Raw genomic sequence first — 144,179 nt, forward strand, 5'->3', positions numbered from 1 at the left:
AAAGAAAAAGTTCTGCTGGGAGGCCCACATGAGGAATGTGAAGATAGGTACCAGTAAGAATAGAAATAGGAAAATATGGAGAATACTAACAAGATGGAGAGTAAATGAGAGCTAGAAATATAACAAATAACAGACACATGCTTGGTTTCCTTAATGTATCATTGTCAAGAGAAGTGGTCATTTCTTCCCCTTTTGTAACAGAAATCTATAGATCTCTATTTTTGCAAAGCTTCTGCTTTTTGCAAAAGCTTCTGCTTTTTCCCCTTCAAATTAATTAGAAATTGCCTTCACCCAGGACTGGGTTCTGGAAACAAGGGTCAGAAACCTTTCTCCCACCTGTCTTAGGGCCCCCTCAGGAGGGATAGTCTAGACAGTGGCTGGTGTAGCTGCTCATTGGTGTTTGTTGTACTGCCATTCTACATCCACACGGAACTGTATTACCCTGTGCACCTGCTTGTCGTTATTACTCAGCTATAAAAGTGTGCCCAGAGCTACAAAACTTGGCACAGCGCTGGCTATCAGCTGTGGCTGGTGCACTGATGTCAGCTGCATAAGTTCTCCCTCGTAGAGCCTCCTGAAAATGACATCAAAATTACTCATTCTGCCCACGGACATTTAAAAAGTCCCAGCTTTCCCATAGCCATTATACCACTAAAACAGGCTCAAGCCCTGCCTGCTCTATATCCAATGGAGGTTACAGTAAGTCTACATTGTATTAGGCAACTGTATATCTCCTATATAATGGCTATAATACCACTACTGAATAATAACAATTAATAATAATTTCCCAGTCTATAGCACTTTCCACCTAAAGCCCTTAAAGCCCTGTATAAACACTATGAAGTAAGTTTCACAACACTCCTGTGAGCTAGGTAAATACTATTACTCTGTTTTACACATCAGGGAGCTGAAGGTTAAGTAACATGCCCAAGGCCACAGTGGCAGAACTGGGTGTAGAACACAGTTTTAATCCCACTCAGGATGGAAACATTAGACATGTAGCCAAGATAAGACAACAAAGGGTTATCCAGCCTCTTGCTTCAGAGCACAAGCTGATCATGTACTGGGGTCAGGAATAAATTTCTCCCTATGGCATAATATTACAAAACTGATTGCAGAATGGGGGTGTTATACTCACTTGGCATCTGCTATTGGTTACTGGCAGAGACCAGCACTCTACTAGATGTGCCATTGATCACCACTGCTATGGACAACTCTCACGTTTCTACAAAGTGAATAATAATAATTCGTGCACTGCCTTGCTGAATAATTATTTCTTCCCCTCCTAATAGTAATGACTGTAGAGGTCTGGTTGGGCCTAATTTTAAAGCCTGACCCAGCCCGACCTGAGCACAAGCTGACCCAGACCTGACGTGACCAGAATCCAACTCATTCCCGGAAACCCATTTCAACGGTGCTGCTGCCTTGTCCTGGGGGCTCAGCCTGGTGGGGGCTTCCTGCTTCCCAGGCCTCATGTCCACAATCCATCTCCAGTCACCTTCTGCCCATTGGGTCAGCGCAGTGGTGGCCCCTGCCAGCTGCCATCACCTTGCTGCGTTGTGAGCGCTGCGTAGCGAGAGGCTTTGGCATCCTCACTGCCTAGCACACATGCAGTGTAGGGAGGTGGAGGTGGCCAGCAGGAGTGGGGCAGGCAGCAGCTGCTGTGCGGACCCAAGAGGCCAAATGAAGTCTCTTCCAGTGTCTGTGGTCTAACATTCACCAAGCATTTGATCACAAGTCTTTGGCGTGAGGCTTTTGGACTTAGACTGCGAGCCACCTCAAGTCTAGGCCTATTGTACTGAGAGGGAACTGAGGCATGGAGAGGCTAAGTGACTTGCCCAAGGTCACCCAGGAAGTCTGGGATAGAGCAGGGATGTCAGCTCAGCTCTCCCATGTCCTAGGTGACTGCCCCAATCAACAGACCATTTTTCCTCCCTGGGGAGGCCTCCCTGCTCTTTGCAAAAAGTTCCACACAATCTTCAAAGGCCACTGATGGCTCGGAGCTGTTTCACCTCTCATCGGAGAACTGGTACATCAAGCTGTGATGTTATCTGATATAAATATGACCATATAGATCATTGTTGTAACCACTGTTATATATTTGCAACAAATTTTGTACAAAATGTGGCATGTAAGATGGCTATGGAAAGGTTATGATTTGCTGGTTATGATTATGCTATCTGTATGCATGTATTGTTTTTGTATTTGAAGTTATGAATATTGGCTCCATACCTGGATTTCAAATGTTTGCTCATGGGGTAATGCCCACAGGGTTAGCCAGCACATCTTGGAGGGACTATTCAAATTAAGTGGCTCATCAAGAAACACTTAACTGACAATGGACTATGGGAGACGCCCATCTACACTGAATGGACTGTCCTGCAAATGTGCAGTTTGAGGTATAGGTAATGGCTTCTACAGTGTCCAAACCTTTATGCATGGACATGTGACTTGCCCATGTGACTCCAAACACTATCTTGTCACATGTAATTTTTCACTAGCTGTGCTGAGGGCTTTGTTTGAAACAATGGGTTTCCCTCCACATGGCAGAAGACATAAAAGGCCCTGGAAACCCCCTCCATTTTGCCTCTATCCTGCTCCAGCCTCTTTTCTGCTCCAGCCTCTGGACTATGAGCTTATACTAATGGGAACATTCTAACCAAGGAATTGAGGAACTTCCAATGATTTGGAAGCAGCCAGAGACTTGACTTAAGCCAGCAGTTTATTCCATCACTGCTATGAGCCTGAACCAACTTTGCCATTATTGTATGTATTTGATTCCTTTAACTAATTTTAACTCTCACCTTTTTTTCTTTCTTTTTATAAATAAACCTTTAGATTTTAGATACTAAAGGATTGGCATCAGCGTGATTTTTGTGTAAGATCTAAGTTATATACTGACCTGGGTGTGTGGCGGTCCTTTGGGATCAGAAGAACCTTTTATTTGAAGAGATTGGTTTTAAAGAACCACTCATCTCTAAGTCTAGTGTTTTCAGTGGTAATACAAGGACTGGAATGCCTAAGGAAACTGCTTTTATGACTTCTTGTTAGCCAGTGTGATGAAACAGAAGTTTACTTTTGTTGCTGGTTTGGTATATCCTATGGGGGATTAGCCACCGGTCTCGGGGTGTATCTGCCCTATTTTTCAACAGTTTATCCTGAATTTGGCATCCACTGAGGCACAGTTACACAAGCAAAATAGTGCCCAATAGTCTCCTGCTGGGTCACTGGTTCAACACTGACTCAGGGAAAAGACAGCCACTTGCAGACTCACCACTTCCTATATAGCAACTTGTGCTCTCCATGTAAGTCTCCTATCCACACTGCACAGTATGAGCCTCAATGCACCAGGATAGGAATCTACAGCCTGCTGGAGAATTAATGGTGAGTTTGCTTAGTAACTTGAAAACTGTTTAAAATGGCCATATCTCGGGACTGACACAAAGGCAGATGTTCCATCCTTATGCATCAATGTTGAAATACTCCACTGCAATAGAGGGTTTGTAATTATACAGATCAGAGTGCTCCAAGCTTATTCCAACTGTAGCTGAGGCAATGTTGCTTATTCTATAGGGCACTTTACTTAGGGTATGTCTACACTACGAGGGTATTTCGATTTCACTTAAATCGAATATGTGGAATCGATATTGCAAAGTCGAACTTGTGTGTCCACACTAAGGACAGTAATTCGACTTTGTGAGTCCACACTAACGGGGAAAGCGTCGACATTGGAAGCGGTGCACTGTGGGCAGCTATCCCACAGTTCCCGCAGTCCCCGCTGCCCATTGGAATTCTGGGTCGAGCCGCCAATGCCTTCTGGGTAAAAAAAAAGGGTCGAGGGCGCTTTTGGGTAATTGTCGTCATCCGTCTGTCAATACCGCCCTCCCTCCCTCCCTGAAAGCGCCGGCGGGAAATCAGTTCGCGCACTTTTCGGGTCAGTGACAGTGCGGACGCCACAGCACTGCGAGCATGGATCCCGCTGCGACCATCGCTGCAGTTGTGGCACTTGTGAACGCCTCGCAGGTTATCATCCACCTTTCCCAGAGGCAGATGCAGATGAACCAGGCGAGGAGGCTACGGCACCGCGGTGAGGGCCTGAACTCTGAGAGGGGCACAGACCTCTCACAAAGCACGGGACCCAGCTCCGAGGACATCACGGTGACAATGGGTCATCTGGATGTTGTGGAACGGTGATTCTGGGCACGGGAAACAAGCACTGACTGGTGGGACCGCATAGTGCTGCAGGTCTGGGACGAATCCCAGTGGCTGCGAAACTTTCGCATGCGGAAGGGGACTTTCCTGGAACTTTGTGAGTTGCTGTCCCCTGCCCTGAAGCGCAATGACACCCGGATGCGAGCAGCCCTGACTGTCCAGAAGCGAGTGGCCATAGCCCTCTGGAAGCTTGCAACGCCGGACAGCTACCGGTCTGTCGCGAACCAGTTTGGCGTGGGCAAATCTACCGTGGGGGTTGTTGTGATGCAAGTAGCCAACGCAATCGTCAAGGTACTGCTCTCAAAGGTAGTGACCCTGGGAAACGTGGAGGTCATCATAGATGGCTTCGCCGCGATGGGATTCCCAAACTGCGGTGGGGCTATAGATGGAACTCACATCCCTATCCTGGGACCGGACCACCAGGCCAGCCAGTACATCAGCCGAAAGGGCTACTTTTCAATGGTGCTGCAAGCACTGGTGGACCACAGGGGACGTTTTACCAACATCAACGTTGGATGGCCGGGCAAGGTTCATGACGCTCGCGTCTTCAGGAACTCTGGTCTGTTTAGACGGCTGCAGGAAGGTATTTACTTCCCGGACCACAAAATAACTCTTGGGGATGTGGAGATGCCTACAGTGATCCTTGGGGACCCAGCCTACCCGCTAATGCCCTGGCTCATGAAGCCCTACACTGGCGCCCTGGACTCTGAAAAAGAACTCTTCAACTACCGGCTGAGCAAGTGCAGAATGGTGGTGGAGTGTGCTTTTGGACGTCTCAAGGGGAGATGGAGAAGCTTACTCACTCGCTGTGATCTCAGCGAAACCAATATCCCCATTGTTATAGCTGCTTGCTGTGTGCTCCACAATCTGTGTGAGAGCAAGGGGGAGACCTTTATGGCGGGGTGGGAGGTTGAGGCAAATAGCCTGGCTGCTGATTACGCCCAGCCAGACAGCCGGGCGATTAGAAGAGCACAGCGGGACGCACTGTGCATCCGGGAGGCTTTGAAAGCCTGGTTCCACAGAGAGCAGGGTGACCAGTGACTTTTAAGTTTCTGTACAGAGAAGCTGAACCTGCCCCCGTTTCTTTACCCAGTTAAGGATGACTATCCTCTCCAGTTACAGACCCCCTCCACCCCCTTCTAAAAAAATAAATTCAGTTTTATTTTGTTAATGAACACCGTTGTCTTTATTACTGTTTTCGCGGGAATGTTTTAAACCTGGGACGCAGACTGTGGTGGGGAGCAGGTGTAGTGTACTGATGCAAATAATCCTTCTAAACTCCAGGAATGACAGGATTCACAGTGGCGGACTGGTTGTTTCAACGGAGCCTGCCAGCCCTCCTGAGCAGGACTGCGTGTATGTGGGGGCTATGTGACTTTATGGCAGGGGGAGGAGGGTTACAGATCCCCTGCTGCGTGGCTCTGTGATCCAGGACAAGGACCGCTGCATAAGATCTGTAACTGCCCTCCCCCGCCACAAAGTCACAGAGCAACCCCCCCCCCCAATGCACAGAGCATGAAAACCACCTCCCAGACTGACCAGGGTAACTAGTCACTGCACTGTGTATGTGCCCTGCTGCTGGACCTGCCCCCGCCTCTGTAGCCTGCTAAAGGTGACTGTCCTGTCCAATTACCAAGCCCCTTCCCCCCCTGCAGACAGACTCTCCCTCAAAACAGCATGACTGAAACAGTAATGAACAAAAACGTATTTTTTATTAACAACCACACATGAAACTGGGGGGTGAAACTTGGACGGGGGCTTGGGTGAGGCGGCCAGGAAAGGACTTTTCAAATTTTGGGGAATGACAGCCTTCTGGTGCTTGAGCAGTCTGCAGGGGTGGAGTGAGAGTTTTCACGGACTCTTCCGCCCCTCCTTCTTTGGACTTTGGGCGAGGGGGGTATGGGACTTGGTGGCGGGGGAGTGCGGTTCCTGATAGACTGCAGCGGGGCTCTGTCCTCCTGCCTCCGTTCCTGCAGAACATCAACAAGGTGCCGGAGCGTGTCCGTTTGCTCCCTCAGAAGTCCAAGCAGCGTTTGAGTCGCCTGCTGGTCTTCCTGCCGCCACCTCTCCTCACGTTCCATGTGTGTCCGGTGCATTTGGGACAAATTCTCCCTCCAGTGGTTATGCTGTGCTGCCTGGGCTCGGGAGCAGCCCATAAGTTCAGAGAACATGTCCTCTCGCGTCTTCTTCTTCCTCCGCCTAATGTGCGCTAGCCTCTGGGAGTGTGATTCCAGGCTGGGTTGGGAGACAGTTGCAGATGTGGCTGTGGGAATGAGGAAAAGGCAGTGAATTCCTCCGAAAGATAAATGTAGTTGTGAATCAAGAACCTTGATTCACAAGAACCTAGTCTTTCTCTGTGAACAAGACCATGAACCACACCTATCACATGCGCACTGAGGACAAGGTCGAATTTTCGAACCTCGCCTTCAGTGCCTGGGCTTTTGCACTGCCGATCTGGGAACCGGGGCAGGACACGGTACTCTCTGTAGCAGGCAAAGATGGTAAGCCGTAGACTTGTTGCAGATTAAAACTTTAGGAGTACCACTGGCCACCTTTCACATTGAAAGCAATGCCAGTCTGTTCTGCCAGCAATCGGCCAAGCAAGAACTGTGGCCCTGTCCCACCCCCTCGCGGATGTGCCAGGGAAAGATCCCTGGATGCTGACCCTCTCCTGCCCCCACCGCGTGGCTGTAAACCAGCGGTCACAGTTCTGTAAAGGAACTTGTTGCAAGCAGTCCCAATACTAACAGTCCCCTACCTAATTCAAAGCAGGTTGTCATGAGCGACATTACCCTCATGAGGATCCCGGACACCGAGATCCAGAGGATGCTTCGAGAAAGCATGCAGAGACTGGGGCCCTATGCTGCCATGATCTGCAAGGCACTGATTCCAGAGTACCTGCTTGTCTCCTGGCACGGGAACGTCTCGTACTTTGGAGGACCAAGTAAAGCCGCTCTCCCCAGGAACCTGATGAACAGGCTATCCCTTTACCTGCAGGAGAGCTTTGTGGAGATGTCTGTGGAGGACTACTGCTCTATCCCCGGACATATAGACCGGCTTTTCATATAGCTGCAGTAGCAGGGACAAAAGAGTGGAGCAGCTTGGGCAGCACAATCATGCACAACCGGACACTGTTTGATTTTTTTATAAATAGTTGTTACTGATTATTTAAGCGCCCAGGGGGAAGAAATCATGAATCAAAGATTGTTATTAGTATTAATATTCAAGTTTTGTAAAAAATAAAGGTTTATATGTTTAAAGCACTTACCGCTTGATCCTTCCCCTGAATCTGTGTCCGGGTTACATGCTGGGGAGGGTTGGTAGGGGATCTCTGTAAGGGTGATGAAGAGCTCCTGACTGTCGGGGAAATCAGCTTGGTAAGCGCTGCCGACTGCCTCGTCCTCCTCATCTCCTTCCTCATCTTCCACGTCCGCTAACATGTCCGTGGAACCGGCCGTGGACAATATCCCATCCTCAGAGTCCACGGTCAGTGGTGGGGTAGTGGTGGCGGCCGCACCAAGGATGGAATGCAGTGCCTCGTAGAAACGGGATGTGTGGGGCTGGGATCCGGAGCGTCCGTTTGCCTCTTTGGTCTTCTGGTAGCCTTGTCTCAGCTCCTTGATTTTCACGCGGCACTGCGTTGCATCCCGGCTGTATCCTCTCTCTGCCATGGCTTTCGAGATCTTCTCATAGATCTTTGCGTTCCGTCTTTTGGAGCGCAGCTCGGAAAGCACGGACTCATCGCCCCACACAGTGATGAGATCCAAGACTTCCCTATCAGTCCATGCTGGGGCCCTCTTTCTATTCTGGGATTGCACGGCCATCTCTGCTGGAGAGCTCTGCATCGTTGCCAGTGCTGCTGAGCTCGCCACGCTGTCCAAACAGGAAATGAGATTCAAACTGCCCAGACAGGAAAAGGAATTCAAATTTTCCCAGGGCTTTTCCTGTGTGGCTGGTCAGAGCATCCGAGCTCGGACTGCTGTCCAGAGCGTCAACAGAGTGGTGCACTGTGGGATAGCTCCCGGAGCTATTACCGTCGATTTCCATCCACACCAAGCCTAATTCGATATGGCCATGTCGAATTTAGCGCTACTCCCCTCGTTGGGGAGGAGTACAGAAGTCGAATTTAAGAGCCCTCTATGTCGAACTAAATAGCCTCGTGGTGTGGACGGGTGCAGGGTTAATTCGATTTAACGGTGCTAAATTCGACATAAACGCCTAGTGTAGACCAGGCCTTAGAGTCAGCAGACCAGAGTTTCTGTTTCTAGCTCTGCTGTGTGACCTGGCGTGAAACACTTTACTATATTTCTAGAGAATATTGTTGTTCACTGGCAATTCTGAAAAACCAGGAAAGAAATTATTGGGGGTTGAACCAAACCTGAAATTTTCCCAAATTTCCAGCAAATCGAAAAGTTGGACAAAAATTCAGGCAATTTGGGGAAACCAACACACATTCGCAAAAGTCCCAATGTTGCTGAATCTGCTTTTTATCAACAAAAAGAAAAGTTTTGGATGAAAAATTTTGCCCAGTTCTAAGCATCTCCCCTCCCATTGTTTGGTTGTTGTCTCTTTGGACAGGAAGCTTTTTCTGGGCAGGGGCTGTCTCTTATTCTGTACAGTGTCTAGCAAAATGGGTCCCTTTTGTGCCACTGTCACTGCTGACATCTTGGCTGACCTGAGGAATTGGGAGAAGACTTTCGGGGCTAAAATCATGAGCTGTTACTGCTTGAGCTAAAAAGCCAAGACTCTCAGGCTGGGTCTGTAACAGATTGTGAAGGGGTGCATGCCCCACATCAGCCATGAAAGAATACACTGGAAATAGAGAGTAATTACTAATTATAATTAGTGCATCTTGTTGCACCTGGAAGTTGGGCCAAGCCTAGCTGAAGATGAATTGCAGCTGGCTGATGACTATAAAGAGAGGGAAAGGCTGCTGTATTTCCTCTCCTAGCAGTAGTGGGACCTGGCTGGTAAAATAGGTGTCTTAGGAGAGAGGAGCTTGGGAGTTCCCTCTCTCAGGGAAGGGCTGATAGGAGATGGGTGGAAGGAGAGCTGGGGAAAACCACAGGGTGGGAGTTAGCTTTAGTGGTGGGCCTTGAAATAAGGGCAAGACTCCAGGGGAGGCAGCCCTGGGAGCTGGTATTCAGCTGGAGACTGGAGCACAGGGAAAGTTTAAGAGGGATGAGAGCATGAGCCTGAGGAGAGCTGAAGTGGTTGTTGTTTGTTTGTATTTTCATTTGGGATTTTTTTGGAGATTCCAGGGGGAGCGCTATGAGCCCCTTCCTGGAAAGACGCAGGAATCTTGTGAGACTGTGGGGATGGGGAAGAATGCAGGTAGGCAGTGGGCCTGTGAAGGGGCAATGGGAAAGGCCTGTGGCCAGACTGAGGTAGGGAATAGCTCAAGGAGGGAGCAAGGGTGGGTTCAGAATAGACAGATCTTGCCTGCTCACTACTGGGCCCCTGGGCTGGAACCCAGAGAAGGGAGAGGGCCTGGCTTCCACCCTGGAGTGAAGAATTAGTGAGTCTGGACTTGGATCAAAGACTTGGTATGAGGCTGTGGGACTCTCTTACTCCCAAAGGGGTGAGGCTAGATATGACCTGGTTGGAGGGCTGACTCATAAGAAGAAGCAGACCACAACAGGCCCACAGCGGCTGTTGGCAGAGGGCGCCAGATGAAGAGACCCTGCTACACCACACCCAGCCACGAGGCGACATGCCAGCAGTGAGTCCAGTCTTCTACAATCTCTCATTCTCTACAGATGGAGCACCGTAGGGACCCATAACACACGCTCACTAGTGGTTACATTCCTGCAATATAAATAATAATGATTTGTCTGCCTTGACTGTACACCCTTAGGAGAGAAAGGGCTCCAGCTTCCAGACCGCAAGCCTGGTGCTAACAATGACATGATGTGGAAGCAGTTGACTTAATGCTACTGAGTTATCTCCTGATGATTGCACAGCACTTTCATTACCACTGCCACTCCCATTGTTGAGTGTATTTGCAGTTTGCTCCTTATCCCAACGTGCCTGTAGGATAAGAAACTAATTATATGCTGGCTTCTGCCTCAACTTCAGTTCATGACCTCTTACTTTCAAATTATAGAAATTATGGCATAGTTACAGTGAGACGTAAGTGGGATATGTGGCAAGCCAATCTCCTTATGAACATATATTGGAAGCCTGTTCCAGCAAAGTGTGATACCAGTGGAATGCTTGCGATCTCTGGTGTACATCTAGAGTTGGAATAGAGTGATGTAATTCTATAGCCTCTGTGTGCTGATATGAAACCAACCCCTTGTGTGGTATGATATGTGTCCACAGCCAATATTTTATAATCTAGTCCATAGACAGCATGCAAATATGTGAGTCATTCCCTACAGCCCTGCAAAAGTATACTCTGTGCATTATGGGAAAATGTGAGTGTATAGCCACTAAGGCATAATGACATGACTACATAACAAAGCCCGTCTGATGTAAGCTTATACCCAGTGCAGCTTAGGAGGGATAGTACTATGTCAGCATATATTACCTACCTCTTGTGAATAAGACTTTCTATGACTCATTCTATAAGGTTCTCTCCCCCTACCCCAAATTATGGTTCATTGTAAGGTTTCCTGGCATTATGGAAGTATGTGATTTTTCTATCTAACGTATAGAACAATGTGAATTTTGTTCTCATAATGTAGGTCAATTTCCAAGTACAAAACATTAGCTACTAGTACTACAATATGTTTAGACATCTGTAACTAGTCTGGGGCAGTAGAAATCCCATGCTGTTATGAGACTATGGTGGACTCATGCCATTTAAACAATGGACGTCTGATTCTTTTAAGGATATGATGAATGCTCAATGTTTTCTCACTCTACCTAGCTGTGAAAGGTTTCCATGCTATGATATTTGCTCTATAAGACTTTGTTTGACAGAAGCTGGGAATGGGTGAAAGGGATGGATCACTTGATGATTACCTGTTCTGTTCATTCCCTCTGAAGCACCTGGCATTGGTCACTGTCGGAAGACAGGATACTAGGCTAGATGGACCTTTGGTCTGACCCAGTATGGCTGTTCTTATGTTCATGCTTTACAGAATTGTGCTTTCCCTACCCTAATATGATTATCCTTCTACATTGTCTACGGCTGTCTGATAGTACCCAGTATCGTACACTGAGTTCATAACTAATGCAACATAAGGACAGTGTCTAGTAGGGGAAGACGTGAGCCCAAACTGTGTAAGCTGAGGGCAAGATGAGACCACAGACTCTGAAGTATGGGGGCAAACTTGTAAACAGATCTTAACCTGGCTTATGAACTGTGTTGACAATTTCTCAACTCAGTTTTTGCATGTGATAACTTTAATGTCTCTTTGCACCTACAACATTTTGGGTTTATTCTATTTTTCTACATACAACAAACCACAGTAAGCAATGACATCAACATAACTTCCCCACCAGTCTCTCTCAAGTAACCCATCATCTGGGGGAACAGTTGAACCTTGCCTTTCAGTGTTACTTGAAGGACAACAGAGTCAGTCTGTCGGGGATCGGGGCCTTCAGCAGAGCTAGTCTCCAGGCAGCCTCGTCAGTACAGCTGACCTGCAGGAGGATACCTGGCTGGCTGGAGGGGCCAGCTGGCCACCTTAAGCCAGCAGCAGCTTGCTGGCTGCTCAGTATTCATGCCCACTGTGGCACCCTGGAACCCCAATATTCACCACTATCATGTAATTAGGAGATGTTTTGTACAAAGTATGCCTTGTGAGGTATCATTATAAAAGTCTTGATCTGCTAGACATTAGTATCTCGTTGGATTGTATGTGCTACTGTCACATGTGAAGTTATGAAATTTGGCTGTGTATGTGTGACTGAAACATGTTGTGAGGTTGAAAACACCCACAAGCAGCCTTTCAGGTACAACAGTAAAAAGGCCAAACAATGTTAATGGCTTATTGAGGAAATGCACACAAGCACAAGGATTACCCCAGGAACTGTGTACAATAGAAACCACTCAGCAATAGCACTACACCATAGGAACGGTTTGACTCAGGTCACAGCAAAAGAGCTTTCCAGCAAGTGGGAAGAAGATATAAAAGGGGAACAATGACATCATGATGGGTCCTCACTCTCCCTACAACAACACACCTGGAAAGCTGAGGGGCAAGGACTGAACTGTGGGAAGTGAAGGTCTCAGGTAGAGGAATTTTTAGTTTGTGTATGAAAACCTAGGATAGCCAAGTCAACTTGTGCCTTAATCTGCCAGCCTATTTATCACTCAGGGTGACAATTTGCTAATTCATATCCCACCTATTTAGTGTGTTAAGATCAGTTTGCAGTTCTGTTTATTTACTAATCTGCTTTGATCTGTTTGCTATCACTTCAAATCTATCTTTTGTTGTTAATAAACTTGTTTTGTTTTGTCTAAAACCAGTGTGTGTGGAAATTATAACTTGGGGCAGAAAGCTGTTGCATATCTCTCTCCACACTGAGGGAGGGGGGAAATTTTATGTGCTTATGCTGTACTGTTCCTTGTGCAGTGCAAGACGGTATAATTTTGGATTTACACTCCGGGGTGTGTGTGTGTGTGGGGGGGGGGTGCCTTAGCAACTGAGAGGTGCCTTAGCTGAGCCTTCCCATGCAGAGCTGATCTCAGCATCTGTGTGAAGCTGCAGCTGGGTGTGTCCCTAACTGCGTGTATGCTGGTGAAAGAGCAAGCTTGGAGAGCTTGGCAACTTATCATAGCACCATATTGTGAAGGGGAGCCCAGGCTGGTGGGTCAGGCGGCTCAGTGGTACCCCAGTTCCAAGTGGCACCCTGGCAGGGGGGAACCTGTCACACCCACCACTGTGACTGCTCCTGTGTTACCTTGTTCCTGCTGCTCCTGACTTGCAGCCAGCCTTGCCTCTGTCCTGCCCCAGCCTTGAACCCCTCCATGCCTACTGCCCTGCTTGCTTCAGTTCCTGACCTCCATCTTGATCTGTGGCCCTGGCTTCTGTCTACTGATTGCAACTTGACCCTCGGCCCTGGTATCTGTTTTCTGCCCTCCCATTTGACCCTTGGCTCCAGTTACTGATGCCTGCTCTCAACCTAGTGCTTGGTTCCCGATGCCTGCACCGACCACTGGGCTATATCATTCTCATCCCGGTCACCAGACAGTCTCTGATAGAGGGATGGATGCTGCATAAACAAGGCCCAGAGCTGAGGGTCCATCAGTTTTGCCTACAGTCACCACCTGCAAACATCTAGGGATTGGAGCTTATCCCAGATGATCTCAGCTGCTGAGTTAAAACATGGGAGGTGTGGACTGTCTCTAACCAGAAAAGGCTTTATAGATCAAAACCAGTATCTTTCGATTTACCTAGAAATGGAACTCGAGCTTGGGTGTAATGGAAGAATGAACTATCACAGAAACTTGGATTTGTGAACACAAACAGATGCATAAATCAAGTATGCAGGTGCAAATGCCATATGCATGCATACCTCCAAATTTGTGTACATGGAAGAAAATGAAACATGAACAATTACATGTGCAAAATCTTGAGGGAAGAGCACTGCAGAGGCTGCTTTTGAAAATGTGGCCCATATGTAACCAATTTTGAAGTGTGCAAAAAAAAATCTGTAATTCTAGAGCCACCATTTTAATATCCTTATTTCTCAAGGGAAAATCTGATTTCTTTAAAAAAAATTAAAAATGCCCAGCTTTGGGATTTTTTTTATTGCTTCTAAACAAATTACAGTAGCTTAAATGTGTAACTGCAGTTCTGCCATGAACAGATCCCAATTTTCCCAAATGTAGTCATTAGTCAAACACTTGACAACTTTTTTTGGTGAATTTCACTTACTGTATGGCTTGCTGTCTGAAATTCAAAATTCCACATTCAAGCTGTGTAGTTTAGTTATGATTGATCATATAACAAACAGTGGTGTTTCTGTTCTCTGTCTGGATGTGTAACTCTTATAATCAGGTTTCTGGTGTGAATGTGTGCAAAAAGCAAACCTGAAATTTGCTTTCTACATGTATTTGAGCATATGAGCTTAAAATTGACTTTCCATGAGTATTTGCTTTAGTTAAACTTGAGTGCATATATGTTGAATAAACTCACCCCAAAAATCAGCATATATGACTTGGAATATAAACACATGTAGCAAATTTCTTGGGTAAGATGATGCCTTTTCTGAGTATAGACACCATATTTCATTTGAAACTTTTTTCAGCAAACAATGCAGACTAGACAACAGCAAAACATGTTGAAAATTTGTCAGTTTCACCAAATACTCATCCAAAATTTTTTTTAATTTTGAATATATTGAAATGAAACATTTTTATCTTTGGTCAAAACAACTTTTCTTTTGAAGCTACCTTCAGTTTTATTTATTAAAAATTAAGAACTGGTTTTGGTTTGGGGTTGAAAGAAACATTTCATTCGACCCAAAATGATTTTTGACTTTTTGATTTGACAAAACTTCTTAAATCTTGTTTTTGGGTTGACCAAAAATGAATTAGTTTCTTGGGGTTTTCCCTCCTCCCTTTTGAATGGCCAGCAAATGAGAAATTCTGTTCACACAGATCTAAGAGCCACACTTTAAGCTCTGTGCCTCAGTTTACCTACCTGTAACATGGATATAATAGCAATTACACACTTCAAATGTGTTTTGAGGCTTAATAAACTGTTTGTAAAGCAGTATGGGACCTTTGGATGGAAGTTGCTATATCACTTTTTAAATAAAATTTCTAGGGAGATTTGATAGCCTCCTAATGCACATCAGGAAGAAATATTTTGGCAAGTAGTTTCTCCATGTCAGTTCAGTGCAGAGCTTGTTTCCTTTCACTAATCAATCCTAGTGAGAACTCCAAATAGTCCACAAGTTGATCTATGGCTGTGATGTCACGTTCCAGCTCGGACGCACTTTATGAAGGATTGTACGTGCCACTTCCTCCATGTTTCCAGTGGTCCTGTAATTATGTACAAAGTCAGTAATGAGCATGTTTAAACAGCAGTGAGCAAATTTGCAATATCCATGCAGCTGTTCTTAATCACATGATACCATGTTGACAAAATTGTCTGGCACAAGGAAAAGCAGGGCCTAAGAGCCTTGCAATACGTATCCTTCCAGGATCAGTGTGTTGCATTTTAGTCAATAACTCTCATTTTCATGCTGGATGATGAGGCTGCAAAGCTGGCCCATAATCACATGCCTCTATTTTAGATAATACAAAAATTCTTGATCACAGGTATTTACCATATACCACCTCCGTTTGGGGGACTATCAAACTTCAAAAGCTAGGGCCAGGATAGTACTTGGATGAGAGACCTCAGCAATACCCAGGTACTTTAAAAGCAGTACTGTTAATTAGAGCTGCTTGGAAAATGGCTTTCTTTTATTTTGGGGGGGGGGGGGGAATCTGCAAATATTCACATTCACTTTCAGTGAAACTTGCAGCAGAAAAACATTTTTAGGTAACAAGTCCAACCCCCCAGAACTCACTTCTGGCAACCAAAAACTTACAGGCAGAAGCTAAAACCCAAGAAAATTCCAGACCCAAACTGCCATATTTTCCGTCACCCTCCCCTCCAAAGCAGACACTTCCCATGAAAAACTTTGTTTAGTCAAAACCCCAATTTTCTATAGAGAAGTGTCAATGGAAAATTTTCAGCTAACTAGATAGGTTTTCCTACTGAAAAAAACAGCTCTTCTGAGTCAGAACAGAGCCCCAGAACAAGATTAGGGCCCACTATGCTAACAGGGGTCCAGCCACTAAGACATGATATAAAACAGTAGAACTGGTCATTTGTCCAAGATGTCACCACCTACCTGAGCAGCTCCCTGGAAGGAGAATTTGGAAGAGAAGGGGGAGACTTTGCTTTGCTCTGGATTTGTGCCTGGAACGCTACACGACGACTGGAGAAGCATATCAGCTGCGGCTGGACATGGTGTGAAGAACGCCAGGATCTGGGAGTCCTGGTGCCACAGGTGAAGAATACGGATCACACTATCATCACTCTGAGAGCTAGAACCATGCTTGAGAGGACCCTGAAGAATGCCATCCACTGCCAATACGTGGAAAACCTGAAACGGAAGCCGAACCAGGGCAAGGCGTTTGAGGTGACATGCAAGTGGGACACCAGCAACCACTTCCTCCCCGGGGGCAGCTTCACCTGATTTGCCAACTGGATGTTCATCCACAGGGCCTGGCTCAACTGCAACCCGCTGAACAGAGCCATCCACCATGGGAATCGGGACAAGCGATGCAGGAAGTGTGGCTATGCCAACAAGACGCTATCCCACATCCTGTATAGCTGAAAGCCCCATTCCAGAGCCTGAGAGCTGCGACACAACGCCATCCAAGATCACCTGGCCAGAGCCATCCCGCCACCCGTGGGGAAGGTTGCCGTGAACTCCGCCATCCCCAGAACCGACAGCCAACTGCGACCAGACATTGTCATCACCAATGAGGACCGGAAGAAGATCATCATGGTGGACATCACGGTTCCCTTTGAAAACAGGACCCCAGCCTTCTGTGATGCCCGATCTCAAAAGCTGGAGAAATACACCCCTCTGCCTGACACCTTGAGAGCTGCGGCTATGAGATCCAAACTCATGTGCTGATCGTCAGATCCCTGGGCACATGGTACCCCAGTAATGAGCAAGTGTTGAGAGAATGCGGAATTGGTCAACGCTACGCTCGGCTGATGTGACAACTCATGTTGTCAGATGCCATCAGGTGGTCGAGGGACATCTACATAGAACACATCACCGGACGTCAGCAATACAAGGAGGGATGAGCTGGAGTGCCAATGAGAAGTGCAGTAAGGAAAGTAACTGAAATACTTCCCCGATAGATTGTATTTTCTAAATGGACAACCTACTCTAATTCTCAATTACTGAGGGACAATCTACACTCATTGATATATTTTGCTTTCCACAATCAAATCTCTGTACAACTTTTCATGAGTGATGTACCCGAGTATTTGGATTCTAATATCTAAACTGTATTGTTAAATTTATTCACCTAATTTGGGTTATTGCTGATTAAGCACTATATGTATCTTATGACTTCAAAAGAAACTTTGTATTTGTGGGTAATCTATGCACTATATCCAGATGTACAGACACTCTTTTCTTAACCTGTGTACTATATATGGTATCTTTCACAAGTCAGGGTCTTAACCTTAATTTGCTGGTCAGGTTAATTCTGTTCATGAACCACTTTGAGATGTTTGCAAATGAAAGGCACAACGGATGTAATCTTGGCTCTACTGAAGTCAATGGAAATTTTGCCATTGACTTCAGTGGGGCCAGGATTTCATAAATGTCAATGATTGGCTATTAACCATTTTTATATTGACAGTGATGGATGGCAGTGTCATCAACAGCCTGGATAATGATCCCAGTTTTCATCTTCATGAATGTTCACCAAGAAGAAAACAAAGCTTTTTGCTGAACTAAGTGGAAACAGGTTAGTTCAGTGCCAGGGTGAAAATTCACCTGTTAGAATGAGACAGATTCCTTGGGCCAAACTCAGTTCTCATATAACCTGGTATAAATCCAGGGCAACTTGATGGCAGCTATTTTAGATCTATGCCTGAATAAATGAGAGCAGGACTTGGCAATTCACATGCACAGCTCTTCATCTGGCAGGAAAAATAACAGGAAGACCAAACCAACAGGCAGCATAAGATTATGAATGAACCTGTATGACTTTACTGGGCTCTGAGTTTAAGGTGAAGATTGCTGTTCTTTGGCTGGCTGAAAAGCTAATATTTACGAAATGAAAGTCAATGGGGTCTTACTGAATAGTGGAATGTTATAAGGTGAGTTAAAAGCAAAGTGCAGATGACAGTGAACCATAATTACACTAAAATATTCCCCAATGCAGGTCTTGTCTCCTCTTTGAAAACTCATGGCGAGGTCCTGGATGATTGGAAAAAGGCAAATATAGTGCCCATCTTTAAAAAAGGGAAGAAGGAGAATCCGGGGAACTGCAGACTGGTCAGCCTCACCTCAGTCCCTGGAAAAATCATGGAGCAGGTCCTCAAGGAAGCACTTGGAGGAGAGGAAGGTGAGCAGGAACAGTCAACATGGATTCACTAAGGACAAGTCATGCCTGACCAACCTGATTGCCTTCTATGATGAGATAACTGGCTCTGTGGATATGGGGAAAGTGGGGTAGACATGATATATCTTGACTTTAGCAAAGCTTTCGATACAGTCTCCCACAGTATTCTTGCCAGCAAGTTAAAAAAGTATGGATTGGATAAATGGACTATAAGGTGGATAGAAAGCTGGCTAGATCAGGGGTCAGCAACCTTTCAGAAGTGGTGTGCCGAGTCTTCATTTATTCACTCTAATTTAAGGTTTTGCGTGTCAGTCATACATTTTAACATTTTTAGAAGGTTTCGTTCTATAAGTCTATAATATATAACTAAACTATTGTTGTATGTAAAGTAAATAAGGTTTTAAAAATGTTTAAGAAGCTTCATTTAAAATTAAATTAAAATGCAGAGCTCCCTGGACCAGTGGCCAGGACCTGGGCAGTGTGAGTGCCACTGAAAATCAGCTTGTGTGCCACCTTTGGCACGTGTGGGCTACCGCTGGGCTAGATCATCGAGCTCAACAGGTAGTGATCAACTGCTTGAGGTCTAGTTGGCAGCCAGTATCAAGAAGAGTGCCCCAGGGGTCGGTCCTGGGGCCGGTTTTGTTCAACATCTTCATTAATGATCTGGATGATGGGATGGATTGCACCCTCAGCAAGTTCGCGGATGACACTAAACTGGGGGGAGTGGTAGATAGGCTGGAGGATAGGGATAAGGTCCAGAGTGACCTAGACAAATTGGAGGATTGGGCCAAAAGAAATCTGATGAAGTTCAACCAGGACTAGTGCAGAGTCCTGCACTTAGGAAGGAAGAATCCCATACACGGCTACAGGCTGGGGACCGACTGCCTAAGCAGCAGTTCTGAGAAAAGGACCTGGGACTTACAATGGCTGAGAAACTGGATATGAGTCAACAGTGTGCCCTTTTTGCCAAGAAGGCTAATGGCATATTGGGCTGCATTAGTAGGAGTATTGCCAGCAGATTGAGGGAAGTGATTATTCCCCTCTATTCGGCACTGGTGAGGCCACATCTGGAGTATTGCATCCAGTTTTGGGGCCCCCACTACAGAAAGGATGTGGACAAATTGGGCACATGACTTATGAGGAGAGGCTGAGGGAACTGGGTTTATTCAGTCTGCGGAAGAGAAGAGTGAGGGGGGATTTGATAGCAGCCTTCAACTACCTGAAAGGGGGGTTCCAAAGAGGATGGAGTTAGGCTGTTCTCAGTGGTGGCAGATGACAGAACAAGGAGCAATGGTCTCAAGTTGCAGTGGGGGAGATCTAGGTTGGATAGTAGGAAAAACGATTGCACTAGGAGGGTGGTGAAGCACTGGAATGGGTTACCTAGGGAGGTGGCGGTTTTTGAGGCCTGGCTTGACAAAGTCCTGGCTGGGATGATTTAGTTGGGGATTGGTCCTGCTTTGAGGAGGGGGTTGGACTAGATGACCTCCTGAGGTCTTTTCCAACCCTAATCTTCTATGATTCTATGACTTTTAGGGCCCGAGGCTCCTCTCACTGACACGGGTCATGCCTGTGACTCCACTGGCTGATTCCTCATTTATACCAGCGTCAGTGAGAGTGGAGTTGGGCCTGAAATGCAAATTTTGGATCTGGCTCAGAACTTCCCCAGTTTTTGATGTTGGGACCAAATATCATGGTACAGGCCCATTTCTGGTTCTCACTCAGCAAAACCAGTAAGCAGGCACAGATGTGGTGTGTTGTTTTCATGAATAAAATAAAATGAGCTCAGGTGAAATCTGAGCCAGATTCCTGTCACAAAGATTGCCTCTTGCATTCCATGATGCAGTCCAACTTCTGTTTATTGCCTGATAGAGCACCGGTAACAGTGTCTGGGTGATGATGCAGCAATCATTCTAACAAAATATAGTGTGTGACTTTTATAGCCTTTGGGACTTGTAATAGCAATTGTCTGAGACAGGTTACTGACTTTGATGGGCCATTGGTCTGATCCAGTCTGCCAATTCCTATGTCTCTTGATGGACAAGGGAGTAATAGAACCATTTGGGTTGGAACAGCCTTCCAGTCTTTGCAACAGGGCAGTAATGATTTCGTTTGCCTTACAATAGCCCCAATCTAGGTCTAGTCTCAAGCTCTGAATGTCTCTAATGAGGGTGATTACACAACCTCCCTTAATTGCCTGTTCCATGGTTAAACTGTTGTAAGAGCTGACTTTTTCCTCCTTCATAAGCTGTAGCTTAAGTTTAAATGGAACATGGACACCATCTCTTATCACGCTTCCTTCATACTCCAGCTCTCCATTTTTTTGTTGATCTCCACTGAGTCTTCTCTGATCTCTGTAAAATACCATGCCTCAAACTGTATGCAGTTCTTCAACTGGCCAGGACTAAGGGGTGTGTGTGTGTCTGTTGGGAGATGACATCACTTTTATCACGAGGTGATTATTATTATTATTATTTTTTACTACTACAACTCAACATGGCAATTGTCATTTTTGTAACGCATTATATTATAGAATCATAACTTTTTTTTTAATCTGCTTGAACCCATGTCTCAGTGGGTGGATACTTGCTTAGTTAATTAAGGCCATACTTTTGTCTAATGCAAAATAGAACTCTTTCACAATACCTTATTTTAGAAAAGGAGTGATCAGAATTATTTGAATTCTGAGAATTATTTCCCTTTAGAAAAAAGGTTCCAGACTTCAGAGTGGTAGCTCAAGTGAGAAAAATCAAACACAAAATATCACAGCATTTTACACCTTCCCTGGTATTTCTGGTAGCTAAGAACGATCCTGTGGACCTTTCACAAGAGTAGCTATAGCACCATTGTCCTGGCCAAAGTCCCAGTTGGGACTAAAAATTTTTCTGTATCCACTATTGAAGAAATCATATCCCACTTCCCCTTCTAAAGGCTGTTCTATTGCTGTGACCACAGATTAACTACTGTGTTCTACCTGAAAGGGGACTGCTTATCAGTCTTGCACGTCCATCTATCTGAACAAAAGATACTTTAATGACAGTCCAGGCATTCACATTTAATAACAATACTAGGCCCTTTGATCTTAGGCTCGCTAAGCACTTTACAAACATAAATGAAACATCACACCGCCTCTGTGAAGTAAATGGGGTTACTCTACCTGTTTTAGCTGATGATGACCAGTGGTGCTGAATCTAGGGGTATGTCTACACTACGAAATTAGGTCGAATTAATAGAAGCCGGTTTTATAGAAATCGGTTGTATACAGCCGATTGTGTGTGTCCCCACATAAAATGCTCTAAGTGCTCTAGTCGGCGGACCGCGTCCACAGTACCGAGGCTAGCGTCAACTTCCGGAGCATTGCACTATGGGTAGCTATCCCACAGTTCCCGCAGTCTCCGCCACCCATTGGAATTCTGGGTTGAGATCCCAATGCCCGAATGATGCAAAACAGTGTCGCGGGGGGTTCTGGGTACATGTCGTCAGGCCCCTCCCCCTCCGTCAGAGCAACGGCAGACAATAGATTCGCGCCTTTTAACCTGGGTTACCTGTGCAGACAACATACCACGGCAAGCATGGAGCCCGCTCAGCTCAGCTCACCGTCACCATATGTCATCTGGGTGCCGGCAGACGTGGGACTGCATTGCTACACAGCAGCAGCAGCTAACTGCCTTTTGGCGGTAGACGGTGCAGCATGACTGGTAGCCTTCATCGGCGATCTGGGTGCTGGCAGCCGTGGGGCTGGCAGCCATAGGGCTGCATTGCACCAGCCCCTTGCCTTTTGCCTTTTGGCAGTAGATGGTGTATTACGACTGGTAACCGTCGTCATCGTACAGCAGTGGCTGGAACTCCGTATGTCCCCCAGTCCCCCATCCCCCCAGTCATATTCTGCTGCCTTCACAATGACGATGATGGCTATCAGTCGTAGTTATCTATTACAAGTTGGATCATCGCACATTAGCAGAGTCTTCCCTGAGCAGCAGATCGTGCAATAGGCCTGAAGGCCATCGTCATCATACAGGAAAAATGTGGCTATCAGTCTTAGTACACTAACTGCCAAGCGCCCAGTATTTGCTGCCAAGCACCCAGAAGATGCCGAGGGCTATCAGTCATCTGCACCGTCGTCTTAAGATGTAAAAAATAGATTTGTTCTGTATTCATTTGCTTCCCCCTCCTTCCGTCAAATCAACGGCCTGCTAAACCCAGGCTTTTGAGTTCAATCTTTGGGGGGGGCCATTCTGTGTGACAGTTGTTTGTGTTTCTCCCTGATGCACAGCCACCTTTGTTGATTTTAATTCCCTGTACCTGTAAGCCATGTCGTCACTCGCCCCTCCCTCCCTCCCTCCCTCCTTCCCCTGGTCCGTCAGATACTAGTTTCGCGCCTTTTTTCAGACCAGACGCCATAGCTAGCACTGGGATCATGGAGCCCGCTCAGATCACAGCGGCAATTATGAGCACTATGAACACCACGCGCATTGTCCTGGAGTATATGCAGAGCCAGAACATGCCAAAGCTAAACCAGGACCAGCCGAGGAGGCGATTGCAGCGCGGCGATGAGAGTGATGAGGAAATTGACATGGACATAGACCTCTCACAAGGCACAGGCCCCAGCAATGTGGAAATCATGGTGTTACTGGGGCAGGTTCATGCCGTGGAACGCCGATTCTGGGCCCGGGAAACAAGCACAGACTGGTGGGACCACATCGTGCTGCAGGTGTGGGACGATTCCCAGTGGCTGCGAAACTTTCGCATGCGTAAGGGCACTTTCATGGAACTTTGTGACTTGCTTTCCCCTGCCCTGAAGCGCCAGAATACCAGGATGAGAGCAGCCCTCACAGTTGAGAAGCGAGTGGCAATAGCCCTGTGGAAGCTTGCAACGCCAGACAGCTACCGGTCCCTCGGGAATCAATTTGGAGTGGGCAAATCTACTGTGGGGGCTGCTGTGATCCAAGTTGCCAGGGCAATGAAAGACCTGGTGATATCAAGGGTAGTGACTCTGGGAAACGTGCAGGCCATAGTGGATGGCTTTGCTGCAATGGGATTCCCAAACTGTGGTGGGGCCATAGACGGAACCCATATCCCTATCTTGGCACCGGAGCACCAAGCCACCGAGTACATAAACCGCAAGGGGTACTTTTCAATGCTGCTGCAAGCCCTGGTGGATCACAAGGGACGTTTCACCAACATCAACGTGGGATGGCCGGGAAAGGTACATGATGCTCGCATCTTCAGGCACTCTGCTCTGTTTCGAAAGCTGGAGGAAGGGACTTTCTTCCCGGACCAGAAAATAACCGTTGGGGATGTTGAAATGCCTATCGTGATCCTTGGGGACCCAGCCTACCCCTTAATGCCATGGCTCATGAAGCCGTACACAGGCAGCTGGACAGGAGTCAGGACCTGTTCAACTACAGGCTGAGCAAGTGCCGAATGGTGGTGGAATGTGCATTTGGATGTTTAAAAGCGCGCTGGCGCAGCTTACTGACTCGCTCAGACCTCAGCGAAAAGAATATCCCCATTGTTATTGCTGCTTGCTGTGCGCTCCACAATATCTGTGAGAGTAAGGGGGAGACATTTATGGTGGGGTGGGAGGTTGAGGCAAATCGCCTGGTCGCTGATTACGCGCAGCCAGACACCAGGGCGGTTAGAGGAGCACAGCAGGGCGCGGTGCGCATCAGAGAAGCTTTGAAAACGAGTTTTGTGACTGGCCAGGCTACGGTGTGAAACTTCTGTTTGTTTCTCCTTGATGAACCCTCCGCCCCCCCCACCTGGTTCACTCTACTTCCCTGTAAAATAACCACCCCCCCTTCCCTCCCCCCTTCGAGCACCGCTTGCAGAGGCAATAAAGTCATTGTTACTTCACATTCATGCATTCTTTATTAATTCATCACACAACTAGGGGGATAATTGCCAAGGTAGCCCGGGATGGGTGGGGGAGGAGGGAAGGAAAAGGACACACTGCAGTTTAAAACTTTAACTCTTATTGAAGGCCAGCCTTCTGATGCTCGGGCAATCATCTGGGGTGGAGTGACTGGGTGGCCGGAGGCCCCCCCACCGTGTTCTTGGGCGTCTGGGTGAGGAGGCTATGGAACTTGGGGAGGAGGGCTGTTGGTTACACAGGGGCTGTAGCGGCGGTCTCTGCTCCTGCTGCCTTTCCTGCAGCTCAACCATACGCTGGAGCATATCAGTTTGATGCTCCAGCAGCCGGAGCATCGACTCTTGCCTTCTGTCTGCAAGCTGACGCCACCTATCATCTTCAGCCTGCAACTTGCTCTGTTCATCCCGCGATTCAGCCCGCCACCTCTCCTCTCGTTCATATTGTGCTTTTCTGTAGTCTGACTGCCTCCACGCATTCTGCTGTGCTCTTTCAGCGTGGGAGGACATCTGGAGCTCCGTGAACATATCGTCCCGTGTCCTCCGTTTTCTCTTTCTAATCTTCACTAGCCTCTGTGAAGGAGAAACATTTGCAGCTGGTGGAGGAGAAGGGAGAGGTGGTTAAAAAAGACACATTTTAGAGAACAATGGGTACACTCTTTCACGTTAAATTTTGCTGTTCACATTACACAGCACATGTGCTTTCGTTACAAGGTCGCATTTTTCCTCTTATATTGAGGGCCTGCCGGTTTGGTGTGAGAGATCACTCACGCAGTGCCAGGCCACAGATTTCAGCTTGCAGGCAGCCATGGTAAGACACAGTCTTTTGGCTTTTTTAACCTTCTTAACATGTGGGAATGGTTTCAAACAGTAGTGCTCTCATTTCCCATACCAAGCACCCGCTGGGTTGGCCATTTAAAATGGGTTTGCAATGTAAAAGGAGGGGCTGCGGTTTCAGGGTTAACATGCAGCACAAACCCAACTAACTCCCCTCCCCCACACACCCAATTCTCTGGGATGATCACTTCACCCCTCCCCCCCACCGCGTGGCTAACAGCGGGGAATATTTCTGTTCAGCAGAGCAGGAACGGGCACCTCTGAATGTCCCCTTAATAAAATTGCCCCATTTCAACCAGGTGACCGTGAATGATATCACTCTCCTGAGGATAACAAAGAGCGATAAGGAATGGATGTTGTCTGCATGCCAGCAAACACCGGAACCATACGCTGCCATGCTTTGTTATGCAATGATTCCAGACTACGTGCTACTGGCCTGGCGTGGTAAAGTGTCCTACCATGGCGGACGGGATAAGGCAGCCCTCCCCAGAAACCTTTTGCAAAGGCTTTGGGAGTACATCCAGGAGAGTTTTCTGGAGATGTCCCTGGAGGATTTCCGCTCCATCCCCATACACGTTAACAGACTTTTCCAGTAGCTGTACTGGCCGCGATTGCCAGGGCAAATTAATCATTAATCATTAAACACGCTTGCTTTTAAACCATGTGTAATATTTACAAAGGTACACTCACCAGAGGTCCCCTGTGTGCCCTCAGGGTCTGGGAGCACGCCTTGGGTGAGTTCGGGGGTTACTGGTTCCAGGTCCAGGGTGATAAACATATCCTAGCTCTTGGGGAAACCGGTTTCTCCGCTTCCTTGCGGCTGTGAGCTATCTACATTTTCTCCATCCTCATCTTCCTCGTACCCCGAACCCGCTTCCCTGTGTGTTTCTCCAGTGAGGGAGTCATAGCACACGGTTGGGGTAGTGGTGGCTGCACCCCCTAGAATGGCATGCAGCTCCGCGTAGAAGCGGCATGTTTGCGGCTCTGCCCCGGACCTTCCGTTTGCTTCTCTGGCTTTGTGGTAGGCTTGCCTTAGCTCCTTAATTTTCACGCGGCACTGCTGTGCGTCCCTGTTATGGCCTCTGTCCTTCATGGCCTTGGAGACCTTTTCTAATATTTTGCCATTTCGTTTACTGCTTCGCAGTTCAGCCAGCAGTGATTCGTCTCCCCATATGGCGAGCAGATCCCGTACCTCCCGTTCTGCCCATGCTGGAGCTCTTTTGCGATCCTGGGACTCCATCATGGTTACCTGTGCTGATGAGCTCTGCGTGGTCACCGGTGCTCTCCACGCTGAGCAAACAGGAAATGAAATTCAAACGTTCGCGGGGCTTTTCCTGTCTACCTGGCCAGTGCATCTGAGTTGAGAGTGCTGTCCAGAGCGGTCACAATGAAGCACTGTGGGATAGCTCCCGGAGGCCAATAACGTCGAATTCCGTCCACACTACCCCAATTCCGACCCCCTAAGGCCGATTTTATCGCTAATCCCCTCGTCGGAGGTGGAATAAAGAAACCGGTTTAAAGGGCCCTTTAAGTCGAAAGAAAGGGCTTCGTCGTATGAACGTGTCCAGGCTTAATTTGATTTAACGCGGCTAAAGTCGACCTAAACTCGTAGTGTAGACCAGGCCTAGGATCAAATTTTCCTGAAGTTCTCTGGATAGTATGAGTCACAGTCAATGGATTCTACCCTCATTACACCTCCCTGTGAGAGGCAATATTGTCCCCCTTTGTACAGATGCTGAACAGGGTAGGTTAAGTAACACAGGAAGTCTAGGATTGTGCTGGGATTTGAAACCAGATCTAGTGTCCTATCTACTAGATCATCCATTAGAACCAAAAAAACAGCTGTGTGCAGCTCTCTGATTCTGGCTTGGGCCCATCTGTTGTACAGACCCGAGATATTAGGACCACACAATTTGGCAGAGCCTGGAGTATAATTCAAGAATTCTTAGTTCCTAGCTGTCACAGGCTGGCTGGTCCTCTAAGGCAAGCTGAGCTCAACCTTGCTCATGACTTAGGGGTGAGTAGTGACCCCAGCTGGGTGTGACTGAGTTAGAGAGAGTGACTCACCCCAGCTGTGGAGGGCTACTTAAACAGAGCTGCACTCAGTCAGAGGGAGGAGTCCCAGGAGAGCAAAATAAGGAGGGTTCCCTCTCTGTGAAAGGCCTGGGGAGGTCAGGCTGGAAGATACCCACAGGGAGCAGGTGAGTTCCCCCACAGGGCTTGTTTGTGACAGGGAGATCCCTGAGAGAGAAATTCCTGGAGTCCCTGGGGCAGGGGAGCAATGTGGGGAATCCTGCTGGGGAAGAAGTAGCCTAGCAGGAGTTCTGCAGGACCCAGGAGTTAGAGGCAAAACAGCAGTAGGATGACCACTGTTGTGGTTTTCCCTTGTTCCCATCCAACATGAAACATAAAGGACAATGCTTTATTCTAAGGGAAACACCATTTTCCTTAGCATATCAAGTATATTTTTCTCAAGTGTGCATTTCTACTGCCCTCAAGTATATAATGCAATCATTATAGGCATTAATTTAATGTTTAAAATGGTACTTATATTGAGATGTATTGAACTGATACTATCTTAAAATAAGGGATGGATGGTCATCCTAAGGGACAAATCAGTTAAATAAGGGACAGTACCTTCAAATAAGGTTTGGTGGTCACCCTAAGCAGATGACTTTAGAGTGGTCCAAGGGTCAGCAGAAGCTATTAGTGTAGAGACTTATTTTGGACTTACAGTTGGATCTTTTGTTACGCTAGAAGGAGATTGAACTTTTAAGTGACCTGACTGGAGGGTCAGGTCACAGAAGACCCAGACATACATTTATTGTGGGGTCAAGAAAGTGGCACCCCATGGTGGCCAGAGATGAGGACCCCCTGCAATGTTGCCTCTAGGCATGCGAGGGCACCCACAAGGTGAGGGTGCCCTATAACATTAGCCCTGTAGTGAGGGCCACATTTTCAGAACTCATCAGCCTCAGTTCAGCAAAGGATTCAAACATGTATAATTTGAAGCATGTGACTAATCCCATGGACTTCATACTTCAGTATCAGGACCTATAGGAGCTGAGCTCTGTTGAAAATCTGTTCCTAAATTACTTGCTGAAGATTGCACAGAATGTGAGCACTCCTTTTGGATGCCTTAATTTTTGTGAGCCCAACATCAGATGCCTAAGGTCTAAACTAAGAGTTATTAACCCGGGGGTCATGACCTTCTGGGGACATCACAAACAAATGTCAAGGTTTTGCAAACAGCCTGGTCTTCACATATTGCTAAAAAGGGAGAGGGTCACAGTTAGATCCTGTCTAGATGAGTGGTTTGCCAAGTCTGGTATGGAAGATATTGGGGGAAAACCAAGCTAGATTTGCAGACTGGCTGCACATCTTCAGCTCCACTTGGGCACCCAAAAGTCTTGACACTGAAATTAGATGCTTGGAAATTTAACACTAGGTGATTGGTTCTGCAGACACAGACATACAAATAACGTTACTGCCATACTCATGTGTTTAAAGGAACTACTTGATTCCTTACATGTTTGAAGAACATAAAAATTCAATAACTAAAGCTCCCAGTGCTAGCTGTTTACCGACAGCTCAGTGGATTGTCCTGTGCTAGAATATGAGTGTACTGCATAATGTTATACTTGAACTCAAAAACCTCTCTAGTATTGGAAGGGGTGGGGGGAGGTGGTGGTTAACATTTGTTGTTCTTGGTTAGGATAATTATCGATGGAGATGCAAAAAGTTTGAGATTCCATCACTGATCTTTTACCAAAGGAATTTCAGCAGCACTATAAGGCCCAGGGGTCCCCAGCCTTTTCATTGTAGATCATGTAGGTCTCATATATATTGTGATTGTCTGTCCTGGCTTCCTCTGTAAGACAGGTCACAGAATGTCACCCCATCATTCTTGCATCTAGCCCAGCAGTTTGCGATTAAAACTGCTTTTGGAACCAATGCATATATTTTTAGAAAGACATACAGTTTTGGAGGTCTTGTCTCATGGACAATGTTCCTTCCATTCACAATTGTGCAGACCACCTCCCCGTCCTTTTGTAAGCACATAGCATCCCTGTAGCAATTGCCTACATGGAAAAATGGTATTTGGAGAATATTTTGAATAGAGTTGTCAAGCGATTAAAAAAATAATTGCAATTCATTGTGCGATTAAACAATAATAGAATATTATTTATTTAAACATTTGTGGGTGTTTTCTACATTTTCAAATATATTGATTTCAATTACAACACAGAATACAAAATGTACAGTGCTCACTTTATAGTTATTTTTATTACAAATATTTGCACTGTAAAAAACAAAAGAAATAGTATTTTTCAATTCACCTAATACAAGTACTGTAGTGCAATCTCTTTATCATGAAAGTTGAACTTATAAATGTAGAATTATGTACAAAAAATAACTGCATTCAAAAATAAAACTATGCAAAACTTTAGAGCCTACAAGTCCACTCAGTCCTACTTCAGCCAATTGCTCGGACAAACAAGTTTGGTTATAATTTGCAGGAGATAATGCTGCCTGCTTCTTGTTTACAGTGACTCCTGAAAGTGAGAACAGCCGTTCACATGGCACTGTTGTAGCCGGCGTCGCAAGATATTTACGTGCCAGATGCGCTAAAGATTCATATGTCCCTTCATGCTTCAACTACCATTCCAGAGGTCATGCGTCCATGATGATGACGGGTTCTGCTTGATAACAATCCAAAGCAGAGCGGCCTGACACATGTTCATTTTCATCATCGGAGTCAGATGCCACCAGCAGAAGGTTGATTTTCTTTTTTAGTGGTTTGGGTTCTGTAGTTTCCGCATCTGAGGTCTGGTCTACACTACAGAGTTAGGTCAAAGGAAGCCGCCTTAAGTTGACCTCTTAATGTATGTGTCTACACTACTGGGTCCTTTACATGGCCTAAATCGCCTCTGATGTCGACTTCTGTAATCCACCTCTGCAAGAGGCGTAGGGCTTAGTTCGATTTTCATGGGCCAACTGCAACGTAGTGCAGACTCTGGGTTGTGTAATTTGACTTAATTGGCCTCCAGGTGGTGTCCCACAATGCTCATCTGTGACCGCTCTGGAAATCATTCTCAACTCTGCAGCACTGCAGCCAGGTACTCAGGAAACAGCCCCTCCCCTGCTAAAGCCCCAGGAACTTTCGATTTCCGATTTCCTGTTTGATCAGCATTGGGAGTGTGCCAGCTTGAGCACAGCTGATCATGGAGATTACACGCCCCAAACATGCTCCAGCCTGGTCTGCACAGGAGGTGGTGGATCTCATCGCTGTGTGGGGAGAAGAGTCTGTGCAGGCAGAGCTCTGATCCAGCAGAAGAAACGCTGACATCTATGCAAAGATCACTCGTGGAATGGGGAAGAAGGGCTACATGAGGGGGACACAGCAGTGCCGTGTGAAAATAAAAACTTCGTCAAGTGTACCAGAAGGCAAGGGAGGGAACAGTCGTTCTGGTGCTGAGCCCCACACATGCTGGTTCTACAACGAGCTGCATACAATTCTCAGGGCTGACCCTACTAGCACCCCACAAGCAACATCGACACCTTACAGGCATGTGAGTCTAGGGACAACAAGAAGGATTATATGGTGGATGAAGAAGAGGAGGAGGAGGGGGAAACAGGCGAGTGGTGGATCCATTTTCCTCGAGAGACAGGAAATATTTTTAACCCCGGAGCCCTGTGGGTCACAGGACATCACAGTGGTTGACCGTGATGCCAGAGAAGGCACCTCTGTTGAGTATAGAGTTACAATAAAAGTCAAAGTAAACTTTAGCGGGCACACACATTTGGTGGTATTGCATGTTCACTGTAAAGAAAAAGCGAGGTGCTGTGGTTCTCTGCTTACCAGAGGCCACTCCAGCTATGCAGAGGGTGGCCCCCGGAAAAGACTGTTTATGTGGACTGGGATAGCCCGGGAATCCTCCATGGATATCTCTAGGAAACTTTCATGGAGGTACTCTGCAATCCTTTGCAGAAGGTTTCTGGGCAGGGCAGTCTTATTTCTTCCACCATGGTAGGACACTTTCCCATGCAACCCCTGAATTAATTCTGCTGGCATCATTGCGGTACACAGCATAGCAGCATAAGGACCAGACCTATACCCAGACGCTTGCAGTATCTCCTTCCTTTCCGCCTCTGTTACCCTCAGGAGACTGATATCACATAGGATCGCCTAGTGGAAATGGGGGAAGTTCTCATTAAAAGTGCTCTTACACGAAAAAAGGGCATGTAGATCCACCCCGCCCACCTCCCCCCCCCCCCACATTCCGGATCGCCAAACCACATGGCCGCTAATCTGCCTTTACTGTGCTCATCATGGGTCGGCAAGTAGTTTAAAGTGGCTGATAGGGGACTGGGGCCCCACATGAGAGATTCCACAATTTGGGAGTGAAAACGTCACCCTTGCCCCATTCGTAAACAGCTTCCTGCGGTGCTATGGGGCAGGGCCATTGTTCGCCTAGCTACCTGTGCTCCCGACATGAGCCTGCCATAAACTTCATTAAAAGTGCAGTCACCCATGACCTGGAGCGGGGGGCATACTCGCCATGGCTGGAGCAGCAAAACGGCACAGTGAACAGTTACGGATTCTGATTATGTTATGACTTGCACCTGGTGTACTAAGGGTTGTATTTTTATGAAAATGGCCTTGCTATGGAAACATTTTATCCATGTACAATGGCTCCTTTATTTTTTCCCCCTGACTGACAGTTGGAAATGTGTCCTTCGGCGTGTCATCAACACCTGAAAGCAGACTTTCAGTGATTAGAAGGAGGAGAAAGAGAACGCGGGAGGACATGTTCACCGAGATAATGAATGCCTCCGGGACAGCTGACACAGAGCTGAGAGCATGGAGGATTTCACTGTCCAAGAAGTTTCAGAGTGGTAGCCATGTTAGTCTGTATCAGCAAAAACAATGAGGAGTCCTTGTGGCACCTTAGAGACTAACAAATAGCTTACATGTCTCCAGCTTTCATCCAGACCACATCACACGATCCATTGTCTACAGCCAAGCTCTAAGATACAACCGCATTTGCTCCAATCCCTCAGACAGAGACAAACACCTACAGGATCTCTATCAAGCATTCTTAAAACTACAATACCCACCTGGTGAAGTGAAGAAACAGATTGACAGAGCCAGAAGGGTACCCAGAAGTCACCTACTACAGGACAGGCCCAACAAAAAAAAGTAACAGAACGCCACTGGCTGTCACCTACAGCCCCCAACGAAAACCTCTCCAGCGCATCATCAAAGATCTACAACCTATCCTGAAGGACGATCCCTCACTCTCACAGACCTTGGGAGACAGGCTAGTCCTTGCTTACAGACAGCCCCCCAACCTGAAGCAAATACTCACCAGCAACTACACACCACACAACAAAAACACCAACCCAGGAACCAATCCCTGCAACAAACCCCGTTGCCAACTCTGCCCGCATATCTATTCAAGGGACACCATCATAGGACCTAACCACATCCGCCACACCATCAGGGGATCATTCACCTGTCCCTCTACCAATGTGATATATGCCATCATGTGCCAGCAGTGCCCCTCTGCCATGTACATTGGCCAGACTGGACAGTCTCTACGCAAAAGAATAAATGGACACAAATCAGACATCAAGAACTGTAACATTCAAAAACCAGTCGGAGAACACTTCAACCTCCCTGGACACTCAATAACAGACTTAAAAGTAGCAATTCTTCAACAAAAAAACTTCAAAAACAGACTCCAACAAGAAACTGCAGAACTGGAATTAATTTGCAAACTGGATACCATCAAATTAGGCCCGAATAAAGACTGGGAGTGGATGGGTCACTACAAAAAGTAATTTTCCCTCTGCTGATTCTCACACCTTCTTGTCAACTGTTGAGAATAGGCCACTTCCACCTTAATTGAATTGGCCTCATTAGCACTGACCCCCACACTTGGTAAGGCAACTCCCATCTTTTCATATATACACTGCTTACTGTATTTTTCACTCCATGAATCTGATGAAGTGGGTTTTAGCCCATGAAAGCTTATGCCCAAATAAATTTGTTAGTCTCTAAGGTGCCACAAGGACTCCTCTTTATTTTTACTGTCCGAGAAGTTAGACATGGACATGGAGAGCAGGAAAGCTTCCAGTGAGCGAGACTGTGCAGTGCAGTATGAGATGCTTCGGATTATGAGGGACCAAGCAGACATATTGAGGCATCTGGTTGAACTGCAGGAACAGAAGAAGGGTAGAGTCCTTCTGCAGACCCTGGTGGACAGCCAGCCAGCACTGCCTGGGGCAGAATCACCCTCTCCCAAGCGTTCCATGATGTATGGGCAAAAAGTCCATTATTCCTTTCACTTAACTCGGGAGTGAGGGGTACAAGGAACAGAAGGCGCCCATTCACAGACCTTTGATGGTCTGGAATGTGGTGTTATGTTACACAGCTGAAAATGTTTCTCCTGTTCCAACTTTACAACCCCTTTTCTCCAAGGTTACCTTTTTTTTCCTGTTCTCCCTCTTTACTTATGTTTGTTAAATGGATCTGAGAAATAAATGTTCTTTATTGAGTAGAAGCAGTAGGCTTGGGCGGGGGGTTGGCTTTACAGGGACAGTGATACAAGCCAGGTGAAGGTTTGGGAAAGCACAATGCAGACAAGCAGCTCACATTACTGTGACTCATTATTGAAACAGCTTTTCAAACCATCGTGGATACACAGCACCCCTTGCTGTGCTTTTCTTATTGCCCTGGTGTCTGGCTACTCAAAAATGGCTGCCTTGTGATGTGTCTCAACTGCCCACCCCTGCGGAAAATTTTCCACCTTTTTTTTTCCCCCCACAGATCTTATGGAGCACACAGCAGGCAGTTATTGTCATGGGGATGGTCTCTTCACTTCACTCTTCACTTGTTATTAGACTTTTGCAGCGCCCTTTCAAACGACCAAAGGCACATTCAACCACCATTCTGCACTTGCTGAGCCTATAGCTGAACCGTTCCTTACTGTTGTCCAGATGACCAGTGCATGGCTTCATGAACCATGGGAGCAATGGGTAGGCTGGGACCCCCAGGATAACTATAGGCACCTCAACATCATCCATGTTAATTTTGTGGTCTGGAAAGAAAGTCTCAGATTGCAGCTTTTTGAACAGACCCGAGTTCCTAAAGATGCGTGCGTCATGAACATTTCCCAACCATCCTATGTTGATATTGGTGAAATGCCCCCTTTGATCCACCAGCGCTTGCAACACCATTGAAAAGTATCCCTTTCGGTTTATGAACTATTTGGCAAGGTGGTCTGGTGCCAAGATGGGGATACGCATGCCATCTATCGCCCCACTGCAACTAGGGAATCCACTGTATCTGCACATTTCCCAGACTCACTACCCTTCATAACAGACGTCGATTAATGGCCCTGCACATATGGAGCACAGCAGCTCCCACGGTTGATTTACCTATTCCAAATTGATTCCCCACTGACCAGTAACTGTCTGGCATTGCAAGCTTCCAAATAGCAACCGCCACTCGCTTCTCCACTGTCAGAGCAGCTCTCATTTTTGTGTTGATGAACTGCAGGGCAGGGGAAAGCTCTGCACAAAGTTCCTGGAAGGTGGCCTTCTGCTTTCAAAAGTTCTGTATCCACTGCTCGTCATCCCATATCTGCAAAACTATGTGGTCCCACTAGTCAGTGCTTGTTTCACGGGACCAGAAATGGCGCTCAACAGAATGTGCTGCTCTGTGACTGCCAGCAGCAACTGTGAATTGGTTTTTTTCAATGGCTTGCAGCAAGGCTGCTTGCAGGACATCGTTATGTTCCGCACAGTGGGCCCTACTTCGGCTCTGGAAATACTGCAGGAGAAGGCGTGAGGTGTTTGAGATGCTCACAGCAAGAGTGCACAACTGAGCAGGCTCCATGCTTCTGGGGTTATGGCGTATGCGTGGTGGTTTTAAGGCATGAAAACCACTGGGTTGTTTGCAGCTGATATGAGGGAGGGAGCACAGTGTATCATGGGATGCTGACACAATGCTCCCATTCTCCCCTGTGACAATGTTTTGGTCCCATGAGGCATTGCACAAACTTCCCAAAACACACTGCGGCAAGTTGCACTTTGGGATAGCTACCCATGATGCATTGCTTTGTGCATCGATGCAGGCACTGCTAGTGAGGATGCACTCCAATGAGACAATCAGCATGGTGTGGCCATGCACAATCGACTTCATTAATTCAGGGGCTCGAGGTCGAATTAGATAAAGTTGACTTAATTTTGTAGTGTAGACAAGTCCTGAGTGTTGCTCTTTTAAGATTTTTGAAAGCATGTTCCACACCTCATCCCTCTCAGATTTTGGATGGCACTTCAGATTCTTAAACCTTTGGTTGAGTGCTGTAGCTATCTTTAGAAATCTCACATTGGTACCTTCTTTGCATTTTGTCAAATCTGCTGTGAAAGTGTTCTTAAAACGAATGTGTGCTGGGTCATCCTCCAAGACTGCTATAACATGAAATATATGGCAGAATGCGGGTAAAACAGAGCAGGAGACCTACAATTCTCTCCCAAGGACGTCAGTCACAAATTTAATTAATGCATTAATTTTTTTAACGAGCATCATCAGCATGGAAGCATGTTCTCTGGAATGGTGGCCGAAGCATGAAGGGGCATATGAATGTTTAACATATCTGGCACATAAATACCTTGCAATGCTGACTACAAAAGTGCCATGTGAACGTCTGTTCTCACTTTCAGCTGACATTGTAAATAAGAAGCAGGCAGCAGTATCTCCAATAAATGTAAACAAACCTGTTTGTCTTAGTGATCGGCTGAACAAGAAGTAGGACTGAGTGGACTTGTAGGCCCTAAAGTTTCACATTGTTTTGTTTGTGAGTGCAGTTATGTAACAACAACAAAATCTACATTTGTAAGTTACACTTTCACAATAAAGAGATTGCACTACAGTACTTGTATGAGGTGAAGTGAAAAATACTATTTTTTTTGTTTATCACTTTTACGGTGCAAATATTTGTAATAAAAATATAAAGTGAGCACTGTACACTTTGTATTCTGTGTTGTAATAGAAATCAATATATTTGAAAATGTAGAAAAACATCCAAAAATATTTAATAAATTTCAATTGGTATTCTATTGTTTAACAGTGCAATTAATCATGATTAATTTTTTAATCACGATTGACAAAAAAATTAATTGCGTGAGTTAACTGTGATTAATTAACAGCCCTAATTTTGAGGGGTTCCCAAAAGAGTCTAAGGGAGTTCTGGCCTAGCTCCTCGGATACTTTGGTGCCTAACTCCCATTGACTTCAATGGGAGTTAGGTGCCACAATATCTTTGAGTATCTGTACCTTTGGTGCCCAACTCTGAATGTCCATGAGGCTGGGTGCCTACCTTCCTTAGGCCTCTTTGAAAACTCCAGCCTTAATGTATTGTTAGGTGTCTTACAGCTGCTAAACCTAATTAAACAAGGTGTCAGCACCACAAGTCTTTTAGTAAACCAATGCAGATAATAAAAATCATATCTTCATTTTATAATCAGTGCATTCAGTATATTTTCATTGAATATACATCTCATGCTGTTTTGCTTTTGAAACATAACATGCAAAGTATCAAACCTGATCTACTGATTACATCTATCTGACTGAGATTTTTTTTTCTCAGAACTTTTTCCCCGTTATTACTATTTGCTGTTGCACAGTGGCTCCAACAAAGCTTGCAGTCCCCTTGTACTAGGAATTGGACATACATGCTGTAGGAGAAGGGCTCCACCCCAGAGAGCTCAAAATCTAAATAGGCAAAGGTAGGGAGAGAAAACTGGCATGGGGAAAGGTGAAGTGACTTGACTATACTCACATAGCACATCAGTGGTCAAGCCAGGGAAAGAACCCTGGTTTCCTGAATTCCTGATCCATGCCTCATCTACTAGACCATGCTGTTTTTCTAGGTAACCAGGTAGAGATGGTAGAGGAAAGAAAGAGAGGGATGGACAGGTGATTGGGCTTGCTCAAGGTCGTGTACCCAGTCCATTCATAACTCTAGCACTCAGTGGCCCAAATTTGGGCCAATGGAAATTTTGTAGCATCTAACAATACTGCATAGTCTCTTCTTTCTGTGTACATAATCAAAGTTGTCATACCGACATTATAACCATCATAAACTATCTCTAAGAAAATACAATGTATGCAGTTGTGTTGTACCCATGTTGGCCCAATCACTGTAATGGGAGTTGTGGGTGATCGGTATCTCTGGGCTGAATGATCTATTTGGTACATATTGCATCACAATCCAGTACAGCAAGGTAGTATATGGCAGCCACTGTTAATAGGGCCGAGGGTAGAGGAAGCTCCAGCCAGATACATCAGCCATTTTGTGTTCATTTCAGTGCAGTCTCTCTGACATACGCATGTGTCTTCCCTTTACTTTTATTATTTTTCTTTCCAGGATTGCAATCTAAAATAAACCCATTCTGGCTGAAAGGATGTTTGCTATGGTTTTCAGTAGATAAGGAGCAGTCCACTCACTCTGCCTCCATGAGCTCAAATGAGGAGTGCAGGATTAGACCCACGAATTGTACTGAATTTGAGATCCTTTGTGGGTATCCACACGTACCTGGATCCTCTCATTCTAGTCTTATTCCTCCACAATGTATTACACTAAACAGGAACACAAGAAGGGGAATTAAGAGAATACTTTAGGTATGCTTAGATGTTTTTGAATATGAAAAATGAGTCACCTGTAAATGATTGGTGTGATGCTTCCCAAGGGTACCCTCCTGTGAGGTATCTCACTACCACCTGCCCTTAGGGTGAGGAAGTTCTGCCTGTACCTGCCAGAGATCAGCTCCCTAACTCCATGGGCAGGACAAGTACTTCCCTCTAGCCTCAAGCCCTGCTGTTGCTCTAAGCACACTTCAATCCCTGAGCTGCTCGAGCATCTCCCTAGAGTGTCCAACCCTTGGTCCACTGCACACTGACAGCATTCACCAATCTGCTGCTTCCAAAGAAGCAGTACAGCCCAGCTCACCAGTTCCTCCTCAGATCACCACTCTGCTGCATGCAGCACTTCGATTTGTTTATAGTGAAATCAAGTATAAGTTTATTTAACGTGGCAGAGAGATTCAAGTAGTAGCAAGTAAAGTATTGGAAACAAGAGATTACATCTAAAATGAAATCGTAATGCATGTTCTAGAGCCTAGACTTATTAAGATATACTAATGGCTTGCAGAATAATGCTCACTCCAAATCCTTGCAGTGCTTTACACCAGACTCGCTGTGCCCCTTCTTTCATGAGACATGCACTCTATTAGTTTTGCCTCCTAAGTGAAAGATTGTGTCTCTTTGCACTACAAGATATACCAGACCCCAGTCTCTTGTCTTTATTCATAAATGGGACTCCTATCCCCCAGGCTGCTGTTTGTTTCTTTCTGTAGATTTCCTCTCTTGTAGATTTTACGATGTCTCACTTCACACCCAGCTCAGTATGCAAATAGGCACACAACATAAGGCACACAGTACACATATGGCCAGACAGGAGACAAGTGTCAGTTATCTCGGAGATGTTCCTCTTAGGCAGGTGGTATGTCACCTCCTGGTGACTTGCCTTAACTCCAAGACCTTAAGACCAAATCTTTCGGTATAGACACAGAACTCCTTGAATATTACCAGTACATACATTTTTTTTTTTGCAATGATAACAATGAGCAGAGGGCCGCTGGCTCACATGCCACCGTTCGGTGAACTATTATGCTTATATCTGACTTACAGGATTCTGTAAAACCTTAGGCACCCTTAGTCCCCTCTTTCAGTTGGCACCAAGGGGGTCCCTGGGTCACACCAGGGATAGTGCACCTGGCTACTAGCTTTTGCGTATTGTTTGGGTTTGCTATTGTTTTTGGGGTCTCAAGAAACCAAACCAGAGTGCTGCTAAGAAACAGGTAATTGGGCAAAACAATGGCAACCCCACAATTCTGGGCCTCCGGAAGCTCAAGTCAAGTCATTCCTGTCATCGTACTTTCCAGTCACCTGCTAGGATACCTGGGGGAAAAATCAGGGAGCAAAACACACAGTTTCTCTTGTTAGAAGTACCAAGTTCAGTGGAGATGAATTGGCCATCTGTTCCACTTACAGCAACAATCTGGCAAGCTGTAAACCTCATTTTTATAAGTTGCCACTTTCCATCAGTGCTAAGAAAAGTCAGAGGGACTTGTCAAAAGGAGAATTTTCTAGAGAAAAAATAAAAACCTGAAATGAGGAGTGCATTTTATACCAAGGCTTGCTCTCCCTGACTTGTTTTGAAAAACATTGAGGCATCTTATCTACTGGTGAGATGTTAATCAAGTGCCTCTTTCAAGGTTGAAAATAAGTCCACCCAACGGACTAGAACAAAGGATTCCTGTACAAGCAAATGGTTTGGAAGGGATTTGTCCACACCCATACCTCTTTAACCCATCCAGTCCCTGGGCTCTGTCTGGTAGTGCAGTCTGCAGTTGCCTAGCATAGTTTTTTTAAACACAGTGAAACAATAGTTATATATTAGAACTGTTGAGACGCCAGCATATTCTAGTTCATGACCTGGTAAAGAGATTCCTTAATGCAGTTTGATAATGGTATAGCACATCCACACAACAACAAAACACGTGAACTATGACGATCCTCACCAGATCAGACAACCTTATCTGCTGGGACTATTAGACTTGTAGGTGGGATGGGACCACAATCAGCCTTGGGGCAGTGCAAAATAGCTACCATCACTTCCATTTATCAATAAGTCAGCTGAAATTCAACTTATGTTGGGAAAGAACAAACAAGGTGTATGGGGGAGGAAAAGTAATTAGACATTTTTGAAAGGGAATTTAGTTTATTAATGTTCCCAAAATCCCTTCCTCCCCCCAAAATACACAAAGTGAAATGATGTACATGACAATTGGAAAAATTATATTTTATATATAGTGCATTTAATTGCAAAGAATCCCAAAGCTTTACCCAAACTATGAACTTACAACATCATTGAAATGCAACTATATCTGGGGTATGGCCCCAACCAGTGCACAAAAAGGAAGGTCAGTTTTGCCCCAGGATGCTGGAGTAAACCTCCATTCTTCCAATAGTGCCTGGAGGTCCTTAGTGTCCATACAAAGCAGACCAGAGGACTTTGATTTTTAGGCTCTCATACAAAGGACCTGCCCATTGTAGAGTGAATGCATGGAACTCAGCACATCTTCTTGGTAGGATGAAGCTGTTACTTGGATTTGAATCTTTGGTCCCAGAGAGTCTGCATGTTTGAAACCAGGGCCGGCACCAGCCCAGCAAGCAGGTGCTTGGGGCGGCCAACAGAGAGGGGTGGCATGTCCGGCTCTTCGGTGGCAATTCGGCGGCGGGTCCCTCAGTCCCTCTCAGAGCGAAGGGCTGCCGAATTGCCGCCAAAGACTGAAGCGGCGGCAGTAGAGCTGATTGCGATCGTGGCTTTTTTGTGTTTGTTTTTGTTTCTGCTTGGGGCGGCAAAAACCCTGAGCCGGCCCTGTTTGAAACAATTCTCATTATAATTTGTCTTGATATAGTTCATCTTGTCTTGATATAGTTCATCTATCAAAACATTTATCATGGTCAGACTGGTAGCTTTGCCAATATAGGAATGTGGGATTTGCTATAGTGGGTCAGACCAGTAGTCCATCTAGCCATCTGTCATTTGAGCCAGATTCTGATACTTTGACCAACCTTGGCTAGTACCTTACTTCACAAACCCTTTCCCCCCCGCTCGTGTGCACATACTCACACTAGCTCTCATCGAGCTAGTGCAAGTATAAATAGCAGTGTAGTCATGAACGCGTGGGTAGTGGCATGGGTGAGCAGTGCTGAGTATATACGCACCTGTTTCAGGTGGGTTTGTACTCTGAACGGCTAAGCCATGCCTCTGCTGTTGCTATGCTGCTATTTATATGCATGCTAGCTCGATGCAAGCTAGTGCAAGTGTATGTACTCAAGCAGGGGATTCGCACCCTTGGCTTGTAGTGTAGATGTAGCCTCATGATGAATAAAGATGCTTAGATTACCCCACACTATCCATGAGTTTTCAAAAATAATTGTCAACAGTTCAATGAGTTCAATAGCTAATTCCCTTCATACCATAGAAAGCCTCTTATCTGCAGAAGTTGATATGTACATGTTCATATTTTTCAAGTATTTCTTTATTATATTTTATTGGGTCTTCCTTCCTAATTATTCATACGATTTATTGTGGTAACCATCCAGATCAGAGTTCTGTCCCGCTTGGTACTGTGCAAACATTTTTTTCAATTGTTTTTTCTAGTTGAAGAAGGACCTTTAAAAGCTATTTCTGAGCCGTCATGAATTCCATTCCTTTTCTCATTTATTAATAGATATTCCTCTTTCCTAGTTCATCTCTGTCATTGTGCCTTAGTGGGTCACAACTGAATACCAAATTCAGGACAAACTGCTGAGAAATAGGGCAGAAACACCCCAAAACTGGTGGTTATTCTCCCATAAGATATACCAAACTAGCAACAAAAGTAAACTTCTGTTTCACCACACTGCCTAACAAGAAGTCAGAAAAGCAGTCTCCTTAGGTATTCCAGTCCTTGTATCACTGCCAAAAACACTAGACTTGATGATGATTGGTTATTTAAAACCAATTTAACCAACCAAAGGGTTCTTTTGATCCCAAAGGACACGCCACATACCCAGGTCAATATATAACTTAGATCTTACCCAATAATCACACTGTTACCAATCCTTTAGTACCTAATATCTAAAGGTTTATTTATAAACAGAAATAAAGGTGAGAGTTAAAATTGGTTAAAGGAATCAAATGCATACAATTGCAAGGTTCGTGGATCAGACTTGTAGCAGTGATGAAATAAACTGCTGGCTTGTTAAGTCTCTGGTTGCTTCCAAATCATTGGAAGGTCCTCAGTTCCTTGGTTAGAATGGTCCCGTTAGAATAAGTTCATAGTCCAGAGGTTTGAGAAGGAAAGAGGCAAAATGGAGATGTTTCCAGGGCCTTTTATAGCTTCTGCCATGTGGAGGGAAACCCATTGTTTCAAACAAAGCCCTCAGTACTGTTTGTGGAAAAATACAGGTAACAAGATGGAGTTTGGAGTCACATGAGGCAGGTCACATGTCCATGCCTGCTTTGCTTAGTCATAGCAGAGGCCATTACCCCTACTCCAGTTAGCACATACACAGGAAAGTCCATTAAGTGTAGATAGACATCTTCCATGGTTCATTGTGAGTTGTGTTCTTTGATGGGCCATTCAAGTTGAATAGTTCCTTCACAATGTGCTGGATGAATACCTTGTTGGTGTTACCACAGAAGCAAACATTTGAAATACAGCTACATAGTTAATGTTCATAACCTCAGATACAAAAATGATACATGCATACCAATAGGATAATCATATTCAGCAAATCATAACTTTTTCATAGACTCCTTACATGACATACTTTGTACAAGATTTGTTGAAATTATATAACAGTGGTAGCAACACTGATCTACATGGTCATATTTTAATTAGATAACGTCACAATCTTATTCCTCTGATATTTGATTAGTGGACCAAATCAATTTCCACTCTCTACCTTGTTATGAAATTATTTCTTTTGCTGTGGAAAGTGTAGGTGAAAACAAAAATACTTTCACATTCATCAAAAAAAATTTCCTGAACATGTTTAGGTTTTTTGACCAAAAACCTGAAAACCCCCAAACCAAAATCTTTTGGCTTAAAATTTGTCAGTGTGGATGGGTTTTTTGGTTGTTTTTTTGGGGGTGGGAGGGGTTGTGTTATAGAATCCGAAAATTTTTGACAAACTTGTTTTTTTATAAAAGTAACTATTCATCGAGAGTGTGTGGGGAGAGGGGGAAACCACTTTTGATGGACCACTTTCAACCAGCCCAACTAAACACACCCTACCTGGGGTCTTTTCTACACCCCTTTAAAAAACTTGTCCAGAAAGAGAATATAAGGTAGTTAAGTCACATACAAGTGAAACTCTCCCTCCACTTCCTGATATATGCTGTGTGGAGGCTGAAGCCTAGCTGAGCTGCAAACAATCAAAAACTGTGTAGAAAGCTTAACTTATCAAGACACCTGATTTATGCTGAGCTGACAGTGTCAGCAGCAGAAGAGCTGGGTCTGCTGTTGAAGGAACACAGAATGAAGTAAACTGAAGCAAACTTATGTCCTGTGACAACTGTCAGGGCATTAAAATATGGAAAAAATAATCCCAGCCTACTTGGATATCTAATTAGTTTATGTACAGTTACTAGAGTATGAAATAATACTTCAGTGCTGGAGAGGTGCCAGGGTATATTTTACTCACTGCTCCCTTGAATTGCTGCTGGTAGGTAACTAAATCCAGTAATTATTAACAGGGGAACCATCCCTCCTCCCCCAGCATTTCTGTCGTTCTCTCTCCAAATTGATTACAACTCAACAAAACCAGGGTCTCAGAAGGGATGTGAGAAAAGGATTTGGGAGGCCAGAGGAATTTGAAACACATACTTTCAGGCATGTAACCTAATAGTCCGAGGCGAGGGAGGCACTGTGCATTCTCTGCACTGAGCAGTGGGAGGTTCTCTGTTAGCAACCGTACCACCTGCTGCACGGTATGGGGCTGAGAGAAAGCAAAGCTGTGCAGAACCCAGCAATTTTCTTAACAGGACTCAACTTTCTCTCTCCCAATGTGGATTGCCCACTCCTGAGGACTGACTCTCCATTGGCCCATTTCACATGTGCCATTCCATGGTCTTCAGTGGAGCTGCTCCTGATTTACATCAGTGTAAGTGAGAAGAGAAGTAGAACCCTTGAGTTTTAGCTTTGGGTTTTAGGTTCACATAAACCCAGAAACAAAGAAGAACTGAGCTGTGACTCCGCTTTCTCCTGGCATCATCTGAAACAATACACCAGCCCAGGGTCACTTTAAAAGTGTGCTGACACTAATGAAACTCAAAGAACCATGCCAGAGTTGTAGGTTGGTCTCAAGACCCCAGACTTGCTGAGTTCTGGGTTTTCTGAAAGTTTCATAAAGTTCTAGCTGAACATAAGTACCAGACCATGCCATTAATTTGGTTCTTCTAGCAGATTTCTACACTGAAATTCAACATGGATGGCACAGTATGGCTCAATGAATGGTGGAAAAATACACCAGTAAAGCAGAAGAATCACACCATTTTGTTAGAAAGGGGCTCGAGCTGCATAATGTGGATCTGTGTTTCAGGGTGTTTGGATCTGGGGTTTTGGGTCAGATCAGGGTAAGAAGAGGGGTAACGTGAAAAATTCAGACCTTTACTTTAAACACCCTCACAGTTTGGAGCTTTGGTTGGAGTCCATATCTATATATTATGGGAAGGGTTTCCGCTCCTATACAATCCTATTAAGCTACTGCATAAGAGAGCCCTTTGTGCCCCAGATCAAGCCAGAGGAGAATTCTCACTTCTGTAGGCTCTCCCCGAGGTAATTTACACAGTTTTGAGGCTCCTGCATAGGGAGCATGCCATGGCAAGGGATGGGAGGGGGTGGGGATTCCAGATGGCACTGTTGCCCATAGGCAGCTGGGGACAGGTTGTCATACTTTAGGCAGCCTTCTAGATAATCTAATTTAGTCTGGGGGCCATTGCAGGCAGGGTCGGCCCTAAACTAAATGGTGCCCCAGGTGAGGACTGTCTTTGGCACCCCCCTCCATTAGTTACATCCCTGCCTATATACCTGCCCTTATTTTAATGTGTAGGGTTTGTCTCCTTATCTTCCCCCTCAAAGTCTAGCCAAGGTAGACTTCAACTGAGGCCATAAGTTACATATGGGCACACAACACAGATATATTGTTGGGCCAGGGTTTTTCCACTCTGTGTGTTTAATTTGACTCAAGTGTTGCCCCAGTTTCTGCAGATCACAGAATCCATGCTCTCAATCATTTCTATTGCTCCCCTAAGGAGAGAATTTTGCTTTATTTCTTTCTCGTGTGGTTGCACCTGCTGCATTTTATTATCCTCTTGAACCTCTTCATGGCACCGGTATGCTCTCTCACAGACCTGTGCAGATGGCAGCTGTCTCTTAGCTGGGATACATAACGGGGCATTCAATGGTTTGCATGGGAAGGCAGACTATAAGGAAAATAAGGAGCTGCATAAAAATCTGCAGCACATTGTTTATACCAATGCCCTTCTAGTAATCAAAGTCTGCCCTTCAGAAATGTGGTTTCAATTTTTCCTTTGAAATATGTAATGAGGAATGTTGCCAATACACACTATATTCCTCTTTGTCAAGTTCTTGAGTCATTCTTCACTATACTAACAGCTTTCAGAGTTATGTCTTTTGACAATGGCATTGACACTTGCTTTTGCAAATTGGATTCATATTTTTAAAGCAAGTTGAAGCTATTCTGGGGCTCGGTCACCAGAGCAACTTTTTATTATTTGTTTCTCTTTTACTTGCCTTGCTTCACTGGATAGCTGGAAGTTATTTCAATAGCCCGTGTTTGACATGTTGTTTGTTGATGGGTCTGCAATTTTGCACGGGGTGTGGTGGGATTAATGAAATTTGCAAAGAACTTGTTTTCTCAGGACCTCCTCTGTGGTGTTCCTGCTCATAGCCAGGAGAAGAAGGGGAGGGGGGATTGTATTTGTTTGCTTCTTTTATATATGGACATTTGAGAGTAATCATTTTGGCTGTTTTTATGGTCACCTTAATCCTCCATGTGATAGCTCTGCATTCTATAGTGGAGGACTATGAATGACCAGCTTGCACTGGAATGATTGGACTTGAAATGACTGTATGTTATTGATTCTGGAGGCTGCAGTATAACACTAAGAATCATTGCCCTTTGCACTTTTATAGCACATTCCATCTGAGGATCTCCAAGGCACTTTAAGCTTCACACGACTTCTATGAGGGAAGTACCATTATAACCATCTAATTTAGGGATAAATTGAGGCAAGGAAAGTTCAGGTCACTTGATCAAGGTCACAGCAAGTCCATGACAGAGCAGAGATTAGAATTCAGGACTCTGGATTCTTAAGTCTGTGCTCTGCTAAACCACACTTCTCTCTGTTTTCTAATGAATGTCTTGCATTTGTCACATTGCCCCAGAACATATAATTCTACTTTTCAAGGAGGACAGGGCTTTCAAAAGTGGGTGTTTAAAATCAGGCTCCTAAATTCTGTAGGTGCTCAGTACTCTTGGAAATCAGATCAAAGTTACACAGGTGAGATTTTCAGAAGCCAAGGAATTTAGGAGCACAAGCCCCACTGACCTTCAATGGAAGCTGTGCATCTATATGCCTTAGGCCCTTCTGAAAATCTCCCCTTAGCTGCCTAATATATATTTGTGGGTGCCTAGAGTTAGGCCAAGATTTTTCAAAAGAGAAGCCTAAAACTTATGCACATTTGACTCATGCTGTAGTACCCCCCTTCACATACAATACTAAAACAGGCATTTTCTTGTGAAAATAAGTGAGTAGGAGGCTCCCTTGAGTTGCTTGGCCCTAAGCAATTACTTAGTCTGCTTATGCCTAGTGTCGGCACTACTTGTCTGCACTAGAGAAGGTTTGCCAGCATAATACTGACAACCCTCCTAGTGGAGATGCAATTTGTACTGACAAAAACGGTATTTTGCCAATATAGCTTATACCAGTTCCCCAAATGAAATAAGCTATACTAGCAAAATTACTGAGTTTTTTTGCTAGTAGAACTGCATCTGCATTAGGGCTTTTACTGATATAACCATCAGTTAGTGGGCTGATTTACCCTGCCCTGGTCTGTAGGCTTGTTAAGAGAGCAATCTTAGCTGAAAGAGAAGAGCTTTGTAGATTGACAGCTGATAGAATGGCAGCAGCATCACTTATAACCCACCTTAATATAGGCCAAGATTGCGAATCTAAACTGCAACCTGTTCTCGGTGAGGATTGCACACCAGACATGGAGAAATTCTTGGTCTCCAAGTCCTGCAGATACTCCCCGGGCTCTGCAACTGGGATGTAAGATGCAAGGCCAGCCCAACAAGAGGTACCAGTGAATGGAACTGTGTGAGAAGAGCCTTCAGAGGACGTGAGAAAGGGAGACCAGCGTTGGGACAGGGGTCAGATTGGAGGGGAAAATGTTCTCACCTGAGCTCTTCCCACAAAACAAGCTCCTCCCACATGATATCACTCATGGTAGATTGTGCAGAGGTTCAAAATATCTATCCCCTTGCTCACCTTCTTTGGAAGCCAGAGACACCGCTGGGCTCTGCTTGGCTTCCCTTTCTGAGGGTTGTGTGCCCACTGTGCTTCACGGCTTGGCTTCCCTTCAGGGGCGCCTCACATGCCACCTCTGGGCTCTAAGCTCCTTAGTAGTTGGGTGGGCATATGTGGTGGTACTGGCCAAAGCCCACTCACTCAAGGTGCCAAAATGAGCTGTTGCTGGCATTATATTGCACGGATCTTCATAATATAATCTTCCCTCTCCTTTGCTTCATGCTTTGAGCAGTGAAATCTTTAATACTGTAACCATCCATCTTGTTAACAGGGGCCATCTGAGTTAGCCCCTCACTGAGATGAATGGGGCAGTTCACATTTCAGGGGAATTGTTCCAGAATCTGAAACTGCAGGCAGACATCAGTGCACCAGCTACTCTGACTTAATGGTTTTTGAGGCCATCTCAACAACCATAACAGCTACAGATCTCATCTCTTTCTTTAATGAAAACTTAAATTGTGGAGATGAAGAAGGCAGCATGGAAGCAATTCTGTTATGCCGTATCACAGTGTAATGGCTGAGTTTGTGTCTTGGAGACAGGATCATACTGTAAGTGGGGGAATTGTCCCGCTATTGTGGGGAACTTTTCTGGTTTATACACTACCTCAGTGAAATGGGCTAGCAAAAAGGATCTGAGTCCTCGCTCCCACTTCCTTTACCCAGAGGCCTGCCTGACCTTGAGGGCTCCCCTTCCACTCTCCTGTGTGGCAGAGTCCTTGTAAGCCTGACAAGGCTGGGCCCAGGATTCCTCTGGGGCTCAACCCCCAATCTTGTTGTGGTCACGTAGGATAGGGGATAGCTTGTCCCCACTCCGGGGTGCTCTCTCCACACTGGACGCTTCCCATATCCACTGATCACTGCATATAGTTCAAGCAAATACACTTTATTAAACAGCAATCAATTTTTAAAAATGGGAAAGGTTAAAGGAAAACACATCAGCCCGCTCTGTGGCAAGGAGATATCACAAACAGCTGTCTCTGGAATGTAAGGGAAATTCAGTCTGTTCCTCAAACATCCAGGCCTCCTCCTCAGGTCCTGGCTGTGCTGCAGGGATGCTGTGGGTCAGACACTTACTCTAGCGGTGGCCACACGCCTTCAGGCTCTGGGTGGAAGAACCTTTCTTCCCAGCATCAGTCCCCCTCCCCCATTGGGGTTATGATCCCCCCCAGTCTGGCCTGCAAGTCCTCTTGGCTGTGGGCATCTCCCTATGCTGGGCCCACTGCCCAGGGTCCCCCTTACTCTCCCCAGTTGCTCACTGCACCTAGCTCCAGACTGTTCAAGCCCCAGCCCCAGCTCCAGCTCCATTCTGCCTCAGTACTGATGCTGCTCTGCCTCCAGCACAGCTCCCTGGGCTGCTTCTCTGGCCCCTCTGGCCAGCGTGGCCCTGCTCCCCAGCTCAGCTTGGGCCCCTGCTCTCTCCTTAGCTTGGCACCACTCTGTTCCAGGCAATTCCAGCTCACATGGAGGAAGGGAGGGACCCCTATGGCCTCCTGACTCCATTAGCCTGCCTGCTCTGTCAATCAGGCTAACCTGGAGCATTAGCCTCTCTCGTAGCTCCTGGGAACTGTCAGTCTCAGGGTCCTGATTTCCCATCAACCCATCCACTTTTCTTTTGGTACTGGGAGCTAGCCAACCAAAAAAAACCCACTGAGTTTTATTAAGTGGCCAACATTCCCCTTACATTCCCCCTTGCTAAAATTCTGCCACAGCCACAATATTCACACCAGTATCTCTGGGTCCCATATTAGCAACATATACCAACATCAGGTTATATTTTTAAAAAAAACATTAACAATTAACAAAATAACATTTAACATATGTAACATTCTATGTCTACTTCTTCATACTATACATGATAATATTTATTAAAACACTACATAGAACCAATAACATAATCATCTGTAAGTTTAACAGGCAGTACAACCTTAGTGGTTCTCTGGGACCTTCTTAAGACTGATGGTTCATTACCCATATTTTCTATTCCCCTGTCCCCAGGTAACACCAGGTCAATTTGAAGGATCTTGCCATTTTCATCAGGGTTTGGGTTTGCCCCATTGGTTTCAGTCTCCTTGGGACATACTGCTCTATGTCTCCTCTGAGCCCTGGTCGGACTAAAAGTCCAAAGTTTTAGCTGGTCCCTCTGTACTACGCTCGCAGGACCTCCTAGTTCAGGCTGGATAGTATAAACTGATACTTCAGGATTGTTGTGGATGACCACAGTGTGGGGATTTGAGTCCCATTTTTCCTGTATTTTATTATGTCTACGGCGTCTTTGGTTATGAACTGGTGCACAGTCACCAGTAGTACATGGGGCCTACCATTAATCAAACATAGGCCCCGCCCCTGAGTTCTCAGGCCCCGCCCACCTGTCACCCTAAGACCACCCCCTGAGGGTATTACTTCCGGGGTCAAGACAGACACATGACCGGAAGCAAATGGTGTCATGTGACCCCTCTAAGAACTCTTCTCACTGCCCTCTACCAATCAGGATGGGTTTCACCACCCCATAGGACCTCCCCAAGAGGAGATTTGACCAATCAGGGGGTGTTCCGGGCTGGGGTGATTCATCCAGAAATGGGCCATATGACCCCTGTAAGAACTCCTCCCACCACTCTCTACCCAATCAGGGTGGGTTTCAGCTGCAGAGGACCTCCCTGGGAGCAGATTTAACCAATAGGTGGGAGTTCTGGGGTGGGGTGACCCCTCTAAGAGCTGCCCCTACCACCCTCTACCAATCAGAGTGCAGCACTACCCCCAGAAGTTTCAGTGCTGCATGGAAGAGGCCATTTCATTCCAAGAACATGTGTTTTAGAAATCGTGGAAATGCTGAGAGGAAACATGGACTCCTTCACCACCCCCATGAGAACTTCAGACTTTGTTTTAGCTCCGAGGGCCTTTGACTGCCCGCAGAGAAAGTGCTACATCAGTGACAGTTTTGAGGAGGAGGAGGGAGCCACCGAGGGGAGTCCTTTGGCCCAGCCGTTGATGGATACGCCAGAACCCGACCCAGAAACCCAACCACTTGTGAGGAAGACAGATGAGCATGACAGCCTCTCGTTGTCCACCCCTCTAGAGGAGGAAGGTGACCATGGCTCGTGGGAGTCACCGGTGGACAAGGTGAACGGAAAAGAGGTCACCCAGGTAAATGAATGATTAGGAAGTGACAGTTGAGGATGGGGTGTAATGGGTTTAGGAACCGACCCCAGGTTGCATAAATCTAAAAACAAGCAGTGGGGGCTTACAGTTGTTTCTTTTCTGAAAATCTTGACGGCTCAACGATACCTTTCTAGAGGCCCTGGAGGCCCTGGACAGTGTTGCATCAGACAAGGAAGACACCTGGGCCCATCTTGGTTTTGCTCAATGCCAGTACAAATCGTTGACGAGGATGCCTAGGATGACGGCTATATGGATTTAAGGAGGAGGCTTGGCATGGAACTAACTGAGCCAGTGCCACGTCATGAGCATAAAAAAGTCATGCAGTCTATTGTACGTGTTGCTGTTTATGCTGTCCTTTATCACTGCCTTAGGGAAAAGCTTTTTGAAGATTGTGAGGGCTGTGTCATAGACGCATAGAAGCTTATTAAACACTGTTATTGCCATAGGTTATGCTTTGCAATGTCTGTGCCTAACCCAAGAAAATTTAGCACAAGGGGTGACCTTGGTAAATGCTCTGCAATTCGGTCGAGACCCTGATAGTGTTTTAAAGAAAATGACCAAACCGGAGGATCCTGCTTACAGCATTATATTGACTGTCTGGGCCACACAAAAAGTTACAGAACCCTGCTTAAGAAAAAGACTATTTGTAAGAAATCTAAAAGGATTAAGTTAGAGAATGGTGAGGGGACAAACATGCGATATAAAACTTGTTAGCTGTAAATAAAAATATCTATTGAAAAGGGCTTTGTGACTATCTGTGTTTCTGTTAGAAGGTCTGTGTGGCCCTTAAGTAAGATAAAAGTTTTGATGGAGCATCTTGGTTTGTTTTCAAGGGGCTGTACGTCTTTTAAATACAAATATAGTTTGTGAGAAACTAGCTCTTGTGTCTTTGTGTAAAAAAGACCTATTTACAGCAAAATGCTGAAATGTGTGTAGTAGAATCTTGTGGGGATCCCCCCCCCAAAAGTGTTTAAAATAAAAGCCAAAAAACAAAAGCTTCTATATAAAACAGGGATGTTTGAGACACGTTTGAATACAATAAAGCTGACTCACGCTGTTGAGCTGATGGTTTAACCACACCCCCACTGAACAGCAAGGGTGACTCTATTGAGTCTGTAGGTCTAGATATGATTACCCTTGTTGTCATCAGGGTTAAATGTATTAATGATCAGTAATTAAGTCTGATGGGTGTACACCCACAGTAAGGGAAGTGGGTGGGTGGGGATGGTGAACTCTGATTAATATTAAATTAAATAAAACCTCTGGAGTTCGTAGAGGCTATTGGACAGATTAAATATAACCCCAGGAGTTTGTAGAACTCTATTGGACAGTTTCAATAAAACCTCAGGAGTTGGTTGAACGCTATGGGTCACTCTTTCTAGCAACTCAAAGTCATTAAAATAATATATTTATAAAAATAAACAAGGGTCTAACCCAAAACTGAAATGCTTCAAGGGTTCATAAATCTCCACCATACTTTTATAGAACAAGCATTTTCTGTAAAAATGTTTAAAAGCTATGGGTATTTGTAGGGTGTTTACTATGGTTGTGATACATCCATTTTATTTCAAAACAGCCCAAAACTTTAAGCATGAAAGAAACATGTTTTTAAAAAAACCAAGACATTCATTAATATTAGTAACATTAAGGATTGTTGTGTATGGTGTTTTACTGTTTAATACTGTAAGAAGGCCCTACAGTGCTCTGTTTTTTTCATTGAAACAGAAAAATATATTTTAACTAAAAAAAAAAAAAAGCCACCAAGTTGTGCAGACAACTTAATTCCCCCGACCCCTCAGATCACAAAAGGGAACTTTGGGGAGGGGTGCCTAATTTCCTTAAGTATCTATTAATTAAGAGTTGTACGTGATCAAATCAACCTGCTAACTACAGACTCTGAAACAAAGAGCTGGCTTTACCTCCCCCCCCCCCCCCCCCACAGGGTCAGGTAAGCATTACCTCATCGTAGTCCCAAACTGACCAAGGGAATGGAGGTGACTCACTCGAGAGTGCAACAGATCCTTTGTTGCTGCCTAGGCCAGTGTCCTTTGTTCCTGTGAGGCTGGACTGGGTTTGTCCCATACATGTCCTGATGAGGTGTGAACTGCCCCTCTGTTCCTGGGGAGTTTTGCCTCGGCTTGTTTTAAGCCATGAGGACACATTTTCAGCCTCATAACTATATACATGAAATTATAACCTATAACATTACTATAACAAAAATGCTCAGTGCATCATGAGCCTTCCAAAGACACCCGACATGACAAAATTTGCATTGGATACCACACAATCATATTATAAGGATGAACATGGGGGTGCAGGGTGTTCCCCTGAGATACAGAGTTTCACAGTGGGTGAGAAACATGGTAAAGTTAAGTTTTGTAAAATGTTTATTTGAGGTTAAATTTGAACATCTGTTTTTCTTAATCAGGCATGGGCAGCTCTCCTGACAATGCTGTAGTCAGAGCTACAGGGACACCTCCACCAGAACTGCCAAAGAACCAGAAATCTGATCTGAGACCTTTAACAACAACGACACCACTGCAAAACAGCACAAGAGCACAGATGAAGCATCAGGGCAGTCCAAAGCTCATATATGTCAAACCCAAGGACAAAACAAAAGACTCTGGTAAAAAGCAACCACACAAACACACACAGAGTCTGATTTAGAAAATTCCCCAGAAGACTCTCTAGAGGGGTCCCTGTCTACTCCTGATGATCCTCATGGTGGCCCCTCGGAGTCTGACTCTCAAATAGCGTCTGATGTAGAAGACGCAGCTGATGGTCCCATAGAAGAACCCCCAAGTAACCCTGAAAATGCAGATGCAGACCCTCAAACAGATGTGCATATGGAGCGAATGAGAAGTTAGCAACGGGAATTACCTAGATTTGGGGGTTCGGTGTATTGTGAGGAATTTCGTTTTGTCAATCTTGAGTGAATAAATTCAGCTCAGCAGGTCGTTGAAGCCGTACACAGGGGGATACAGTTAGTTCTCGATGATGTTAACAGTATGGTAGGCCCTTGCCAGCAAGTTAAAAAAGTATGGATTGGATAAATGGACTATAACTATAAGGTGGATAGAAAGCTGGCTAGATTGTTGGGCTCAACAGGTAGTGATCAACGGCTCAACGTCTAGTTGGCAGCCAGTATCAAGTGGAGTGCCCCAGGGGTCGGTCCTGGGCCCGGTTTTGTTCAACATCTTCATTAATGAGCTGGATGATGGGATGGATTGCACCCTCAGCAAGTTTGCAGATGACACTAAGCTGGGGGGAGAGGTAGATACTCTGGAGGGTAGGGATAGGGTCCAGAGTGACCTAGACAAATTGGAGGATTGGGCCAAAAGAAATCTGATGAGGTTCAACAAGGACTAGTGCAGAGTCCTGCACTTAGGATGGAAGAATCCCATGCACCGCTACAGGATGGGGACCAACTGGCTAAGCAGCAGTTCTGCAGAAAAGGACCTGGGAATTACAGAGGCTGAGAAGCTGGATATGAGTCATCAGTGTGCCCTTGTTGCCAAGAAGGCTAACGGCATATTGGGCTGCATTAGTAGGATCGATGCCAGCAGGTCGAGGGAAGTGATTATTCCCCTCTATTCGGCACTGGTGAGGCCACATTGGGAGTATTGCATTCAGCTTTGGGCCCCCCACTACAGAAAGGATGTGGACAAATTGGAGAGAGTCCAGCGGAGGGCAACAAAAATGATCAGGGGGCTGGGGCACATGACTTATGAGGAGAGGCTGAGGGAACTGGGCTTGTTTAATCTACAGAAGAGAAGAGTGTGTGTGGGGGGGGATTTGATAGCAGCCTTCAACTACCTGAAAGGGGGGTTCCAAAGAGAATGGAGCTCAGCTGTTCTCAGTGGTGGCAGATGACAGAACAAGGAGCAATGGTCTCATGTTGCAGTGGGAGAGGTCTAGGTTGGATATTAGGAAAAACTATTTCACTAGGAGGGTGGTGAAGCACTGGAATGGGTTACCTAGGGAGGTGGTGGAATCTCCATCCTTAGGGGTTTTTAAGGCCTGGCTTGACAAAGCCTTGGCTGGGATGATTTAGTTGGTGTTGGTCCTGCTTTGAGCAGGGGGTTAGACTAGATGATCTTCTGAGATCTCTTCCAACCCTAACCTTCTATGAGTCTATGATTACATTCAATTACATTTAGAGAGTCATAATTTAACCAACTCTTTGTTTTTGGTAAGAAGAACTAGGGATGAGCTGCCTACTGAAGACTTCTTAAATCAGACCTCAAAGCTGTTACAGAATAAGAGAGAGATGCACGTTGATGGGACGTTGTGCCTCATTGTGACAGTTGTAAAAAACATGGGCGGGGGTGGCCATAGAGTTTTAAATTCTATCCTCAGTAGTCTAATCATCCATAAAGAGAGAGAGTGTCTAGTAGACCTGACTTACACTGGTATCAGTCTGTGTTTTGCCGGCTGGCTCTTGGCCGTCATGTCTGACTGTAAACCCACAGATGCGGAATTGTTAGACGGGATGAGAAAGTTGCATGAAAAACTGGAGCGGTCAGATCAAAAAAAGATTATGCTCAGCGACATAGCGGCGTTTGAACAGCATTTAGGAGTCAACCTACAGGTGGTGCTTTATGTGTCGAAAGGCGGGTGGTTTTTCTTTAAAACAGGAGGCCCAGTGTTCCCCAAGACTTTTTTTCACTGTTGCACGATGAGCATTATTATGGGGTTCTGGATGTGAAAAAGTTGTTCGGTGCGAAAAATTGTTGTGAGTTTTGCCACACGGTGTACAGTCATGACGACTCTTGCAGGTATTGTTGCCGCCTCTGCTTGAGTGCGATGTGCTCAGACAGTGTGGGCGTGCAGCTGAGGTGTCCTAGCTGTAGACCGTATTGTCGCTCCAAAGAGTGTTTAGACAGCCACGTCAACTGTGCATCGAAAAAACAAGTTGAATGCCTGTCTAAAACTTTGTGTGATAAGTGTCAGTTTTAGGTGGACAAGGGGCACAGGTGTAAAGGGAGGCATTGTAGGCAGTGTCAGGGTTTGATCACAGGTGGTGATCTAGACAGCCACCTGTGTTTTATGGATAGCATTAGAAAGCCAGAATAATCAGAAAAGTATATTTTTTATTATTTTGAATGCACGCAGGAAATGGGGTTGCATATGCCAATTGCATTTTTGCTATGTCCCTAAAGCCGGAAAAATCCTGGGAATTTAAGGCCAGTGAGTGTCTTTCTACCTTTGTTAAGACCTTTATTGGCAAAAAGTTCCAGGACTACACGTTCCTAGTGCACAATTCCAAAGGTTACAATGCGTACTTCGCTGTTAGTTACTGAAGGAAAAGATGTGCATAGAACTGAAACTCAGGGTAGTAAACTAATCTGTGTGAAAGTTAAGGCCCATGGCATTTGTTTTATAGACTCTTTAAACTTCTTGCCCATGAAATTTAGCAAGCTCCTGCAGCCGATGAAGTTCGAAGGTTGCAAAGGATATTTCATACATTTTTTTAACACTTTAGAAAACCAAAATTACATGGGGCCTATGCCCAGGGCAGAGCACTATGGCGTAGACAGCATGATGCCCAGGGAGAAAGCAGAATTTCTTGACTGGTATCGGGACAACAGATATGAGATGTTTGACTTGCAGAAAGAGCTTGCATATTATTTTCAGCAGGATGTCAAAATTTTGAGACGGGCCTGTATCCCGTACAGAGAAGAGAACATGAACATTTAAGAGAAATGGGAGATATTGTAGAGAGAGGTCCTGGTAAATTCACAGAGGTAAAATTGTGTATAGATCCTTTCTGGTACATAACGCTGGCATCTGTCTGCAGCCTAACACAGTAGCTCTTCTCCCTCCAGACAACTATCACAGGCAGAAAAAGAGATATTCGACCCTCTCTATTCAATGGCTGTTATATACCACTCACAAAGAAAATATACAGATACAGCATGCTTTATGTTACCTATCAACTCTGTGTTCTTGGGGAACCAGAGCACAGTACCCAGCCTGTCTGACTCACAAAAGACCTTCCCCCACAAGCCTCTGCTTGAACCAAAGCCGATCAGAAGAAAGACTTACAAAAAGCAATGAAAAGGCAGTGGGAGACACACCTAAACCCCTCTGGACAAGGGTGACAGGATTAAGGAAACTCCCCTAGCCTCATTTGCATTGGAGATGGGGCAGGGAGCCATCTCCATTAGCATACAGAATGGAGAACAGCGATCCCAAGGCAAGAACCGCACGGAACTCTGGGACCAGAAAAGCAGGGAAGCATTGCATGATGGGGGATCTCTGCTCCAGATGTTAATGAACCCATGCCTGCACACACCCAGCTCAGTAGTTATCAGACCAATTCTAGTAATAAATCCTTTATTGGTATCCAAAATACTGAAGCTGCCTAATTGCACTGTGAGCTCCCTCAAAGGAACACCGCCTATAGCTAGGAATGATCAGTTCCTATTGTCTAGCCTGAACAAAACAACTTTGGTATTCTCTCTTGAGCCATCAGTTTATTCACAAACAAACCTAGTGTTCTCTCTTGAACCATTGTTCTTTCTCTACAAAAACCCCTACCCCTGCTGAAGTAAGTGCTCTGATGCCTGGATCCAAAATCTGCATCAGTTCCATTGGGACTTCATCTTCTCCTGACTGATTGTGCTTGGGGCTCTGCCTGTCTCCAGCACTCAGGACCCTCAGCTACCGCCATCACCTGGGATCCCTGATCGATTCAAGCTTCACAGAGTGGTGAGAATCCATCTCTCTCTCTCTCTCTCTCTCTGTGTCTCGGTATAACCTTCTGACCCTGACTTGTGTGATTAGTTATAGTTTTCTAAACCTGACTTTTATAATCAAATTTAAGTTAGATTTACTATTATAACTGTTTTGGTTTTTTGGCTCCCCTATGGTTATTACCTGGCAATAAATAACTTTCATGGTTAAGCTGGTTGCTTCTCTTTCTCTCTCTCCCCCCCCCCCCCATGGGTGTTTTTTGGCTTCCTCATTCGCTCGGCAACAACACTCCTCGTACCTAAGCTAAACATCTCTGCAGCCCAAAAATCCTGTGGGGTTTGCTCATCGAGTGGGTTACTACCAGAACAATCGTAACGTGAAAGTGGGGATAGAGACGTGCTGAACCTGGGGCATATGAGGGTGGCAGCTTGGAAGTGCTGCTCGACCCAGCCTGCTGAGTCCAGGGGCATATAAAGGTGGCAGATTGAAAGTGCTACTAGACCCATCTTTCTCAGGCGTACTCTATTCCGGTGCATTGCCCAGGGCATATGAGGGTGACAGCTTGGAGGTGCTGTTCAACCCAGCCTGCTGAATCCAGGGACATATAAGGGGTCAGCTTGGGAGTTCTGATTAACCCGGTCCTCTCAGACACACTCTATTAATGTGTGTGTGTGTGTGTGTGTTCATCTGATTCTGGGGCTGGAAGAACCCAGCCCTGGGGAACCTAGGTCCTGCAGGATAGCTCCACTGGGAGGGAACTTGCAGAAGTAGAGCTCCGTATGAGAACACAAGTGACACAAGCAGTACATTGATAGAATTACAGAACCGCCCCCAGAAGAGTAACCCTAATAAATGAGCATATTCCAAAGTAACGGGTAAATCTGGTAACATTTACAGGGTGGGGAATTACTGGTAGGCCCCTAGTTTCTAGACGGTTACACCGTTGTTGATGGGGTACACACAGCCTTTGAGTTTAATGGGTGTTTTTTCCATGGCTGTGTCACCTGTTATTGTGAAAAAGCACAGAAACCTATGACGGGGACAACTTTTGGGTTTCTTTATTACAAAACGCAGCTCAAGACCAACTATCTGAAAAGACTTGGTTATGTAGTGAAGACCCTCTGGGAACACGAGTGGGAGGTGATGATAGAAACAGACAGGGAGCTTGCAGATTTCTTAAACAAAGACCAGCTGCCTCAGCCTCTCGTGCCTAGGGATGCTCTTTTTGCGGGAAGGACTAACGCTATCCGCCTATATTACAAATCTAACCCTGGTGAAGAAATCCACTATTATGATTTTACCAGCCTGTACCCTTTCGTAAACAAAACCAAAGAATACACTATCACTCCAATATAGTTCATGACAAATTTGGATCCCTCACAAATTATTTTGGAATTGTGAAAGTTAAAGTGTACCCCCACGAGGCCTCTTTTTCCTGTTGTTACCTGTCAGAGTGGGTGGCAAACGTATGTTCCTCCTATGCTGAACCTGTGCAGAAACTGAGCAGCGGGAGACGTGCACCCATACTGACGAGGAGCGAGCCATCCTGGGGATTTGGTGCACCGTGGAATTGAACACGGCTGTATCGAAGGGGTATGCGGTGGCTAAAATCTATGAAATCTGGCATTTTGAAGAAAAATCTGACAAACTCTCTTCAAAGTACATAAAATTACACCTCCACCAGAAATAACAGGCTTCAGGGTATCCCAGCTGGTGCACAGACAAAGAAAAACAAAATAAGTATGTTAATGATTTTTACCGGAAAGAAGGCATGCGTTTACACCAACACGAGATCACATTGAACCCCCGCTAAGCGCCAAATTGCTAAACTGTTTTTAAATTCTCTGTGGGGTAAATTCGGCCAAAGAACAAACCTACCCAACACCAGCATCGTGAGAAACTCTGACGAACTCTTTAAGTACCTGTTTTCCCCCAATTACAAGGTTTCATCCTGCGAGTTTATCAATGATGAAACAGCATGCGTCTCTTGGAAGCATGCAAAAGACCCTACTCAGTCTCTGACAACACCAATGTTTCACCACCGCTTATGCCTGTGTGACGGGGTCGGCTTACCCCGCACTAGCCCAGACAGGGTTAAGCCCCAGGTGTTGACAGCAGAAGTCCCGCCTCCCTGCCAAGACTGGGCATGCTCCAAGTGATCTAGTAGTATAAAGGGACGGAGACTGGCTCATTCTGGGCTGGAGGCCGCAGGGGAAGGACCTGCCTGGGAAGCTCCTGCAGAGGGCCAGCCACAGCCTCTGACTACGCCGGGAATCGCAGCCGTCCACAGTCCGCCTGCACCCTGGAGACTGGAGGAGACCCTGGAGATGACTGGACCTGCCGAACACAGGGGAATTGATGTCTCATGGGAAACCCCATCACAGACTCTGGTAGGAAGTGACCCAGGGAGGGTGTCGGAGTGGTACCTCCCACCCAGGGAAACTCAGCGTGTTTCGGCAGGACCCCCCGCTGAGTCAGTGGCAAGCAGCTACGCCAGTGTTAGGGCCCTGAGTCGGGGCCTGGTGGAGTCGGGTGGGCCTGGGCCCCCCTACCGGGGCAGCCACACCCCAATGCTATAGACTCTGGCCACTAGACCACGCTACCCTGCGCCAAAGGGTCACTTTATGGACTCCGTCCGTTAGGCCCCACTGCCCTACACCAAAGGCAGCACTATAGCCTCTGGACGCTAGGCCACGCTGCCCTGCACCGAAGGGTGGTGCTGTAGACTCTGGCCGCTAGGCCACGCTGCCCTGCACCGAAGGGTGATGCCATAGACTCTGGCCGCTAGGCCACGTTGCCCTGCACTGAAGGGCGGCACTATAGACTCTGGCCGCTAGGCCACGCTGCCCTGACCCCAGGGGCGTGGACCATCACAGCCTGCTTAGAATTATACAACCTGCTAGACAGGCTGCAAGAGGGGTGCTTGTACCACAACACTGTCTCAGTGATATTTGTAAAAAGGGAGGGTGACTGGAACCCTCTTCTGGGGGATTATTTAGAGGACCTCACAAGCGAGATCCCGCCAGATCAACACATCACCAAGTTTGTGTCAGCCGGTCCAAAAACATATGAGTACAAGCTGTTGGGAGGAAAGGCCTGTAGGAAAGTCAAAGGGATTACCCTGAACGTAGCAAACTGTGAAAAGATCAATTTTGACAGTTTGAAAGATCTAGTCCTGGACTATAGCGCGGCCCTGGGAGAGAACACCCCAAAAAAGATAGAGGTGCAGCAGCCCTCTATCATAAGGAACAAAACTCAGTGGCAAATAAAGACAAAGACCCTTAAGAAAATGCAGAAAGTCATTTACAACAAGAGGGTCCTTGGAGAAGGGTTTAAAAATAGATACAAGGTGGAAACACACCTTTTCTGTAATTCTCGCAGGGCCTAGCAACTGCGAGAAAAGTTATTTTATAAAAAATGTGTTGGATAATGCCAAACGAACGTTGTCTGTTATGCCTGAGAACATTGTGTGGTGTTACAGTTGCTGGCAACCTCTGTATAAAGAACTGCTCGGTAAATATCCCTTTATCAATTTTGTTGAGGGGCTGCCCGATGCTTTTGACGATGACCATTTGTTTCCTACCAATAAAGTAAATATGATTATCCTAGACGATCTGATGAACTCTGCTTCTGAAAGCAATGAAATTGAGAAAGCTTTTACCAAGTACGTGCATCACAGGAACCTGAGCATTATGTATATAGTTCAGAATGTATTTTGTCAGGGAAAAAAATGTTGCACAATTAACCTAAACACAAAGTACATGGTTCTGTTCAAAAACCCCAGGGATAAATAACAAATCGCTATGCTAGCTCGGCAAATGTACCCCAGCAAAGCGCAATTCTTTCTAGAAGCTTTTGAGGATGCTACCAAAAGCCCTTATGGCTACCTGCTGGTGGATTTAAATGCTTCCACACCAGAAGCTTATAGACTAAAAACCAGTCTTTTCCCTCCAGACTGGCTGGCGGTTTATACTTCAAAAAGAACAATAGCCGGGTATAAAAAGAGATGAATTATCGGCAGGCCCTTTTTAACAGGTTGCTGACCGAAAACATATCTAGCTGCGTGAAGAGAAACCTGTTCCTTTTAAAATTACTTAGCAAATCGTCCCCACAGCAAAGGAAGGCTATAGTGTGTTCAGCCTCTGACGATTTAGTAGCAGCCATCTCAGAAATAGCACTCAATACCTTAAAAGGAAACGTATCTTTGACACAGAATCTATGTGTACTTTTTCTGAATTGGGAATTGTTTAAAAAAAAAAAAAAGAACTGAAACACACCAAACATCAATTGTCTTTAAACCCCTCACCTGGCGTGCTTTATTGGGTAACATGGCTATGAAAGTCGTTGCATGTCTGGGTCTGTTAAACATACTTTGAGCAAGGCTAGGCATGCCTGAGAATTTACATTTTATATTTTTTACAAAATTCATCACCATCTGGTCGTTTTGCACTAAGTCGTTAGAATACAATTTTTAAATCTGGTCAAAAGATAAACCCTTGCTACAGCGACGTAAGAAAAACACTCTGTGATAGTCACAGGCGATGGAGCGGGGGTCTTGTAATTGTCTAGTGTAAAACACAATGTTGGTGGCATTTTTGTTTACAAATTTCATAATGCTTCTAGGAAACAAGATACTGTTCAGGGAATGCTCGTATGAGTCAAAAAAACTCTGCACGGTTACGCTCAGCCAGATACAAGGTGAGCCAGTGTTCACCCGGTTGGTGGTGCAGATGTGTGTTGACCACCAATCCTAGGGGTCTCTGAGACAGCTTGCCACCAGGGAGCCAATCACAAGGGAACACATCTAAAAAATTCTCTTTTGTGTAAGGGTCCACTGATAAGACACGTGAGAGCTGCACAGTGTCCATATTCACATGCAGTCAAACAGAACGTTTCTCCTCTGATTTATCTCTGTGACATTGTCAAAAACCCCATACATGATCATACTGATGGTGACTGTCAAAGCCTTCCCAAAATATATTTCTGCTCTCCAGTTCCCAGTTTTATCAAGGAATAGTGATCGGTGCATTGCTGGTTGGGAAACAGGTCAAAGGCAAACAAGCTGTAACCCTGTGCAAACTCCTCACGGTCGATTAATAGAGAACGATCTTTCATGTATTTACCAGCTGTCTGTACCAGATTCATGTACTTTCTCATGCAGCGTCCGGCCTCAAGTCTGGTTGCAGAGGCTTGGTTGGTATCTGTTCACCATCCACATACCACAAAATTAATATCGTAATGTTTAAAATGAAAGGGGGTTTTTAGCGTAACTTCCGCTAAAGGCATCGTTATCCACAAACTCTAGGACAAGCATTTTGGGTAACTGTCCCAAGAACAGGTTCTCCTGTTTACTGACCCTGATTTCCGCAGGGTGCTAAACACTTTCATTCCCACATGGACAACGGGGTATTTAGCATTAGTGGTAAGTAGGGCCTCCGTGTGCCCCAGACGGACGCCCGGGGCCACCCGTACTTTCTTCACAAAAAGGGACACTGATACAATGGGCAGTTTAAAGCCTTAGGCCGCACTGCCCATTAAACAGAAGGCGTCTTTACTGCGCGTCAGTTTAATTTTCACATCCACTCCGTTCAACAAAAGTTTTTCTTGAAAAAACAGGTCGCTGTGTAGATGACCCAACAGCTCTACCTTCCTGCTCAGGGCCGTCAGCTTTGCCAGCCTCACAAACCCTAGATTCCTGCCATCCAACTCCATTTCTTCGTGTTGTCCAGCAGGATCTTTGTAAAACAGGCTGGCGGAAAATTGTGTGGCGAGGGTGTCGTAGCTGTAATTGAGCACCGATTCTATAAAAGCCCTGTAATGGTAACAGTTGTTGCTTTGGCTTATGGGGTGGTCTCCCAGCATGACATCCAACTGACTGAAAATAGACGCCATTGGGTAATTCACCAGGCCCACCTCAGCGTCCCCGGTGAGTTCAGTTATGTCTCCTTTTACAATCTTGCAACAAAGGTACAGCAGCATGTTGTTTAAATCTGTATAATCTATGCCATTCCCTGCTATAAAAAAGTCAATAGGGGCAGCCTCCGTAATGGCCGATAGAGGCGGCACCTCGATGTAGATGCTTTTCTCGATGCTGGTCTGCGTAGGGGCTATTTGGAACAAGTCTAGTTCAGATTTGATGCACTCTTCAGATCCGCAGTGAACAAAAGCCATGTTGATTAAAATATATCCTTTTACCAGGTAGAGAGCCTCTTTTACCCAGGCTTCCTCTTGGACTTTCGCTTATGGCCGGCCCTGCGCATCAAAGCCTTTCTTTTAAAGGGTTTCGGGGCACCCGTGTGTTGCGGGTATGACGCATTTCTCTTTCTTTTCCTCCTTTTTATGTACATCAGCTCCGATCCCTCCTGTGCAGCTGGATTCCCCACCTTCTTCAGAACAACATGAGAGACATGGCCTACCATGTCGCTAGCTGTGTTTTGAGCGGCGTTTTTTACGTGGAGCTTAATAATCTCTAGACCTCTCCTCAAAAGCGGTACGTCTTTTCGAAAGAGGATATGGAATATTCCGCCCATACCAGCCCCGTACATTACGGGGGCCCCGTGATATCCAGGAAGGGCGTATCCAGCCTGGGCTTTGTAATAGTTGCAAGAGATGGTGGGGTTACCATAATTTTTTAGGGTCACCATAGTGCTTTGCTTTTTAGAAACCTCGCTCTCTCTGGGAACGCAGGTGCAGCTTGACAATTACCTTGCCAAAGCGAAATGAGACATCTCTGTTCTGATCTGTCTTTATTTCAGTGGTGATGGTGTCGATGTGGTGTTTACTGACAGTGATAGAATGAGGTTTATCGTAGGTGATGGTGACAAACTCATTGTTCCTTCCTCAAATGAGGACGCAGCATAACAGGGGAATGGAAAAGTCCCCCACAAATTGGTGTTCTACGATAACCATGTATAAACACAAGGAGTTGAAACTCCCTGTGATGTCTGCTGAGTAGGGGATTTTTTGGACACTGCACTTGGGGCCCAAACCCAGAATGTTAGCTAGCTCCCTGCCAGTAGAAAACATATAAGTAAAATAGGTGGATTTAAGTCTAACTTTTCTACCCCCAGGGTCGTAGTTCATGGCCACCTCAGGCAGTCTGGGATGACGAGCCACGGTACTGTTCATATGATCCAGTAATTCGGGTATGGACGAGTAATAACCTCATCGTAGGATAAAACTCCATGCCATATCTCCAAAGGTGATTTCGAAAGGGGTGTCTTCATTGCTAGTGCTCCAGCTCTGCGGGTATTGTATTTCTAACCCCACCTCCCAAGCACTCGGGAGATCCAAAGGCTTAATTAGCCATATTGTAAAGTTCGAGCTGGTGTTTTGGGGAAAAAACCCAGAGCTGGCGTTGCTAGGCAAAGTGATGTAAAACCCGCTGTCACTCATTACTCTCTCTTTCTCTCTCCCTCTCTCTTTCTCTTTGCAGCAGGAATCGTTTTTGTTCACGTCTAAATGTCGCAGAGTTGAGAAGCTTCCACCCAGCTATTAAACGTATTGGGCCACCAGTAGCGTAGCTGGAGGGGTGCAGGGGAAGCAGCTGCTTCCCCTCAGCAAATTTTTCAAAAACCGCGCCTTAGTTAGGTGGGGTTACCATGGCGCCAGCAGCGCCACTCTGAAGCCCGGCTTCCCCAGCGTGCTGCTGCATACCCCGCCCCCTCTCACTGCCACGTCCATCAGCTGCGTCTCCCAGCAGGAGGGAGACACAGCTGATCGCACAGGGAGGGGAAGATAAGAACCGAGCTCCGGCCTCTGGCAAGCTGGGCTCAGTGGGAGGACTCGGAGAGGTGCTTAGCATACCTTGGGGGATCAGTTGTGTCTCCCAGCAGGAAGGAAACACAGCTGATTGCCTAGGTAGGGGAAGATTAAGAGCTGGGCTCCTGCAGGCAGGCTTTGCCGGCTTCCCCCAGCATGTGCATTGCATCCCCTGCCCCCTCCCTGCCACGCCGGCTGTCCCCCAGCAGGAGGGAGACAGACTGCTAATCTGGGAGGTGGAAAGCACTGAGCTCCAGCAAGCTGGGCTCCTGGGGAGGAGGAGAGGCTGGGGCCTTGGGGAAGAAGGGGGTCGGTCGGGGCATGCCCCTATAGGGGGCAGGGGCACCCACCCCACCCACCAGTCAACTGTTTATGGGGCCCTTGGGGCCCCTGTCTCCAGTGAGGTGCAGCCCCACCTCCTCTCCTACCTGCTCCTTGTGGCACTGTGGCAGGCGTGCTTTCTCTGGCTCTGCAGCAGCAGCTCCTAACCTCTAACCCAACTAAAGGCAGCCAGTAGCAGCAGCTGGTAAGTGTATTTCAAAGGGGGTCTTTCTTGTGGTGAGGGTGGCTTGGGTGGGGAGGGGACTGGAAACCCCCAGGTGTCTGTGAGAGCCAGCACCTGGCTGCTGGTGGGATCGCCATCTGCATGGTGAGGAGCAGGGGGCTCAGCCAGAGGCATCTCCAAAAACATCCCCTGCACCCCCGCAGCACAGAGAGACTGAGAGCACCAGCCCCTGCCGGGCAGCTGGACCAGGACAGGCATGGGGGGTGGGGAGGAGGCGCGTCTCCTGTGGGGTGTGGTGTCCCTGCTTGCCCTCCCTGCCCAGGAAGAGACGCCTGCCTCTCGGAGACAGTGGCCATATAGTGCGCTTGGTTCCCCCTCCCTGGCATCTGGGTGACTGCCTCTTAGGGGGTGAGGGGTGGAAGGGAAGAGGCAGTGGGGAAGGGATGGGGGGGTAGGAGAGGAAAACTATCAGGGGAAATCTTCATAGCTACAATCTCTGCCTTGGGGGTGTGGATGGAATGCTGGAACCATCTGCTGTGCTCTCTGTGAGCTGAGGGGTGAAAACATTATATGTGTTTAGTAGTCCATGTGCTCTGGCAAACACAAGTCCAGGCACCATGTTGGGGAGCAGGGAGAGGTAGCCTGATTTCCCCCTCTCCTATCAGGGGAAACCTGAATTGTCTCCTAAGGGAAGGGCTTGTCTTGTGATCATGTTGGGAGGGGGGGGGGGTGGTATTGCTGAGTCCCAGGGTTGAGTAATTCTCTGGTGATAGTGGTCATTAAACTACTAATTGTCATTCACTTGTTGCACACAATGGCTGGTGATGGTTGTTTAACACCCACCCAGCCATTTGGTCAAGTGCCTTGTTTCTTGGGAGTTGCCTTCTGTAACTTCTCTAATTTCATCCTACTCACAGGAGAGTGGGATGAAATTACAAATTCTGGTTCTAAGGACCTGCTGCCTGGATCCCATATTGCCTTGCACTGGGACTGGGAATTAGTGCCCTGCAACTCCTCCTATTGTGCCAGTGTAGATCCTGCTGTTAGTACAGCTATTTGCAGGTACCCTTGTGTTTAGCTGAACCATTGGACTCAGTTTAGTGGGGATGGACTCAGAGACTGAGAGCTAAACTGATACTACTATCCTGCTGTGTGGATCCCAGTGTGCTTGTACTGTGAATTTTTGGCATGCACATGTGGCTATACTTATCTCATTGTGCTGGTGCTACTTCCTTGGTGTGATGATGACATTATGCTAAGATGAATCGTGAAAATAGTGTCCTGGTGTGATGATGGTCACTCTGTGCTGTTCATGTGAATCTTGCATTTTTGTATGCTGTGTTGGTGTAGCCCTGTTGTTCCCAGGAAATTAGAGCCACAAGGTGGGTGAGGTAATATCTTTTATTGGAGCAACTTTTGTTGGTGAGAGAGAGACAAGCTTTGGAGCTTTCACGGAGTTCTTTCTTCTTGCTGAAGAAGAGTTCTGTGAAAGCTCAAAAGCTTGTGTCTCTCACCAACAGAAGCTAGTCCAATAAAAAATATTTTACCTCACCCACCTTGATATATATTACCCCACCACCACCCCATATTACCTCACCCAGCTTTCCAGGAGTGAGTTTTCATGGTGACATGGGAAGTGCTCTGACTGGTCCTGACTTCTCTGTATCAGCCCCTCTAGCTTGCACTGCAGCCCAGCCCAGTACCTGGGGGCTGGGTGCCTGCAGCGCTGAGACTCTGAGATCAGGGACTCACAGACCCAGCTGGGAGGGGAAGGGCACCTCCTCCTCGGCCTCTCTGTCTTGCTGCCTCCTTTTCCCGAGTGGCCTCATGATGCACAGAGCCAGCGTGGCTAGGTGCTGCATTGGAGTCTCCCAGTGCAGCCCCCCACCCCCTCTCCCCCATGCAAACCCCCAACAGACCCTGCCCACCTCTGTCCGATTGTCTCTCTCATGCGGGGGACTGTGCCCCCCCCTTGCTCCTCTGTGCTGCCTGCTTCCAGGGGCCACAGATTGCAGAGCAGCCCCCTCAGGAGAGATGAGAGGGGCTGTCCCACCGGGGGCATGTGAGCAATGGCCCCCTCACAGCGAGATGCTGCGCTGCCCCTGCCTCCGTCTGGGTGGTGACCCCGGCCTGAGGAGTGTGAGGCAGCGTGAGCTGAGAATGGGGGCTGGGGGCCAGGCCAGCAAGCCTGATCATTGACACTCCAGGTGTGCCCAAGTGCAGAGCTAGTGCTCCGGGCTTCTCCTTCATTCAATGACACATCAGTAGGACTTGCTTTTTTTGTGCAGAATTTGCCTTTCAGAAAGCAAACCAGTCCCGCCCCCCCAGCCCTTTTCATTGGGATCCTGGGGGCTCAGGTCCCTTGGGGAGGCAGCATTGGGATTGCATTAAGGGGGGGTTGTGATGATGCGATTCTGGCAGGACCCAACTGAGAGTGCCAATTCAGGACAAATTGCTAAAACAGGGCAGTTACAGCCCAAGGCTGGGGTTTTTCCACCTTTAAGGCAAACCAAACCAGCCAGAAAGTGAAGACGTTGGTCTCACCCCACTGGCTAACCACAAGTCACACAAGCAATTCCGTTAGACACTCCAGTTTCCCAGTATCACCACCAGTGCCACTCGTTATGGGGACAAATGGTTATGAAAACCAATACCCCAGTAAAAGAAAAACGGTTCTCCTGATCCCAAAGGACCAAGCCCCAGATGCAGGTCAATATACAAATCAGATTTTACCAACAAATCACGCTGTAGCCAATCCTTTAGAATCTAAAGGTTTATTCATAAAAGGAAAAAGATATAGATGAGAATTAGAATCGGTTAAATGGAATCAATTACATTCAGTAATGGCAAAGTTCTTGGTTCAGGCTTGGATTGGATCTGCTCTTGCAGCAGGATTCCTGTATGACTCATGATCTTCCCAAGAGCTAAAGAAAACAGCTACTTTATCCATACAAGCTCTGGCAAATGTTTGGAACCCAGTTAACATCAAATTAATGTAGATATTAATATTGTTCATAGTACAGGAATCTTGGCATTTAGCCATGAAAGCAATATGGAGGTGTGCCTCAGTTTCCCTTTTCCATACATCACATTAGGTCTGGAATGTCTTTTCCCCTGTGAAAAGTTCCAATACTGTTTACAGGCATTAACTGTGAAACACCAGTATAACAAGGCCTTTTAACATAAAGTGTGTTCTTATGTATTCCTTTTAACATGTCCAAGGGATTTTTCAAAAGATTAGGCACATTGTACATTTTTACAGTTTGTGGTAATAGCAACACATTTGTTACAAAAATTACCATTAGCAATAACAAATTCATTTCAAGTGTCCATTTACAATCATGTTTGTCGTGCCACACCTTTGGCTCAATACCATTGGCGTTTGGACATTTTAGGGTTAACCTGTGGCTTCCCTTTGCAAAATTCAGTTTTCTCTTTCCTCCTTGTCCTGCAGGATCAAACCCTGATTTCTCTTGCTTAACAGAATTCACTGGCTGATTGGGTGGTCTCTCTGTGCTAACAGCTATTAGCAAGTCCTTCCTCTCCCAGCCAGGCAAGTAATTTGCATTACCACAGACAGGAGCCAGTCCACCAGTTTTCATATCCTTAACTGCTATCATTTCCAAAACTGGACTCTGTCTTAAAGAGATACCACACAAATTCAAAGAGTGTGAGGGTGAGAGTTTGCTTGCTCTACCCTGCATCCTCAAGCATTCGGCCATAAAACTGTTCTGCTTTGAAACCCCAGTAACCAAATCTGTCCTCAGACCCTGAAGCACAGATTGCTCACTTAAAGAATTAGCATGGAGACATTCCTGTTCCAACACCATTGTCTTCCCAACAAGCTGGCCACACACAGCCACTTGGGTATAGGGCTGCTCAACTTTCTTAACAGCTTTTACTCCATCTGAGACCTTCTTAAAGCTACCCACACTGGATCTTTCAAAAGGAAAGTCAGTGGATCCATTCACAACAGAAAATTTCTGGCTGTTAGGAACTGAAACTTCCCTGATTAAATCACTTTCACACCCTTCAGTTGCAGCAAATGGCTTGTACAGATCACCATGAGGATTCCTTCCCTTAGGAGCTTCTCTAAGCAACAATTCACGTGTTTTTATTTTATATACAATACTGTAAACCTTTTTTTATATTTTAAATGCAAAATAACGCACGTACTTATAAAACAATATCATTCTTGTGTTTTTATTTTAAGTACAAAATAAATATGTATAACAAATTTAAAAGTATGTAACTAGAAATTTGATATGGCAGCGGGTGGCGCCTTTTTTTGTGTTCACTTTCCCTTATGTTAGAACCTGGCTACGCCACTGTGGGCCACCCCAACCATTTCACCAGTAGCTGCTTTTTTCTCCCCTTTACCTTTCTCCACTAGAACTTTTTCAGTCCTGTAAATCCTGTCTCATTTGGGGTTTACTTTTTGTAATTCTTCAGGGTAAAAAGATCCAGTAACCCTCTCACCTTCATAAGCTTTTAATCGGTATACAGGTCTCTGGCCCCGGGTTAAGGCTTCATCCACTATGAATCTCTCATTGGTAGGGTGACCAGATAGCAAGTGTGAAAAATCGGGACGGGGGTGGGGGATAATAGGAGCCTATATAAGAAAAAGCCCCAAATATCGGGACTGTCCCTATAAAATCGGGACATCTGGTCACCCTACTCATTGGTAAACGTTTGTTCATAACCTTTTTCAAAAGCTCCTTTGGTTTTAGATAGTCTCACATGGTCGCCTTTTCTAAAAGGAGCAACAACCGGTTTTATTTTAAAACTGTCTCCATAAACCGTTTTCCATACCTTCAGAGAATTTGAAGGGTTAACATCAGTGGGGCTGGGACGTATAGTTCAGTGAAAGCTCTGGTTGTAACTCTTTATAAAGTCAGGTAACATGTTGATGTAGCGAAAGGTGTTATGGGCTGTAAAATATTTCCAAAGCCTAGTTTTTAAAGTTCTGTTAAATTGCTCCACAATCCCTGCTTTGACTTCATTATTAGTAACAAAATGGTGAATGCCATGCACTTTAACAATTTGCTTGAAGGTTTGTTTAAAAACTCTTTCCCCTGATCAGTTTGTAATTTTTGATGCACACGACCTTCGCTGAAAATAACTGTAAAGGCCTTGGATACCTGACCACCCGTCTTGTCTTTTAGGTCTAAGGCCGAGGCATATTTGGATAGAATGTCTACCGCTGTTAAGATGTACTTAAAACCACTGCTGTGTTTGGAGAATCGATGTATATCCACCAAATCTGCCTGTCACTGCGCATCCACATCTGAAACAATGGTCTTGTTTCTTTTAAAATATATTTGAGCTGGTTTGTGTAAAGCATAAGCGTCCTGTCTGAAAGCCAAGCTGTTACCTGTCTTCTATTCAAAGTTTTACTATGCTTTTTGGCCACTTGAAAAAGATGATTCACCCCGCCGAAGCTCCCAACTTCCCTGGGGGTGTAATATATTTTATTTAACAGAGTCGTCTGTGTAGACATGACTGTTATTTGTACCATCTTTTACTAACACGAGTATGGAGGGGACACATTCATATTGACAAATTTAAACAAGTTTTATTAATTGCCTGGTTTAACACTCCATTTTACAGCCACCTGTGAAAATGGACTCCAGGACCCCTACCATTAGGGAGTCTGAGCACGTTCATTCTTCCATTTTGTCCTTTTCCGGATTTTCCTCTTGAGATCTGTGTCTCGGACATGAGCAAAAACAGCTGATGCTTGATAGATTTACTCCCACAGGGCTACCGATGTGTAAGTCTCAAAGGCCTCTAGGAAAGCATCGTTGAGCTGTCGAGAGATTTTCAGAAAAGAAACAGTGTAAGCCTCCTCCCCCCCCTGCTTGTTTTTAGATTCACGCAACCCTGGGTCAGTTTCTAACCCCATTACACCCCAATAATCATTCATTTACCCGAGCGACATCTTTTCCATTCATCTTGTCCACCGGTGACTCCCTTGACCTGCGGTCGCCTTCTCCATAGGGGTGGATGACGAGAGGCCGGCACGCTTGTCGGGCTGCCTCACGAGTGCTTAGGTTTCAGGATCAGGTTCCAGTGTATCCATCAATGGCTGGGCCAAAGGCCTCCCCATGGCCTCTCCCTTATCCTCCTCGGAACTGTTGCTGATGTAACACTTCCTCCACGGATGGTCGAAGGCCAGGACATCTGGTCACCCTACTCATTGGTAAACGTTTGTTCATAACCTTTTTCAAGCTAAAACAAAGTCCAAAGTTCATAACCTTTCAGAGCTAAAACAAAGTCCAAAGTTCTCATGGGGGTGGTGAAGGAGTCAATGTTTCCTCTCAGGGTATCCACGGGTTCTAAAACACATGTTCTTGGAACAAAATGGACTCTTCCGCACGGCGCTGGAACTTCCAGGGGTGGTGCTGTGCTCTGATTGGTGGAGGGTGGTAGGGGGAGCTCTTCAAGGGGTCACACGACCCTCTTCTGGATGGGTCACCCTGCCCTGGAACTCCCCCTAATTGGTCAAATCCACTCTCAGGGAGGTCCTACGGGGGGCAAAACCCATCCTGATTGGTAGATGATGGTGGGAGGAGTTCTTAGAGGGGTCACATGACACCCTTTGCTCTGGTCATATGTCTATCTTGACCCTGGAAGTAATACCCCCAGGGGCGGATCTTAGGGTGTCAGATGGGCAGGGCCTGAAGGATATGGGGCAGGGCCTATGTTGGATTGACGGTAGTCCCCTTACTACAAAGTCTGATGAGAGCCCCACTGGACTTGCAATCGTACGTCCTTTTCCTACTTTGGGCTGCATCTTTAGTTGTACTGAGAGCAACTTCACTGGCTGTCTTTGGCTTGTCATGGAAATCTTTGACCCAGTCATCGAAACTGGTCACCTCATCCTTAGAAAAGATTTCTTGATGCTTCTCTGCAATGCCCTTAAGTTAACCACCTGCGCAGGAATCAGCCCTTTGAGCGCCACTTTAACTGGAACTGGCAGTCTCACACCACATCTTTCTTGGGGAAAGGTACTCGTCCTCCCTTCTCCCTCCTTGTCACCCACAGCTCTTTTCTATTCTCTTCAAATGTTGCCTTCACCTGAGGAGCCACCTCCCCAGGCCTGTGCACCTCTGCAGTTCTGTTTCAAGGCTGCAACTCCACAGCCTTTGCACTTGAGTTTAGAAGACTCACTGATACTCTTCTTTTGATGGCATTAGTCAGTACATTGGCTGGCAGGAGCCTATTAGGTAGGCTTGCCCCAGATGTAGGCTCTACAAGAGCTTGATATCCATTGGTATTTCCTGGTACCCAGCAATGTTCATCAAGAATCTTCCCTCTCGGAGGAGGAACAACTATCTTCTGCCCATTTTAACATTTCCAATCTGCCCCGCAGGGCCCAGGGAATGTCTCTTTCTCCACTCGAGCCAGTACTCTACTCAGCACAGCATTCCTCTTAGAGTCCCCATGATGGTTCCTCCTCCTGGCTTCTTCCCCTGGCAACAGTAGCTCCTTCAGCTAATGATGTTCATTCCTAGAATCCCTAAGACTCCTTCTCCTATATGGCTCCCTTCAGAGGCTTTGTCTTTCAGGATGAAGATTCATTTTCTTGGCAGTGTCTGGCCCATGTATTTTATATCTGTTTCGAGGCATCCCACCATTTGGATTGCCAGTCCATTAACTGCTATTAGAGGTACAAACCATGTGCTGTGCATGGTCAGCTCCTTGTCCTTCAAATATTTTTGTAAATGCAACTCAGTAATGGTGGTGACTTCTGAGCCAGTATCTAACTAACATCTGGTCTTCACCTCTGCTATACATACATCAGCAGTTAGACAGTCTCCAAATGCTCGTTTACAGAAGTTGCTAGATATGCTGGCACTGTCCATGTTCCTTTCAACACTTTATGCAGAGTGATTTTTCACCAGGGACAAGCCTAGGAATCCTTCTGCCACTGTTTGGCCTTCTACTGTAGATGGACCACTCACTCCTGGTGCCCCATTGGTTTCTAGGGCCTGGGACTCTGTTCTCCTTCTCAGTGGACATTCTCGGCGAGTATGCCCTGGCCTTTCACAAGTGTAACAAATGTACCTTCCCAGCTCTTCCTTCAGTGGGGATCTTTGGGATCCCGGTGCCCTTGGATACTTTGGCATCCCAATGGGGATTTTTTCTTTCATCACCTTGGTCATCAGCTCCTGTTGGACCACCAGTTTTTCGACAGCTTCACTTAAACTTTCCAATGTTAACTGTGTTTGGGTTAGGGACTTTCCCCAGCAGTTGCATTCACTAGGCCCCCACTTTGTGTATGGGGTTTAGGCTTGGCCGTCTCCTCCACAGGAACTTTCTCTTCTTCTGACCACATAATGGCAGCCTGCATGAGTCCATGGAACTTCTTACCAGGCTCTTCCTTAAACCTCCTTTTCACCTCATGGCGGAGGGAGTATCCTGGAGCCTCAGGACCAATTGCTCTTTCAGAACCATATCTGGATCTGGAACTCATCGAGGGTCTCGCCGCTCCATTTCGCTCATTCTCTCCTGGAGGTCATACGCATATGCCCGGACAGTTTCACCGGACTCTTGCTTTCTCTCAAAGAACTACTTTAGTCAGGTTCCAATAGGTACCTTGTCTCCATACATTTCTTCCAACATCTTTCTTATCTGCAGTGCCATTAACTTTACTGTGGCCTTTGCCTGGACCTTGAGGTGTTCCTCTATGAAGTCCACATGATCTTCTTCAGGTACTCTTAGCACACGCATACCTGCCTTCACAGACTTGACCCATTCCTCTGCCATAATGTCTCCTGATCTATTCGGGAAGCCACCTAACTCTGTGGCCTTCTGCTCCCATGGGACATAAATAGTAGGGGTTTTCTTAGCTTCTGCTGCCTGTTGGTCTATTACTGCGTTAGCCAGTGATAAGGCTTCTCTCTGTTCGGTTCTAGCTTGTTGTAATGCCTCAGCTTGGTCTGATAATCTGCGCTGAAGTTCAGCAAACTGGGCCCGTAGTTCTTCAATTCGAGCCATGTAGGGTTCTCGATCAGGCCTGGACAGTGCAACAGAACTCTACCAGTAAACCAATGGGGTGTAGCCTGTGCAGGGCCGGCTCCAGGCACCAGCTTAACAAGCAGGTGCTTGGGGCGGCCAAGGGAGAGGGGCGGCACCTGCGGCAATTCGGGGGCGGTAGGTCCCTCACTCCCTCTAGGAGCGAAGGACCTGCCGCTGAACTGCCGCCGCCGATCGCGGCTTTTTTTTTTTTTTTTTTTTTTTGCTTGGGGCGGCAGAAATGCTGGAGCCGGCCCTGACCCTGTGGATAGGATCCTGTTCATGATGCCAATTATGTAAGCGGGGGAATACTCCCACTATTGTGGAGAACTTTTCTGGTTTATACACTACCTCAGTGAAATGGGCTAGAGAAAAGGATCTGAGTCCTTGCTCCCACTTCCTTTACTCAGAGGCCTGCCTGAACTTGAGGGCTCCCCTTCCACTCTCCTGTGTGGCAGAGTCCTTGTAACCCTGACAAGGCTGGGCCCTGGATTCCTCTGGGGCTCAACCCCCAATCTTGTTGTGGTCACGTAGGATAGGGGATAGGGTGTCCCCACTCCAGGGTGCTCTCTCTGCACTGGATGCTTCCCTGACCCACTGATCATTACATATAGTTCAAGAAAATACAATTTATTAAACAGCAACCAATTTTTAAAAAATGGAAAAGGTTAAAGGAAAACACATCACCCTGCACTGTGGCACAGGGACATCACAAACAGCCATGGCTGGAATGTAAGGGAAGTTCACAGTCTGCTACTCACATGTCCCGGGCCTCCTTCACATGTCCCGGGCATCCAGGGATGCTGCAGGTCAGACACTTGCTCTGGCAGTGGCCACACGCCTTTAGGCTCTAGGTGGCAGGATCCTTCTTCCCAGCGTCGCCTCCGCCCCGTTGGGGTTACGATCCCCCTCCAAGTCTGGCTTGCAGGTCCTCTTGGCTGGGGGTGTCTCCCTGCACTGGGCCCACTGCCCAGGGTCCCCTCTCGCTCTCCCCAGCTGCTCACTGCACCTGGCTCCGGACTGTACCAGCTTCAGCTCCACTCTGCCTCAGCACTGATGCTGCTCTGTCTCCAGCACAGCTCCCTGGGCTGCTTCTCTGGTTCTCTCTGGCCGGCATGGCTCTGCTCTCAGTTCAGATCAGGCCCCTGCTCTCTCCTTAGCTTGGCCCCACTCCGTTCCAGGCAATTCCAGCTCATATGGAGGATGGGATCCCTCTGGCCTCCTGACTCCCTCATTAGCCTGCCCACCCTGTCAATCAGGCTGATCTGGAGCATTGGCCTCTCCCCATTGCTCCTGAGCACTGGCAGTCTCAGGGTCCTGATTTCCCAGTGAACCTTCCCCTTTTCTTTTGGTACTGGGAACTAGCCAATCAAAAAAACCCCACTGAGTTTTAGTAAGGGGCCAACAATCCCCTTACAATACGCATGTGTAAGGGGACTGTTGCCCCCTTACTAACATTCAGTAGGGGTGTTTTGATTGGCTTGCTCCCAGTACTAAAAGGGGAAGGGTCGATGGCAAATCAGGAGCCTGAGACTGACAGTCCCCAGGAACAATGGGGAGAGGCCAATGCTCCAGATCAGCCTGATAGACAGGGCGGGCAGGCTAATCAGAGAATCAGGAGGCGAGGGAGGTCCCGTCCTCCGTGTGAGCTGGAATTGCCTGGGTCAGACTGAGTGGGGCCGAGCTAAGGAGAAAGCAGGGGCCCAAGCTGAGCTGGAGAGCAGAACCGTGCCAGATCCAGAGGGGCCAGAGCTGCAGCCCCAAAGCCAGAGCACAGCCAGGACAGAGAGGGGCCTGAGCTAAGTTGCTGGGAGCAGAGCTGCAGCCCCAAAGCCAGAGCACAGCCAGGAGAGAGCAGGGGCCTGAGCTAAGTTGCTGGGAGCAGAGCTGCAGCCCCAAAGCCAGAGCACAGCCAGGAGAGAGCAGGGGCCTGAGCTAAGTTGCTGGGAGCAGAGCTGCAGCCCCAAAGCAGAGTTACAGAAGCAGCCTGCAGAGCAGACCTGCCCTGGGAGGAGAGCTGTAGCGACCAGAGCCAGAGCGGCCAGAGAAGCAGCCCAGGGAGCTGAAGGCAGAGCAGCAGCAGCAGCCGTGCTGAGGCAGAGTGGAGCTGGAGCTGGAGCTGGGGCTGGAGCAGTCCGGAGCTGGGTGCGGTGAGCAGCTGGGGAGAGTGAGGGGGACCCTGGCAGTGGACCCAGCGCAGGGAGATACCTCAGCCAAGAGGCCTTGCAGGCTAGACTTGGAGGGGGATCGTAACCCTGACAGGGCGGGGGCGACGCTGGGAAGAAGGGTCCTGCCACCTAGAGCCTGAGAGCGTGTGGCCACCGCCAGAGCAAGTGTCCAACCCACAGCGTCTCTGCAGCACAGCCAGGGCCTGAGAAGGAGGCCCGGGACCTACAAGGAACAGACTGTGAACTGCCCTGATGTCCAGAGACACTGCTTGTGATATTCCCTGCCTCAGAGCAGGGTGATGTGTTTCCTTTAACCTTTTCCATTTTTCCTTATTCTTTTTTAAAAGTAATTGTTAATTAAACAACTTGTATTTGCTTTAAATTGTATAAAATGATCAGTGGGTCAGGGAGGTGCCCAGTGCAGAGAGAGTACCCCGGAATGGGGACACCCTAGCCCCTGTCCTAGGTGACCACAGCAGGGTTGGGGGTCAAGCCCCCCAGGAATCCTGGGCCCAGCCTTGTCGGGGTTTACGAGGACTCTGCCAGACAGGAGAGTGGAAGGGGAGTCCTCAAGGGCAGGGAGGCCTCTGGGTAAAGGAAGTGGGAGCGAGGACTCGGATCCTTTCGCTAGCCCACTTCACCGGGGTAGTGCAGAAGCCAGGAAAGTTCCCCACAATAGTGGGACCATTCCCCCGCTTACACATGTGCTGCTGGCTATTCAGGAGTAAATTCTCCTCCTCACTGAGTTTACAATAGTCTCCAATGTGCTGTGCTGGTGTAAACCTAGGAGAATGTTGTCATCGTTGTCTAGATCTGTACAAAAGTGATTGTATGCAGCATCCCTTCAGTAAACGCCCTTGGCGAACTTGAACAGCATCTTAGCCTAGGCCTCACTCCAATACCCTGTACGCTGGAAATCTTTCAGTCCCAGTCTCTATGTTGGCGACTATGATTTCAGCGTAGTTCCTATAGCTCATTCCAAACCTAGTCAACCATTGCTGGAGAAGGGTTTAATTAAGGCACATTCTTCCCATGTTTTCTGATATGAGCTAACAGTGAAATCTCATCCAAGACTTGAAGAGTCCACATTTGTTTGATTATCCACTGTAATGCTTGTGTTTCTTCCCATTAAAAAGAAATGGGCTGTGTCACAGCACATGTCATTGTAGGGGGAAGGAGATACGGGTCAAGTGGATTATGTTAGCACATACTTCTCTGAGTTGAAGCACTGTTAACACATCTGATGCACAATCCTAAATCTCTTCCTGGAATCTCTTTCCAGGACACAGTTTCCGTCTTGGTAACCAATATCCCAGCAGTGAGGAAGAAAATTCATATGAACTAAAGTGAGAGTTGCTAATGTTCATCGAAAGTCCAAGAGGCATCAAAAAAGCACTTCCATCTAGCAAACCTCACCTTGTCCAAACATTTTGGATAGAAGTCGGCAAAGGCAGTTTTTGTGTCCCAATCCACCAATGACTGACTTGCACAAACTTTGTTTTTTGTTTTTCCTTTTCTTTTTAAGTGGTTGAATGTTTTGTATAGAAATGATTAGAAGTGACTAGACTGATTTATGAGTCAGAAACTATAATAAGGAACAAAACGTGCAAATAGCCCTTTAGAAATAACAAAAGCTGCAACAAATTACTGCTGCTCAGTTTGGGACTGAGGGTGAAAATAACTAAACACAGCTATGAGAAATCTGGGTAAAAATAGAGCAAATCATGAGACCAAATAACTTGGCCCAGTGATAGTTCTCCCTTGACTCACCCCCTCCCCCAAGAGTTTGCATGTCAGTAATAATTGTAATTATGTAAGGAAAATGAAGGGAAGGACAATCCATTTGCATGCTTCAAAAGGAGAAAGGAACAAGGGTGATCCTATGGTTAAGGCACAGGACTGGCCCTTAGTTTGATCCCTAGCTTTGCTTGCAGACCTCTTGTGTGAACTTGAGCAATTCATGTAGTCCTCTGTCCTTCACTTCCCCTCGGTAAAATTAGGATAACATTGTCCTACTTCATGCAGGGCCGGCTCCAGGCACCAGCTTACCAAGCAGGTGCTTGGGGCGGCCACTCCGGAGAGGGGCGGCACATCCAGCTGTTCGGCGGCAATTCAGCGGACGGTCCCTCACTCCTGCTTGGAGCGAAGGACCTCCCGCCGAATTGCCGCCGCAGATCGCGATCGCGGCTTTTTTGTTTGTTTGTTTGTTTGGCTGCTTGGGGCGGCCAAAACCCTGGAGCCGGCCCTGACTTCATGTAAGTGTTGAGGATAAGTTCATGTTTGCAAGATGGTCAGGTACTATGGTGATTGACGTCACGTAAGTTCCTAGACAAATAGAAGTTTGTTGTTCCTGGGACAGGAAGGAATTGTACCTCTGTGATCAGCATTCTGTATTTGGCTAGATGCAGGTTTGGCGTTGTCTTCCTGTGAAATATCAGCTATTGGGCACTGCAGAAGCACAACACCAAATCTGATGGGCAATGTGTTATGGGTGGGACATTCAAAGGAAGTAGCACCCCACTCGTATTGAAAATTAATGGTAATTGTGTCAATCTCCCTTAAACTCCTTGGAAAATCCCAATCTAACATTCCAGAGATTCAGTCGTCATTCAAAGGTAACCATCACACTGAATGTGGTTACAAAGGTGACAAGGAATGCAAGAAACAATAGCACATAATACTTTGGCGGATGCCAAGCGGGTATAAATGGGTGTGGCTCTGTTGATTTATTTGGAGCTGTACTCATTTACATCAGCTGAGGATCTGGCCCTGAGGTTTAGCTGCAGACAATGCCATATTCCGAATGCATAGTCTATATTGATAGAAGCCAGATCCTGATCAGTAAAAACACAAAGTGTGAACAGAAACCCTATCCTAACACTACCACCTGGCATAAATGGATCTGGGAAATGGTCAGACACAACTAAAACACCATCTTTTTTTATTATTACAGCTTGTGTGAAAAAGGCTAGTGGTTCCCCTCCTACTTCCAAACCAGATATCAATCAACCATTCAGTGACATCTTTAAGAGTGATTTAGAATGGAAATGGAAGGTGGCCAGAACTACATCAGTGAGGTTTGAGATGGTTTTCAGTCCAAAGAACTCGCTCTGCCTCAGGTCTCTGTAAGATGGGCATAAATGGAAATTCATTTTTCAAAACCTCTGTCACTATTAAGAAAACACTCTCAATAAAAGCCCTGGCCTAGACTGTTTCCCCCCACCCCCATACACACTGGATTTTATAAATCCTTCAATGGCCTGTACTAGCAGCATTTAAGGAAGTCAGAACTGCCCTTATCTCATTATCATCAGATTAACATAGGTGTCCATTTGTTATCACTTGGGCTTCCACGTTGACAGTTGTTTCCCAGAATTGTTTGATATAGGGGTTCGTCTAAAAGGGAGGTTTTTGTACTGGGTAAGAGTGAGCCAGTTTGAACTGGTGAAGAGGGTAAGCCTGCTCAGCAATGAAGTGTATGTGTATCTATTTGTTTCCCAGCTGAAGTTTTTCTTACTTATGGCTCCTTAGTGTCGTAGCTGAGTCAAATGGGCTGGTAGAATTGCACCCAGGAGATCTCAGTTCTATTCCTGGTCCTGCCTGCAAGCTGAGTCGAGTTACCTCCTCTGTTTCTCCTACCACCCTTTGTTTGTATTGTAAACACTGTGGAGAAGAGACCTCACATGTGCTCGTATAGTGCCTTGAACAATGGAGCCCTACTCTCTGCTGGAGACTGTAGGCACTGCCAAAATGCTAATAATGAGCTTTAAAAAAATCATCAAAGGTGTATTTCACCCTAGTAAGACGTAAACAAATATGTGGAGTTGGGTGCAATGCAGGGAAACAGGACACTTCTTCACACTGCATTGTAAGGGGGAGTCCACAGCAAGGCTGCTGGCCTGGAGTGGTAGGAGGGCTAAGTCTGCTATGCTTTGGGGAGTGCTCATTCTATAATGTGCTGCTGTCAAAGAGCCCTGTGGTGGGCCTTGTTGTGTTGCTTAGTTTTGGTTTGTTCTCTTAAGAGCCTGAATAAAACACAGAAGCCTGGGAAGCGGAGAAGAGAGGTTCTGCTCCTTCTGTTGCAGAGGGAGAAGCCTGGGACCACTGCATGGACTGATACAAGAACAATTCCAAGTGATAAATTGTAGGCTGCCTGATGACCCACTAATTTCACTCTTGGGTTTAGCTGCAGACAATGCTGTATTCTAAATACATAGTCTATATTGATAGAAGCCAGATCCTGATCAGTAAAAAACAGTGTGAACCAAAAGCCTTTCCTAACACTATCACCTCTCATAAAAGGATCTGGGAAATGTTCAGGTTGGGAAGTGAATAGATCAACAAGGGTGACTACATTGGAATCAGGCTTGAATTCTTGGATAGAATCAATTCCACACCGGTCACGTACACTCCTTCCTTGAAAACTATTGGTGAATGGCTGGATAGACCACACCTGTGCAGAACTGGGTCCAGAACCCTGATTCTTCGGTTCTAACCATGCAAGTACCTTCCACTTAAGGAAAAGGAAGTCCCTGTTTTGCTGTTGCCCATAAGAAGACACATGTTCTTCTTCCTAAACTGCAACAAGCAATTTGGTTACCCCACACTGTGCAAAAACCTCAGCCCGATTCACTTCCTTTGTACTGCCCCAGTAGTTCAAAGGGACCATAAACAGAGCCAGGTGTAACAGACTTTTTGGTTTGTTGGCAATTCCACAAAACTGGAAACAAAAAATTGTTTCAAGTTGAACTAAAACAATACTTTTTCAAAACATTTGGTGAACTGAAAAGTAAAAAGATTTACAGATCAAATGGAAACACTTTTGTTTTGACAATATCAAAATATTTCCCATAGATTTCAACCATTTTTAAATCTTTTTTTAAAAAAGTCACTTTTTAAAATCAAAACACTGAGACTTTTCCTTTTGAAAATGTTGAAGCGAAATGGTTTTTTGTTTGGTTTGGATTGGGATGGGGGAGAGGGGTTGAATTTTTTTTAGGACTTTTTTTTTTTTTTAAACCAAAACAATTTGGTGAAACTGACATGACTTCACGAAATGTTTTGGTGTTGTCAACTATGTGTATTTACCAAAAAGTTTCAGTTGAACTGTCTTCCCCAGGTCTAATCATAAAGTTTCCTTAACTGGGCAGCTAAAGATATTCTCCTCCCCCCCACCCCCATATAGAGAATCCTATGTGAGGGTACAGCAAGATATGTACTCCAGCAATTACGGCAAGTGGAGCTGCCCCTTAATCGGCTAGTGCATGTACAGCAGTCCTGAGGCTGCTTTAGGTTGCAGACGGGGCTGGTTTGGTCCCCAGTAGAATGCAAGATCAAAGGGGTGAAAAGATATTATAAAGCCACATATGCTCCCTCCCATATGTGCAGAATGCTGCTGTTGCACCTCATGCTCTGACTGTAAACTCTTCTGGACAGGATCCAGATCTATGTGTTTGTGTAATGCCTAGTGCAATGAAGCCCTGGATCCCAATGGGACTTTAGGCACTAGCACAGTACCAATAATAATGATACATTTGGTTAAATTTCATGTCAGGATCTGACCATTGGACGTGAGAACAGAACTTTTGGATCTGTGGAAGTTGATGCAGTCACATTTATGCAAAGATCATTTTTTAAATCCTATTGGTCAGTGTCTTCTATTGCATAGGCTTTGTTTCCTATGTGACAGACAATTTACAAAGTGCATTTGCTAAAGGTATTATGCTATTCAAAACAACCAAGGTCTCTCCTGGAAGCTGTAAAAGAAATCATGTGCCCAAAGGACTATTTCAGAACTACAGTTTACTCTAAAACAGAGTGGGGGAAGAAAGATGAAAGATAATTACTTTAGTGCCAGAGTCAAGTGTATACTGTCTATCGAAGAGCTCGATAGATCACCTGCATGTCTTGGGAAAACTGGTGCTTTCTTCCTGCAACATGTTATTCCCTGTTAGCATTCCAGTAAATCACATTAGTGGAAGAGGTCCCTGAGGGACTCAGTCAGAAGTTTTTCCAGTGTTTACTAAAAACTTCAAGTAGGGATTTACATTAGCTGGGAGATTATTAGGTTACTGAGTTTGAATACCCCAGTCACATTGTAGTGCTGGGGTTCTCTGTTTTCTAATGGCAATGGGATGGGAACTGAAAACTCGTTCTAATCAGTGAAGTAAATGTGAACCATCCAGAAGCACTGAGAGGAGAGGGAATATCTGTATACAGAAGATGCCATGCTGGGAGGCTAGTGAAAATAATTGACCGACATCAAAAGACATCTCTGCCAGCTGCTAACCGAAAAATAGGACTTCTTGGAGAAACTAGTCCTGGAACCCATAGCAGGAGAGGAAGCTAGTCAAATGGACATTAGAAGGAACATCCAGAAGAGTGAAATGCCTGCTAGCTGCATGGAAACTTAAAAAACACTATGATAGAGGTTCAAATTAAATGTACACCCCAAATTAAAAAGTAAGAGGACCAAAAAAAAAAAAAAAAGAGCCGCAATGGTTAAAGCGTAAAAGAGGCAGTTAGAGGCAAAAAGGCTTCCTTTAAGAACTAGAAGAAAAATCCTTCTGAGAAAAATAAAAGGAGCATAAACTTTGGCAAGTCAAATGTAAAAGTATAATTAGGCAGGCCCAAAAAGAATTTGAAGAGCAACCAGCAAAAGAGACACAAACTAACAGCAACAGAAAGTAATTACATCAGAAGCAAGAAGCCTGCCAAATGATTAGTGGGGCCACTGCATGACTGAGGTGCTAAATGTGCACTTCAGGAAAACAAGACCATTGGGGAGAAGCTAAACGAATTATTTGTGCAGGCCTTCACTGCAAAGGATGTGAGGAAGATTCCCACACCTGAGCCTGGATAACCTCATGGAGGATAGGTACATAAATAGCGATTAGTCAAGATGATTGTGACATTCCCCTCCGGTATTATCCGGACCTGTGATCTGCTAGGCCACTCCAGTCCTTGACTCTAGGAGCCAGCCTTACCCTGCTCTGCTGTGAGAAGCCTCACTCCTGGGCTGTTCACGCACAGCCTCTGGCATGTAAGTTGCTCCCAGCTACTTGCAAGCGAATGACACTAGCTATTATCTCTGGTTCCAGACAGACACAACCCTAGGAACCTCTGTCTTGCAGTGTCCAGTTATGCCCGCTGGGTGCTGCAAGCTTACATGAGTTTGTCAATTTAACAAATAAATTGATATGTACCAGGCTTGTTATCCCAAGGGGAGCCTCTTACACACTTCAAACCAAACACACTGCTTCAGGTAGAATAAACAAACAGATCTGTTAGAGAGAGAGATTTTAAGTGATTATAAGTCAAAACATAACAAGTCATATTTGGTCAAATGAAATAAAAGCAAAACGCATTCTAAGCTGATCTTAACACTTTCAGTGCCCTTTCAAACTTAGATGCTTCTTACCACAGGTTGGTTGGTTGCTCTTCAGTCAGGCTCTCCCCTTTGATCAGCGCTTCAGTTGCTTGGTGGTGTCTGTAGGTGTAGGTGGAAGAGAGAGCGAGCGCATGGCAAATGTCTCTCCCTTTTATCATGTCCTTTCTTCCCTCTTGGTTCCCCCCTCCCCCCTGAGTCAGGTGAGCATTACTGAGTCTCTCTAAGCAAGTTTGAGCAATTCCCCTGGATATTTCAGTCACGGGAATTAGCTGTGTGCAGCCTGACCTTTGGTTGAGAGTGTGTCTGACATTATCCCTTTTTTTAACATTATTTTGGGCTACAGTGAAATAGAGTTCTTCTCCCCCTGTAAAACAGCATGGAAGCCCTTCTAATTTCACAGGCTCCCTGCCGGTCACTGGGTACGGTTCACATTGTAGCAGTCAATTGGGTCTATGGTGTGGGAGCTTGGAAAGTCATAGTGCAAAGAAGGAATCATTTTGTGATTTGATTTTTTATTTAGTACATATAAAAAGTTGAGGGGGATTAGGGAAGGGGGGTAGTGCATAAAGCTGGGCACATAGTGTACAAAGAGCAAGTTGTATTTTCTATTTCAGATCAATCTGGGCCAGATTCTAGACCCAAAAGTTACATCTATATGGGAATAAAAGCCCCAGAACACCACAATGGCTGGCCCAGGTCAGGTGACTTGGGCTCAGGCTGCTGGGCTAAAAATTGCTGTATAGAGGTTTGGGCTGCTTCAAATCTGAAAAGAGAGAGAAGGAAGGAAAAAGAAAGAACTTTCTCCCAGCAGGCAGCTGACCTGCCAGGAAATGTCTGTACCTACTGCAGGCGGATCTGTGGTTTCAGGATCGAACTCCTGAGTCATCTCAGGACCCCCATGTAAATCTGTGGTAGAGCTCATCCTCGAATCGAGGGATCACCCTTGCAGGGTCCCAGAGCTCCAGCTCTAGCCCAAGCCTGAATATCCACGCAGAAAATTTTAGCGCCCGAGCTCGGTGAGCCCAAGTCAGCTGACCCAACTGGTAGACAGACCCTTATACTCTCATTCAGTAGTGCCTTACTCCCTGTGATTTCAGGTAAGGAGTAAGTTACTGCTTTACATTAGTAAGGGTATCGGCATCTGGCCCTTTGTTAATTCCAGCTGTCTGGCTTTGGGGTGTGCAGTGGCAATCTCCAGATACAAAGACTGCAGCACAAATCCGAGAAACACAAATATTTGTCGGGCCCAATGCTAGTTTCCAAAACTATTACAGTAATGAGAAAAGATCCCGCTGGGGAACTGTGCTGAGCATCAGTCTGCCCCTTCACATAGGAGGCAAAGGTGAAAGCTTTTTTTAAAGACAAACTTTTTAGATTCTTGTTTTCTTTGACACACAGCTAGGTTCTTCTTTGGTGTAAATGGCGAAAACTCAGAAACGAGAAATGGAAAATAGATCATGTAAGCCAGCCCCTTGCCAGTGTCGGGCTATTCCTTAAATTTATAGTCTGTCTTGTATTGTTCATTCTTGCTTTAACATGATCCAAGTTATGGAGCTCCTGTCACGTCCCTTGAGGAGACTGTTCCACAGTCTAATGAATCTCACTCTGGGGAAACTTTTTTCCCTTTGTTAATGGCACAGCTTTTCTGTCACTTCTGTTAACTATTATCCTGGGGTCTGCTCAGGCAATGTGACATTTCTCCTGCTATTATCATTGATTCAGACATTTTGAGGCTGCAGAGACTATGATCATCCAGTCTGACTTCCTGCATAACGCAGGCCATAGGATTTCACCCAGGGAATCTTGCATTAGGATTGCCTGAGGCAGAAAATGTCGCTTAGTTTTTGCTTGAGTAGAACCTTGCAGTCCTTGCTGACATACAAAAGTTCCTATTGATTTGTCTGAGTAATGGCTGAGAAGTCAGATCCTCTCTTTAATCAGTGTTATCCTGTTACAGTCTTTCTGGCTGTTCCCTGCCTAGGGCATCGATATCATGCTATTATGGTTTCAGAGGGGCATTCTGCGACATACTACTCAGAGATTTCTCTCCAGGAGGCAGTCTCTCCACTGCAGCATTGGCATTACATGCCTCCCCGGACTTCAGCAAAATGACCAATGCACTTGTGACAAGGAATGTCTGCATCAGGAGGGAAGTAAAACGTATTGCTTCTGGGTGCTGTAGGCATGTTACTGCAGTGCCATCAAGACCATTCAGGGCCTGTTCCCACTAACATAGTAATAATAATACCTAATTCTTATATTATGCTTTTTATCAGATCTCAAAGGACTTCTAGAAGCAGGTAGTGTTATCCCAATTTTCCAGGTGGGGAAACTGAGGCACGCAGAGTAACTGGTTAAACTCTCATTGTGCTCAATGGGAGCAGAATCCATTTTGGTGAGAGTTCAGGTGTCTGTGCTAGAGCATGACTGTACAGTGTACAGGGGCTCTTGCTGTGTAGCAGTGTTGATGGCAGAGAGATAGCAGTGATGCAAAAAAAAAAAAGTAATAAATCTGGCCAAGCTGAAGATAGAATCATGAAACGGAGGGCTAGAAGGGACCTCAGGATGCCATCAAGTCCATCCCCCTCCGCTGAGGCAGGACCAAGTAAACCTAGATCAGCCCTGACAGGTTTGTTCAACCTGATGTTAAAAACCTCCAACAATGGGGATTCCAAAGCCTCCCTGGGCAGCCTGTTCCAGCACTTAGTTATCCTGATAGATTTTTTTCCCCCTAATATCTAATCTGCAACTCCCTTGTTGCAGATTAAGCCCATTAGTTCTTGTTCTGCCTTCAGTGGACAAGGAGACGAACTAACCACCATCCTCTTTATAACAGCCCTTCACATATCTAAAGACTGCTATCAGGTTCCCCTGCCCCTCAAGTCTCCTTTTCTGAAGGCTAAACATGCCCAGTTTTTAACCTTTCCACATAGGTCAGGTTTCTAAACCTTTTTTGCATTTTTTATTGCTCTCCTCTGGAGACTCTGCGACTTGCCCACAGTTCTTCTGAAGTGTGACTCCCAGAACTGGACACAATACTCCAGCTGAGGCCTCACCAGTGCTGAGTAGAGCAAGACAATCCTCTCCTATGTCTTACATATGACACTCCTGTTAATACACCCCACCATGACATTAACCTTTTTAGCCACTGCATCCCACTGGGACAAAACAATGGGATAGTCAGGGGCATCTGCATGGGGGTCTCATTCCTCTGGGGTGGGCTTGTCTCCAACCCCCATCTCCACATTCCCTGGTTGTGCAAACCCATAGATAATTGATCTTGGCTCCACCTTATGGAAAAACCTAGAGGAGCCTGCGGCTATTTCATGGGGCTGGTAAATTCCATAGGGCTGGTGGTGGGAAAGACACAGTCTTCCTCCCACTATGCCTACCCATATCTCCTAGCCCCCTCAACACCCTCTGATCCCTGGACCCATAAAGCATCCTCTGTGGTCATGGGTAAGAGATGCTGCTATGGAGGAGGCTGACTTCCCTCTTGGTGAGGGAGGGGTGTCCTCCACAAGCAGTGTGTCAGAGGGGCCAGGATCAGGCCCTGCAAGCTAGTAAATGAATCTTACTAGGGCATATGCCAGGAATTAAAATTCACTGACTCTACTAATCTCCCTGACACACGTCAAAGACACATTATGTTGCTCTAGTGTGTCCTTGGAGCAGTGAACTAATGGCATGCTGCAATCCTTCTACATCGTTTTCATACAGTAAATCCATTTCCATCTGCAGTGAGCCCTGAACAGGACACCTTCCCGACCAGGCAATGTCCTGCCTTGCATATCCCCAGATGAAATGTCCTGGATGCTATTCTACTGCTGCTTTTATTTATTTATTTATTTATTTAAGAAGGCTGTCTTTGATAAGCAGCTGTATTTTGCTGGTCCCTGGTTTGGTCACTGAAGACAAGTCTTACCATGTAGCTATTAGAACATGCCCCCAAAATCGTATCCCTATCACATCTACAAAGTTAGAAGCTGAAAAAGAGAGCAAGAGATCTCAGGAGTAAGTGGCTGTCGGGTGCTGTCAGTCAAAATTGTCTGTCCCCATTTGATTCAGTCTCTTTCCCCATTACGTATGATGGACATTGCAGATTATAGGAATAAGGAATGCTCCTTTTAAATGGTGCATGAGCCTTCTAGGGGTACTCGCTGTGTTCTATGTTGTAAAAGCTTCCAGGAAAGCAGCATGTATATAACTAGGCCTTGCCTGTTTGTGTATATTCAGTAAACACCATTATTTGGGACCTAGCTGTGTCCAAATGGCTTCTTATTATTTTTGATGTATAAAAAGTAGAAAATACAATAGAACAATTTTTTGGTTCCAATGCAGAGCTGGTAGACCCTAACTACTTCTAACAGCTTTTCTAGCAAACATTTGTTTCTGGAGGGAAAAAAGGCAATTATTTTTTACAAGTTGTTTTCCAGTGTTTCTGTTTCTCACAAAAAAGTGTGCCTTTTTTCAGTTTTTTCCAAAAAATTGTTATAAGAAATTACTGAAGACATTATCAAAAGGTTTTATGAATTGTTTACTATAAACTTTTTAAAAATAAATGACAAATGATTTATCAAAACTGTTTTCAATAAATGAAAATTGTCACTAGCCCTTTGGTAACCTATTAAATCACTTCTCCTGCTAGGCAGGAGTAACATGGTGGCCATATAGCAGCACTCTCATTACTGCAGGATCAGATTCTCTCCTCTCCACGTCTGCTCATTGTGTTTGGGTTGTTTTTTTTTATGCACACACACCTCCACATCTGCACTGTGCAGGATCAAGTGCAAAGTAGATCCCAAAGCAGTATGTCAGGGTTGCACTCAGAAGTACTCTTTTTCCCATAACTGTCTACTGCAGAGATCATTGCACCATCCTCTGAGGAAACTAGTATTGGCCTCTGTCAGGGATAGGATATTGGTCTATGTAGAAGACAAGACATGGGCCTAGGAATTAGCAAACCTGGGCTCTGTATTCTTGGCTCTACCACTGAGGTGCTGTGTGTCTGGTTCCCCTGCCTCCCTTTGACTTGTCTGTTTGGATTTGGAGCTTTCCTGGAAAGACACTCACTGTGTGCCTGTCCAGCAATCTCAGATGAGGCCTGAAGGTGCTACTGTACTATGGACCACTGGCCTGATCCAATGTGGCATTTCCTGGGGTAGGGATTTTTCCCATCCTTTTTTACATTTTATTTTTAACATGCATGGTTCAAACACATGTACCTACTGTTGCTATAACCACTTAATAGCATTTATTTCCTTCATTTCTTCTGAACATTCCTCTGTCTGGTACTGGGAACACTCACCTGTGTGCAAATCCCCTTATGTTTTGGCAGACCTTCAAATAGTTGGGACTTTCAGCTCCAATAAAATTAATGGGATAGAGTAAAGTAGTAAGGCAGATTTTTTTTTTTTTTTTTTTTTTTTGATCCAAGAGTAAGGCACTGCTTTTTTTAAGTTGGGTCATAATGGCCTCTTACTCACCTGGGACTGCTTTTATGTAGGAAACGTACATTATACCCACCTGTCCTCAGGCTGCAGCTGGAATTCGAGGCTGGTCGTGTTTCTCAGTTGTCTGTTTCTGAAGGTAGCTCCCAGCATCACCCTTTGACATGCCATAGTTTTATTTCTGTGGCCTATGTTTCCCATTGCACGTGGCATCTGTGACTAAATGAGGGTTTCTTTCGTAACAGGCCCTGGCAATACGCAGTTATTTTCCCCTCAGATTAACACTCAGGGCTGGAGCTTTAAAGGCTGAATCTTTTCCTTTCTATTCTGTGCTTCTTTTAAACAATCTTCCTTAATGGGACAAGTCTTCTGTGTTTGGTATGTTAGAAAAATGCCATGGGGGAGGGGGGTTCCAGCCACTTAACGCAAGTAGCGATGGAAAATGCCTAGTATATCATCTAGTTCATTCCTCTGCCATTGCAGGATTGTTCCCTGCAATGATTTCTCTGGGGCGTGGCTCTGTCCAGTTTAAAATGACTCAGGACACAAGAACTAGGGGTCACCAAATGAAATTAATAGGCATCAGGTTTAAAACAAAAGGAAGTATTTCTTCACATAATGTACAGTCAACCTGTGGAACTCCTTGCCAGAGGATGTTGTGAAGGCCAAGACTATAACAGGGTTCAAAAAGAGCTAGATAAGTTCATGGAGGATAGGTCAATCAATGGCTATTATCCAGGATGGGCAGGGATGGTGTCCCTAGGTTCTGTTTGACAGATGCTGGGAATGGGCGATGGGATGGATCACTTCATGATTACCTGTTCTGCTCATTCCCTCTGAAGCACCTGGCATTGGCCACTGTCAAAAGACAGGATACTGGGCTAGATGGACCATTAGTCTGACCCAGTATGGCCATTCTTATGACATATTCTATCCTTCACTGCTCTGGGGAACCTGTTCCACTGCCTAATAGACATCACCATGAGGAATATTTTCCAGATAACCTGCCTACTTTTTCCATTGCTAAATTTCCTCCATTTAGGTCAGGGGTGTTCCACATGGCATGGCTTTCCCATACAGCAAAGCACCAGCTGAACTGTGGTCTCACCACTATGGCAGCCCCAGGGCTGTAAGAACCTCTGATCCCAGCCCGCAGTAGAGGAACTCTCAGATGACTGTGGACCCACCAGTCTTGCCAAAAAAATTCCTTTGAGGGGAGCCCCACATTTTGCAATTAAAATGAATTTAAACAAGAGCTGCATCCCATTCTTTACAGCCAGTTAGATTAACAATAGTACGGGGGGAGGTGGCACCTAAGCCTGACAAGTGATCAGATCAATTCTGGAAGCTACTGAACACCATCAGCAACACTCTCAGCAACCATTGAAGTTGGTGTGAGAATTGAAGGTGCTCAGGGCCTTCTGGGATTGGGTCTAAAATGCGTGTGACAAGACAGCATTCTTTCCCAGGGAGGATCGCTGTTATCCAGTGGCTAACTCTACTTTTCTAAACACAGTTTGAAGGCAAAATGGCCTCCTAATACCTGCAATGCAAATATCCAGTGCATTGTCTGCTCTCTGTCAGCAATTTGTGTTCTACAAATGGACCTGGATCCTCAGTGAATGTTAACTGGCATAGTTCTATTAATCAGTGTAGCTCAGCTGACTTCTACACTAGCTGAGGATCTGGTTCACAGGTATCAGGAGTGTTATAAAACCCTCAGTGCAAATATGGGGTCCAAATCTACTTACGTGCATCTATGTAACTCCACAGAACTCAGAATGGTTGCATGTGTTGAACAGGCTGAAACTTGGCCCAAGAAGTCCCCAGTGCGAACTAGGGAAATAAATGTAGCTAGCTGTGTAGCTATGAAAATTGCATAATCTTGTTTTCTATGTACTGCACCTCTAAATATCTGGTAATCTGCTGTTCTGTTCTCACCGGGGTAGGATACCATAGTGATGGGCGTGGTATCTGAGCTCCTTTCAGAGGCATCAAGCAATGTGACTGCAATTGGTTATATATGGTGTCATCTCCATTCCTCTTGCTTGGAAGACCTGAGCATGGGTTATTTTTCCTAGGTTATCATGTGCTATGTGCTTTCTTCCACAGAGGGGAAGGAAAGTCTGGTGGTTAAGACAGTGGAGTGTGACGAGACTGAGTTTAGTCCCCAGGCCTATGTGGGTAGGTCACTTAATCTCCTTGTGCCTCAGATCCCCTTCTGTAAAATGGGAGTAATGCCTCCTTTCGCCTGCCCAATGTCATCTGTTTAGATTGTGAGATCATCTGGGTGGGGAGCGTCCATTATCCTATGTCTGGACAATGCCTAGCCCAATAAGATCTGGAGCTTGGTTGGGGCTGCTGTATGCCACTGTAATAGTAATATTATTGAAGGAAGGGTCAAAGAGTGCACTCTGAACTTGAAACAAAGTGATGAGGGAAGGAGTTCCCCATTCTTGGACTGGACCCTGAGAGAGCTCGGCTCCCGATGCAGACAAGTTTTTCCCTTGTGGCAGGCAATTGCATTGTGCCAGAGGAGTGGATGGTGATGATTGTGGCAAGATCCTGCAAAGTGAGATGGTCTCACAGGTGTTCTGGGCCCAGATCATGAAAAATGTAGAAGGTGATGACCTAGACCTTGCACTGAACACTGTACTTGATGGGGATGCAGAGTAGTGAGTGGAGCACAGGTTTCTGTGCGTGTGGTCCCACGTGTCGCGGAGGAGATGCTAAAACACACACTGCACTCTTTAGGCTTTAGTCTACAAGATGCTTTAGTCCTCACCAGATGGTGTAAATGTTAGCCCACACTAGCATGTCGTGCACTGAGGGTGCAACTGAAAACACCTGTGTAGTTCTATTTCAATAGTTCTGTTTCAAACAGTACTATGATAATACGTACCAGGGAACTTTCCATGTGCGTCAGCAAGGCCCACGCAGGCCAGTTGGTGCACGACATGTTAGTGTGGAATAAAATGTCCTCTGGTGCAGGCTAAAGCAGCATGTGGACAAGCCCTCAGTCTCTCAAGGAGCTAGTACTTGGTTTCCCTTTGTCATTTTGTACTGACAATATCTTTACTTAAAAAGCCCCAGTATCTAAAAGTCACTTAAAATGATGCTTTTTATTGCTAGACTTAGTGCAGTGTCTGTGACTAATAATTTATGAGAAGAAAATGTGGTGTTGGCTCTTTTGCTATTAAGCCACCTAGTGTCTACCCTCTGAAGAGGTCTAAATTATATCTGCTGGAATGTAAGGAGGAAGAATTCAAATGATGATGTAATGCCCAGGAGTACCACTTCAGATTTGCTAACTGGATCAACAATAGCAGCACCAAAACCAAATCCTTCTTTCTAATAAGTGAAGCACAGTTGCCCTATAAAATATGAACCTGGTATCTTAATGATACAAGATTTATTTTAAAAGTTAAGCAGTGCAGAATGAAACACTGGTCAGTTTGCCATATGGAAAGGCACTTATCTAACCCCCCCTTCCTACTCCCAGGTGTGCTTCTCTGGCAAGAACAAATCACACACAACATTTGGAAGGGAACTTAAAATCCAGATGCACTATTTTAAAAATATGCATTTACAATTAAAATAGGCCAAATTCCAGAATTTGTTACCCACCTGCAGCCCCAGTGAAGATATTGAGATTCCAAGAGTGTGATTGACACAGAATGTGACTCAAAGGGCCTCCTTTTCTGCTGCTTTACTCCAGTTTTATGCCAGCATGACTCCATTGAGAACATTCATGAAAGGACAATCAGGCCCCAAGTGCCTAAGCTGTCTTTGACCCAATTCTGAAACAGTTTGCCCTCAGCAGCTAAAAAAATCTTTTGTATATAGTGATAGTCATTTTAGCCTGTTTTATTGATACAAGAGCAATAATGCTGCTCGGTATCTTCCATCTAAGTTCAAGGAGTTTTACAAACATTTAATTAATGTAGTTTCTCAATACCCCTTTGAGGTAGGGAAGTAGCCCTGGCAGACTCTCTTAAAAGTAGCTGTTATGTCCAATGTTTGCATTAAGGCAACCAGACTGATAAATGCATTCTGTTGGTGAGAGCAGGGGATTGGAAGTCAAGAACTCTGGGTTCTTGGCTGTGTCTCTGCTTTTTTGTGGGACCTGGGTAAGTCACCCTGTGCTTCACTTCTCCCATCTTTAAAATAGGGGTAATATCTACTGGGGTTGGTCCAAAACTTTTGAGAACTCCATTTTCCGATGGGAAAATGTTTCTTTGTGGAAACTAAATTTTAGTTCTGGCAAAGATTTTTTTTTTATTTTAGGGGTGTAATTTTCTACTGGGAAATTCAAGAGGAAATGTTTTGGTTTGGGCCAACAAGTGGAAATTACATGTTTTGGTTTGGGAATATTGAAACATTTTGTTTCAATCAAAAATGTTGAAATGAAATGTTTTGACACTTCCAAGTCAAAATTCTTCTGGAAACTTTTGTTCCATGCAGTTAAAATATTTTGACTTTTCATCCTGGTTCAAGAAGAAAACAAATGTTGAAATAGCAGCATTTCCTGCCGGATGGAAATTACAGTTTTTAGTCAACTGTAATATTTACCTATCTGAACAGGGTGTTTGTGAGACTTAATTCATAAATGTCCAAAAAGCACTTTTAAATACTAGTAGGGTAGCTGCTCTACAAGAGCAAATTATTTCTTATTGCTGTAAGGTTCCTTTGGAAAGAGCAAGAGGCATAATGGCAGCTGTACTTAGTTGCAGTGTAATGTAGAAATTACAGATGGGAAGGCAGAGATGAATTCAGAAATTACAGTAGCATCTCTTCCTGTACTGATTTGTACCAAACTGAGTACAGGATTAGAAACTGGCTGCAGACCGCTTTCCCTTAACTTGTGGCCGGGGCGGCGAGTTATATGGGCCCGTGGTGCTCGTGCTCCAGCAATATTCTGGGCATGGGGGCCCGGCTCCACCAATGTTCCTGGCCGGGTCTCTCCCCCGCGCGCCTCCCCCGGTCCTACCTGCTGCCCCTGCGCGCCTCCCCCAAGTAGGGTGACCAGATAGCAAGTGTGAAAAATCAGGACGGGGGTAGGGGGTAATAGGCGTCTATATAAGAAAAAGCCCCAAATATCGGGACTGTCCCTATAGAATCGGGACATCTGGTCACCCTACCCCCAATCGTCCCTGCCTGCCCATGGGCAGCGGGCGGCTGCTCCTGCAGCTCCACGCTGCGCTCAGTTCTGCTGGCTCCCAGCATCAACTGCTGCCACAGGGTCCTAGCGCCCTCCATCACTAGTGCCAAGGCCGGCTGACCCTGACCCTGCCCTTCCGCCTCGGACAGATGGACCCTTCCATTTTCCAGCAGGATCCTCCCCCAGCACATGGGGCCCACCTGCCCTCAGTCACCACTCCTGCCTCAAGCCCCCACCCCCAGTGAGGCTACAATGAGGGGCAGCAGCAGGGGAGGAGGTGCACACGTGTTGGCAGCCGCCCATCCCCTCCCCCCGCACCCACCACAGGGGAGGCGAGGGGGTTTTCTGGACGTGAGAAGGGCCCTAGGAGCATGTACAGTGACAGTGGTGTGAGGTGAGTGTTCTGCTTTTTTGTTTTTGCTTTTAAAAGCCAACTTCTGGAGTGAATTTTAGGTGGTGAATGGCTGGTGAATGGCACTGGCCTATTTGAGGCAGAGAGAAGGACCCTCCCCGCCACGAAATGACAGTAGAAAGAAGGGAGGGTGCCGAAAAGAACTGAGGCCAACTGAGTTTGTAGGACAAATCAACAAGTGCACGGATGGGAGTGTGGTCACAAGTGTGATGCAAGCAGTGCATCCCTCACTGCACCCACCACTCCTAGAAGAGGTCCTGAGAAGCAATGGATGCAGGCCAATGAAACTCTTCTCGGATGCCTGCATGAGTGAGGAAAATGGTACTACAATTACAGAGCCTCCCTGAGATTGAGCTTTCCTCATGGGCTTACGCACAGCCAGCTTGGCCAGTGGCAGGAGCCGGGTAATGAAGAGCTCTGGAAGTGGTGAGGCCCTCAGGTGGGGGGCCCAATAATACAGAGATACAGAGAGAAGCACAGCCAAAACTTAAGGAGCAGGTTTTGGAGACCCTGTCTCAGGGGGCAAGAGGATAGTTGAGTCTCTAGGGACTGTTCAGCCTTTGGTCTCTCTGCTGAGAGTGACAACATGGATTCTAGTTGTGATGTGGACAGCCACTCATCAAAGGAACTGGATTGAAAGGAGTTTTCGTGCTCTCTCGTTGGTTACTTAACTGTCAGTCTGGGCTGGATTTGAACCAGAGACCTACTGAGGAAAAGGCACCGTAGCCACCCATCCCATGGCAAAAGGGAGGCAGCAGAGAAAGTGCTGTACAGGTAATCACAAGACCTGGATTCTGCTCCTGACTCGCCACTGAGTTACTATGTGAATTTAATTAAATAAGGCAAAGCTTTCAATCTCAGGTAACCTAAATCAATAGCAGCTCTCAGTTAAATCAATGGCCACAGCCTGTCTGAAAATTGGACTTCTTATTCAAGTACCTGAATATGGGTTTAGAGGCCAAACTTCAGGGATCTAATTTTAAAAGTTTGGACTTTTACTGCTCTGTGCCTCAGTTTCTCCACCTGCTAAATAAAGATAACAATGCTCAACTACCTTTCCCAAATGATTGGACATCTATGGGTGAAAAGAACAATTTAAGTGCTAAGTATCAATGACTTGGAATAACATTTTCAAAAACTCCTAAATCCAATTTTCAAAAGTGATTGAGGTATTTTTGAGCTTAAGTCTCATTGAAAGGCAATGGAAATTAGCCTCCTAGGTGTCTACGTTACTTTGGAAATATCTAAAAATGTTCTGTTCTCTCCAAAATCAATCTTAATGCGATAGCATTGTAAGAATGCCAGTTAAATGGTGGCAAGCACTGAATGTTTCAAAGTGTTGACTGTTTGTTTGTTTGATCGATTTCATTTTCTTTTTGAAGACTGTCAAGGCTGTATCCCTACTTTGAACTTTAGGGTACAAATGTAGGGGCCTGCATGAAAACTTCTAAGCTTATCTACCAGCTTAGCTCTGGTCCGCTGCCACCATCTTAAGAATTCCCTCCCTGGGAAGCCTTGAGAAACCTTTCACCAATTCCCTGGTGAATACAGATCCAAACTCCTTGGATTTTAAACAAGGAGAAATTGACCCTTCCCCCCTCCTTCCTTTCACCAACTCCTGGTGAATACAGATCCAAACCCCCTTTGGATCTTAAAACAAGGAGAAATCAATCAGGTTCTTAAAAAGAAGGCTTTTAATTAAAGCAAAAGGTAAAAATCATCTCTGCAAAATCAGTATGGAAAATAACTTTACAGGGTAATCAAACTTAAAGAGCTCAGAGGAATCCCCTCTGTCTTAGGTTCAAAGTATAGCAAACAAGATAAGCACTCTGGTAAAAGGTACATTTACAAGTTGAGAAAACAAAGTAAATCTAAGACGCCTTGCCTGGCTTTTACTTACAATTTTGAAATAAGGGAGACTTGTTTAGAAAGATGGGGAGAACCTGGATTGATGTCTGGTCCCTCTCAGTCCCAAGAGCGAACAACCCCTTAAACAAAAGACACACACAAAAGCCTTTCCCCCCCCAAGATTTGAAAGTATCTTGTCCCCTTATTGGTCCTTGGGGTCAGGTGTCAGCCAGGTTACCCGAGCTTCTTAACCCTTTACAGGTAAAAGGATTTGGAGTCTCTGGCTAGGAGGGATTCCATAGCACTGTACACAGGAGAGCTGTCACCCTTCCCTTTATAGTTATGACACGCCCCCCAAATCACAGATAGTGTTGGACGTCCGGTTCCACACTGGCTGTGATTTCTTCCTGGAGCTCTAGGAGAAAACAGAGTTAATAAAACACATGTACCTTTAGACATACTACTGATTATATAAAAACTAACAATATGTTTTATTTCAAGAACAATTGTTAACCAGTTAACTCTGGGAAACTTTCCCGGGAGAGTGCATCAGCCACTTTGTTAGAAGCTCCCGAAATGTGTTGTATTTCAAAATCAAAATCTTGGAGAGCTAAACTCCACCGAAGAAGTTTTTTGTTATTTCCCTTGGCGGTCTGAAGCCACTGTAGCGCAGCATGGTCTGTTTGTAGTTGGAAGCGCCGTCCCCAAACATATGGGCGTAGCTTTTCCAGCGCGTACACAATGGCGTAGCATTCCTTTTCGCTGATTGACCAGTGGCTTTCCCTCTCAGACAGTTTCTTGCTGAGAAACACGACAGGATGGAATTCTTGATCTGGTCCTTCCTGCATTAAAACTGCTCCCACGCCTCGCTCGGAAGCATCTGTGGTTACTAGGAACGGTTTGTCAAAGTCTGGGGCCCTTAGCACAGGGTCAGACATGAGTGTTGCCTTAAGCTGGTTAAAGGCCTTTTGACACTTATCAGTCCACTGAACTGCATTTGGCTGTTTCTTTCTGGTTAGGTCTGTCAGCGGGGCGGCAATTTGGCTGTAGTGTGGTACAAATCGCCTATAATATCCGGCCAAGCCTAAGAAGGATTGGACCTGTTTCTTTGACTTTGGAACCGGCCACTTTTGGATAGCATCCACTTTGGCCTGTAGGGGATTTATAGTTCCTTGACCCACCTGGTGCCCCAGGTACGTCACTCTGTTTTGGCCTATTTGACACTTTTTAGCCTTAACAGTTAGTCCTGCCTGCCGGATGCGCTCGAAGACTTTTTTCAGGTGCTCCAGGTGTTCTGTCCATGAATCAGAAAAAATGGCCACATCATCGAGGTAGGCAACTGCAGATTCTCCCAATCCTGCTAGGAGACCATCTACAAGTCTTTGGAAGGTGGCGGGTGCATTTCGCATCCCGAAAGGAAGTACATTGAATTCATACACCCCTGCCTGGGTGACGAAGGCTGACCTTTCCTTAGCGGGTTCATCTAGTGGTACTTGCCAGTACCCTTTGGTTAAGTCTAAAGTAGAGATGAATTGGGCATGTCCCAATTTTTCCAATAGCTCATCTGTGCGTGGCATTGGATAGTTGTCAGGACAAGTTACAGCATTTAGCTTACGGTAGTCCACGCAAAAGCGTATTTCCCCATCTGGTTTGGGAACTAGAACCACTGGAGATGCCCATGCACTGGTAGAGGGGCGGATTATACCCATCTGTAGCATGTCCTGGATCTCCCTTTGTATAGCCGCTTGGGCATGAGGTGACTCCCGGTAGGGTGGGGTTCTAATTGGGTGAGCATTACCTGTGTCAATGGAGTGGTATGCCCGTTCGGTCCGTCCTGGAGTGGCTGAGAAAATCGGTGCAAAGCTTGTGCACAGCTCCTTGATCTGCTGTCGCTGCAGACGTCCCAGGGTCGTGGAGAGATTCACCTCTTCCACGCCACCATTCCTTTTTCCTTCATAGTACACACCTGCAGGCCACTCCGCGTCATCAGTTTCCTGGGCTGTAAACTGGCAAACGTTTAATTCTCTAGAATAAAAGGGCTTAAGAGAATTAACATGGTATACCTTAGGCTTTATGTTGGAGGTGGGGGAGGCTATGAGATAGTTAACAGCTCCTAGGCGCTCCTGGACCGTGAATGGTCCTTCCCACGACGCTTCCATTTTATGGGCCTGGAGCGCCTTTAAGACCATGACTTGGTCTCCTACTTTGAAGGACCGTTCTCTGGAATGTTTATCATACCAGGCCTTTTGCTCTTCCTGAGCATCCTTTAGGTTTTCTTTAGCAAGGGCTAAAGAGTGTCGGAGGGTGTTTTGTAGGTTGCTTACAAAGTCTAGAATGTTAGTTCCTGGAGAAGGCGTAAACCCCTCCCATTGCTGCTTCACCAACTGTAATGGCCCCTTAACCTCGCGGCCATACACAAGTTCAAATGGTGAAAACCCTAAACTGGGATGTGGTACAGCCCTGTAGGCAAAAAGCAACTGCTGCAACACTAGGTCCCAATCATTGGAGTGTTCATTTACGAATTTACGTATCATGGCCCCCAAAGTTCCATTAAACCTCTCCACCAGACCATTGGTTTGATGGTGATGAGGGGTGGCAACCAAGTGATTCACCCCATGAGCTTTCCACAGGTTTTTCATGTTCCCTGCCAGGAAATTAGTTCCCGAATCTGTAAGGATGTCGGAGGGCCAACCTACCCTGGCAAAAATGTCTGCTAATGCCTGGCACACACTTTTAGCCTTGGTGTTGCTTAAGGGTACAGCTTACGGCCATCGGGTAGCAAAATCCATGAAAGTCAGTACGTACTGCTTTCCTCTGGGTGTCTTCTTTGGGAAAGGACCCAGAATATCCACAGCTACTCGCTGAAATGGGACCTCAATTATGGGTAGTGGCTGGAGAGGGGCTTTAACCTGGTCTTGGGGCTTTCCCACTCGTTGGCACACCTCACAAGACCGGACATAATTAGCAACGTCCTTGCCCATTCCCTCCCAGTGGAAGGACTTCCCCAACCGGTCTTTGGTTCTGTTCACCCCAGAATGGCCACTGGGATGATCATGGGCTAAGCTCAAGAGTTTTACCCGATACTTAGTGGGACTACCAGCTGTCTTTGAGGATGCCAGTCTTCCTGGTGCCCACCAGAAAGAGTCTCCTTGTATAAAAGTCCTTTTTCTACAACAAACCGGGATCGGTTAGAAGAGCTGAGAGGCGGTGGGGTGCTCCGTGCCGCTGCCCAAGCTTTTTGAAGGCTGTCATCTGCTTCCTGCTCGGCCTGGAACTGTTCCCTTGATGCTGGAGACATCAGTTCCTCCTTGGACTGTGGACTGGGGCTTGGTCCCTCTGGAAGCGATGCAGGTGCTGGGGCTTTTTCCATTGACTGTGAACCGCTGTCCGCTGGTGCACTATGTGGTATTTCAGGCTCTGGCTGAGCCTCTTGGGTAGGGTTATCTGCTGCTTCCGCCAGTTTAGGCTCGCTGGTGCCCTCTGGCATTGGAGTTGTAGACGGGGCTGCAAGCGCTGGACTCAGTGCTGGCAATGGTTCTGGTGCTGGTTGCGTTGCCAGTTCCGGTTCTGGGACTGGCTTTGGCTGGGTCTCTGGGATTGGATCCACTACGGCTGTTGCAGTCGTTGGCAGGGGATCCGGTTCCACCACCTGTGTTTGGGTCTCCGGTAACACAGACGGGGTCCTGGTGGACGGCTCAGGAACAGGGATGGGGGTGAAAGCTTGCTTAGCCTGGCTGCGGGTGACTATTCCCACCCTCTTGGCTAGCTTCACATGGTTGGCCAAGTCTTCCCCCAGCAGCATGGGAATGGGATAATTGTCATAGACTGCAAAAGTCCACATTCCTGACCAGCCCTTGTACTGGACATGCAACTTGGCTGTAGGCAAGGTTACAGACTGTGACACGAAGGGTTGAATTGTCACTGTAGCCTCTGGGTTGATGAGTTTGGGGTCCACTAGGGATTGGTGAATAGTTGACACTTGTGCCCCAGTGTCCCTCCAAGCGATAACCTTCTTTCCGCCCACTCTCAAGGTTTCCCTTCGCTCCGAGGGTATGAGAGAGGCATCTGGGTCTGGGGTTCTTTGGTGTGATTGGGGTGTAATGAACTGTAATCGGTTGGGGTTCTTGGGGCAGTGAGCCTTTATATGCCCCAGTTCATTACATTTAAAACATCGCCCTGCTAAGGTATCACCGGGGCGATGTTGGTTGATGGAGACTGGTGTGGTGGGGTGAGAAGGCGTCTGGGGTTTCCCTTGGGATGTGGGTGGGGCCTTGGGTTGTCCCCGGTGATAAGGTTTTGTTTCGGCTTGCCCCTTCTGATATTCGCTCCAACTGCTACTAGCTTTTTTCTTTTCTGTCACCTCCACCCATTTGGCTCCAATCTCCCCCGCCTCGGTTACAGTTTTGGGCTTCCCATCTAGGATGTACCTTTCTATTTCCTCAGGAACACCCTCTAAAAACTGCTCCATTTGCAATAGGAAGGGCAACTCTTCCGTAGATTTAACATTTGCTCCTGATATCCAGGCATCCCAATTTTTCCCAATGTGGTAGGCATGTCGGGTAAATGACACATCAGGTTTCCACCTTAGGGCTCTGAACCGCCGACGGGCATGCTCAGGTGTTAGCCCCATTCTGATTCTGGCCTTGTTTTTAAAAAGTTCATAACTGTTCATGTGTTCCTTAGGCATTTCAGCCGCCACCTCTGCTAAGGGTCCACTGAGCTGCGGCCTCAGCTCTACCATGTACTGGGTTGGAGGGATGTCGTATCCAAGGCAGGCCCTTTCAAAATTTTCTAAGAAGGCCTCAGTATCATCGCCTGCCTTGTAGGTGGGGAATTTCCTGGGATGGGAAGTGGTACCTGGAGAGGAGTTGTTAGGATGGTCTGATGCACCCTGCCTAGTCCTTGCTGCTTCCAGTTCCATCTCTTTTTCTTTCAGCTCCATCTCTCTTTTATGGGCCTCCTGTTTGGCTTTTTCTTCTCTTTCATGGGCCTCCTGTTTGGCTTTCTCTTCTCTTTCATGGGCCTCCTGTTTGGCTTTCTCTTCTCTGTCATGTTTGGCTTTTTCCAGCTCCATCTCTCTCTTGTGGGCCTCCTCTTTGGCTTCTTTCTCGAGTTTTTTAATTTGAAGTAGTCTGTGATGTTTTTTCTCATTTTCTTCTGCTTCTAGTCTGGCCAGTTCTAGTTTGCTAGCTGCTTCACTGGTAGTCATTTTCCTGCTTTCCTGTGCTGGGCCACACCCCTCTGCAGTTGACTGAAACTGGGATGTACTCAGCTCTGGCTGCTGCTGAGTTAACAGAGACTTTCTAACTAGCTATTCACGAGGATGTAAAAAGAAAAAAAAAAAACAATTCAGCTTGTAAATTCCTTTTACCAGTCGTTTGCTCATTAATTGAACCCTTCTCTTAACAAAGGACCTTGTTAAAAAAAACTTAACACCTCTGCCTTCAGGCAAGGAGAGATAAGATATGCATCTACCTTCAGCTCTGCTCTCCAAGCAGCTAGAAGGAAAAAAAAATCTCTTACTGGCTTTTGGGTTTAAAACGATCCCACCGCTGTGCCACCATGTCAAGGCTGTATCCCTACTTTGAACTTTAGGGTACAAATGTAGGGGCCTGCATGAAAACTTCTAAGCTTATCTACCAGCTTAGCTCTGGTCCGCTGCCACCATCTTAAGAATTCCCTCCCTGGGAAGCCTTGAGAAACCTTTCACCAATTCCCTGGTGAATACAGATCCAAACTCCTTGGATTTTAAACAAGGAGAAATTGACCCTTCCCCCCTCCTTCCTTTCACCAACTCCTGGTGAATACAGATCCAAACCCCCTTTGGATCTTAAAACAAGGAGAAATCAATCAGGTTCTTAAAAAGAAGGCTTTTAATTAAAGCAAAAGGTAAAAATCATCTCTGCAAAATCAGTATGGAAAATAACTTTACAGGGTAATCAAACTTAAAGAGCTCAGAGGAATCCCCTCTGTCTTAGGTTCAAAGTATAGCAAACAAGATAAGCACTCTGGTAAAAGGTACATTTACAAGTTGAGAAAACAAAGTAAATCTAAGACGCCTTGCCTGGCTTTTACTTACAATTTTGAAATAAGGGAGACTTGTTTAGAAAGATGGGGAGAACCTGGATTGATGTCTGGTCCCTCTCAGTCCCAAGAGCGAACAACCCCTTAAACAAAAGACACACACAAAAGCCTTTCCCCCCCCAAGATTTGAAAGTATCTTGTCCCCTTATTGGTCCTTGGGGTCAGGTGTCAGCCAGGTTACCCGAGCTTCTTAACCCTTTACAGGTAAAAGGATTTGGAGTCTCTGGCTAGGAGGGATTCCATAGCACTGTACACAGGAGAGCTGTCACCCTTCCCTTTATAGTTATGACAAAGACCAAGTAAGAATTTCCCTCTATTGAATGATTTAATTTGAGGCATCCAAAGCAGTGAATATCTGCATTAAAAACCTGTTGTAATGGAGGTTTATGGCAGAAATGAACATCTCAAATTCCTTTGTAATAAAGTGGATTGTGTGGCTTTTGTGGACTTTGAAGGGACATGACTTCATTCTTTTCTTGCAGCAGTGACTTTGGAGCAACTCCTGACTCTCTCCGGTGTAAATAAGAAGAGTATCAAGTTCTTGGTGATGTTAAGAAGAGTGCGCTGTTAACAGGAGTGCCACGAACTGTCTTTGGCTGCTATGTTGTTTGGCTTACGTATATGTAGGTGGAATGGGATCATGCTATTTGATTCCTGTCTTTGTTATTTGTAACAGGTTTGTTTTTCTCTCACCGATGTACCTAATGTCAGGCTACAGTTACTTTCCTATCTGTCTCTTCTTCATTCCTGTGTTGTTTTAGTCGTGGTTGAACAATGCAGATAGCGCCATAATTTCAAAGGGACTGGGTAAAATTCTAGTAGAGGGGGCCAAAAGGCAGCTTCTTCTTGGAATTTTTTAACACCTGTCATTTGATGCCATGTGATACGGTACATTCCAAAGAGAAACAATTTGCTCTTCTAGGCTAGGATTTTCAAAGTTGTTTCTGGGAGCTAGGTACCCACATACTGTTGAGATTTAATAGGCGTTTGGAAATACCAGCTCTAGACGCCCAAGGATTTTAAGGGAGGTCAAGTATCTGAGCTAGAGATAAATTCCTCAGGCCTGATTCCAATCTCCTGATGTGACTATATTAGCATCCGTGGATTTACATTGATGTAAATATGAAGTAAGTGAGAGAAGAATTAGGCCTGCCATTGGCAAGAGGGGGTAGCAGGGTGCATAGAGGAATGGAAATTCCATCATATCCCCACTGAGTTCAAACTTCACTCACCTTTATCTTAACTCAGGGCTTAGACTGGTTTCATTGATGCTGGCCTTTCATTTGCATCTTAAGCTTCTCTTCCCTGATCCATGGAAAGAAATCCTTTCTTAGACCAACTTAAAAATCATACTTTAGGGGTTTTTTTCTTACACATAGTTCAGCCTACAGACTGTGTGCCTGATTCCCATAGAAAAATATCTGCTTTGCCCAGGTCCATAATTTATAGGATGGATTTTCAGAGCGGTTCTGTTTTACATTTAATATATTTTCTGTTTTTCAAATCTACCTCTTAGAAGCAGAAATGCAACATCCTCAGAGTTGTGATGTTGGAATGCTGCTGAGAGCTTATTGTAAAGGTTAGGGATGGGGGTTTTCCTTTGCATTTCACTTTTTAAAAAAAAATATGCTAAAGCCAGAGGAAGTAGGAAAGAATAGGTAAATTCTGTAAGATCACAAACAGCACTGCATGTATAATCAAGGGCCTGCATCTCACATTGTACATCACTGCTATGGACTCATTAACACTCAAAACATTTCTAAACTTCCACTTCCCAACACCCATGCATTCTCATGTATGAAAACGAATGAAGTCAGCCTTCCTGTTCCTCTCCCCCCCCCCATGCTTTCCCTTGGAAGAAGCCAGTGGAGGCGATATGGGGCAGGTGGCCAGCTGACGTCCAGTAGGAAGGGTACTTCTAATGTGGTTGGCTATATATTATGAGTCATATGTAAGTGTGTGAGTCAAGTATTGCACCATATCATGCTGACTCAGAGCAAGCCACAATGGATTTGGAGAGAAATGGCAGAGCGTTCTGTAAGATTATATACTACAGCTTACAACAGTGCTTTACCAAAAAGATTATGGCTCATGTTTCCAAAAGTGCTGAATAATTTTTCATTGAGTTGCATAAAATGACAGTAGTCTATAAGCCCCAGCTGGAGATGGGGGCCCCATTGTGCTAAGCACTATACACACACTTCATAAAAAAAATAAAGACCTCGGCCCGCAAAAACGTACAGCTTTGGATGTCTCAGTTTTTGGAAGCCAAACTTTGAGAACATAGGGCTTGATTTTTCAATGAAGTTGAGCACTCATGATTCCAACTGGAGTCAATGGAACTTGCAGATATTCAGCAGCTCTGAAAAATCAGGTTCTTGGTCTCAGGTTGGGCTCCCAATCTCTCAGGCACCCCAAATTAATGATTCCTAATGAACAACTTGACCTAACCCATTATAAGGAGCTAGATGTTGTCTACCCATGTGAGACTTCTGGCTCCCATTGATTTTCATGGGAAAGATTCAGGCTATGACTGGCTAGTTTTAGCTAATACAAAGTTATGCCATGCATAATTGTCCTTGCTGAATGCATTTAACAGAGGCAGGATCCACAGCTTATGGGGGGTTTTCCATAGGCTCCAGTGTGCTTTAAATCAGGCTCAATGTGCATGTGCTGAAGTATAATAGCAGAAGACCAAATATATTGCAATATCCAATCTGCAGTGGAGCTTGTAAAATAGAACAGATAGAAGTTGGTCCAATAAAAGATATTACCTCACCCACCTTGTCTCTCTAATATCCGAGGCCCAACACTGCACCCTAAAGGGGAAAAAAACTGCGGTGGCAGTATCTAGCAGGGTCTTTATTTTGAGAGGAGTAGGAGATGCTAGTAGCATTGTGCAGGAAGGAGACTGAAGGTAGGCCTACCCGGTGGCTGGGTGCATACTTCCCTGTGTGGCTAGACAGATACATGCTAGCTCTGCTTGAGCTAGTGCATTAAAAATAGCAGCATGCCTGCAGTGGCACTGGTGGCAGCTTCAGCTAGCCACCCACATGTCTAACCAGGGGGTCAGGCAGGCTTGGAAGAACAGGCGGCTACCCATGCTGCTGCAGCCACACTAGCATCTTTAGCATGCACGCTTGAGCAGAGTGAGCATGTATCTGTCTAGTCATGCAGGGAAGCTCCCTCCCAGCTGCTCTGTAGACCTAGCCTATGATGTATGAGGGTAGGTGAAGTGGGGAAGGAATCATCTTCTCCACCCAGACATAAAAAACTTTAACTGCCCCGATAGGCCAATCAAGGTCCTTCATCAGTATTCAAATTGCTAGTGATAACCACCTCCCCACTGTGTACTTCCCATCAGTGGGCCTCTGTTTATTGCTGTTAACTAGAGCTGGTCAGGAAATGAATTTTTTTTGTCCCAGTGGAAAAAATCATCAGAAAACAATACTTTTCCATGGCTGTCAAAAACCAAAACCAGAGTTGTTCCAATAAATGAGAAACTTTGGGTTAAGAAATGAAAATGTTCAATGAAAACATAAATCTTTTGATCAAAAATGCCCTTTTCTGTCAAAGTTTTTATCAAATTTTCAACCAGCTCCTCTGTTAACCAGTCACTCTCATGTAACACCCCGGTCCTCTGTTACCTTCTTTTAACACCAGTCTCCTTATGGGAGTGGATGGATGGGCCTGGGTTCATTGGGATTCCAGCACAGCAGGGTGTAACTTCCTTTATTCTCTTCCCAGATGTATTTAATTGGCGATGCCTCCCCTCGCTCCTTCCTGAAAAGATCACCAGGGCAGCTTGGAAGGAAAATTCTAACCACAGGGCAACCCTGAGTTATTTGCCAGATAGTTGGAGGCTCCCAAGGAAGAAAGCAAACATACAATATATTCAACAGAGTAATTGTATTAAACAGGATATCACTATGACATAACAGGGTAGACCAATGCTCTTAGGATACCTATGTCCTCCCCATATTGATAATACCAAGGAACTTCTCCAAAAGTCCCCGTCATGTGAGTTGATATAGCGGGAATAAAATTTTAGTGTCATGGTGGTATGCATACTCCATGGAGGGCCTTGACGACCTGTGAAAATATCTTCTGTAGCAGTAATAAGCAAATTGGCCAACTTGGGTAAGTACAGCTCAAAAGACTCTCACATTGGATAAGATAGTAAGTCCCTCCACAGGTTTAATAGACAGCAAGTAATAAAATCCCCAAATTCTTCCCCGATGGCTTGAGGACACAATTCAGGGAATAGGGGGCCTCCCAAACAATTTCCCTGACTACCTCACTAAAAGATGGCGTTCTCACAACTCTGAGAATGATCCGAGGGTTCAGAGTTAAATCTGGACTACTCAGCAACTGCAGATGGGCTGACAATAGCAATGGCCCTGTGTCCTCTTCATATAGGAATCAGGCTACTTCTGTTCCCAAGATAACCCCTACCATAAAGGTGCAGGGATCAAGTGCAGATTAGAACAACTATCCTAAAAAACCTAACCCCTGATCTCCTACTCTAGAGCTCAGATACAATCACAGCAGGTGGGCAGCCCTGAACTAGCAGCAAGAGAAGTACTTGCCACTTTGTGATAGGCAGGGCCTTTCTTGGGGGGAGGGGTGGGGGAGGAGAGGAGGGATCATGCCCAAGCAGCTTCAGAGCACTTCCCCCTTTCAAAGGTGTCTTGGGTTTTTGGGGTTGGGGGAATGGAGGCTTATTAGCTGTCTCCCTCTGCTACTCTGTAACAAGAGTCAGCAGCTTTCCTCCTGGTTGCTGCTGCTTCTTGTGACTAGCTCTCCTTGTTAAGCTTGCTTCCTCCAGCTGAAGCAGGCTCTGCAGGTGTGGGTGGATGGATAGCTTAGTGGTTTGAGCATGGGCCTGCTAAACCCAGGGTTGTAAATTCAATCCTTGAGGGGGCCATTTGGGGATTTAGTGGGGGATTGGTCCTGCTTTGAGCAGGGGGTTGGACTAGATGACCTCCTGAGGTCCCTTCCAACCCTGATATTCTATTATTCTATTTGGCTGGGATCTAGTCCAGAGGAGTTCATTAGCCTTCTCCTGATTGGGATGGGGGCATACCCCAGCCCTCAAAATGGTAAGGGGCTTCTGGTTCTGAGCATCAACAGCTCCAACTTCCCTTGAAAAGAAATCAAAGAAAGAAGTGGCATGCTCTTTCCCTGCATGATGATGTACTCTGAACCTATCTGGCTGGAGTGTCAGGTGTCACCGCTTTATCCAGGGGTTCGATTCCTTCATGGTATACAACCAATGTAAGGGTGTGTGATCCGTGGTCAGTGAAAAGGGGTTGCCTAGCAGATAATATCTGAGAGTCTATGGCCCTCTTAATTGCCAATGCTTTTTTTCTCGATAATGGTGTAGGCTCTTTCCCTGGGGAACAATTCTCTACTTGAATACAGAACTGGGTGTTAATCACCTGCAAAGTCCCATGAAAGCAGGGCACCCAGTCCGACATCTGAGGCATCCATATATAATATAAGCTCTCGTGGAAAAGCCAGGATTAAAAAGGAAAGGTGCCTGACAAAGGCATGTCTTCAAGGTGTTAAAAGCCACCTCTGAGGTTTTTATACCATTCGCTCTTCTTTGGGTTACTGGCTTTACATAAGGTCCACTAGGGGAGCTGCAGTTGAAGCAAAGTTAGGCATAAAACTCCAATAATATCCAACCAGGCCCAGGAAGTGTCTCTTTTGCCTTTTTTCTGTCTAGGGGAGTGGGCTTGTTAAAGCCTGATCTTTGTCAATTCCTGGCTTCAAGAGTCCACTTCCTACATGATACTCTAGGTAGGTTGCCTTCGTGGTTGCTAACTTATGATTAGCTGGGTTAGCTGTGAGACCAGCTTCTTGGAGTGATACTAATGAAGCCCTCATATGCTGTAGGTGACCCTCCTGCATGGGGCTATAGATGATCTCATCCAGGTAGGCAGAAGCATATTGGTAGTGGGGGCTCTGAACTTTATTCATGAGATGTTGAGAGATTGACATAGCCCCATGCAGTCCAAATGGCATGTTTTTGAAATGAAAGTGACAAATGGGAGAGAAGACTGCCTGTTCAACCCCAAGGAGGGGGATAAAGGGATTTACCAATATCCACTTTGTACCATTGGTCTCACAAAGGATCTCAAGGGTCCCAACCGCTCCAGCAGCTCATCTACCTGCAGCATCAGATAAGCACTGAATTTTGAAATGGCATCAACTTTATGGAAATTGATGTAAAACCAAATCAAACTATCAGGTTGGGAACAATGGGGCTCCTCCATTCACTCTTGGACTCTTCAGTGACCCCCATTCTTAATGTCATCCCTACTTCTTCCCAGACCATGTCCCACATTTTCCATGGTAGAGCTTGGGGGCTCCCTAATTTGTTGTCCAGATGTCATTTCCAGGTGGTGGTGTACTAATTGAGTTTTTCCAGGTGTTTGAGAAGACGTGAGCAAAGCTCTCACTCACTTGGGAGAATTGTGCTCTCTGTCCAAGAGAGTCCCACAACTAGTGTTACAGGTATCAGACCCTGGCTCACATTAACTTGAGGTCCTAAATTGGGTCTTGTGGGGAAGGTAGTTATCAGCAAAGCTTCCTGCTTTTTCCAGGGCTTAAAAAGATTCAGATGGTAGATTCTGGTCTCTCTTCTTCAGCCTGGTAACTGTATTTCATAGTCTACTGGTCCAACTTATCTAGTTACCTCAAAAAGACCCTGCCACAAGGAGATTATTTTAGATTTGGCCAATGGTAACAATAATAAGACTCTGTCTCCCAGCTGGAAAGTACGCAGGCATGCCCCTAAGTTATAGCTTTGTTCTTGTGTCTTATGTCTCCTCCAGATTTTTCTCTCGCAAATATACCCAACTTTTTAAGGTGCTTCCTTAGGTGGATAGCATACTGGGTTAAACTGGCAGTACTTGCATCGTGTTCCTCCCAACCTTCATGCGGCAAATCTAAGATCCCCTGAGGCTGATGGCCATACAATAGTTCAAAGGTGGAGAATCCCTTAGAGGCCTGCAAGGTCTCCCTTATGGCGAATAATAAGCAGTGGCTCCCAGTGCTTGGATCACATCTGATAAAGCACTTCAGCATTTCTTTCAGGGTTTTGTTGAATCTCTCTACGAGACCATCTGTCTGAGGAAGTTTTTTCAAGGATTTAATCTTCAGAAGGGAGTACAACTTTTGCATCACCTGCGAGGTGAAGTTGATGCCTTGGTCAGTTACTATATCACAAGGGGAACCCTATATGTGAAAAACGTTTCATAAGTTCTGGTGCAATAACAGTCACCTTTGTCGTGCAAAGGGGAACAGTCTCCAGAGAGAAGGTTGTGTAGTCAGCGACTACCAATATGTGCTGGTATCTGGAGGCACTCTTCTCCAGGGTCCTGACCATGTCCATCCCTATTATTTCAAAGGGTGTCCTGATCAGCAGCAAAGGAACTGAGGGAGCCTTTGGACACTCTTGGCAGTGGACAGTTGGCATTCTGGACAGAAGGAGCAACATTCCCTTACTTCCTGGTGGACCCCAGGCCAGTAGAATCAGGACAGTATTCAAGACAACATCTTCTCCCACCCCAAATGGCTGGTGCAAGGGATATCATGCACAAGCTGCATCCTGGTTGGCAGTATTTTTATGATACTAGTAGTTGTGTCCTTGTCTGCTCAGATTTAGTCTTGCTCAACAAGGCATAGGCTTTCCTTCTTGAGCACAAAATGGGAGTATTGCTCTAGCTGCTAAGGTTCCATCACTTCATTTACAGAGGCCAATTGCTCATAGGCATGGCTTAACGTGGGGTGCACTCTTTGTTCCTGAACAAAGTTTTTCTTGCTTGCACTAGGGCCCTAAGGCCAAGGTGGCTATCTCCTCTTTCTCCAACTCTAGCTTAGGTTGGGGTACTCTCAAGATCCTTTCAGTTCCCTGAGTCCTGCTAAGCCCACATTTCAGTGTGCTCTCCCACAATCAGTTGTAACCGCTGGCTGGGGTAGGCTTTTACATCAGGATATATGCACTGTATGCAGATAGCCTGTGTCTCTTGGAGCACTGTCTTTCCCAGTGAGGGAGGCTTGAACTACTGTCTGGCTGCACCCAGAGTCTAGAAGTCCTTGTGGTCTCTTCCCCTATACCCAGACTGGCACTGTCAATTTGGGGGGAGGTTTTTTTGAGTGTGTCGCTCTATGGTCCAGCCCTAGATGTATTCACACTCCATGAAGGGCATTCTTTCCTTACATGCCCTTGTTGCCCACAGGAGTAATGGGTTACTGGGCTGGCATTGGGAGTCTTTCTTTGTTGGGGTATAAGACAGACATGTGGGCGGGGCCTCACCCTTCCCTTACCCCATCATTCTCTCAGGCCTGCCCATGATTGAGCAGGAGCTTGGCTTCCCTGGGGCAATTCCTGTAATAAGAACAGCCAGGACAAAAAACCTACATGTTCTTTCACCTAACCCAGGAGACAGCCATTTTTTCTTCTAAATAATCTCAAGGAAAAGTTAGCGAAACATAAATTAGGATGACTGCTGCTGATTTATTTTTCTGAATAAAAAGGACATTCAGTAGCAGGTCATTTGTTTTTGTTTTCTTTCTGAGAGTAAATGGAAACATACTCTTACCTCACTTTTCTCACAAGTACAGTAGATTTCCTGAGCTTGTGTCAAGGTTTTATTGCCAGGAAAAAGTGGTTGAATATTCAGCATCTGTAATAAGGGCATCATCAGACGTGGAATACAGCTGTCAAGGCTGGTTATGTTAACTTTCTAGGTGTGGGATTGATCTGGTTAACGGCCTTTGAGTGTCACTTTACCGGACTATTAATTATGAAGCGTTTTTGGTACTGCTGCCTTCTGTTGTAGCTACATATAACGTTATGTAGAGAGTGTGCTTCAGAATGTGATCCTCCTGGAAGTAATTGCCATGGCTTGGTGAAAAGACTAAGAAGGAAAAGCCACATCAGCTGAAAAGAACATGTATGCTACAAGGAAAGATTTAATAGGATGACTGCCTAGGATTTGCCATAGTATATGAGAGCACTGGTCTGCCAAATTTAGTTTCTGGTCATGGAGTGTCAAATATCTGATGATTCAGAGGAAATAAATGTCGAAAGCATTTTCTAAGTACTTGCAACATAGGATACTCCTCCCAGCAGTTGAGAAGTTAGTATGGTCAACTGGATTGAGAATCAGGACTAGGAACTGCTAAATTCTTCCGCTAGCTCGGGCCCTGATTTAGGCAAGTCACATGTATCACTAGGGGGTGAATTTATCTCTGGTGTAATTCCATTTTCTTCAGCAGATGAAGAGCTGTCTTAGTTTCCCTGTCTGTAATGCTTCTGGTACTTATTTACTTCACATGGTTTTGAGAGGATGGTTAATATTGGTACAAGTGCTTTCATAGCATTATGCAGCTCATTTGTTAAGTGACACAGGGAATATCTACATGGCAGTGAGATTTGGATTAGACACTTGCTCTGGAGTTTTTGGCCTGCATATTATGTCTTTCATTTTGCCTTTGTGTGATGGAATTTGTCCATCATACTGGGAATAAGGTGTACATTTTTAACTAGGAGGGTAATTACCTACTGGGACAGTTTATCAAGGGCTGTGGTGAATTCTCCATCACTGATCATTTAAATCAAGATTGGATGTTTTTTCTAAAATGGATGCGCTAGGATATTATTTCGGGGATGCTATGGCTGTGTTATACAGAAGAGCTAACTAGATGATCACAGTGGTCCCTTCTGGCTTTGGAATCTAAGTGTTCAGAATTTTGCCCAGCGCCTGTCTCAAACTATGTCTTCCTCAACCTTATAAAAATCCAGCAAGATATTCAGGATTGAATACTGAAAAGCAGTTGGGCAAATCATCTTGGCCAAACTAACCTATTATCTATGTGAACGGGATCAAAGGCTGATTTGCAGTTAGAAACATGTTGATACCTTTTGCTTGATGCTGCTAGCACTTATGTGGCAGATATGGGTACACATGCAGGAATGCCAGTGCAGTCTGCTATGCAAAACTTGTGTGGCAACCTCCTTCTTGGCCAATACCCCAGAGACTGAACCAGAGACCTCTATAGCTAAATGCATGAGATGCTACAGCTTGAGCTAAAAAAGCTAAGATGCTCTAGCTGGGGCTGTACTCCTAGCTCTGGGGCACTTAAACACATGCTCACCTCTGGGTTAGGTTACACTTGCGCACATAAATGCATGTGTAAGAAAGAGCATGTGTCTTGGAAAGCCATTGAGAAAGGCCACTTGTAGGAGCTGAAGCCCAAATCAGAATTCCACAGCTGGAGAGAGAACATCTTGAAGAGACTTCTTATTAAAGAAGAAAGAGGCAGGTACATGTCTTCTGTGTACTGCAACTTTAAATTTCTGAGAGCAGCTATTTTAGTTCCCACAGTTCCTGCAGACTTCTACACAGCTAAATCCACTATGCTCTTTCATGGACATTAGACTTGGTCCTGTTGCTGTCTTTTCCCCTCTGAAATACATCCTCTTAGATCAGAGGTCCCCAAACTGAGGAGCATGCCCCCTAGGGGGGCATGGAGGAATGTTTGGGGGGGCACGGCAGGCCTGGGCCAGCCCCCATGGGGGGCAGGGAGGCAGCGCCACCCAGTCCCGCCCCTCCCCCAGCCAGGCCTGGATTTCCAATTATACACAGTAGGCATGTGCCTAGAGGTGCTGGCGTTCTAGGGGCATCTAAAAGTTAAAAGTGGGTTAAAAGTTTCATTTTTTACAGAAACACAAAGGTCAGCTGTAGGTGGGGAGAGGGGCACTGAAGATGCTGTGCCTAGGGATGGGTAAGGTGTAAATCTGGCCCTGCCCCCAGCTTTGCTCTAGCCCCGAATCTGTTCCTGTCCCTGTCCCCAGCCACAGCCCTGGCTCCGCACTTGGTCAGGGGCTGGCTGCTGGCCCCCACCACAGCCCAGCTACAGTTCCGATCCCACCCCCAGTCTTGCCCCCTGACCACGGATTCATTCCTGGCTACCTGCTCCAGGCCCCAGACCCAGGGGTGGCTCTATGTTTTTCGCCGCCCCAAGCAGGCAGGCAGGTGGCTTTCGGCGGCATGCCTGCAGGCAGTCCGCTGGTCCCGCGCCTTCGGCGTCCCCGCCGCCGAAACCGCGGGACCGGCGGACCTCCCGCAGGCATGCCGCCGAAGGCAGCCTGACTGCCGCCCTCACAGGGACCGGCAGGCCGCCCCCCGTGGCTTGCCACCCCAGGCACGCGCTTGCTGCGCTGGTGCCTGGAGCTGCCGCTGCCCAGACCCCAGACCCACTCCCAACTGTGGTTCCAGCCTCAACCCCCTTACCCCTCTCTGTGTCTCCCCCCGTGACCCTCAAATGTTTGGGGACCACTGTCTTAAATTGTTTTGCTCTTCATGTTTGCACACACACCATATAATATTGGACAAAGACCCGAGTACTTAGTAGGGTTGGTCCAAGATATGCAAAAGTGATAAGTGATTTCTGAGTGCCTCCATTTTCATGGTCTCAGCCTGTGATGGCTTAAGGGGGTCTGTTTTGTCAGCTAGTTGGTTCTTAGCAGTTGCTGAACATTGATGGTGTCTCAATTTAGGCACCTAAAATTTGTGGCATTCAGAATCACTGGTCACTATGGAAAATCTTGGCCTTGGTTCTTTTCTAATACGAATATTCAACCTGAGAGAAGCAGCATAGTCTAGCGGTGAAGGCATGGCCTGAGAGGCAGGAGACCAGAGTTTTATTTCCAACTCTGCTACTGCCCTGCTGTGTGATTCTTAGACATGTCACTTCACCTCTCTGATCTCATCCTTAGTCTGTCGTGTCTATTTAGACTCTAAAGTCTTTGGGTCAGGGACTTTGTTTCACTGTGTTTGTACATTGCCTATCTAGCACAATGGGGCCCCAATCTTTGTTTGCCTCTAGTTATCTGAATATATTATCTGAAATAGTACAGTTCACTGTAGTGTTACTGCATTCTTTTGGGCTATTACTTTTGGGCTATTACTGAAGAGAGCTCTTTTTGTAATAAGAGCATCCACTGAACTAACAGGAAATAAATCAAACACCCATTTGCATTGGTATCAGATGCATCAAGCCCTGTTCAAAAAAAGGAAAAGACTCCTTAGGGCGTTTCGTTCATCAGCCTCTGCCAGGATGTTCCCTACACTATGTTCTGTCCTGTCTAGTTTGAAATGACTCAAGCCATGGTGCTTCCACCACCTTTGCCTTTGGGAAAACGATATCATAGTCCAACAGACCTTGTGGCTAGGAAATTCAGACTCAGTTTAGTCTAGTAACTGCTACTTAGTTGTAACCCCTTGAACCATTCTGAACAATTCCACCTCTCTCCTTGATGATTACACAATCAAAACCATTGCAGACTGTGAGAACCAACCACTTAGTCATTGTTTTGGCCGAGCTACTTAGTTGTCTTAAGCTTTTCTTGTAAGTCAGTCCCTCTAGACCCTCTGAATTCCCTACAGTTGTCCAAATTAACCAGTATAGATAGAATAGGCCTGATCTTCATTTATTCTAAGGCTCCTTTAGACTTAGCTGGCAGTATGAAGGAGCCTTAAAAGTAATTGCACAGAGCTGCTACTTTAAAACCCCTTTATGCTACCTGAGTGGTGTAAATAGTAGTGTTGTCATAAAATTGTGGGAGATAGCAAGTCTCTTGATTCTTTGTGTTCTCCTTAAATGTCTATCTCCTGGAATCCTGTGACTATGTGGAAAAATCTCAGCTTTTATTATTTTGTAATTAAGTTTCTAGTCATTATGGTTTCAGAGAAGTTTGAAAACATGAACTGTCTGCATCCTGAAGGCTCAGAAACCCAGAGGGCAAATAATCCCCCTCCCCAAAATACATATAAAAAAAGTTGTGATTTTTAAGCCAGTCTTGTGATTCCCGACATGTTTTTGAACCTTTGAGGTTGGTAATACAGTATATGAGAACCAGGCCCTGTGTGTTTCGTACCTTGATACAATATCTCTCTGGTCCCACTATCTTTCCTGATGACATCGCATAAATACTATGATCCCACGACACTGCATACATAGGGCCAGATTCTGCCACTGTTACTCACATGAAGTACTACCTTACTTCTCAAGTAGCCCTTTGAAATGAAGGGGGATATAGAAGGAGTATGGTATTACACCTTCACGGGAGTAAGGGTGGCAGAATGTGGCCCCTCAGTTATGAAGGCCACAAACAGAACTGGGAGAATCTATATGCTGGTAAATGAGTCTAGGGCAACCTTTTCTGCCTGAACTTTTTATGAGTACAGGGACGAGGGAGCAGAATGGAACTCCGGTGCCAGGCCCTGCAATACCACTGCTGCTTTCCCTCCCCAGGAAGGGTTTGGATATTCAATCTGGGCAGCCACTGATCCACCTTCCACATTCCTCCACTGCCCCCTCCATGCTACTGCAAATGGAGCCCCGGGGCCAGGGGCACGCTACAGGCTCTCTACAGCCTGTCCCATCATTCTGAGCAGTGGAACTATGCTGGTTTGGATATATGGCCTGACCCATGGGCATGTGGGGAGGGTGTGTGAGAGAGGGGAGTGGAGGACACTTTTTTTTATTAAAAAGCCCCCCAAACAAACAACCAGAGTGCAACCTGCCATAAGAAGCCATTCAAGGGAGGGACAAAAATGATTGACAGAGATAACTCTCCTAAGCAGGCTGGAGCAGAATTGTACTCGTTACATTTGGGGGATGATGCAGCCTCCTATGGGGGTTTCCTAATAGGGATGGCCTTTTCTAAAGACATCGCTATAAAACCATTTAGTGTTATTCAGTGAAACACTTATATGTGCGGTACATTGAAAAGCAATTAGAAAGAAAGCAAGGTGTGGAGGTTAAAGTACTGGACTGGTACTCAGGATAGAAAGTGGTTCAGTTCCTGGCCTTTCCCAAGTCTCCCTGGGGATATCACGTCACTGTTCCATGCCTCAGTTTCCCCCTTTGTCCCTCTTGTGTCATTTGATGCTGTTGAGGGCAGGGACACTTTTCTCCCTGTGTGTTATAAAGTTTAAGGCCTGAAGGGTACACGAGAGCATCTAGCCTGACTTCCTGTATATTACAGGCCACCAACATGACCCAGCACCTGCACACTTAACCCAACAACCGAAATGAGACCCCAAAGTGACAAGACTATGTGTCACATATAGAGAATAGGAGGGACTGAGGTGCACCAGTGCTCAAGGTCCCTACAATGGCAGGGCAATGATTACATAAGAAACACTCAGATAATCCTGGCAAGTGAGCCGCACCCACACACCGCAGAGGAAGGCAAACAACTCCCAAGGTCACTGCCAATCTGACCTGGGGGAAAAGTCCTTCCCAGCCCCACATATGGCGATCAGTTAGACCCCGAGCCTGTGAGTAAGGATCAGCCAACTAAGCACCAGACAGCGAGAGAGAGGATGCTTAGTGCCATCTGAGTCCTGGCCCTCCCTGTCCAATGACCCATCTCTAACCATGGGCATCCCTCATGCGTCAGAGGAGAGAGATTACAAAAATAAAAAAAACATGGGGGGGGGAAGGGGAGAGTGTGGAATCCCTTCCTAACCTCTGTCAGTGGCCAGCTGAAACCCTGAAGCATGAGCTTTAGGAACATCAGTCATAAACCAATACTGAGCCTCAGGGCTGTTAAGCCTTGTCCCCTGTCATACAATCACACTCATCAATTTGTTCAGCTTTCTCTCAGAACTAGTTATTTGCCCCCACATCTCCTGTTGGGGACACTCGTACAGTGCCCAGCATGTTTGGGCCTCTAGGCACTGCCATCATCTAGTCCCATTAGAGTGATGAATAGAGTTGGACAAACATTTTTCAATGAATAATAAATTCATGGAAAATGTATTTTTGGGAGGTACTGAAGCTATTTGTGAATTCAGGTCAAAGCAGTGAATAGTTTTGGCTGAAAAAATGTTGGTAATGTCAAAACATTGCAATTTGAAATAATTTTTCCTTTTTACTTTCAGTAAGAATTTTTTTTCAATCTCAGTTTCAGTTTGAATCTAAGAGATTTTTTTTTGTGCACGTGGATTTTTCCGTTTGGTCACTGAAGAAAAATAATCTGTTATTTGCTTAGGTCTAGTGATGAAAGAAGCATGACTATAGACTCACATTGCCTCTAAGATGCCCTTACTCTGAACCACGTTTTGCATTCCAAACTCATCAAGTTAGATTTGCAATGTAGCTGTAAAGGTCACATTCAGAATGCATTAAAAGAAAATCAAGTCTTTAAACCTGTAATGTATTCTCAGGTACAGGCACCTGTGTCTCAGAGCCATTTCTGTGAATTTAATTTCTATGCATTTTCACCCCTGTTGTGTTCATGTTCTGCAAATACGCTAGCGTGCTAGTTTCCCATCAGGAATATACTTGCGAACAACACATTTTAAGGTGATACGAGAGATTATTCATTGGAAAAAAATTCAGGACTTGCCCATTTTAGTAGTAGCACCAGAAACTTGATTTCCGGAGCTATGCTCCTCCCATCAGGTTCCAGAGACAATAGCAAATGACCAAATAGCCAATCAAAACGAACAGACACACATTTTGTTCACATTTCAGAACCTGAGAACTCCAATAAACTGTTCATGAACACTCTGTGGACCAAGCATTACCCATAGATGTTATTCAGTGAAGGATTTCAGTAACAAATAAATTCACAAAAAATTTAACCTGATAGCTTCTTTCTCTGATCACAGCTGATTTGCTATCTCCATTCATCCAATCATTCACTTAGAGTTCTTTGCTTAGCTCTAGTCTACAGTTTCATCTAGCAATTAGATTTTATTCACTAAGTTTACCACTTTTTAATTGGCACTTTATTTCACTTCAAAGTAGGAGGTGGAGGGAAGAGTGTTGCTCTTGCAAAGTAAACAACATCAATGAAACCTGAAAAAGAAAAGAGGTTATATTGCTTTAGAGGGCCAAATCAAGCTTTACTAAAAGAAACTTCCTGCACGGGCTCTTGTGTCAGCCCTCTGCAATGGACTCCATTTCACTCTAAACGTAAAAATCACCAGTTGTCCCCAAAAGGTAAAATGCCAAGTGTTACAACCCACACCGCGTGCTAAAACCTCAGAGTGGCACATCACTAGAGAGTGTAAAAAGGGAGTGCTGCCAAACTGTTCGCAGATGAGTCTAAATCAGGGGTTCTCAAACTGGGGGTCGGGACCCCTCAGGGGGTCACGAGGTTATTACATGGAGGGTCGTGAGCTGTCAGCCTCCACCCCAAACCCCGCTTTGCCTCCAGCATTTATAATGGTGTTAAATATATAAAAATGTGTTTTTAATTTATAAGGGGGGTCGCACTCATAGGCTTGCTATGTGAAAGGGGTCACTAGCACAAAAGTTTGAGAACCACTGGTCTAAATGAAGCTAGGCAGCTGGAGCCATGGACCCTAGTGTGCGCACGACTACGCTGAAAGTGGCGACTCAGTGATTTTAGTTTAAAAGTATGTGGACTTGGACGCAATATCGTTTTCTTTCATGCATCTTTTATCTGGGTGTTGGCACACACATGGCCCAGAGAAATGAAGAAGATGACTTAGGGCTCTCTTCTGTCGTCACTTACGTGCTGTGTAACTCAATATTTAGTTTATTTATGGGAACATTCTTTTCTGCAGTGCCATGAGTGTTGTGCAGGAACAAGGAAAGCATGGGGTGGAGAGGGTAAAGGCTGGCCAAATCGAACCCTTTGCATGCATTCTCCTTGCTCAAAGTGAGAGCACTGAAAAAATAAAACCTGGCACATGAGCTGAAGCTGACTGAAAGCATCTTTCACTTATGTATTAAGCCAGCGATTCCCTTGCCTCGCCACCTCCTGGCTCACGCTCAGCATCAGCCAGATCATCAGGAAACTATGGGCCGTTGAAATAATCTGTGTCAATCAGGAGTCACTGGCAATTAATAGGTTTCATTTACATCTGGTTCTCGTACAGCACACCCTCCCCTTGGCAGGCTCAGCAGAGAAGACAAGGATATGAACGGGCATAGAGGTAACTCCATCCTCTCACCTTTTCAGCTGTATGTTGAGATGTATTTGATCATATGCATGGGTTTGGGGACCACAAAGTTAAGGGGCATCTAGGCATTGTCTGGTGTTTTGCCAGAACAGGGGCTTGGGCATTTTACAACTTCCACCTTCTTTTGTAGTGACACATAGTGTGTGCATTCCAATCTGACCTTATGGGTGCGAATTGCCACAACATGTTCAAAAGACAAAGAAGGAAAAGTCCCATCAGCTGTAAAGAGAATGTGTGCTACAAAGAGAATAGCTCAGTTTAACAGGAATATGGCATAACTGTGACATTCCCCTCTGGCGTTATATGGACCGGTGATCTGCTAGGTCACTCCAATCCTTGACTCTGGGAGCTAGCCTTACCCTGCTCTGCTGTAAGAACCCCCACTCCTGGGCTGTTCACGCAAAGCCTCTGGCATGTAAGCTGCTCCCAGCTACCTGCAAGCGAATGCACTAGCCAATATCTTCGGTCCCAGACACAATCCTAGGAACCTCTGTCTTGCAGTGTCCAGTTATGCCCATTGGACGCTGCAAGCTTATATAAGTTCATCAATTTCAGTCACTTGGTGGTGTCTGTAGATGTAGGTGGAAGAGAGAGAGACAGCATGGCAAATGTCTCTCACTTTCATCCTGACACAAGGAAGAAAGGAGAGCAGCAGAATACGGACCCTGGACTTCAGAAAAGCAGACTTTGACTCCCTCAGGGAACAGATGGGCAGGATCCCCTGGGAGAATAACATGAAGGGCAAAGGGGTCCAGGAGAGCTGGCTGTATTTTAAAGAATCCTTATTGCAGTTGCAGGAACAAACCATCCCGATGTGTAGAAAGAATAGTAAATATGGCAGGTGACCAGCTTGGCTAAACAGTGAAATCCTTGCTGATCTTAAACGCAAAAAAGAAGCTTACAAGAAGTGGAAGATTGGACAAATGACCAAGGAGGAGTATAAAAATATTGCTCAGGCATGCAGGAGTGAAATCAGGAAGGCCAAATCACACTTGGAGTTGCAGCTAGCAAGAGATGTTAAGAGTAACAAGAAGGGTTTCTTCAGGTATGTTAGCAACAAGAAGAAAGTCAAGGAAAGTGTGGGCCCCTTACTGAATGAGGGAGGCAACCTAGTGACCGAGGATGTGGAAAAAGCTAATGTATTCAATGATTTTTTTGCCTCTGTCTTCACGAACAAGGTCAGCTCCCAGACTGCTGCACTGGGCAGCACAGTATGGGGAGAAGGTGACCAGCCCTCTGTGGAGAAAGAAGTGGTTCGGGACTATTTAGAAAAACTGGATGTGCACAAGTCCATGGGGCCGGATGCGCTGCATCCGAGGGTGCCAAAGGAGTTGGCGGATGAGATTGCAGAGCCATTAGCCATTATTTTTGAAAACTCATGGCGATCGGGGGAGGTCCCGGATGACTGGAAAAAGGCTAATGTAGTGCCCATCTTTAAAAAAGGGAAGAAGGAGGATCCGGGGAACTACAGGCCAGTCAGCCTCACCTCAGTCCCTGGAAAAATCATGGAGCAGGCCCTCAAGGAATCAATTATGAAACACTTAGAGGAGAGGAAAGTGATCAGGAACAGTCAGCATGGATTCACCAAGGGGAAGTCGTGCCTGACTAACCTAATTGCCTTCTATGATGAGATAACTGGCTCTGTGGATGAGGGGAAAGCAGTGGATGTGTTATTCCTTGACTTTAGCAAAGCTTTTGATACGGTCTCCCACAGTATTCTTGCCGCCAAGTTAAAGAAGTATGGGCTGGATGAATGGACTGTAAGGTGGATAGAAAGCTGGCTAGATCGTCGGGCTCAACGGGTAGTGATTAATGGCTCCATGTCTAGTTGGCAGCCGGTTTCGAGCGGAGTGCCCCAGGGGTCGGTCCTAGGGCCGGTTTTGTTTAATATCTTTATTAATGATCTGGAGGATGGTGTGGACTGCACTCTCAGCAAGTTTGCAGATGACACTAAACTGGGAGGAGTGGTAGATACACTAGAGGGTAGGGATCGGATACAGAGGGACCTAGACAAATTAGAGGATTGGGCCAAAAAAAACCTGATGAGGTTCAACAAGGACAAGTGCAGAGTCCTGCACTTAGGACGGAAGAATCCCATGCACAGCTACAGACTAGGGACCGAATGGCTAGGTAGCAGTTCTGCAGAAAAGGACCTAGGGGTCACAGTGGACGAGAAGCTGGATATGAGTCAACAGTGTGCTCTTGTTGCCAAGAAGGCTAACGGCATTTTGGGCTGTATAAGTAGGGGCATTGCCAGCAGATCGAGGAATGTGATCGTTCCCCTTTATTCGACATTGGTGAGGCCTCATCTGGAGTACTGTGTCCAGTTTTGGGCCCCACACTACAAGAAGGATGTGGAAAAATTGGAACGAGTCCAGCGGAGGGCAACAAAAATGATTAGGGGTCTGGAGCACATGACTTATGAGGAGAGGCTGAGGGAACTGGGATTGTTTAGTCTCCAGAAGAGAAGAATGAGGGGGGATTTGATAGCTGCTTTCATCTACCTGAGAGGGGGTTCCAAAGAGGATGGAGCTCGGCTGTTCTCAGTGGTGGCAGATGACAGAACAAGGAGCAATGGTCTCAAGTTGCAGTGGGGGAAGTCTAGGTTGGATATTAGGAAACACTATTTCACTAGGAGGGTGGTGAAGCACTGGAATGTGTTACCTAGGGAGGTGGTGGAATCTCCTTCCTTAGCGGTTTTTAAGGCCCGGCTTGACAAAGCCCTGGCTGGGATGATTTAGTTGGGAATTGGTCCTGCTTTGAGCAGGGGGTTGGACTAGATGACCTCCTGAGGTCCCTTCCAACCCTGATATTCTATGATTCTATGGTTCTATGTCCTTTCTTTCCTCTTGGCTTTGCCCCCACCCCCTTCAGAGTCAGGTGAGCATTACCTCATCACAGTTCCAAACTGACCAAAGGAAGGGGGTGACTCCTTCGAGGGTCTAACAGATTCTTTTCTTGCTGCCTAAGCCAGTGTCCATTGTTCCTGTGAGGCTGGGCTGGGTTTGTCCCATCCATGCCCTGACGAGGTGTGAACTGCCTCTCTGTTCTTGGAGAATTTTTGCATGGGCTTGCTTTAAGCCATGAGGATACATTTCCAGCCTCCTAACTATATACATGAAATTGTAACCTACAACCTTACTATAACATTACTGTAACAATTACTATAACATCACTATAACAACCATGCTCAGTGCATCATGGGCCTTCCGAAGACTCCCAACATGACAAACTTTGAATTGAATGCCACACAATCATTTTATAAAGATGAACATGGGGGTGTAGGGTGTCCCCTCCCCCCCCCCCCCCGAGGTACAGAGAATCACAGCATAGGATTGGCCATGCTAATCAGGCCCACAGATGTTCATGTAACTTGCCCAAGATTATCAAGGAAGTCAGCAATGGAGCCAGAATGAGAGTAAAAGAGGGCCCAAACCCATTCTCAGTCCACTTTACTGTGCTGCAACCTTAAGTATGAGATGAGTATCCTAGGCCACTCAGAAAATGCTATCAGAGCCACTTCAATATTTTTTTTAAAGAAAAGAGTATGATAAAGCAGATAGGCCCCACACTGGCAAAGAGAGGGTTAATGAGAGCCTGTAGAGCCAATTGGCTCCACCCCACTATAAGTGCTGCAGATGTCAGGCATCAAGAGGGGTGTTTAAAAGGTAGAGACCTAGCCCAATTCAGAACTGACCAGCAAGGAAAGCAGAGTTTTGCTTCTCCTGAGGTGAGAGAAGCCTGGTTGTAGCCCAGAGACTGAGGTAGCCTCCTGGCTGGATGAGCCTCCTGGTGGAAGGGAGGACTGGACCCTGGGAGACTGGCCAAAGTACTGGCTATTTGAAGACAGGCCCTGAATAGAAGGATGAGGTCCTGTTGAAGATTGATTTTCTTGACCCATCTTTGATTTGTTTTTTTCCTGATGTTTGGCACTTTAACACCCTGGAAGTGGTGGGACTGAACTGTCCCTTGGCTTGAAGGCTAAAGCACAACTACATCAGACCCCATGAGAGGCAGCAGCCAACCAATAGAGTCCCTGCAACAAGGTGACTTGTATTCTAGTGGACCACGTGGAGGTGCCACAGAGGCAAACCGGTCACAAACAGGTTGTCATTTTGTTGACCAACCCTATCAGCTTCATAGATAAGCCAGGTGACAGAACTCCCCTGACAGCCATACAGAGTGAAAACAGCAGTCAGCAATGGATTCGGGCTGAATGGGCCATCCAGACTGCCCAGCCATTGCCGCCGATAACTCTATGCATTACCCGCTTACCATCCATCATAATGACATGGATTATTTTATTTGTTCTTGAGGTCATGAATACATCTTCTCTGGATGTTGCCTAAGCATCAATGACATTTGGATTCTGAAACCCGAAGTTCCAAATTCCATGGGAGAGATCTGCCATTCAAAACTGTTTGTTCATGCTTATACACCTGCATCCTAAGGACTTGTCTATATGGCCACATAGTGCACGACAAGTTGAGGTATAAATCCACACCACTATAGCCTGCCACATGCTAAAAATTCTGTGGTGTTTCAAACAGAAGTAGATCAAGATGTACTATGGAACTTTTACTATGTGGTAGCAGGGTTTGCACATCCACTTAGTGTGTGGCATGCTAGTGCTCTGTAGATTCACACCTCAGCTGGCTGTGCACTAAATAGCTGTATAGACAAGACCTTCATAAAACTGGGTCAGGAATTTTTCAATGAGATTTTTTTTTTCATTGAAACATGAAAATTTGTTGAAGCCAACATTTTCCACAGTAATGTAACAGTTTTGATGAAACATTTGTTGGGAAGGTTTCTCAGGTCCAGGATGGAATTTCTGGTCACAGTCAGAGAGCATAGTCCTAGAATAGCTAATAGCCCCGTGGTCCAAGTACTCACCTGCAATGTGAGAAACCCAGGTTTAAATCCCTGCTATGCCTCATTTAGAGCAGGGACTTGAACTTTGGTCTCCTACAGGAGTGCCTGGGGCTACTGGCAAAGCTGTTCTCTCGCCTTCTCTGGTTTTTCACAAAAACAAAACAAAATTCAAAAGATCTTGGTTTTGTCCCAGTGTAGAATAGGGAAAAAAATTAAATCTCAGATTTTCATGGGACAGGAAAATTGTTTCTCATCAAACTCTAGTACTAGAGGCCAAACGAGCTAAAATAAGAACCCACCTGAATCTTTGCCCCAAATGCAAATCCAACCTTGGCAGTTTCTGGAGTTTCTCCTGTTACCAGGCCCTGGTAACTAACCAACAAAGACATTGCTCAGGGCTGCCAACAATTAGCTAGACAGTGGTGTGGCAGAATAAAGAAGGAGATAAATTACACTGAAGCAAACTGTAGGCTCTTTGGATTTTTGTTCTAAGAGTCACCCAGTATCCTTATTGTTCTAATTATTCCTCCAGATAGTTAAGTGGAGATGAGTCAAAATCTCTAGGCTGTTTGAAGAGTCTATAGTAAAGTTGAAAGAACATTAAGGTCATGTGTGTTTATAGATGTATTTCATTTGAAGTTTATTGCAGTAACAATCCTGTTGTTGTCTTTCATGGCAAAGATGTTAAAACCCTGGACGCTGCATATGTCATTGTTAGAAGATGGAAAGTCTCCACATCCTTTCCCCGGATGAGGAGTGAAAACAAGTTTGCTACATAGCTGCAGTGGACAGAATGACTTAACTAAAGACAAAACCAACTCTATTATAATAGGGAGGAATGATCTAGTGGTATCCAGAATGAACAGGGTGCCAGGAATTCCTAGTTCTGATTTCAATTCTCCTTGAGTCCCTCTGTGGCTTAAGGCAAGCTTCTCACCACTTCTGATTGACTTTCCTCACCTGTGAAATGGGGATAAAATGCTGCTTACCTAGCCCTTGAGGGGATCCAATGTCAGTAAAGCACTTTGAACCTGAAAAGCTTGATGCAAGTACTAAGTGAATTCAGTCAAGGCTTTTAAAATGTACCACCAACTTCTGAAAAGAAATATTTGCAAGTGACATGGTTGAACTTTCACAAATGGTGGTGGTTGTTTTTACATACTTAAGGTTTCTACTTTCTGTCTGACTGGAAAATTTAGCATTTAACACTAGGAGTGAGCCAGTGCTGGTGAGATTCCTAGTTCTAATATGCAGGGCCACAACGTTCATATATCTGGGTGATTCTTATCCTAACCGGACTGAATCTCCCCAACTTTTCAGGCGTTGAATTACATTGGGACTAAATTATGGCAGTATAGCTCTGCACTGCAAGACCAAAATGGCAAGTATGTCAATGCTGGATATATACAGCACTATAAAAAAACCTGAAGAACAATTAAAGAAAATAATTTCACTTAAATGAATTTGGAAGGGGGAAATGGGTCAGCTGGCTGCCCTCTGAGGAACCTAAGTGAAAACTTGTAGTGAATAATTTGACCATCTCCAATTTGGAGCCTAATATGTGGTTGGTCACTATTTGCATGCCCCCTTGTAACTCTCCAATGCCCTGATCTTTATTCTCCCCTTTCCAGGCCTTTTACACAGACTCCACACACTTTTTTTGCTCATCCAATCACAACATACCTTCTTGGGGCCTGGGTTTATGGAGATAAAATAAACTCAGAAGGAAAATTCAAAGTCCCCAAATCCACCCATTTTATCCTCTTTTTGCCTCAGTCCCAGGCCTTTCCTGCCTGTAGTTTTAGTCCCACATCCCAGGGCGCTCTGCTGGATTCTGCTCACTGCTACAATTTCTTATCTGAGCATCGCCCTCATGACTGCATCCGCTGTTCTTTATAGGAGAATCACCTTGTCCCCCTCAGGTATGGCTCATTAAATAATCCAGCCCAGAGGCCAAGGCACCCTGTTATAGGGCCATTGCTTTGGAATACTGCCATATTTCAAAGGAAATCTATTATTGTACTACTATGAAGTACTCATTGTCGTCATCCTAAAGCTATTGGGAGGGCAGCTGGAGCAGAAGAGCTGTTTAGGTTGGTCAGGCCATTGAGATCATATGGATTTTATGAGGCATATTTGGGCCATGAGGTTGAGAGGAGAGAACAAGATGTAGTTGAGATCACAAGGAGGGCAAAAGGCTGGTGCAGGGATTTGGAGGCAGCTGCTATGGTCTGGGGAGGAATCAAAAGCGTGGGTAGCAGGTTGAAACTACAAGGGAAGAGCAAAGGATACTTAAACCCAAATTCTGAACAGCCTGATATTCAGTATGATTGTTTGGGCTCCTGAAGATCCCCAATGAATAGTCCAGCTCACCACTTTGATGCAGTTCCTAGGTTGGCATGACGCATAGTTGTATTGATTAGAGCTGGTTGGGAATCTTCCAGTGAAACTTTTTTTTGGTCTGAAAATGGGGACATGTCAAAAGTGACACCCTTTGTGGGACAGGGAGGGGTTTGACAAATCTTCCAATTTGAAAAAAAAAATGAGAAAAGTTTTGAAATTGTCAAAGTTATTTTAGTTTGGTTTTGGATTTTTTAAAAGGTGAAAATTAAAACAAAATGTTCTGAAATGAGCTAAATGAAATGTTTCAATTGACTAATCTAAAATTTTTTCAGATTCTCAGTTTGTGAAAATTTTAATGATTTGAAATTTTCATCCCAATTCGAGATGAAAAATTATCAGTCTTAAAAATTCTTATGGGATGGGAAAACCATTTCCTGTTCCCACTCTACTATTGACTTCAGTGGGGCTATGCCAATTCACGCCACCTGAGGAGCTGACCTGTGGAGAGAGAAATCCATTTTGTACACTGCTTGCTCTACAATCAGGATTCACTCACTGATGAGCAAAGACCACTTGGAACATTTCAAACAAACTGGTGTCAGTGGTATGTGACCCTTGGACAGGGACCATGGACTCTGCAGCACCTGTGCCTAATGCAGTTGGGTTGGAAGCGCAGAGTCTGTGATCCTAACTCTCACTTTCCCCTTTTTTTTGGTGTAGATGGGTTTACGTCTCCACCTTGTCATGCTTTTTGAAACACTCTGCTGATTATTATGTTTCCTGTATTCACTGCGTGTCTAAGTGTAATAAGCCTTCAGGAGTCTAAATACACAGCAGCCCTGCCCGGCAGCCCTGCAGAATTCTACTTTTGCTTTCTTCCTCTGGGTGTGATCATGTTCTGGTTTTTAAACCTGTGTGATCGCTCAGAGGATCTGTGTATGTTGGCAGGCATGGAGTGCTCAGTTGTAATATGTAGTCACCACTTTGCTGACAACCAGCTGCTCAGAATTCACTTTTTCCTCCTATTCAGCCCAGTTAAAAGTGAAATATCAACAAAAAGCAATTTCTGCAGGGACAGTGGAAAAGTTAATAAGGGAGTTGAAGTCATAGCAGGTTTGTATTAAAACTCCCAGGCACTCCTATAACTCATTTAATTTTTTGTTTCTTTAACATTCATGAAATATGGAAAACAAAAACAAAAATACAGAAGTAAGAATAGTAATCACTTTCCCCACCTTCCCACTTTTTCTTTCTTGATTGCAGGGAAAAAACCCTATAGGTCTGAAACAAGAAGCCAGTTGTTATGCTTTCATTCTCCAGGCAATGATACAATATGCAGGGATTCTGCATGAGTACAGGGGTCAATTTTTAAAATTATTTATACTGAAGTAGCACTGAGGGCCACCATTCAGGCCTCATTGTGCTAGGTGCAGTATGAACATCAATTAAAAGGTAGTCCCTGCCCCATAGGGCTCTCAGTCTAAGTTGTAACAGAACACAATGGGCCAGTTCCTCAGCTGGTCTAAAACTTCAATGGAGCAACTTCAATTTACATCAGCAGTGGATCTGGCCCCCGGGGTGGTGAACCAGGCAAACTAGAAGGAAGGAGGAGGAGGAGGTAATAGTGAAACAAGCATATTTCAGCACAAGGACCATTACTCATGGCTTGCTGCCTGTCAAAGTTATTGTCAGCTAGCAGCATCTTGGAGGCATCAAATCCTACCTGTCTTACCCATGAGATTAGTTCCATAGTGAGAAATGACAAAGACTGATTCTTTGTTGTTTTGTAGGAGGCTGTTCTGAATTATCACTGTGGGGAGTTTTAGAAAAAAGTGTGTCAATAATTTTTTATTTTTTTACAGTCAGAAAAGTATATTTTCCGCACACATCATTCAAACCCTAAGGGGATTTTCTCCAGCTTTTCTCCCAGTGATGTGTCAAAGTCCCTATTATGGAAAATACAGTTATGAGCATGGATATGGGAGGGGGTTTAGTCCTTGATACCATTTTGTAATCTGCACTCTATCAGTTGCTAACAAGTACATTCCATAGTAGAGACAGAGATCAGCTGCACCAGTGTGTCTCCTGAGAGGCAAATCATGAGCAGGTTGTGGTAAATGTTGCCCGAACTAATTTAGGCCTTCATCCTGTCTATCTTAGTTATTGACATGGCCCCCACTGCCATAGGGTCTAAGTCCCGCAGCATCTTTATAATGCATTTTATCTCACAATACCACTGGGAGGTCAGCAACTACTGCTGTCCCCATTGTACAGATGAGAACCTGAGGCACAGAGAGACTAAGGGTATGTCTACACTATGAGGGTAGTTCGATTTCACTTAAATCGAATATGTGGAATCGATATTGCAAAGTCGAACGTGTGTGTCCACACTAAGGACAGTAATTCGACTTTGTGAGTCCACACTAACGGGGAAAGCGTCGACATTGGAAGCGGTGCACTGTGGGCAGCTATCCCACAGTTCCCGCAGTCCCCGCTGCCCATTGGAATTCTGGGTCGAGCCGCCAATGCCTTCTGGGTAAAAAAAATGTGTCGAGGGTGCTTTTGGGTAATTGTCGTCATCCGTCCGTCACTACTGCCCTCCCTCCCTCCCTGAAAGCGCCGGCGGGAAATCAGTTCGCGCACTTTTCTGGTCAGTGACAGCGCGGACGCCACAGCACTGCGAGCATGGATCCCGCTGCGACCATCGCTGCAGTTGTGGCCGTTGTCAACGCCTCGCAGCTTATCATCCACCTTTACCAGAGGCAGATGCAGATAAACCAGGCGAGGAGGCTACGGCACCGCGGTGAGGGCCTGAAGTCTGAGAGTAGCACAGGCCTGTCAGAAAGCACGGGACCCAGCGCCGAGGACATCACGGTGACAATGGGTCATGTGGATGTTGTGGAACGGCGATTCTGGGCACGGGAAACAAGCACGGACTGGTGGGACCGCATAGTGCTGCAGGTCTGGGATGAATCCTAGTGGCTGCGAAACTTTCGCATGCAGAAGGGGACTTTCCTTGAACTTTGTGAGTTGCTGTCCCCTGCCCTGAAGCGCAATGACACCCGGATGCGAGCAGCCCTGACTGTCCAGAAGCGAGTGGCCATAGCCCTCTGGAAGCTTGCAACGCCAGACAGCTACTGGTCAGTCGCGAACCACTTTGGCGTGGGCAAATCTACCGTGGGGGTTGTTGTGATGCAAGTAGCCAACGCAATCGTTAAGGTACTGCTCTCAAAGGTAGTGACCCTGGGAAACGTGGAGGTCATCATAGATGGCTTCGCCGCGATGGGATTCCCAAACTGCGGTGGGGCTATAGATGGAACTCACATCCCTATCCTGGGACCGGAGCACCAGGCCAGCCAGTACATCAACCGAAAGGGCTACTTTTCAATGGTGCTGAAAGCACTGGTGGACCACAGGGGACGTTTTACCAACATCAACGTCGGATGGCCGGGCAAGGTTCATGACGCTCGCGTCTTCAGGAACTCTGGTCTGTTTAGACGGCTGCAGGAAGGTATTTACTTCCCGGACCACAAAATAACTCTTGGGGATGTGGAGATGCCTACAGTGATCCTCGGGGACCCAGCCTACCCGCTAATGCCCTGGCTCATGAAGCCCTATACTGGCGCCCTGGACACTGAAAAAGAACTGTTCAACTACCGGCTGAGCAAGTGCAGAATGGTGGTGGAGTGTGCTTTTGGCCGTCTCAAGGGGAGATGGAGAAGCTTACTGACTCGCTGTGATCTCAGCGAAACCAATATCCCCATTGTTATAGCAGCTTGCTGTGTGCTCCACAATCTCTGTAAGAGCAAGGGGGAGACCTTTATGGCGGGGTGGGAGGTTGAGGCAAATAGCCTGGCTTCTGATTACGCCCAGCCAGACAGCCGGGCGATTAGAAGAGCCCAGCGGGATGCGCTGTGCATCCGGGAGGCTTTGAAAGCTAGGTTCCAGAGGGAGCACGGTTACCAGTGACTTTTCAGTTTGTGTACAGAGAAGCTGAACCTGCCCCCGTTTCTTTACCCAGTTAATGTTGACTATCCTCTCCAGTTACATACCCCCTTCCAAAAAAATAAAATCAGTTTTATTTTGTTAATGAACACCGTTGTCTTTATTACTGTTTTCGCGGGAATGTTTTAAACCTGGGACGCAGACTGTGGTGGGGAGCGGGTGTAGTGTACTGATGCAAATGATGCTTCTAAACTCCAGGAATGACAGGATTCGCAGTGGTGAACTGGTTGTTTCAACGGAGCCTGCCAGTCCTCCTGAGCAGGACTGCGTGTATGTGGGGGCTATGTGACTTTATGGCAGGGGGAGGAGGGTTACAGATCTCCTGCTGCGTGGCTCTGTGATCCAGGAAAAGGACCGCTGCATAAGATCTGTAACTGCCCTCCCCCGCCACAAAGTCACAGAGCATCCCCCCCCCCCCCAGAACATGAAAACCACCTCCCAGACTGACCAAAGTAACTAGTCACTGCACTGTGTATGTGCCCTGCTGCTGGACCTGCCCCCGCCTCTGTACCCTGCTAAAGGTGACTGTCCTGTCCAATTACCAAGCCCCTTCCCCCCCTTCAGACAGACTCTCCTCCAAAACAGCATGACTGAAACAGTAATGAACAGAAATGTATTTTTTATTAACAACCACACATGAAACTGGGGGGTGAAACTTGGACGGGGGCGTGGGTGAGGCGGGAAGGAAAGGACTTTTCAAATTTTGGGGAATGAGAGCCTTCTGGTGCTTGAGCAGTCTGCAGGGGTGGAGTGAGAGTTTTCACGGACTCTGCCGCCCCTCCTTCTTTGGACTTTGGGCGAGGGGGGTATGGGACTTGGTGGCGGGGGAGGGTGGTTACTGATAGACTGCAGCGGGGCTCTGTCCTCCTGCCTCCGTTCCTGCAGAACATCAACAAGGCGCCGGAGCGTGTCCGTTTGCTCCCTTATAAGTCCAACAGCGTTTGATTCGCCTGCTGGTCTTCCTGCCGCCACCTCTCCTCACGTTCCATGTGTGTCCGGTGCATTTGGGACAAATTCTCCCTCCACTGGTTCTGCTGTGCTGCCTGGGCTCGGGAGCAGCCCATTAGTTCTGAGAACATGTCCTCTCGCGTCTTCTTCTTCCTCCGCCTAATCTGCGCTAGCCTCTGGGAGTGTGATGCCAGGCTGGGTTGGGAGACAGTCGCAGATGTGGCTGTGGGAATGAGAAAAAGGTAGTGAATTCCTCCGAAAGATAAATGTAGTTGTGAACAAAGAACATAGTCTTTCTCTGTGAACAAGACCATGCACTGCACCTATCACATGCGCACTCAGGACAAGGTCGAATTTTCGGACCTCGCCTTCAGTGCCTGGGGTCTTGCACTGCCGATCTGGGAAGCGGGGCAGGACACCGGAATTTCTGTAGCATGGAAAAAATGGTAAGCCGTAGACTTGTGGCTGCTTAAAACTTTAATAGTAGCACTGGCCTCCTTTCACATTGAAAGCAATGCCAGTCTCTGCTGCCAGCAATCGGCCAAGCATGAACTCTGCCCCCTGTCCCACCCCCTCGCGGCTGTCCCAGGGAAAGATCCCTGTATGCTGCCCCTCTCCCGCCTCCACCGCGTGGCTGTAAACCGGCGGTTACAGTTCTGTAAAGGAACGGGCAAGCAGTCCCAATACTAACAGTCCCCTACCTAATTCAAAGCAGGTCATCATGAGCAACATCACTATCATGAGGATCTCAGACAGCGATAAAGAACGAATGCTTCGGGAAAGCCTGCAAAGACCAGGGCCGTATGCCGCCATGCTGTGCAAGGCTATGATCCCGGAGTACTTGATGATCTCCTGGCGCGGAAACGTCTCCTACTTCGGAGGACCCAATAAGGCCGCTCTCCCCAGGAACCTGATGCACAGGCTTTCCAATTACCTCCAGGAGAGCTTCCTCGAGATGTCCCTGGAGGATTGCAGCTCTATCCCCAGACATATAGACCGCATTTTAATATAGCTGCACTGGCAGGGACTAAAGAGTGGAGCGGCTTGGGCAGTAGAATCATGCAAAACCGGACATTGTTAGATTTTTTTTAAATAGTTGGGACTGAATAGTTAAGCGCCTAGGGCAAACAAATCATGAAAAACACATTGTTGTTATTGTTAATATTCCAGTTCTGTTAAAAATAAATGTTTAGATGTTTAAAACACTTACTGCTTGATCCTTCCCCTGAATCTGTGTCCGGGTTAACGGCTGGGGACGGTTGGTAGGGGATCTCTGTAAGGGTGATGAAGAGATCCTGGCTGTCGGGGAAATCAGCTTGGTAAGCGCTGTCGACTGCCTCGTCCTCCTCATCTCCTTCCTCATCTTCCACGTCCGCTAACATGTCCGAGGAACCGGCCGTGGACAATATCCCATCATCAGAGTCCATGGTCAGTGGTGGGGTAGTGGTGGCGGCCGCACCTAGGATGGAATGCAGTGCCTCGTAGAAACGGGATGTGTGGGGCTGGGATCCGGATCGTCCGTTTGCCTCTTTGGTCTTCTGGTAGCCTTGTCTCAGCTCCTTGATTTTCATGCGGCACTGCGTTGCATCCCGGCTGTATCCTCTCTCTGCCATGGCTTTAGAGATCTTCTCATAGATCTTTGCATTCCGTCTTTTGGAGCGCAGCTCGGAAAGCACGGACTCATCGCCCCACACAGCGATCAGATCCAAGACTTCCCGATCAGTCCATGCTGGGGCCCTCTTTCTATTCTGGGATTGCACGGCCATCTCTGCTGGAGAGCTCTGCATCGTTGCCAGTGCTGCTGAGCTCGCCACGATGTCCAAACAGGAAATGAGATTCAAACTGGCCAGACAGGAAAAGGAATTCAAATTTTCCCGGGGCTTTTCCTGTGTGGCTGGTCAGAGCATCCGAGCTCGGACTGCTGTCCAGAGCGTCAACAGAGTGGTGCACTGTGGGATAGCTCCCGGAGCTATTAGCGTCGATTTCCATCCACACCAAGCCTAATTCAATATGGCCATGTCGAATTTAGCGCTACTCCCCTCGTTGGGGAGGAGTACAGAAGTCGAATTTAAGAGACCTCTATGTCGAACTAAATAGCCTCGTGGTGTGGACGGGTGCAGGGTTAATTTGATGTAACGGCGCTAAATTCGACATAAACGCCTAGTGTAGACCAGGCCTAAGTGATTTGCCTAAAGTCACACAGGAAATGTTTACAGAATATGGAGTTGAACCCAGGTCTTGCAAGTCTGAGGTTACCACGCTAACCACTAGGCCATCTTTCATCCCCTGCAACTTGATTCATGTGGACATACCTTTATACCAACTTGAAGTCAGTGGGAGTTCCAAATAGGCTTAGGGGGCTGCCTGTGAGATCAGATTGCAGGATCAGGGCCTTAGTTTGACTATTCTCAGATTTCAATCTCTCTTTTGCGATACTTTCTGAATCTATAGAGGGACCAAGGGCCTCTGCCACACCATAGGCAAATTCTTCTCGGATGGAGGTCTGGGCAATTGTGGCAACGAAAGCTCATTCTGCTGTTGAAGTGAGGCAGTGGGAAGCTCCTGCTAGGGTTGGCCAAAGGGGCGGAGCCTAGGCCTGGCAGTTAGTGGGGGTTGCTCCATCCTCCTTGCCCACCTGCTCCCAGTTTCTTCTGCTGCTCTGTAGAGGAGCCAGGGGAGGCTTCTCACGGAGGGAGGTTGCTGGGGACTTGGGTTTGGGGGTGTCCGGTGCCCGGTTCCCAGTGAAAGGCCTTTGCCTGGAGTCTCCATTCGAAAGACTCAAACAGCCTCGCTCCCTCCTGCTTGGCTCTGGTCTCCCCTGTGGTGCCGCAGTGGTGCTAGTTTCTTAGTTGCCATGCAATCTTCATAAAACAGAATCTCTCCTTTGTCTGCTCTTTGAAATGGGATTAGACCAAAGTGAAGTAATGAACTGTCAATGCACAGCAGCAGGGTCCACCTGGCTGCCATGACCATAGCATGAAACTATCTGTTTGTTACCATCACTGTACTGTGAATTATGCATTATTTAACTGTGACTACATCATATCCACAATCATAGGCGATAAGGGAGCTGGGTGGGTCCCATCATTACCACTCCTAATCAAGACTGTATGTTTTGGTTATTCTTGGCATGTTTGAAAAGTCAAGATTGGTGTGAAAGTGTTGTACAATGGAAATATTTTCAAATTGAAATGAAAATATGGCAAGTTAAAAACATAATGTGGGATAACCTTCTTCTCTGGATGTCTTCACATCAAGACTGGATGCCTTTCTGGGAGATGTGCTTTAATTACAGGTATAATTGGGTGAAATTTAATGGCCTGTGGTATGCAGGGATGTCAGATTAGAATGATCTAATAATCCCTTCTCGCCTTAAACTCCATGAATCTAGTGGATAGGGCACTGTACTAGGAGTCACAAGAGGGGGTTTAGTCCCAGTTCTACCACAGACCTGCTGTGGGACTTTGACCCAGTCACTGTTTAGATGAGAAGCTTCTCCAGGTCAGGGACTATGTCTCATTCTGTGTGCAGTGCCTAGCACAATGGGGCCCTGGTCTCAGCTGCAGGCACTAGGCACTTCTCTAATACAACTAATAATGCTACAGGCTTTTCCCGAGCCTCCCCTGTTACATGTGGGTAATCAATAACCCCAAATCCTCCGCTAACTATATTATTTCGGAACCATTTGCCTTTTATTCCCCTGTTACACAAGGCCTCTTTTGGAAAGCACTTTCTATCGCTATTATTTTTTTTTTTTCAGCCTGAGTGTAATTAGTGCACTGGTGCCAGAAAAGTCTCTATTTTTGGCCGTCTTTGCCCTTCTCTTGGCCCGTGCAACCCTCGGGTGAGTAATGGAGAGGTAGCCACTTGGACACAGGGGAATAGGGGTCAGCTCAATAGCAAAAACATTTGCTTTTCTCAGAAAAATCTGCTTCTGCATTATTATTTTAAAGACAAAGTAAGAGAGCAGAACACACTCTTCCATAGAACTCTCATGCCCGTTTATTTTGAAGGCTTTGGGTTTATTTAAGACACTTATTTGGCTGCCCTTTCGATATAGAGGGTGAAATCCTGGCCCCATTAAAGTAAATGGCTGTGCTTTTTTCATTGACTTCGTTAGTCCAGGATTTCATCTTCTACAAAGTCAATGACAAAACACCCATTGACTTAATGAGACCAGGATTTCCCCAAAGCTTCCATAGACCCACTCTGCTGCCATCAGGACTGGGTCCCCACTTACACAACAAGGCCTCTTCTAGTGAACCTAACAGAAGCTAGATCCACAGCGTAGGCACGGGTCTGTTGTTTTAAGTTCAAGGCATCTGAGGCCACATTTCTCCCTGTAGCTACCTTAAAATATGTAACCAAGATTTGTTCCTGCTCACCAGAACACAACATTGTACCAGGCCTCTAGCAGGATTATCTCCATCCTAACTCCAGTCTGGCCGTGGTCTATCTTCAAAGCACTGCTACCACCAACATGGACCAGAAAGTGTACCGCACCATCATAGTAGAAAAATACATTGCATTTCTTCTCATCAATTGTAACAGGCATGAAAGCTGTACTTCCAAGAGTGACTGTTGCTTTAATGGTGTTGGGATAACATTGGCCTGATCCTATGATGTTCTGAGTGTTTTCAACATCCATTTGCATCATTAGGAATGAAAAGATGCTCAGCATCTCACAGGGTACTATGGGCCTGATTCAGGAGAGCACTTGAACGTGCGTTTAACTTTAGGTGTTTTGCTGGATTGGAGTTTATATGAATTTCCTCCTTCATTCCCTGTGCACAGTATAAACCCAGTGGGGGTGATTATGAGGGATTATACAACTATGGGGAACTGACTTGGTTCCTCAATGGGTGGGAGAGTGAAGGGGAGGGAGAAGTAGCATAGCTATAGGAGCCCAGATTATCCTTGCAGAGATGACCCATGCTAGCTGATAGGTGGGGTGGGGGGCAGAGTGAGGGCAGCTGGCTTCAGCAGTACTACTGAGCATGCTCAGTACAAGCCAAGCAGCAAATCTTGGGGGGGGGGGCATGTGACCCCACAGCCCTCCCGCCACTTTGTCGCCTTCGACTGGAGCCAGGACTAGCTCCTGCAGTGGGCTCTGTGAAGGGGCAGTAATTGAAGAAAGCAGCCCTGCCCAATGACAACCTGAAAAAAGGACAGAAAGTTGGAGTGAAGACGAGGAGAAGCTGAAACCTCAAATCCAGCATGGGTGAAAGAGATCCTGTGTTACTTATGGTTGGGGCTGCACTTGCTGGATAGACTGGGATGGAAGGGAAGTCCCAGAAGGGGCAGAAGATCTTTAGGGATTTGCTATATTTGCTTCAGTGCTGGTGGAGGATGTTATTTGGAACTTGAAGGACATTATTGGAAGGAGTCGGACTTCAGAGCTGTCTGGCTGGAGTGCCACATCCTGGACACAGAGTTTTGGAGCATATTTATCCTCTTAACAGGGAAATTAAAGGGAAGATCAGTGAGCTAGAAAATTAATGATGAAACTACAGCTTAAGGCAGGGTTAACTGAAGTGTGTCCAATGGAGTTCTAATAAGCAGCCTTCAGTCTCTGTAGCGGCTATGTTGGGTTAAGTTGAGCCACAGAAGGATTTTATTGGGGGGTCAACTCCAAGAAGCCATTTCTGTTCATCCAACATGGAAACTGGAAGTACAAGCAAATATTGGACCAGATCCTGCAGACCTTGCTCATGCAGATAGTCCCATTGGCCAGTAGTTAGCAATTCTTTTTGCTTAAAAGCATATGTACATTTATATACAGCTACCATGCTCTTGGAAAGTTGCCAATACATCCCTTAGCATCACAGTATTTGTGCACCAGATCTTCTAAGGAGTTGGGCCCTGATTCAGTAAGGTACCACATACTATGTCCCACTGAAGTGAAGTGCTTTGCTAAATAGGGATAGACTTAAGCATGTCATTAAAGTTATGAACATGCTTAAGTGCTTTGCTGAATCAGCGCCTTGGTTAGCTTTCAGACACTGGCTTTTCGCTATTTTCTTGCTTTTTAGGAGTAGGTTGGCTGGAGCAGAATGTTCTGCTGGGAAAGATTTGTATGTCTGTCCTGAATAAAAATGACCGTATGGGATATAAAGTTTTCTTAACAAGGATGAAATGTAACAGTATATGCCGAAAAAATATCCCTACCTTAAAAACAGTCAGCAAACTCCAACAGTTTTGAGATGCTTCCCCAGGGATCAGAGAATGAAATAATATCCAACAGATTCCTATACACTGAAGAGACAAACTGATGAATGACAAGGTGTTCTAACAATTCTGCAGTAACCAGGGGGATATTTGTAGAACACACATTGTCATCTGTTGAAGCACCAAGTCCCCAAAGAACATAAGTCCTTGTAGGTTGCCTGGGTTTAACTTATAGCTCCACTCATGGGGAATAGACTATGAGCATAAACCATGGAAATTATACTTCCACTGAATTCACAGCAACAGCTCACCTCCTCAGCTCCAACTGGAACATTATTAGTAGGGCTGATTGAAAACTTTCCATCACATCTGCTTTTTGATGGAAAATTGGGTTTTCGACAAAACACATTTTTTCACAGAAAGTGTCTACTTTCTGTAGATCATTTTTGGGGTAAAAAAAACCAAAACAACCAAATGCCTGAAAACCTAAAAAATTTCAGCTTTTGGCTGAAATCCAAAATATTTTGTCCGAAACCTGAAACATTTGGATTCAGAAATGGCATTACTGTGCCACATGGGAGTAATAGTTTGTTTGCCTCATGTTCTCATTCTCTTCTGTGTGCTAGGCTCCTCAGCCAAACTTCATAACCCATGATGCACCACCTGCCCTAATCAACAGAGGAGACCTGGGTGTGTCAGGGGAGATGTAGTCTGACCAGGGAGCCTGGCCTATAGAGGAGACTGGGAGTGTGATGCTTAGCAGAGGAACTCCGCTATAAACAATCCTCTTTGGCCTCTCTCCTGCTGCTAAGCTGGTGTAACTTTGGTGGCCCTGGAGCAAAACTTACATTACTCTGCATTCCTTGCCCTGCTTATCACTTCTTACTTTGCATTTATACTGGCAACATGGCACCTTCACTGGACAAGATCAAACACATAGCCCTAATTACTGTGGAAACAGTATCATTCATAGAGTGAACTGCAGCAGGATAATGTGTTGTTCTAAAGATATTCACATTCACAAGTGTTCACATTGAGTGGCAAGTGGGGAATATTCAGAACAAAGAATCACCCTTTGAAAGGAGTGGGTAAAGGACATAGAGACCCCTCACCCACCTCAGGCGAGTTAATATTCTGAGTCACTGACTTGGAAAGGTGAAGGTTCATTTGGCAAAAGGTTTTTGGCAAGGTAGCTGGGGAAAGTGAAAGTTCAGACCCTGGTGCCTGAATCCTCCAATGCCAAAGCAGATTTTTGGGATGCTGATGTTTGTGTATTTTTTCTCCCAAGTTTCATAACTATTAAGATCTTATGACTTTTTTTTTTTTTTTTTTTTTTGCTCATGTGCAGCTGTGAATTCATAAGCAGCCTGGGAATACTTGCAAATTATCCTGACTGAATTGAGAACATGCAAAAGCATTTGCAGCTATGAATGTTTGTGTATAGTAGTAAAAAACTAAAAGCAGTTATCTAATTGGGGTGAAGTGAGAGGGGAAGCCTTGTAAAAATCCTAATACACATCAAACTTTTCTGATAAATAACTTGGTTTGGTTTTTACAACTGAGTGGCCTTCTGTTCGCTGTTTACTCTAGAAACTTGTTTAAAGCTCCATGCGGTAATATAATTAACTGAAGAACCATAATGTAACCAGAAAATGAAATGGAAGGAATTCCTTTACAAACCCACCACTTTTAAACATGAGCCAGTTGCAATCCACAGTAGCACTTTTCATCCGCTTATCTTCATTATGACATTAGTGGTACTATCCACTTCTGCCAGGCTTTTACTAATCCCAAATTCACAGACTTTCTCTCTTTCTCTCTCTCTCAATCTCTCTTTAAAAAAAAATAAAATATTTATTTTGCTGTTTGCTTGGGAGAAATTTGAGTTTTTTTCCTCTCTCTCTTGACCCTTTCAGTAGAAAAATGAAGTAGCAAATCAACGACCGGAGTAGAGCTGGCCAAATTTTCATCAAAGCAGTTTTCTATTGACAAAATGGCATTTTTTTGCAAAAAGTATCAATTTTAATTTTGGTGGCAGATAAAAACATCAGAGGAAAAAACATTCTGAAAATGTTGAACCATCCCATTTTGATACTTTTTGAACAAAAATCCTTGACTCTTTGAAATTTACTATATTTTATATTTTGAAAAACACTAATTTCATCCTTATTCAGAGCTATTTTTTGTTTTCAAAATATCAGTTTTTCATGGGATGGAAGATCAGTGTTCTGACCATCTCTATCCAGCAGCAATAAATTGGATAAATTCTTTGGGATGGTTGTTCTTCCCAAATCCATGCAGTCTATTAGATCTCTGACAGAACGTCAGCTTAGTTCACAGGGATTTGGTCCCAGTTTAGCAAGGAATTTAAGCACATGCTTAAGTGTTTTGTTGAATAGGATGGATTTAAGCATGTGCATAAAATAGCATGTGCTTAAGTTCTACTTAAGGGCTACTGAAGATCAAAGACGATATCCTATAGAAATCATATTGCCAGGTCTTAAATTCAGCGGGAGCTGTCCGGAGAGGAGCTCCGGTAAATATTTTCAACTCCCATGGAGTTTTTATAGCATGGGGAGGCACATGGGGGGCTCTGGGAAATACTCTGAGAATTTAAGCCCTGCATATTGCTGTTATATCTTCCTGCTTCTTGTTGTCCCATATCCCCATCTTTTGTCTACATGTTCACTATTCGATTGCAGGGCTACAGGGGAAAGGTTGAAGTCTTCTTATTTGTCTGTATGATGCCTAGCACACTTTTAGCACAAATTAGAGAGGGATTTTCAAAAGCACTGAGTCTTGGCCTAACTCTGCTCCCATGGAAGTCAACAGGGGTTTTACCATGGCCTTCAATGGCAGCAGAGCTAGGCCAATGCTGAATGCTTTTGGAAATCTCACGCTCAAATTGATATATAATAATTTGATTACATTAAAATAAATGATATAAAAAGAAATAACAGATTACACTATCACACTGCTTATTTTTACATGTAGATGCAGCTGAGCTGCATGGCTGGCTGTAATGGTTATGTGTGACAGTTGCCAATATGGGAACTGTCATTAAAAAGACAGCACAGGTCAGCAATTACCACTGAGTCATAGGTGAGATTATCACTGCTTACTGCTATGCTTAGAATAGCAGAGGACCATTGGCAAATGTTGGCTTGTACTTTATTTACCATAACTGGGCATAGGCAAACATGGAAACCTACATGAATGGGGTAAAGTGAAGGCAGAATTTAGTCCAATGTCACTAATAGAAAAAACAACCAATATGTCATTAAAAACTGTGTGTGAAAAATGTAACACTTGGTTATTAAGAATGACCTACACCCCATAACTATCTTATTATAGGGGAGATAGTAGCACTGCCTAAGAATTGTAGGTTGCCTGACATTTCCCTTTATAAGACCTTGTTTTAGTTGCTTATAATTTTGCCTTTAACTGTTTGGGATGAAATTGGAAAGTTTCAGCTAAAATTATTCTGCAATTTCTGAGAATGAGATTAAGGAGAAATGCATTTTTTTGGTATATTGAAAACTGTGTTAAAATGTGATTTGTTACTTTAAATCTTCAGGGCTTTTCCTGTTCCTACTTGCAGTCAGGGGGGCTCTATAGGAATGCATGTGGTCCAAATCAGTTTAGAGAGCAGCCTGCTTTGTTTCTCTCTGTTTTTGGATTCTTTTGTGTTATCGTTCTGAATTCTAAGAAATAGAGCCATGTTATGCTGCAACCTTCCATATTTTATGTTTTTTTTCTAACTTCCCTGTGTGTGTGTGTGCACCAAGAAATAAGTTTTACCCATAGTAAATAAGTTCTTTGAACCATTTCACTGAGAAGCTTTAGCACCTCTGTAATATCATGCAGCTGCCTCTCAAGCGCCCCCTCATGGCCAAAGGTCACTCTACAGCACCCTGCTTCTGTTTTTCCCACTCTTCAGGGCCCTTTAAGAACCTACAGTTCAAAGGTGGTTGAAACAATCCCCACAAGGGGTCCCATTTACTTAGTCCTCTGGTTCATATTGTGCCTCTAGGCCTCAAGCTCAGTTCTGTGTCTCTATCCTAATTAATCCAAAATAACTCAGAACAGAATGTAACACAGTCTTCATCTCTGTTGGCCTTTACAGCCTCTGCCCTGCTTGCACAGAGTTGCTCCCTGCCTGGAGAGCTCTATCCCACTCTTCTACTTCTTCAGCTTTCCCCTGATGACTCAGGGCCCTGCAGGAGTCCTCATGCTCTCAGGAGTGTCTACAGATCCAGCTGCAGTTTCCTGGGCTTCCCCCTTTTTACTGCCACTTCCTGCTCTTTTAATCCTAGGGATCGCCTGATTCAACCCAGGTGCGACTTGTCCAGTAATCAGGGCTGGCTTAGCCCCAGGCTGTCCAGGCCATGGGGCAAGCCACTCTGTGATGGCCTCCATGCTTTGGAGGAAGGGCTTGAAATTTGGTAGGGCACCTTAGTATTGGGGATTTGCCTTTTGCTGCCCCTGAGCAAAAGCCTCCCAGCATGGACAAGCTATAATCCTTTGAAAAATCTCAGCTCACACATGCGCAGTGACTTGTGAGAATTTGGCAACTAAATTCTCTGAAGATTCCATTTGTAATGAGCATGCCCCAGCTTAGGGATATAGGGGCTGAGTAGGGCTTTCCCTGCGATTCCTGCTCCCAGGTACAGGCACTGAGGGCAGGGAGACAGTCTCTCCTGTGCTCTCAGCGCTCACCATTCTGGCACCCAGGCATTCCTTTTTCCCCCTACGGGGAAGACTAGTGCAAACCAGGCAGAACTGGGAGACTTCGAATGCCCATTTGATCCCAGCACACACTATGTGCTCATTGCTAAGTCTGACAGAAAGCAAAGAGACATCAGAGAGAGCATCTGTCTGTCAGAACAGAGCCAAGCACTGTGAAGTCAGTATGGAGGTCAGCAATGGCCCCCTGAGGAGGAGATGAAACCTAGCACCTTTCTAGAAGGGCTGTTCAGTGTTCACATGAGGAACAGAGCAGCTCTGTGCAGGCTCTGGGCCGCAGGGTGGCATGGGAGAAAATAAAGGAGAGATTCAAGAGGCAACTTGGGAAGAAAAGAGGAAGTCAGATGAGTCCCTGAGAACAGAGAGGAGAAGTGCCCTTTCTTGGACTGTGCAGCTGATATGGGCTTGTCAGAAGACATCGTGTGTGTGCATGAACAAGAGAACTAGGCTGAAGAAAGCCTTCCATCAGCAAGGCTGGGCCGAGTTGTCATCTTACTGAACACTAGGGCTCTGGCGTTGAAACCGAGAGTGATGGACACAGGGTTGTCTGCTGGGGTAGGATGGATTCTGCACCACTCCCAGATTTCACCATCACCGACCTCAACTGACCACGATTCAAAACACTAAATAGTGGATTCCAACATGCTAGTTGTTGGTCTAGAAAATAAACTAACCGCTAGGGGAAAGATTCACAATAAAAAGGAGCAACATCTCCATGGTTTCCTAACCAGAACCTTCCTACTAGGAGAGAGTCTCTACAGAGAGATATAGAAAACAAAGCTGAACTGTACAATAGATAGAAACAGCAAACACAAACTGGAAGAAGAAAACAGGGCACACAAATCACAGTGGAAATCCAGGCGTGGATGAGCAAATACAACTAAAACGACAGCTGAGAGCTGGAAAATTGGAGATGTTTTTTGTTCTTCTGTTCGAGACAGCTGTGATTGTGGCAGTGACTTCCTCACACTTTCTGTTAACAAAGGACGTTCCTTTCTTCTACAGTTAGGCAGTATTACACTCCCTCACTTTTGATGGAAAGAGGCAGCAGGGAGGGCAATTCAGCTCTGTGCTGTGATGTCATCCTATGAGCAGAAATCTCAGCACTGTGAGGTCAGCATGGTCCTTGGGTGGAAGATGAAGCATGGCCTGCTTTTCCAGAAGGGACTCGGCAGTTCAACAGACTAGAACAGAGTGCTGGGTGTGT

The sequence above is a fragment of the Emys orbicularis genome, chromosome 8, assembly GCF_028017835.1.
Source record: "Emys orbicularis isolate rEmyOrb1 chromosome 8, rEmyOrb1.hap1, whole genome shotgun sequence".
In the NCBI taxonomy this organism is placed as follows: Eukaryota; Metazoa; Chordata; order Testudines; family Emydidae; genus Emys; species Emys orbicularis.